At 36.9% G+C, this 117,500-nt stretch overlaps 4 protein-coding genes and 1 non-coding gene across 6 annotated transcripts; 2 read left to right on the plus strand and 3 right to left on the minus strand.

The window, feature by feature from the left end:
• The first annotated feature begins 10,229 nt into the window (after window positions 1-10,229).
• Window positions 10,230-80,331, plus strand: LOC115212879 (NADPH--cytochrome P450 reductase). 2 transcript variants are annotated; one of them, XM_029781670.2, is made up of 15 exons: window positions 10,230-10,664; window positions 49,182-49,471; window positions 51,286-51,337; window positions 54,376-54,504; window positions 55,401-55,550; window positions 59,458-59,582; window positions 60,998-61,087; window positions 62,148-62,249; window positions 66,638-66,754; window positions 67,750-67,868; window positions 69,382-69,563; window positions 70,656-70,805; window positions 72,245-72,509; window positions 76,107-76,335; window positions 80,053-80,331. In XM_029781670.2, the coding sequence occupies exons 2-15, from the start codon at window positions 49,302-49,304 to the stop codon at window positions 80,198-80,200; spliced, it is 2,028 nt and encodes a 675-aa protein (XP_029637530.1). In that variant the 5' UTR covers window positions 10,230-10,664; window positions 49,182-49,301; the 3' UTR covers window positions 80,201-80,331. The 2 variants fall into 2 exon arrangements, with proteins under 2 accessions (XP_029637530.1, XP_029637531.1); XM_029781671.2 differs by lacking the exon at window positions 10,230-10,664 and adding an exon at window positions 43,931-44,043.
• A 17,913-nt stretch (window positions 80,332-98,244) lies between these two features.
• Window positions 98,245-100,080, minus strand: LOC115213160 (C3a anaphylatoxin chemotactic receptor-like). The gene has a single exon (XM_029782097.2). The coding sequence runs from the start codon at window positions 99,401-99,403 to the stop codon at window positions 98,396-98,398; it is 1,008 nt and encodes a 335-aa protein (XP_029637957.1). The 5' UTR covers window positions 99,404-100,080; the 3' UTR covers window positions 98,245-98,395.
• A 522-nt stretch (window positions 100,081-100,602) lies between these two features.
• LOC115213162 (type-1 angiotensin II receptor-like) lies at window positions 100,603-101,556 on the minus strand. Its single transcript, XM_036503523.1, has one exon. It carries the CDS (start codon window positions 101,554-101,556, stop codon window positions 100,603-100,605), a length of 954 nt encoding a protein of 317 aa, XP_036359416.1.
• Window positions 101,557-106,417: 4,861 nt separating this feature from the next.
• On the minus strand, window positions 106,418-108,001 carry LOC115213161 (type-1 angiotensin II receptor-like). Its single transcript, XM_029782098.2, has one exon. The coding sequence runs from the start codon at window positions 107,681-107,683 to the stop codon at window positions 106,688-106,690; it is 996 nt and encodes a 331-aa protein (XP_029637958.1). The 5' UTR covers window positions 107,684-108,001; the 3' UTR covers window positions 106,418-106,687.
• Window positions 108,002-112,066: 4,065 nt separating this feature from the next.
• On the plus strand, window positions 112,067-112,185 carry LOC115213549. Its single transcript, XR_003881806.1, has one exon. It is a non-coding gene; the product is annotated as a 5S ribosomal RNA (ribosomal RNA).
• Window positions 112,186-117,500: the final 5,315 nt, after the last annotated feature.

The following is a 117,500-nucleotide window of genomic DNA, read 5'->3' on the forward strand; positions in this document are numbered from 1 at the left end:
CTGGGGTTGATTCATTCAACTAAAATAATTCTTCAAGGGCCCCAGCATGGCTGCAGTCTAATGATTGAAACAAGTAAAAGATATATACATACACATGCACTCACACACACACACATACACACACACACACATACACACACACACACATACACACACACACGCGTGCACACACACACACACACAGATATACTTATATTCCATACATACATATAAGCACATTGATGCTAGCATGGAAGGTGGACATATAATGTTGAGTAAGGTGACTTGTTGCATTTGATATCTTTTGATCTTCCTGATAAGAGTAAAGATTGTACATGCTATTAGGTCGTCAAGTATGAAATTTGTAGTAAGGTATATGGTAAACTTTGACAGCTGCTCATTTTGTACCATTATTTATATTTTGACAATCTTTATTTTTTGTTAGAAAGCTGACACATCTATTTCTTTATTCTAACTCATTTTGTGATTTATAATGCATTTATAAATTGTTTTTTGCTATTTTTGTTTAGACATGGATAAGTCAGAAATTCATACAGTTTTGAAATTTGAGTTGTTTCTTTGAAATACAGTATCACAGACAGCTCAGAATATTAATGGAGTATTTCATTCTAATGTTATTACACAGCAGACAGCATCAAATTGGTTTGCAAAATTTCATTCTGGTAACTTTGACCTCACAAATGAGCAATGTAGGTGACCAGAAACAAAGGTGGATAATGATAAACTGAAAGCTACAGTTGAGTCAGATCCATCTCAAAGTGCCTGTGAATTGTTGTTGTTTGGTGTTAGCAAGCAAACAATATTCACTCACCTAGTTCAAATCAGTAAAGTGAAAAAGTTGGATAAGTGGGTTCCACATGAACTCAAGGAAAATCAGAAACAGCAACGTTTGGAAGCCTGCATTATGCTACTTTCTCGTCACAAAATTGAATCATTTTTTAATCAAATGGTAACATGTGATAAGAAATAGATCCAATACATACAACAGTAAACATTCGGCACAATGGCTGGACAAAGACGAGCCACAAAAACACAGTCCAAAAAGCAAAATTCATCAAAAGAAGCTGATGGTGTGTTTGGTGGTCTGGTATAGGTGTGATCCATTATGAATTCATTAAACCTGGCTCATCAATCACAGCCAAAGTATACTGCAGCCAACTGGACCAAATGATGCAGGAACTTACAAAAAAACAGCCAAGATTAGTCAACACATCCACACCTATTTTATTACAAGACAACACCAGACCACACATCGCAAAAATGACACAGGCGAAACTACAGGACTTGGAGTTGGAAGTTCTCTATCATCCACCATACTCACCACTTCTTCCAGAATTTGGATAACTTTTTGATAGGAAAAAAAAACTTAATTCTGACGATGCTGTAAAACAGGCCTTCCAAGATTTTATAGACTCTAGATTGCCAGGCTTTTACAGTTCTGAGTTGGACAAGCTACTGCTGAAATGGCAAAAGTGTATTGACAATATGGGTGCATACTTTGATGAATAAAACTAATCCTTGTATTTATAAAACACTAGCAGTATCGCCCGGCGTTGCTCAGGTTTGTAAGGGAAATAACTATATAAGCATTTTTAGAGAGTTGTAGCCAAAAAATAGCAAAAAAATGCATTAAAAATGGAAAAAAATGATGGTAAATTTTTTTTAAATCGTTGACTCATCGTAGACATTTTTAGAGAGTTACTTCCCTTATATAATAGCGAAAAAATGCATTAAAATGGAAAAAATGATGGTAATTTTTTTTTTAAATCGTAGACTCATCGTAGACGCGCGCTAATACCCAGAAGGGCTCGATATGAATCACGACTATAAGATACCCGGTTTTGGTTAAACTGCACCGCAAAATGTGGGAGTAGTTAGGAATCTAAATCGTAGGAGACAGACACACAACTTCACTTTTATATATAAAGATATTATTTGGAACAGAATATATTCTACAAAAGATTAGCAAAAAAATAAAAATAAAGAAAGAAACAAACAGAAAAAGGAAAAATACTTCAATGCAACACCTAGAGCCTCAGTTGGTTGCACACCACAAGGTTCAATGGAACCTACTGAAGCAAACCAACATGCTGGCAGCATTACCACAGGCGATGGCGAGGCTAAGAATAATCATTAAGATATTTTGTATATTACAGAAGTATAACCAATTTATTGTAGACAAATTTTAACAATAAAATCTTCTATGGACCACTAACAGCCATATTTACCTCAGTTGAGAAGTTCTGGTTTAGAGGCAGGTTTCTTGGTGTTTGATCTTGGGGTGATGTAATTGTGTATCTTTGTATGGGAAATAATAGGAGGATGAAAGTCTGATATTGTCTGTGTGTGTTGTGGGATGGTTGATAGATATAATTTAAAGTGTAGATGAAAGGAAGGAGTCTTGTGACACTCCTTTTTGGGAAGTTTTAAATTTTAGATGAGTTGTTATATCTGTGATAGTTTATCACCCAATATTTTCAACAAAGATGTGTTAACTAAATGAGGAAACAGTAATTGTCAGAAGTTGCTATACATATTGATTATCTCCCGATGAACTATAGACTATCTAGACATGAAAACAATTAGCTGTAAATAAGTGCAGTGAATCTATATATATAGTAAATATACTGTATGATACACAAGTATTTCACTAGCTTAACACTGGACCGGATTGTGCAGTATTGGAACTAATGCTAATGGGAATTCTGAGTCACATAAAAAAATATTGTTGTACATTAAATGATTCTTATCAATTAATATTTATAAGTCACCGTCAAGATGGAATCTGTCCTAAATATTTAAAAGAAACTATACAGTTTAATCTCATTCTTTCATGGTTTTATTATGTTGTAATTTATTTTTCCAAAAATAGATAGAAGCAGCACTGCAGTTTTAGCCTTGAAAAATGAAGATAAACAGGAAACTAATTAACCTGATAAACATTTCATTATCTATGATGTGAGCCATCTAATAATCAAATAACCCTATTATATTAGCCAGACAATGATTAACAGATTTTAAAATTTCTTTTGTTCTTAATCATTTGATGGCAGTCATAAACGTAAGAAGTATTTTTGGGTCGGTTTCCATTTCATTAGCATTATTGATTCTGTCTTGCAGAAGACATTTGGCACCACTGATGCAGTTCTCAATGGATCAAGATGTTATTAGTTGGGAATTCTGCTTGGCTTCCTTAATATTGCTAATGTTCTTATGAAAGAAATGAACTCGCAAAATTTGATTTCTCTTTCCTTTTAAAATAAAGAAACATTTTACGCTCAGCGAAAAGAATCTGTTGAGTGCCACAATGTGGCAACATAATGCATATCAGCATTTGGCTTAGTTTGCTTATTACTCTGAGTTCAAATCCTACTATGGTTGTTTGTTTATCATCCTTCTGGAAGTGACAAAGTAAGTGATAGTTAAGAATTGGGATTCAAACAGCTGCTCCCAGCATCAACATTATACCTTTACTGTAGATCTTTATTATCAAATTTATTGACAGAATCATTAGAGTATCAGAAAAATGCCTTGCAGTATTTCTTCTGGTCCTTTATGTTCTCAGTTGAAATTGTGCTATGATCAACTTTGCCTTTCATCTTTCCAAAGTTAATAAATTAAAGTACCAGTGAAGTACTTAGTTGTCGCAATTGACTAAACCATCATACCAAATTTCTGGTCTTGTGCCTAAATTAGAAACAATTATTATTGTTTTCCTTTGATGTCACTTCATTTAATAATCCCTGCCAAATGTCAACAAGGTACCTGGGGTAGGTGTTGTCATGTAATGGTGGTATTTCAAGGCATAATTTAGCTATAAAAATGGTTAAAATTAGCTTAAGCTCAGTATATAGAGATAAAAAGGAATAAAAAGAAAGAAAAAAAGGATATATAAAAGAAGGGAATTCAATACTATTTGGTTATAAAGGGATAAAAATTCATGTAAAATGTGAGCTGTGCTGTTGAGGACAGTGTTTTGAATTTCAAAGATGTTGGGTTTACGAGAGATGTTTTCAAGAAACTCATTTATACCTTTCTTTTTGAATCAAAGTGTGCCAATTACAACTGGGGTTGTTTGTGTCTTCAGTTTCCACATTCTGTTAATCTCAGTTCCTTGGACTTTATACTTCACAAGATTGTCATAATCTGTAATAGATATATTTTTGTCAGATGCGTACCTTTAACGTAGTTCTCGGGGAGATTCCACGTGACACAGAATGTGACAAGGCTGACCCTTTGAATTTCAGACACAACACATTTTTGCCAGCTGAGTGGACTGGAGCAATGTGAAATAAAGTTCTTTGCTCAAAGACACAATGAGCCACTGGGAATTGAACTCATGACCTTATGATCATAAGCCTAATATCCCTAACCACTAAGCCACATACCTTCACTCACTATTATACATTGCAGCAGAGGACACTGGTGTTCCCTTCTAAATATCTTGAAGCAATCATGGGATCTTTTCAGTTTGAACGGCAGTTTTTAACATAATTTCTAGGTAACTAAAAAATTTTAAACTTCATATACTTGTAGAATGTGTTTATAAAACATCTTTTTCTCTTGGCTTTATTGAGAAAATTCTATAGTTTGTAAGATATTTTTTGTTTTTTTCCTTCAATTTCTGCAATTTCAACCAATCACTGACGTCCATTGAGGTAAAATACATTCTGTGCCGTATGAATATGTCCCTCGTTTAAGAAACAGATTGGGTTTATTTACATTTGTGAAGAAAAAAAGATACCCTTCTCCCCACCCCTAACTCTAACCCAAACCCTAACAAACCCTAACCCTAAAATAGATTGAAATGCAATAGATCGATACTAGGGTCATAATTATGGGTGACAATTTCATATGACACTGCTAGAAAAAACTGCCGTTCAAACCGAAAAGATCCCAATCATGAATACAAAGCACTGTAGATGATGGTAAGGCTGATGCACTGAAACAAGTAACTACTTTCCTACATATTATTTTATATTTTATCTTTTACTTGTTTTAATCATACTAACTGCAGCCATGCTGGAGCACCACCTTGAAGGGTTTTTTTAGTCAAACAAACTGACCATAGAACTTATTCTATTGGTCTTTTTGCCGACTGCTAAGTTACAGGGATGTAAACACACCAACACTGGTTGTCAAGCAGTGATGCAGGACACACACACACACACACACACATGATGGGCTTCTTTCAGTTTCCGACTACCATATCCACTCACAAAGCTTTGGTTAGCCTGTGGCTATAGTTGAAGACACTTACTCAAGGCGCTATGCAGTGAGGCTGAACTTGGAACCAGCCAAAAAAAAAAAAAAGAAAAAAAAAATGGAAATGGTTTTATCTTGGCAAATATTTGGAATCATTTAAAAAAATTGGTGGGGGATTGGGGAAGATAACATACTGAATTTAGGAGAAGCACTCTGTCGGTTATGACGACAAGGGTTCCGGTTGATCCGAATCAACGGAACAGCCTGCTCGTGAAATTAACGTGTAAGTGGCTGAGCACTCCACAGACACGTGTACCCTTAACGTAGTTCTCGGGGATATTCAGCGTGACACAGAGAGTGACAAGGCCGGCCCTTTGAAATACAGGTACAACAGAAACAGGAAGTAAGAGTGAAAGAAAGTTGTGGTGAAAGAATACAGCAGGGATCACCACCATCCCTGCCGGAGCCTCGTGGAGCTTTAGGTGTTTTCGCTCAATAAACACTCACAACACCCGGTCTGGGAATCGAAACCGCGATCCTATGACCGCGAGTCCGCTGCCCTAACCACTGGGCCATTGCGCCTCCACATACTGAATTTATTCAATCAACAGAAAACAAGTTGCAAGGATATGTAGAGTATGGAAAAAATTAGACTGGCCAAAACTTAGAAGATGCTGTAAAGAAGATATGATTAATATTTTGTGAAACTTTGTTCTTAGTGTTTCCTTGGGGTGTAGTGACTACAAACTTGAAATTGCTCGAATTGAAACCATACTAACAGCGTTTGTATTTTGTTTTGGGGCGAGACAAATAAGTTAGCTTGTCTAAGCGTGTCTGGCTTACAGCCAAGCTCTGAGCAAGGCACATAACTCTGTTTGCCTCAGTCTGTAAGACTCACAAAAGTTTGACAGTTACTGCATGACTGTTTCAACCAGCTTTAATAGTAACCTCAAGATATAGGTAGACAAAAATACATTTTTGGAGACAGTCTTTCAATTATTTAGTGTGAGAAAATAACATGGTAGACCCTCTTATTACAAAAACCTCAACTTACAAATACCCTGTCCAAAAGCAAAAAAAAAAAAAAGCCTATACTCTTACTCTTTTACTTGTTTCAGTCATTTGACTGCTGCCATGCTGGAGCACCACCTTTAGTCGAGCAAATCGACCCCAGGACTTATTCTTTGTAAGCCCAGTCCTTATTCTATCGGTCTCTTTTGCCGAACCGCTAAGTGACGGGGACGTAAACACACCAGCATCGGTTGTCAAGCAATGCTAGGGGGACAAACACAGACACACAAACACACACATACATATATATATATATACATATATACGACAGGCTTCTTTCAGTTTCCGTCTACCAAATCCTATGTTAATAATTCCATTCATAAAAGCTATAACCGAAAATCTTATGAGATGTTATTTGATTAATTAAAGAAAGCACCTTTCACATACAACAGAAACACAGTTATATATAGTTCAAATTTACAGAAAACAAAAGACAAAGACAGGTGAAGGAACAACAAGCAGGTGTATTAGTTTAATGCTCAGGAAGAATGGAAATGTCTTTGACGTTTTGAACCTATTCTCTTTGACAGAAAGAAAGGATTAAGAAAGAAAAAAAAAATGAAGAGAGAATGTAAAAAATTGAAGAGAGAAAAAGCGTGTAGGGATTAAAAGTTGAACATGACCATCTACTCATGACTAAAGAAGACAATCACCGACCATTGCACATGCAAAATACCAGTAATGCTTGTGCATAAGGTTATTGCACCAGCAATCAGCTTCACCTGTGTTTACATCTGCAGCTTCCATGCTCACTGTGGTGCTCTCCTACTTGACTGGACATTGGATAGTTGCCTTGCTGGTGATTGCATAGCCTGAAATTTTAACTCCAATAAGGCTTGTACTATACTCTACTAAGATTATCAAGAGACAAACCAGAGCAAGATAACAAGTGCCGTTATGGGTTGCAGGCTCAGGAATGTGAGAGAGTCATGATCTCAAGTGCAAGCAAAAGATGTTCAATGCCATTCCTTGCATATCTGGCTTTGTATCAGAGTGGCCTTCTCCTAGAGACATGCTTTTACAAAAGCTGGGAGGTGCCTCACTCCCAATGGTCTTCCAGCATGCCAGACACCAACCTAGAATTTCTGAAGGCCCATGCTATTGATAGATAATCATTTAACCTACACTAAGTTCATCTGTCCTTTTGACAGGTCTTGTTTTTTATCCTGCTGGGGTTCTAGCAACCTTCTTCATCAGGCAACAGGTTGCAATCTGACCATACAACATGTTGCACTAGATTCCATTTTACCAGTAGCACTCATGAGAGACTTCACAAGTGACACAACATTTCAACATCTGACATGTTGCACACTTGTGCACCTGCACAGCTAATGTAGATTTCATGGAGGGATTTCATGAAGTATTTGATCACAATAAATAAATTATTTGTGTAGGTTGTTCAGCTTTTGCTGAACACTCATACATCATCTTCGGTGGGAAAGTCCATATATATTTATACTTAGATAAAGATAGTTATGACTGGTCTATGGGGCTACCCAGGGTTTTGCTTCCATAAAGTACTTAGCTTTATGTCTCATTAGACCCTAATGGCTTGTGACCTACAACTTCTCTTTAAAGAGGAGGAATAAAAGACCGCTTTAGATGTTGAGCACACAGACAAAATCGATAATAGGGCTCTTGGAAGGGATCCTTATATATATCTAATATATTTTAGTTTAACAGCCAAGGGAAATAACCCATTCGCCCCTGGAAGGGATTTTTATATATAACTAATATATTTAATTTTAACAGCCATGGGAAATAACCCATTCAGTTTCCTAAATTATTTGGTATAAATCAAATTGAGTATGCTTATTTCTTCGTATTTGAACTGTTAGAGTTATTTTCACAATTTATCCAGTATAACCCTTAAACAAGTAAATAGTATTTTCCTAAGCAATAGATCCACTTATTTCAGTTAGTGACTTATTCACGAATATACCAACTCTAGTGCTGCTGAGGGTAATATTCTCTGGGAACGCACAAAAGCCCTTTTCAGAGTTATTTACTTTGAATTGTCATTATCTCATATTTGATTAGCCTGTTATGTAACATGCTTAATGATTTTAGTGTACATACCTTATTAGTATTACCTCTTAAGTTCTATATACTTTGGGGATGCATTAAAAACCCTTTTTGGGCTACTTTATTTGAATTCTTACTATCAGGTAACTAATTTCATATTATTACATAACTGACTTCACAATTTGGGTATTCATAACTTATTGGGAATTCCTAAACACAAGATCCTGTGTAAGACAGTTCGGTATTCTCTGTAAATGCAAAAAAAAAAAAAAAAACTGTTTTAAGGGCTACATACTTTGTATGAGAATAGAACCAAGGGCTACATATTTGTATGAGAATAGAACCAAAGGATAAGCCCTGCTTTCCTGGGAATTACCGGGTACATCAGCTACTATATATATCATCATCATCATCATCATCGTTTAGCGTCCGTTTTCCATGCTAGCATGGGTTGGACGGGTCAACTGGGGTCTGTGAAGCTGGAAGGCTTCGTCAGGCCCAGTCAGATCTGGCAGTGTTTCTACGGCTGGATGCCCTTCCTAACGCCAACCACTCCGCGAGTGTAGTGGGTGTTTTTCACGTGCCACCTGCACAGGTGCCAGACAGAGCTGGCGAACGGCCACGAACGGATGGTGCTTTTACGTGTCACCGGCACGGGGCCAGGTGATGCTGGCAACGGACACGAACGGATGGTGCTTTTACGTGCCACCGACACGGGGCCAGCAGAGCTGGCAACCGGCCACGAACGGACGGTGCTTTTACGTGTCACCGGCACGGGGGCCAGCCGAGGCTGGCAACGGACACGAACGGATGGTGCTTTTACGTGCCACCGACACGGGGCCAGACAGAGCTGGCAAACGGCCACGAACGGATGGTGCTTTTACGTGTCACCGGCACGGGGGCCAGCCGAGGCTGGCAACGGACGCGAACAGATGGTGCTTTTACGTGCCACCGACACGGTTGCCAGACAGAGCTGGCAAACGGCCACGAGCGGACGGTGCTTTTACGTGTCACCGGCACGGGGGCCAGCCGAGGCTGGCAACGGACACGGACGGATGGTGTTTTTACGTGCCACCGACATGGGGCCAGACAGAGCTGGCCAACGGCCACGAACGGACGGTGCTTTTACGTGTCACCGGCATACTCGTATCTTGTATATATATATACGATGGGCTTCTTTCAGTTTCTATCTACTTGCTCCGGACTGAAGCCGGAACCATATGGTTGGGAAGCAAGCTTCCTATCACACAGCCTATGTCAGTATTATTTTCATTTTTATTCTTTTCTTTTACTTGTTTCAGTCATTTGACTGTGGCCATGTTGAGTAAATCGACCCCACTGCTTATTCTTTTGTAAGCCTAGCACTTATTCTATCGTTATCTTTTGCTGAACTGCTAAGTTATGGGGATGTAAACACACCAACATCGGTTCTCAAACGATGGTGAGGGGACAAACACAAACACACCAACATACATACATATATATATATATACATATAATTATATAATATATATATATATATATATATATATACATATAATATATAATATATATATATATATATATATATTATATATATATATATAATATATATATATATATGCGACGGGCTTCTTTCAGTTTCCGTTTACCAAATCCACTCACAAGGCTTTGGTCGGCCCGAGGCTATAGTAGAAAAACGCTTGCCCAAGGTGTCACGCAGTGGGACTGAACCCGGAACTATGTGATTGGTAAGCATGTTAATTCCCACTTAGCCACTCCGTTATTTGGACAATTTATTCACTGCACCTTGTACATACACACGCACACATGAAGCTATTGATATATTTGACATGAGATCATTCAGTTAGTCATTCTATTATCAATACAATACCACATGATTTTTTAGCTTTAAGTGCTTTTACCCCAGTCATTAAAAAAAGTTAAATATTTCACAGTGTAACGGCAAAATTTCACCCCATTTCTATTAAACTGATTATATTATACTATCACACTAAATAAATTTACTAATAGTAGTGATAGTAGTAGTAGTATCAATTATAATAATCTTGAGCAGATTCGTCAACAGTTCAATTTAGTTCATAGTAGCGGCTGTCGTTGTAGCAGTGGAGGGGTTGAATAAAAACTTCGACTTCAGCCGAGGCCATCATTACTCCCATCCTGTTTCTTGTTTCAGCAATCGCTTCCATACATTTATAGTTAGTCTAGTTTTGTACAAGCGTCACGCATACTCGTATCTTGTTTAGTAAATAGTGTATTGATGTCTAAAACACCTTATATTTTTTCTTCTGGTTACTTACTTAAATTATTTTACGTCTCTTTGCCTTGTTTCGCCTCCGAACCAAGAATATTACCAGCACAAAGTGAGTATTTATTGATATCGGTTCTTTCCTTCGCGTCGTCGTATTTACCATTTTATTATTAATTTTTTTTTGTGAATATCTCATATGTTAATCTCTCTTTCTCGTAATTACATAAGTAATTTAATTTTGTTAGTGTATTTCTAACTAAAGTACCTTAACTTATAATTCCATATTTTCAATACAGAGACAAAAGTATGTGTATGAAGCTATTTTAAATATAATTATATCGTGGTGTTGTTTTCTACAAGTTCACTGTTTGTATATCTTCGCACACGTATATAGTGTTTAAATTTTCTCTTGTATTTTTATTTGTATTTTGATGTGGAAAGCAATTTTTGCCGTCTTTAAATGAATGAACGAAAACCGCCTTGAAATACACGTGTACGTACATGCGCTAATACTTTATTCGTTCGATCGCTTCTACTCAACGATAAATGTTTACTAAATATTTTAGTCCGTTGTTCGGATGTGGTCGCAGAGTAAGCAAAGATAGTTGTGTGGACGGAGCGGAATGTCGTCCTACATATCAACCTCTCGGGCCTATGGTTAGAGGTGAAGGCGGATACCTCGTTTTATGCGAGTTGTCCTGTCCTGTAAAAACAATTAAGTAGCCACTTGTTTCATGGAACGTTTTGGATGGCATGCTTGTATTAATAATTAGATTAGAATGAGTTTATTTTGCGATGTGAGTTTACGATGATTTGGCTATAAAAGTATGTCAGATTGAAGCATCTAATTGTAGTATTTCGCAGTAGATTGTTATGGGACAGAGCCCAAAAATAACATGTCGGCGATTTGAAGGAGGATGAAAATCGCTGATGCATTGTTATTCTATTTTACTAGTTTCTAAACTGTTTAATATTCGCCTCTTACGGATCTTGTACCAAATAAAGAAATCTTTATAACACCCCCGTTTATAGTGGCCTGATCAAACTGTCATACTGATAATGTCATTTTTGTTTCTCATTCGAAACTCTGCTAAGCATCTCGAACCCGGTATTATATATATATATATATATATATATAATCTGTATGTATGTATGAACTTTCTGTGGACAAGGCTGCGTGGCGTTCGATTATATATATATATATATATATATATATATATATATATATAATTATTTAAACTGGGTGTCTGTGCATTCGTTAAACTTTTGACAAGCCCATGCATATGATTTCTATTCTTCGTTGATAGAAATTAACTTATTTCCGTTATCACACTTTGACTCTCCTAAAACTTACAGGACCTTCTTTTAGCTGGTACAAAAAAAAACAAATAAAATTCCTAGTCCCTCTCCCCGAAAAAATACAAAGAAAACATGATTATAACTAATAAATTATTCGTTTAATTTACGAATATTGTATTTCAGTTGATTTATGCTTCCTCTTCAATTATCTTTGTTCGTTTGAGCAGGAATTTTAAAACCTTCTTCTAATCTAAAATATATTTATTCTTTAACCATACCGTCTTTAGAAGGGTCTTTGGTTACTTGTTTTGAACAAGAGATTCAGAATCTGAAAAATAAATAAAAGAAATGAGGTTTAAAAGTGCACTTTAAACAAATATGACCAATTACTGTATGTAAATTATTAAATATATTAGAATATAGTTTTCTATCCTTGCTTTACTTCTTTAGTTGCTTTAATTTCGTTTAATTATCGTTTTTACGTTTGTTATTTTTCATGCGTGCATGGGTTGGACGAGACTTGTTGCTTATTATCCAAAGGCTAGGTGCTCTTGCTGATTCCAACACTACAACAATTTCATTCTAAATCTTTGTAACTCGAACAGCAGAGGCCTTGAACTTTTATTTTTGCTTACGTAGGACTAAACATCACCTCTGTTGAAGTGGTGTCAGCTGGAAGTGGTTCCACTCGCAAGTATTGATCAATCAAAAGCTATGATAGAAGACACTCTCCCAAAGTGCCATGCTATGTGATTGAACATGAATGCAAGTGATTTGAAGCAAACTTCGTCACAGCTATCTTATGCAAGACCAAATTAGTGTTGCCTAGCAGTAGATATTAAAACACACAGGCATTCATTTTTAATCAAAAGAAAAACTTTTTATCAACTAATGGTACAATTAACTCAAATTGCATAATATAAAAGAAATATTGTTTCTGTCTTTCTAAGTGTCAAAAATTATTTAACACGTTCACTACATGCATATTGCCATGCTTTTGCACAATATATAATATTGCCATTATTGTATAGTCAGGTTTTACCCATCATACTCTCCAGACTTGTCTCAATTCATCTGAAGCTGCTAGAAATGTGTTCTATAGAATGTGGTGTAGCAGGAATAGTTGCCAAAATACCAACCATTTTGTTGAAGACTGGCATTGCATAATGGTTTTAATTTTTGGCTCAAGGCCAGCAACTTTGGGGTGGGGGTGTGAGTTGATTACATTGACCTCAGTATTCAACTGGTACTTGTTTTATCGACCTTTAAAGGATGAAAAATAAAGTTGACCGTGGTAGAATTTGAACTCAGACTGTAACATAAATGAAAATTGTTCTTGTAAACAATTTCAACACCACTGTCTGAAGTTGCCTGAGAATCTGATGGATGTATGATAGTCTGTAACAAATCGTGTTTAGATTGCCTTTTCTGCCTTCAGATCTATATCAACACCATATGATGATGCAACAAGTTGATATTGCTCATCAGGTAATTAAGGATAATATAACAATGAGTACTGACTATGTTTTGGTTATTGCCATTAAAATGCAATTCCATTTCTTCAAAAATCTTATTCAGACGCAGGAGTGGCTGTGTGGTAAGTAGCTTGTTTACCAACCACATGGTTCTGGGTTCATTCCCACTGCATGGCACCTTGGGCAAGTGTCTTCTGCTATAGCCTTGGGCTGACCAAAGCCTTGTGAGTGGATTTGGTAGACGGAAACTGAAAGAAGCCCGTCGTATATATGTATATATATGTATATGTGTGTATATATTTGTGTGTCTGTGCTTGTCCCCCAACATCGCTTGACAACTGATACTGGTGTGTTTACCTCCCCAGAACTTAGCGGTTCAGTAAAAAAGACCGATAGAATAAGTACTAGGCTTACAAAGAATAAGTCCTGGGGTCGATTTGCTCGACTAAAGGCGGTGCTCCAGCATGGCCACAGTCAAATGACTGAAACAAGTAAAAGAGTCAGTGATGGCAGCCTTTGTTAGTTCGATACAGTGGAACTTCTTCCTTGGATCAGAATCATGTACTTGGAATGATGTCTGTGACAGTTTATTTTCACTTAACTTTTCAGTACATTTCCAATTATAAAAGTTTTCATGTCTAGTTAATAAGAGTTTTCTTTGTTGTAGTTGTTCATCTCGCTGTTGTAACATCCAGTCTTTCCCTACAGGTATTTGCTGTGGCTGTCTGTCTTTAACAATGTTATTTTAATTGCAAACAATGCAACTAAGAAGTCAAAATCTTGTAAGACATTCAATAATGTACAATTGTCTTTTTATGTCTTAGGTCTTGGTCATTTCAAGCAATGCTTTTATTATCTTTATATATAAAAGTGAAGTTGTGTGTCTGTCTCCTACGATTTAGATTCCTAACTACTCCCACATTTTGCGGTGCAGTTTAACCAAAACCGGGTATCTTATAGTCGTGATTCATATCAAGCCCTTCTGGGTATTAGCGCGCGTCTACGATGATGAGTCTACGATTTAAAAAGTAATTTACCATCATTTTTTTCCATTTTGCGGTGCAGTTTAACCAAAACCGGGTATCTTATAGTCGTGATTCATATCGAGCCCTTCTGGGTATTAGCGCGCGTCTACGATGAGTCTATGATTTTAAAAATAATTTACCATAATTTTTTTCCATTTTAATGCATTTTTCGCTATTATATAAGGGAAGTAACTCTCTAAAAATGTCTTCGATGAGTCAATGATTTAAAAAAAAAATTACCATAATTTTTTTTTCCATTTTTAATGCATTTTTTTGCTATTTTTTGGCTATAACTCTCTAAAAATGCTTATATAGTTATTTCCCTTACAAACCCGAGCAACGCCGGGCGATACTGCTAGTATGAGATAAACGCTTTTACTTTACCATATCTACAAGACCATCTTGTTACTTGAACTTTCACTGACCATGATTCTTTCAGAGCGCATGTTGTTTGGTACTGTACTCTAGAAAGTTGTAGAAGCTCTAAGTAGTTCCTAAAGGATTGCAGGAGTGGGGTGTATGTGTTCAACATCCTGCTTTTGTATCTTGGCTACCAAGATTTTGGAGGTTCCCGTAACAATGGACATAGAGAAGAAGTAGGGAAGACTCCTTTATTTTTGTTGCCAAACCACTCTGAACATTCCTCACATTTGCTGCTCCATCAAAGCATTCTCCATCAATTTTGTCAACCTTCATCTCCAACTTCCCAGGTACATTTTTGATTAGCTTATTGTGAGTACTTCATTCTGTAGAAGGTGTTGCATATCTTAAGACCAAAGATTTAATAGAAGTTCCAAAAAGTTAATAATGGAAGCTTTGTCTAAGTTACTGTATGACTTCACTGAAATATGTTTTGTTGAACAGTGAGCATAGGTGCAGGCATAGCTGTGTAGTTAAGAACCTTGCTTCCCAACCATATGGTCTTGTGTTCAATCTCACTGCACTGCACCTTGGGTAAGTATCTTCTATAGCCCCAGGCTGATCAAAGCCTTGTGAGTTCTGTGAAAGGTATGTCTGCTCATAGGGAGATATTATTTTGCTTGCTAATAGGTAAAGGCTAGTAACATGAAGGCATTTAGCTGTAGAAAATCTGCCTTAACAAACTGTGTTGGACCCTTGCAAGCATTGAAAAGTGGATGTTGACGTGATCAGTAGAATTTTGGTGATAATTTTAAAGTACTCTTGGTTTCACTCTACTTGCTGTTTTCATACAGTAATCAGTTTCTCTAACGTATATTTTATCTTTTTTTGTTCTCTGTACTTACTTTCATCATAGTTTATTAATGACATTTTTTACTTTCTTTACAAACTGTTTTGTCTTGTTTTAATAAACAAGTTTTACAAAGTGTAAATACTTTACGGCAGCAGCATAAAGCTGGATATTTATTTAGGTAAGCCAAGCATAATGTTTAAGTCATTAACTTTTGAATTCTCTCAAACTAAACTCCATATCAAATATCTTTTTATCCTGTATTAAAATTAGTTGATTTGGTCCAGTTCAGTGATAATTGTTTAATGGAGCTTATGAAGCTAGCGGAGAAATTAAGGTTGCATTCATTTAATTTCTTATTTTTGTTATTCAAAATCTTTTCTGATTCAGAAGACCCAGGTTCTGTAGAGATATGAAATTTTTATGTTACACTGATTGTCACTGGTAACAAAATTGTTCTTGGTGATAACTCAGAGATATCACTTTTATCAGTATCTTCTTCAATACCTTTGACTTCATATGGAGAATAGGGTGCCAACAAGAGTTCTCCATCTGTTGTAATGTTTGGGAAAGGATTGCAGTTGTCCCCAGGTGTAGCTGCCTGTCAGTACCATCTGTTGTAATCTTTGGAAATGGATTGCAGTTGTCCCCAGGTGTAGCTGCCTGTCAGTACCATCTGTTGTAATCTTTGGAAATGGATTGCAGTTGTCCCCAGGTGTAGCTACCTGTCAGTATTTTGTTTCAGCTTCCACTGAATTATTTCATATGCTGTTTCAGAGGACTACTTCTCATTACCAGGAACAGTTTATTACATTCTCTTGTTGGTATTTCAGTTGTAATATAGAAAATCGCTAGTACAGAGCTGTTAACCCTACTTCTACCCACCTTCCACCTTCCTTAACCCCTTACCCGGCAGAAACGAATATATGCGTTTTGACCAAAATCGTTTTTTTCCATCTCTGGCAAGTTAACTCATCAAAAGATAGACTCGCCAAAATCGACAGCAAACGAGTTTCTTCGTCTATTATAAACTCTTTTTTGACATATACGAGTATATTCACTCACTTTATACGTCTGGCAGTGACAATGAGTCCTTTTGATTTTTTTTCTTTGTATATAGATGAAAGAGTTATAGAGCATGTATTGACTGAAACTAATAAAAAATATGTCTGAAAAAATACATTTATTTTCAAAATAATTCTTGGGTAAGGGGTTAATTGCATTTGGAACTGACTGTAACTGAGTTTTTATCATTATCAGTTCCTTATTTATTTGAAAGGTTTGACTGTGTGTTTAAAAGCAAAAGGTACACAGTCACTGTTAGGAAAGGCAGTCTGACTGGTATAAGAAATCCTAGTGTGTTCTTTTTCAATCAGTGAATTTGCTTGCTGCATTCTGCACGTACACTGTGTTGACTATGATGAGACAAATTTAAGGTTATTTATTAAGAATTTTGATTAGTAGCTGGCAATTAATTTATCACTGATAATTTGTTAGCCTTTTTTGTTTTGTTAAATTTGATTTTTTTTTCTTACTTTGCCTAAATTTAGGAGGGCAGTTGTCTCTCTTACATGCCCAACTAGTTTATTGTGTGTGTGTGTGTACATCCCAAAACTGAAACATTGGAGCAAGACCTAAATCCTCTGACCTGTTGGATCCTGTCAAATACAGGGGTTTGATATAATTGAATGTTCCCTCTACTCCATATTTCTAACCTTGCCTATGTAAAATTTTGTTATTAGTGTGGTTGTTTGACAGAGTTGTTAGAACATTGGAAAAAGTGCTTTGTAGTTTTTGTTCTGTCTCTTTACATTCTGAGTTCAAATTTTGCTATTCATTGTTTCAGGGTCAATAAAATGAAATATTGATTCAAGTAACGCTCTCACTCAGATTCGAGGCTTGTGCTTTTAGCAGAAACTATCATTATTATTATGAAAGCAGTGACCTTGCAAAATCATAAGCGCATCTGACAGAATCCTAAGCAACATTTTATCTGTCTTTATGTTCTGAGTTCAAATTCTACTGAAACCGGCTCTGGCTCTGAGTACAAATGTCTTGTTTTCATAAGTTTTGAATAAAAATCTTCCACCAAACCTTAGTCACAATTTATGTTCCCAACACTAGCTGAATGATAAACTAAGTTATTTTACTAATTCTACTGAGGTTGACTTTAACTTTCACCATTTTGGGTTCAATAGAAGAAGTATCAATTTAGCACCAGGGTTGAAGTGATCGACTTAACCACTTTCCTGAAATTTCAGACCTTGTATTTGTAGCAGAAAGAATTGTTATTAGGGTGGCAAGTGAGCAGACTTTACTGTGCTGGGCAAAATGCTTAGTAGCATTTCTTCTGACTTTTTATCCTGCATTCAATTGCTGCCAAAGTCAACTTAGCCTTTCATCCTTTTGGGTTGATAAAATAAAGTTCCAGTCAAATGCTGTGTTCAATGCAACCGATTTCCCCTCCCCACAAAAAATTCCAGGCTTTGTCCTCATAGCTGGAAGGAATATTATTATTATTATTATTAAGGCAATGACTTGGCAGAATCATTAGCACATCAGATGAACTGTTTAGCAGCATTTCTTCTTGCTGTTTATGTTCTGAGTTCAAATGCTGCAGAGGCCGACTTTGCTTTTCACGCTTTCAGGGTTGATAAAATAAGTACCTATTGAGCACTGGGGTTGATGTAATCAAACTTACTCACTACTCCTAAAAGTGTTGGCCTTGTGCCAAAATCAGCAAAAAAAAAAAAGATATTGGTGAGCATGGCAGACTTGAAGAGTGAGAGGTGGGCATAGTGCATGAAAGAGAAAATGTGAGGAAGAGAAGAGATGTAGATTGGTTTGTTGGGGTAGGGAGCTAGCGGATAGCAATAATATAATGAGACAGGGCCAAGTGGACAGGATTGGGGAGTGGGAGGTAAGCATATTGCATGAAGTGGAAATGTGAGGAAGAGAAGAAATGTAGAGATGTAGTTTGGTTTGTTGGGGTAGGGTGTGTGAGATGTTTTCCTATGTGTGGATGGGACACACAGTGCTTCTAGAACTTTTATCTGTGATAAAATTTCTTTCAAAAGCCCTGCTCCTTTGTGTCCAGTGGACTGGTTTTTGATCAAGTCCAAGGCTACAGATTATGCGCTGCTCATTATGCTTTACTCGGTGTCATCTGAAAGTGGAATGAAATCAAATAGGTTCCAAAACTGTTATTAAAGCTTAGTCACATATTTAGCCATAGGTATTATTAATGCACTGTATTCAAGTAAATTGAATAAATGAGGACTTTTAAAGTTCAGTGAAATTGTTTCAAAATAGCTAAACTTAAATTTAAGGCACTGAAACAGTTACAAAATGTTCCCTCAAAACAGAGTCCTCCTCTTTCTTATGATCTTCATAATCACAAATTATTTAACTACGAGAATTAAAACTATGTATGTCTATGCATATCAGAATGGACAAAGAATGTAATCTAGTTTTTGTGTTCCTGGTCTGTGGTGCTATTCTGAATTTTTCTCAAAAAACTTGTCTCTCCTACCATTAATACATGGTAAATTAGCTTCTACTTGCTAGCATAGTTTTCAGGTATATTACTGTTAGAATATAGGCATAGACGTTGCTGTGTGGTAAGAATTTTGCTTCCTAACCAAATTGTTCCAGGTTCAGTCCCACTGCATGGCAGCTCGGTCAAGTGTCTTCAACTTTAGCTCCGAGCCAACCAAAGCCTCGTGAGTGGATTTGATTGACAGAACATCAAAGAATACTGTTGTATATTTATGTGTGCGCCTGTGTGCATGCGGTGTATTTGTGAATTTCTTTTATGTGTCTCTGTTTTGAATTATGCATATTTATTACCATGTCTCCTAGTTGAAGAATTGTTACATACTTGTGTTGTAAGAGGCGAATGTTATAACAAATACTGATTTTCCATTCTTTGTTGTTGTTACTGCATTCCATTTGTTGTGAATTTGTGTCATTTGATGGTGTGATAATGATACCTTTAGGTTAGTTACCTCAATAAATTTTGACTTGAATTCATTTAACCTATATTTTTGCAATATTTTTGTTAAAATGTTTAGTGAAATAATAAAGAAATCTCTTGTTGTAAATAATGGTGACAGATTGAGAGAAGAAAAAATTCAAACAATTTTGGTAATGATGATATTTTTTTCGTTATTGTGAAAAATTGTCAAGTATAGGCGCAGGAGTGGCTGTGTGGTAAGTAGCTTGCTAACCAACCACATGGTTGCGGGTTCAGTCCCACTGCGTGGCACCTTGGGCAAGTGTCTTCTGCTATAGCCCTGGGCCGACCAATGCCTTGTGAGTGGATTTGGTAGACGGAAACTGAAAGAAGCCTGTCGTATATATGTATATATATGTATATATATGTGTGTGTGTTTGTGTGTCTGTGTTTGTCCCCCTAGCATTGCTTAACAACTGATGCTGGTGTGTCTACGTCCCCGTCACTTAGTGGTTCGGCAAAAGAGACCGATAGAATAAGTACTGGGCTTACAAAGAATAAGTTCCGGGGTCGATTTGATCGACTAAAGGCGGTGCTCCAGCATGGCCGCAGTCAAATGACTGAAACAAGTAAAAGAGTAAAGAGTAAAGAGTATGTAGGTGGCTGTGTGGTAAGAAGTTTGTTTCCCAACCGCATGGTTCCAAGTTCACTCCCACTGTATGGCACCTTGGGCAAGTGGCTTCTACTATAGTGATTCAGGCCAACTAAAGCTTTGTTAGTGAATTTGGTTCATGAAAACTGAAAGAATCCTGTTGTATATACATGCATGCCTCTGTGTGTGTTTGAGTCTGAGGATGTCCCTCACCATTGCTTGACAACTGGTGTTGTGTTTGCATAAGAGACCAATAGAATAAGTACCAAGCTTAAACTAAAACATAAAAATAAGTACTTGGGTTGATCCATTCGAATAAGAATTTTTCAAGGTGGTGCCCCAGCATGGCTGCAGTCTAATGACTGAAGCAAGCAAAAGATGAAAGATACTTACTTATCCTTTTCTCTCTGTGACAGACAATGGTGATGATCTTGACAGTAAACTGTTGATTATTTTATTGTATCTAATTAATTGGTTGTTTCATAATGGATTTTGGGATTAATGAAAAAGAAAAAAGAAAATTAAGGGAAGAAGTCAAGGAAAAATGTCTCTGGAAAACTTTAATAAATTAATGATTTGATGGCTTCTCATTTTTTCGTTCATTGTTTAAAGATATTGAATAAAACCAATTTTTTTCTCTTGTGCAACATTACTATATAGATTGTATTTTTTTTGGCACAAGGTCATCAATTTTGAGGAGATGGAGTTAGTTAATTACACTGACCCCATTGCTCAACTGGTTTATTGTATCAATTTCTAGGCATTTGGACTCGGAACATAGAACTGGAAGAAATGCTTCTAAGCATTTTGTCTAGTGCATTAACAGACCTATGAGCTTGCGGTCATTGTGTACAAATCATGTATTGCCTGTTACTTGTTTGTCATTGGGCTGTGGCTATGCTGGGGCATTGCCTTGGAGGGTTTAGTCTAGGGGTTCTCAACTGGGGTCCGTATGGCCCCTGAGAGTCTACATAAGATTTTTTTTGGGGTGGGGTCCACACAATAAACAGTAAATTGGGGATCCACAATAGTATTTTAAGGGCCCTTGAAAAAATTTTGCTTCAGATGTATGTATTGCAAGAACAGCTATGTTTCTTTCTCTAACATTTTGCATTCTCTTTACTCTTTTACTTGTTTCAGTCATTTGACTGTGGCCATGCTGGAGCACCACCTTTAGTCGAGCAAATCGACCCCAGGACTTATTCTTTGTAAGCCTAGTACTTATTCTATCGTTATCTTTTGCTGAACTGCTAAGTTACAGGGTTGTAAACACACCAACATCGGTTGTCAAGCGATGTTGGGGGGGACAAACACAGACACACGAATATACACACACACACACACACACACACTCACACACACACACACACACATATATATATATATATATATATACATATATATGATGGGCTTCTTTCAGTTTCCGTCTACCAAATCCACTCACAAGGCTTTAGTCGGCCCAAAAACACTTGCCGAAGGTGCCATGCAGTGGGACTGAACCTGGAACCATGTGGTTGGTAAGCAAGCTACTTATCACACAGCCACTCCTATGCCTATAGTTAACCTACATAGTTAACCTACACAAGTTAATGAAAGAAGTTTCTATAAAACTAGTTTTTAAGCATTGAATGGCTATGGGAGTCAACTAGAGTAAAATAGTAATCAAAGGGGCCCATAAATAGAATATGGTTGAGAACTCCTGGTTTAGTCAAACAATTTTTTTAAAGCCTGGTATATATTCTATTGGTTTCTTTTAGATCTTAATGCTGTCATTGTGATGTGCCCTTTAAGCCAACAACAAAATGAGTGGTTAGTGGTAGAAAGGGCATCCATCCATCCAACAAATAAACCATTCCCCCATCTATGTACATTTGATAAAGTAGATAAATAAATGTAAAGCAGAGAAAAAAAATGAAATAACTGCATAAACTATAAAGGCAATAAATATACCTTTCTGGTATATTGGTTGAGATGCGATTTCTAGAATATCTGATATTTATCTGGATGAGATGAGGAAGTGAGAATGAAGTTAACTGCCCAGAGACAGTGAAAAACCATGAGTTCTGGGAGTAAAAAGTCTACAACCAGGTGGCTTTAGTCTTACAGTGCTTACTTGAATTTGTCTATAAAATGCACCATCATGATGTGCTTTTAATATAGACAAATATATGTTGCTAGGACAGATAAGAAATAAAGCAGACTGTTTTTGGCTATCTTTTCTAAATCAGAGGTATAGCGCACTATCCCTTCTCAGCAATTTTGTGATTCACTGTGCAAAGGGAGTAAATTATCCCCAGACTGGACCTGGCCAAAATGCTTACAATAGAGTGGACTCTACTAAAGACAGTTAAAGGCCAGGTGGTTGTCTTAAACCTGATGGTGGATTTAGATCCATATATATACAACTATTAATCTATGTATCTCTGTTTTAATTCTTTTTTGTTTGTTGTTATAGCTGAATGTTTAAATGGGCAGGACATTTTAGTTTTAACAATTGATTTCACTGTCGTTTGACCCATCTGCAGCTGACAACTCGACAATGAATTTAGAATGGAACCTGTTGTCAGCCAAGCAACTGAAACAAGAGTTAGGTACCTTGCACAAGTGTATATCAAAGGGGCTGTAGTAAAGTTAGAACATTTGGAACTTATTAGTTGCATAGGGCCTTAACATTCCAGCTACTGTGAGACATGATATCATTATCATTTAATGTCTATTTTCTATGCTGGCATTAGTTGGATGGTATGACAAGAGCTGATAAGGCCAAGGGCTGCACCAGGTTCCATAGTCTGTTTTAGCTTGGTTTCTACAGCTGAATGCTCTGATTAACACCAACCACTTTGCAGAGTGTACTGGGTCCTTTATATGAGTCACCATTATGAGTGCTTTTTAGAGCAAGAATAAATAAAATAGAGGAGAACATAGCAAGAAATAGGTCAAGATTTGCATTATTAAATGAAAATAAGATTCTCCAGTTCACTGCTTTATTTTATCAGATTTCTTCATATTATAATTATATATTGTTTTGTAAATTACAAGAATCCATAGGATTGGTACTCTATCTTTTAGTTTGTATAGTGTTGAGGAGAGGTGGCGGTTCCAGTGGGGAGTAGTTAATTGCATCAACACTTGTATATATTTTATCTATGTAGATGTTAAAATGTTTAGGAATGATACTAAAATATTTATTCTAACACAGTTTCTGTCAATGCACAACATTATATAGTGTGTTTCTCTTTGTACTAGTTGTTTGTGAGTAAACGCTTAGTATAAGGGAGTGTGGTGTTATCTAGTCTAATGTTTTCAGTGATGTTTTAACTTTTGCGTAATTTCTTAAAACCAATATTGAATAGCAGGAGAGCTATAAATACCCAATTGAATCTATCTTGCTTACAACAACCATTTATGCAGCTTAAAATGCTCTCAGAAGTTATCCATGTATCTTAATTTTTCCAACGGTGTGGAATTTAGCAAAAGGCCTCCTCTAGGTCAATGAATGTGAAGTTTTATTTTCACATTCTAGTCTTAGTAGAAATATGATATCTGTGTTTCCTTGTCCTAGTACAAACCACAAACTGAATCTTATCCTAGCTAACACTATCCTATACTAACTTGAGCAAATGAAGGAGCTGTTTCATGGCTCTATAATCTATTAGAAATAACCAAATCTTCTTTGTATTGAACTTACCCATCTTTAAAAGAGAATGGACACATTGGATTATGTAGTCCTAAATATATTGTTTGAGAAAGAGATGAAATTGTCACAGTTGGATTATCTTTGATCAACATCATCAGCAATTTCATACTAACTTTGATAAAACTCAACTATTTTTGAGACTTGAGCCATAAATGCAAGACCCATGTAATTACTCATCTTCTGTTTTTAATTAACTATGTAAGTCAGTAATTGCTTGATACTTGGAGCTCTCAAAAACCTTTTCTGTTTTCATGTTCTTCATTGGTTAACTAACCTCTGTAATTGATCCTCTGATGATTGCACATGGAATAAGACTTCTTTTATTCTTCTCAGTCTTAATTTAACAACCTCTCATAGTTCGCATTTTATATTTCTTTTTTAATGCTTCTCTATTATTGGTTTAAACCTGAGAAAAGGACTGACCATAACCATCACAGATTGACTGTTAATGTTACTGAGCGTAAGTGTTCAATGAGTTCAAATATCTGCCTTCCAATTCAGAATATTTTGTGTCTTATGACACAGAACATTATCCTCGATAGTTAATTAAGTTAAGCTGTTCATGGTGAACTCCCATAGACAGATTCTTGGTTTACTGGATTTCTGAGAATGACAAGGGACTCTCTGTAACTGGATACAGAATAAATACCTCCAGTGTCTTGGCTCACAAAGCATCAGTTTTTCGTTATCCTTCATGATATACATTGGTAAAAGATAGATATACATATGTTCAGATGCATGTGTATACACACACACTGGACTTCTGCAGTTTCAATCTTCCAATTTCCATTTAGTGAGATCAAATCTAGGATCATATGGCTGCAAAGTTACTTCTTAATCACACAACAGTGACAGATAGAATATTCATATTGAAGACAATACCTTTATTTGGCTAACAGCTCTTCATTAACAACAACTCATTTCCAAATTCCTTAGATTCTTTAAGAATATTAACAGCCATCATATGCACCTGTATTCTCAATGTTAGAACCTTCCTTTCACTTTATGTATCACCTTATGGTAAATTCTGAGTATTGCCTTAACATCCTGTAATATGTTAGGTGCATTGGATGAAGTTTTCAAGTCATTCACAGTTGTTTTGTACAAGATAACCAGCTATATGGAGATGCCATTACGAAGATTGATAAGTATTTAAGCATCATCTTCTTTTAGATTTTTTACTGAGGGGTGGGGGAGTACTTTTGTCTTTGCAGTATTAGGTTGACAAACTAAGGTGGCAAGCTGGCAGAATCATTAGCATGCTGGGCAAAATGTTTAGTGGTATTTTTCCTATCACTACATTCTTAGTTCAAATTCTGCTGATGTTGATTTTGTCCCTTGTCCTTTTGGGGTTGATAAATTAAGTACCAGTGAAACACTGGGGTTGATGTAATTGACTAATCTCCTCCCAAATTTCAGACCTTGTGCCTTTAGTAGAAAGGATTATTAAGTTAACAAATGATCCCTGCTCCTATTACTTCCTTGACAAACTCTGTGTATTGTGTCATGGGATTTTTGTATGAGATTACAAAATTGGTTGTTGCTTGCCTTCCTTGTGGCTTTGTTAAAAGACAGCATCTTGTTGGTTGTAGTAAATTCCAAGGGAGAGAGAATTGACCCTCTGAAAGAATGACAGGCAGAGATTATCTTGGAAAGATTTGAACTGAGAACAGGTGGCAAAAAACTTATCAGAAGATGCAAACACTGCATTTTGGATGACATGTAATTAGCTGCAAAGTAGGATTCCATTTAGGCAAACCAAATGGAAATGCCTCCGGTGAAAATAGGCACAGGTAGTTGAGAAACAGCAGTTATGGAAGGTGAAGCCATTGTTACTTGCTGAGTGTGTGAGTCTGGTGAAAGAAATGTTATGATATTCTGTACTGTCACATGAGAAATGTCTTGCTTTTCTCCAATGCCAGGTTCACCACTTTAGTGAGTATATGAATGTTTTCATCGTTAGTTTGGCCATCTGCTGATTAGGTGTAGGCTGCATGTAAATGAAGAATAAACACTCGGTGAATATAATAATTTAAATTTTTGTTGGATATTCTTTGCATGATATTATGACATTCTGGCTTGTACAATTTAAACAAAAACAGAGCGAGTGAATATATTGTCGGATGGTACCTATTGTGAGAGTGGCATCATGACACCATGTGTAGGGTGCTGAAACAAAGAAAGAGAGCTAGCAGTCCTAGGTGTGAGCAGTGAGTGCTCAAGGGAAATGTGGAAGAGTCTGGTTGTGTTTTGTGCATGCATCATGGCTGCCCGCTTCGTCCTTTCCGGGCCATTTATGTTTGGCCCTGATATAATCCAAGCAGGCACGACGGGTAGACTACAATAGCATCACTCGTGTGTGTGTGTGTATCCAAGCATGAGATTTAGAGGTATGAGAAATAGTTCCTGTCTAACATCAAAATACTAAGCATTTATTAAATTAATTACATTGAATATCATGACAATATTTTAATATTTTTATAATGAATTGACATCATTTACTTTATATTTGGTAATTAATCTTTATAAGTTTAGTCTCAGTAAGTACTGCCTAACTTAATAGCATGCCACTGATACATACATGGTACCAAACTAGATTTGAACTTTGATCCTTTATTTCTAAACTATACCACTAACATGTGCATCAGTATCATAGTTGATAAAAATGTTATCTTTAATTTAGAAATAAAGGTTTCTAGTTCAAATTCAATTAATTAGTAATGATGATTGACGACCAAACTGATTTAAAAATAGTCATCATCTTCATTGTTCATTATTGTTTTACATCTGCTTTCCATGCTGGCTTGGGTTGGAAGGGTAATTGCTGTCTCTTAGGTTGGCGGACAAAAGGTTACTTGTAAGGTTCAATTTTGGGTTGGTTTCATCCTTAAGAAGGATGCCCTTCTTAACATCAACCACTTCACAGTGTTCACTGGATACATTTTTGCATGGACCCAGCTTTAGAGAGGATAGGGACAAGAAAGTGATGAATAATAAGAGGTGGGTAAATGGTGAGAGTGAACAATGGCTGCTGATACCAGGTGGCCAGTAGAGAGTATTGGCAGAATGTATGAGGTATGTGCATGTCTGACGATGTCCTTAAGAGGATGTGAGAGTTGAGGTCATAAAGGTGAGAGAGGAAATAGGTGAAATGTTGGAGTTAGGATAAGATAGATTCTGCGGCATCTCTAATTACACTGGAAGTAATGTATGGTTAATCAAATATTCGAAATATTGATTTCAAATTTTGGTACAAGCCCAGCAATTTTGGGGGTGAGAGATAGTTGATTACATCGGCCCCTGTGCTCAGTTGATACGTATTTTATATATCTCGAAAGGATGAAAGGCAAAGTTGACCTTGGCAGAACTTGAACTCAGAACATAAAGATGGACAAAATGGCACTAAGTGTTTTGTCTGACTTGCTAATGATGCTGCTAGTTCACTGCCTTATGAACATTGTAAATATTGATTTCAAATTTTGGTACAAGGCCAGCAATTTTGGTGGTGGAGATAAGTTGATTACATCAACCCCAGTGTTCAACTGGTACTTATTTTATTGATCCCAAAAGGATGAAAGGAAAAGTTGACCTTGTCTGAATTTGAATTCAGAATGTAAAGCTAAATGAAATGCTGGTAATCATTTTGCCTGGTGTGCTAACAATTCTGTCAGCTGTCTGTCTTCAAATGTTTTAAATATTAAAAAAAAAAAAAGAAAAAGACAAAAATGATAAATAAAGATGAGGGGGTGATGTGTGTACATCTTATCAAGTAGATGGTCTGGATAGGTGTGTGTATGATGGCTGAACAGTACTTTAATGTGTGATGTGCTTATGTTTTGTCTAGAGATAGCAGTTAAAAGTTGAAGTATCTTTTGCCTTTGAAAAGGAAACCCAGCCTTTGGAATGCAATTAGGAAGTGTTATAAGTTTCCATGGCAGTGTATTAGAGACTGAAAACTGAAGAGTTTATAGGGAGTGGTTGTATGTTCTCCATACATACAACCACTTGTAAGAATACAATTTGAGCTCACTTGAGATGAGTTACGTCTACATTTTAGCGTTAACAACATTTAGTTATTGAGTGCTGTTCTGGACCGTAGAATACGTTTATCCCTTATGCTTTACTTGTTTTAGTCATTGGACTGCTGCCATGCTGGAGTATCACCTTGACAGGTTCAGTTGAACATATTGACTGTAATATTTATTTTTAAGTCTGGTACTTATTCCATTGGTCTCTTTTGCTGGACTGATAACGTTATGGGGACATAAACAAACCAACACCTGTTCACAAGCAGTGGTGGGATGAATACAAATACTCACACACACAAACCTCCATTCTCACTCCCCACCTCGATTCTCATTGCACCCACCCACCGTCAAGCTTTTCATCCACATCCCATTCCCTAACATTCATCACTTTATCTGTGGCAGTATTATTTACCTACCTTAATCACCTGAGAGCAGAATAGGCACATACTACACCACCCCTTTCATTATGGTCCTCTTTCTTCCCTCACCCCGCCCCCAGAATCACTTTCATTCCTACTTGTCTTCTTCCAGTTGTAACCTCTCTTCCCTACTATACCCCCATCCTTAACACACCTTTTATCTTCTATCACTCCCAATGCCCTCACATATCTAAGATAAACTGAGCCACTCCTAAATCTCTCACCATTACTTACTATAGTCACCTCTATCCCATCTCTAATCATCTCTCCTTATATTCTTATGAAAACTCCCCTCTGTCCTCCCCCTGCCCACTCACCCAATCTAATCCTCTCTCTCTCTCTCTCTCTCTCCTCTCTCTCTCTCTCTAAGTCTCTCATTTTCTTCATCTCCAACTGGAGTATCCTTATGTCTCTTCTACTACAAGACACCTATCTCTTAACCTCTCAACAACTGGCACGAGGCTACCTCCCTCAATACTGCTTCCCCTCACTTGAGGGGACTTTGTTTTGCAAGTTGCTTGGTGACCCTGCTGGTACTGGTGCCATGAAAAAAAAAAAACACCTACTATACTCTGTAAAATGGTTGAAGGACATTCATCTGTGGAAACCATATCAAAACAGACAATAGAGCTTGGTGCAGTCCTCTGACTTGCCAGCGCTTGTCAAACCATTCAACCTATGCCAGCATGGAAAACGGATGTTAAATTATGATGGTGATATGTGTATATATGTACACGCATGCACGCACGCGCGCACACACACACACACGTTGTGCTTCGACACAATTTCGATCTACAAATTCACTCGCAAGGCAAGCATTGGTTGGCTTGGAGTTTTGTAGAAGACATTTGTCTAATCTACGATACAGTAGAACCGGATCTGAAATCATGTGGTTTCAAAGTGAGCTTCTTAACCACTTAGGCATGCCTAATACATGTGAATAGCTTTATAATATATCACCATCATCATTTAATGTCTGTCTTCCATGCTGGTATGGATTAGATCAGTGGTTTTCAACCAGGGTTCCGCCAGTACAGTCTAGGGGTTCCGCAAGAAGTTACAAAACTGCTAAAATCAGCAGTAATTTTTAATTCTCCTGTGCAGATATGTGTACATAAGACTATTAAATTATTGCACAGGGGTTCCTCGAGCCAGTGGAATGTTTCCTTGGGGTTCCGCTCCAGCAAAAAGTTTGAAAAGCACTGGGTTAAACGGTTAAATGGGAATTGGTAAGCTGGAGAGTTGTACCAGGCTCTATCGTCTGTTTTAGCTTGGTTTCTAGGGCTGGAAGCCCTTCCTAATGCCGACCACTTCATAGAGTACTGGCTGTCTTTCATGTGTCACTGGTATGGGTGCTTTACATGTGCCACCTGCATAGGAGCTACTTATGCTCCACTGGCATAGGAGTCCCTTACACACCACTGGCTTGGGAGCTCATTGTGTGTTGTCGGCACAATTGCCCACTATGTGCCACCTGCATGGGTACCCTCTTTGCACAGCTAGCATAGGTGCCCTTTATGTGGGCTGGCAATGCAATGGGATGGTGGTACAGAAAGGATGATCATATGACAGGTGTTACTGTTCAACGTGCATACCTGCATGATGAAATGGCTATGTGTCATAGTATGAACTGTACACTGATACAGGTGACTAAAGAAAATTGTCGCTTTATCTGTTTTTTTTTTTTATCAGTAGTAAATTCTTAGCCACAAAGTTCACGTACATTTAGATAAATGTGATAAATGTTATCTATAGATTGTTGGTGAAACTGGGGTACAGCTATTGTTTCTTGCTTTTCTGAAAGTAGTTTCATGTGTGTTTCTGGTTATAAAAATAGTGATTCTAACTTGAATGAATAGTGTATAAAGTAATCAGGTGAAGAGTGTTTGGTGAATAGGAGTAGACAAAGCTGGATGGTTTTTGCACTTGTAAAGGCAGAAAACAATGGTCAAGTAGAAAATTGTTTGTTATTATTAGGTCATCAAGTATGAAATTTGTAGAAAAATAAAGTTTTCTAATGTTTTGTAAATACATGGAATATTTTTATTCATCAAAGTATGCACCTACATTGTCAATACACTTTTGCCATTTCAGTGGTAGCTTGTCCAGCTCAGAACTGTAAAAGCTTGGCAATCTAGAGTCTATAAAATCTTGGAAGGCGTTTTACAGCATTGTCGGAATAAAATTTTTTCCTATCAAAAAGTTATCCAAATTCTGGAAGAAGTGGTTGGTAATTAGTGGGGGGGCAAGATCAGGTGAGTATGGTGGATGATGGAGAACTTCCAACTTCTGTAGTTTCGCCTGTGTCATTTTTGCAATGTGTGGTCTGGCGTTGTCTTGCAATAAAATAGGAGTGGATGTATTGACTAATCTTGGGCTGTTTTTTTGTAAGTTTCTGCATCATTTGGTCCAGTTGGCTGCAGTATACTTTGGCTGTGATTGATGAGCCAGGTTTAATGAACTCATAATGGATCACACCTTTTCAAGACCACCAACACATCATCAGCTTCTTTTGATGAATTTTGCTTTTTGGACTGTGTTTTTGTGGCTCGTCTTTGTCCAGCCATTGTGCCGAATGTTTACTGTTGTATGTATTGGATCTATTTCTTATCACATGTTACCATTCGATTAAAAAATGATTCAATTTTGTGATGAGAAAGTAGCATAATGCAGGCTTCCAAACATTGCTGTTTCTGATTTTCCTTGAGTTCATGTGGAACCCACTTATCCAACTTTTTCACTTTACTGATTTGAACTAGGTGAGTGAATATTGTTTGCTTGCTAACACCAAACAACAACAATTCACAGGCACTTTGAGATGGATCTGACTCAACTGTAGCTTTCAGTTTATCATTATCCACCTTTGTTTCTGGTCACCTACATTGCTCATTTGTGAGGTCAAAGTTACGAGAATGAAATTTTGCAAACCGATTTGATGATGTCTGCTGTGTAATAACATTAGAATGAAATACTCCATTAATATTCCGAGCTGTTTGTGATGCTGTATTTCCAAGAAAGAACTCAAATTTCAAAACTGTATGAATTTCTGACTTATCCATCTCTAAACTAAAATAGCAAAAAAAAAAAAAAAAAAAAAAAACGATTTATAAATACTTATAAAGTGCCAAATGAGTTAGAATAAAGAAATAGATCTGTCAGCTTTCTAACAAAAATAAAGATTGTCAAAATATAATAATGGCACAAAATGAGCAGCTGTCAAAGTTTACCATATATCTTACTGCAAATTTCATACTTGACGACCTAATAGAAGACTAGAATTCATTTTGACTAATCACCTTCCTTAATGTCTAGAATTGATGCTGTGAGTGACATTTAAACCAACTGATGTTTGCTTGTGTCAGTCTTCAATATTTATCTTTATACTGTATCTCTGGATAGATGGGCTCATGAAGTACTTTTCATATACAGTACACAATCATTTTCTCTTCTTACTCTTTTCCTACTCTTGTTCTACATTTAATAAGCCCATTATTATTCTCAGTTAAATGCTAAATTCAATAACTGGAAATATTACTGCCAGGGCTACAGCAAATATTCTGCTGAATACCGCAGATTTGCTTGTCAGTTGTTTGACCATAACTAGTTGAGCATGCCCCTTGGTGGCTGACAATATGTGCATCTCTGATGACGAACAGAAGTATTAGGGGAGCATCATAGCCATGTGTTGAGAGGAATTCTTTGGGGTTTGAATAATTCACCTCTGTAAACATGGGTGTTTCGTTCATCATCCTTAAACAACCCTTATTCAGGAACCCTTTGAATGGGATGAGCTACTTGACCTGAAGAAAATTCTAACTGGGCCCCCACCTGCAAGGTCATCTTGATATAAAGTCACCATGTTGCGCACATGGTTGTGGTAGACGTGCCTGATGTACCCTTATCAGATAGGTAGTCAAGATGGGTATATTGGGCTTCTTTATTTGTACCCCAGTGTCACTTTGATGGCATGCACTGCTCTCTCACTCAATAATAATAATAATAATATTAATAATAATAATTATTATTATTATTATAATCCTTTCTACTATAGGTACAAGGCCTGGATTTTTGTGGGGAGGGGGACAGTCAATCACATTGATCCCAGGATGAAAGGCAAAGTCAATCTCAGCAAAATTTGAACTCAGAACCTTGCAGCAGATGAAATGCTGCTAAGCATTTCGCTTGGCATGCTAATAATTCTGCCAACTCACCACCTTAATAATAGTAATAATAAAATGAAAAAAATAATGAAATATCTTTAAATTTTCTCATCAATATTTTTCCCTGCATATTTTTGGCAATTGAAAATTAGTTTTAATTACTGAAAATGAATAGAGAAGAAAATAAAGCAACATTCTGTCGCTCGTTTATTGTTATGCAAATAACATTTGTCCTCTTTTGTAATTACTGTTTTTCTCTTAATGAGGTCAGACATGGCTGTGTGATTAAAAGTTTGTTTTTCTGTGACATGTTTTAAGGTCTAATCTCAATGCATAGCATCTTGGGGGAAAATATCTCTTTTTACTGTTGAGTTGGATCATCTTGTCAATGAAATTTGGTGGACACATTACATGGAAGCCTCTCAGAAGAACCATGCTTCTTCATGAGTGAATGATTTAATCCATCTGCCACTTTAGTTCTATGACCTGGCCTTGAGTACCTTAAATACAAGCATTTGTGCCAGATCTATGGTCTTAAAGATAATGTTGTTCTATCAGTCTTTGAAGCTTGGCACTTCTTATTCAAAAGAAAAGTGTAGTGGGTGTTTTTTACGTGCCACCTGCACAGGTGCCAGACAGAGCTGGCGAACAGCCACGAACGGATGGTGCTTTTACGTGTCACCGGCACGGGGCCAGGCGATGCTGGCAACGGACACGAACCGATGGTGCTTTTATGTGCCACCGACACGGGGCCAGACAGAGCTGGCAAACGGCCACGAACGGACGGTGCTTTTACGTGTCACCGGCACGGGGGCCAGCCGAGGCTGGCAACGGACGCGAACGGATGGTGCTTTTACGTGCCACCGACACGGTTGCCAGACAGAGCTGGCAAACGGCCACGAGCGGACGGTGCTTTTACGTGTCACCGGCACGGGGGCCAGCCGAGGCTGGCAACAGACGCGAACGGATGGTGCTTTTACGTGCCACCGACACGGTTGCCAGAGAAAATTATATTGTTTAGGTGACTCCATGGAATCAGTGAAGTCAGAATGGTGGGATGTGACCTGGGGATAAGTTGGTGATCCCGATTCATTAAAGCATCATCTAGTCCAATGTTGTAATGTTACCACTGTCTCCGTGTTTCGGTCTGTAATGTTTTAGAATTATTGTTGAATGAAAACAATTGATGCCATTGTCTGCAGTTCTGACTGCTATCAAGGATTGATCCCTGCTCCTTCTCTTCCCTCTTCATTCTCTCTTTACGTCCTCCTCTCTTCTCTACTTCTTTTCTCTCTTTCCCTATTGTTGTTGGTTATCTTCCATGTTTTCTATTTCCTTTTTAAAATGACATACACAATTTCGATCTACAAATTCACTCGTTTGTTATTATTAGGTCATCAAGTATGAAATTTGTAGAAAAATAAAGTTTTCTAATGTTTTGTAAATACATGGAATATTTTTATTCATCAAAGTATGCACCTACATTGTCAATACACTTTTGCCATTTCAGTGGTAGCTTGTCCAGCTCAGAACTGTAAAAGCTTGGCAATCTAGAGTCTATAAAATCTTGGAAGGCGTTTTACAGCATTGTCGGAATAAAATTTTTTCCTATCAAAAAGTTATCCAAATTCTGGAAGAAGTGGTTGGTAATTAGTGGGGGGCAAGATCAGGTGAGTATGGTGGATGATGGAGAACTTCCAACTTCTGTAGTTTCGCCTGTGTCATTTTTGCAATGTGTGGTCTGGCGTTGTCTTGCAATAAAATAGGAGTGGATGTATTGACTAATCTTGGGCTGTTTTTTTGTAAGTTTCTGCATCATTTGGTCCAGTTGGCTGCAGTATACTTTGGCTGTGATTGATGAGCCAGGTTTAATGAACTCATAATGGATCACACCTTTTCCAGACCACCAACACACCATCAGCTTCTTTTGATGAATTTTGCTTTTTGGACTGTGTTTTTGTGGCTCGTCTTTGTCCAGCCATTGTGCCGAATGTTTACTGTTGTATGTATTGGATCTATTTCTTATCACATGTTACCATTCGATTAAAAAATGATTCAATTTTGTGACGAGAAAGTAGCATAATGCAGGCTTCCAAACATTGCTGTTTCTGATTTTCCTTGAGTTCATGTGGAACCCACTTACCCAACTTTTTCACTTTACTGATTTGAACTAGGTGAGTGAATATTGTTTGCTTGCTAACACCAAACAACAACAATTCACAGGCACTTTGAGATGGATCTGACTCAACTGTAGCTTTCAGTTTATCATTATCCACCTTTGTTTCTGGTCACCTACATTGCTCATTTGTGAGGTCAAAGTTACGAGAATGAAATTTTGCAAACCAATTTGATGATGTCTGCTGTGTAATAACATTAGAATGAAATACTCCATTAATATTCCGAGCTGTTTGTGATGCTGTATTTCCAAGAAAGAACTCAAATTTCAAAACTGTATGAATTTCTGACTTATCCATCTCTAAACTAAAATAGCAAAAAAAAAAAAAAAAAAAAAAAAACGATTTATAAATACTTATAAAGTGCCAAATGAGTTAGAATAAAGAAATAGATCTGTCAGCTTTCTAACAAAAATAAAGATTGTCAAAATATAATAATGGCACAAAATGAGCAGCTGTCAAAGTTTACCATATATCTTACTGCAAATTTCATACTTGACGACCTAATAGAAGACTAGAATTCATTTTGACTAATCACCTTCCTTAATGTCTAGAATTGATGCTGTGAGTGACATTTAAACCAACTGATGTTTGCTTGTGTCAGTCTTCAATATTTATCTTTATACTGTATCTCTGGATAGATGGGCTCATGAAGTACTTTTCATATACAGTACACAATCATTTTCTCTTCTTACTCTTTTCCTACTCTTGTTCTACATTTAATAAGCCCATTATTATTCTCAGTTAAATGCTAAATTCAATAACTGGAAATATTACTGCCAGGGCTACAGCAAATATTCTGCTGAATACCGCAGATTTGCTTGTCAGTTGTTTGACCATAACTAGTTGAGCATGCCCCTTGGTGGCTGACAATATGTGCATCTCTGATGACGAACAGAAGTATTAGGGGAGCATCATAGCCATGTGTTGAGAGGAATTCTTTGGGGTTTGAATAATTCACCTCTGTAAACATGGGTGTTTCGTTCATCATCCTTAAACAACCCTTATTCAGGAACCCTTTGAATGGGATGAGCTACTTGACCTGAAGAAAATTCTAACTGGGCCCCCACCTGCAAGGTCATCTTGATATAAAGTCACCATGTTGCGCACATGGTTGTGGTAGACGTGCCTGATGTACCCTTATCAGATAGGTAGTCAAGATGGGTATATTGGGCTTCTTTATTTGTACCCCAGTGTCACTTTGATGGCATGCACTGCTCTCTCACTCAATAATATAATAATAATATTAATAATAATAATTATTATTATTATTATAATCCTTTCTACTATAGGTACAAGGCCTGGATTTTTGTGGGGAGGGGGACAGTCAATCACATTGATCCCAGGATGAAAGGCAAAGTCAATCTCAGCAAAATTTGAACTCAGAACCTTGCAGCAGATGAAATGCTGCTAAGCATTTCGCTTGGCATGCTAATAATTCTGCCAACTCACCACCTTAATAATAGTAATAATAAAATGAAAAAAATAATGAAATATCTTTAAATTTTCTCATCAATATTTTTCCCTGCATATTTTTGGCAATTGAAAATTAGTTTTAATTACTGAAAATGAATAGAGAAGAAAATAAAGCAACATTCTGTCGCTCGTTTATTGTTATGCAAATAACATTTGTCCTCTTTTGTAATTACTGTTTTTCTCTTAATGAGGTCAGACATGGCTGTGTGATTAAAAGTTTGTTTTTCTGTGACATGTTTTAAGGTCTAATCTCAATGCATAGCATCTTGGGGGAAAATATCTCTTTTTACTGTTGAGTTGGATCATCTTGTCAATGAAATTTGGTGGACACATTACATGGAAGCCTCTCAGAAGAACCATGCTTCTTCATGAGTGAATGATTTAATCCATCTGCCACTTTAGTTCTATGACCTGGCCTTGAGTACCTTAAATACAAGCATTTGTGCCAGATCTATGGTCTTAAAGATAATGTTGTTCTATCAGTCTTTGAAGCTTGGCACTTCTTATTCAAAAGAAAAGTGTAGTGGGTGTTTTTTACGTGCCACCTGCACAGGTGCCAGACAGAGCTGGCGAACAGCCACGAACGGATGGTGCTTTTACGTGTCACCGGCACGGGGCCAGGCGATGCTGGCAACGGACACGAACCGATGGTGCTTTTACGTGCCACCGACACGGGGCCAGACAGAGCTGGCAAACGGCCACGAACGGACGGTGCTTTTACGTGTCACCGGCACGGGGGCCAGCCGAGGCTGGCAACGGACGCGAACGGATGGTGCTTTTACGTGCCACCGACATGGTTGCCAGACAGAGCTGGCAAACGGCCACGAGCGGACGGTGCTTTTACGTGTCACCGGCACGGGGGCCAGCCGAGGCTGGCAACGGACGCGAACGGATGGTGCTTTTACGTGCCACCGACACGGTTGCCAGAGAAAATTATATTGTTTAGGTGACTCCATGGAATCAGTGAAGTCAGAATGGTGGGATGTGACCTGGGGATAAGTTGGTGATCCCGATTCATTAAAGCATCATCTAGTCCAATGTTGTAATGTTACCACTGTCTCCGTGTTTCGGTCTGTAATGTTTTAGAATTATTGTTGAATGAAAACAATTGATGCCATTGTCTGCAGTTCTGACTGCTATCAAGGATTGATCCCTGCTCCTTCTCTTCCCTCTTCATTCTCTCTTTACGTCCTCCTCTCTTCTCTACTTCTTTTCTCTCTTTCCCTATTGTTGTTGGTTATCTTCCATGTTTTCTATTTCCTTTTTAAAATGACATACACATATGCCGACGTAATACCTTCACTTCATTCCCTGCAACTTGCTATTTTACTTTCAGCTAAAATTAAAGTCTAGAATTTAGAGTACAAAATAGACACTTAATTGATCTTTATGTCAATAATTATTAGAAGCCTACCTTCAACTGGCTTTGCTTTTTGTGCATTGGGGAAGTTGTTAGTGAGTCATTAACATCATTTTTCTGTCCACTTTTAATGCTGGCATAAATGCATGCATGCGTATGTATATGTGCTTATATGGGTACAGGTGTGGGTATGTGAGGACATATGTGGATGCATAAATGTATGCATGTGCACATGTAAATGCAGGTATATTTGTGAATGTGTGTGTGTGTATGCATAAGAGTGTGTCTATGTACATGAGTGTGTATGCATGTGTATCATTAATTTTACGCTCACTTTCCATGCTGGCTTCTAATAACTATTGATATAAAGATCAATTAAGTGTCTATTTTGTACTCTAAATTCTAGACTTTAATTTTAGTTGAAAGTAAAATAGCAAGTTGCAGGGAATGAAGTGAAGATTTTAACTTTACTGTCAGTCTTGAACTGTTTCCTCTCATGCTATTGTGTGAAATAACCTTTGTTCTATTGTTATTCATGTACATTTTTAGTTTTGCTAAAATTCTAACTCAACAGTAACGACATCAACAAAAGAAACCTCAATTACAAAGAGAACAAATATTAAACAAAAAGTGCCAGCATGGTTTTCAGTTAAGTTTGCATTACAATCTTGCGGTTTTAGGCTCAGTCCCATTGCACTGTACCTTGGCCACATGTCTTCTACGATAGCTGTGTGTCAACTGATACCTTGTGAGTAAATTTAGTAATGGAAACTGCAGAAACTCAGCTTGTGTGTGTATGTGTCTTTCTGCTTATTTCTTTGCTTAACAACTGGCAGTGGTTTGTTTCTATTCCTGTAACTTAGTGGTTCACTAAAAAGTGACTGATAGAATAAATACTGAACTTGAAATAGATATTGGGATAACAGTTTAATAAGTAAAAGTAATAGAAACAAGAGTTTTCCAGTTTTCTAAAGCAGTTAAATATTTTAGATTCTGTTAAAGGTTGAAGTGCTGAAGATAAAAAAGACTCTACTAAAAATGTTCACATTTTTGTAACAATATTTATTGAATTTCATCCCTATCTCACTTATGTTTAAGGTAAATTTGTTAAAGATGTAGATAACATATTAGAAAGATACGATGTTTGTCATGAGGAGAGACATTTCCAAATGTTTTGGACAAATGTCCTTCTTCAGAGAGGCGGGAAAAGTATACCACAACTTGTAGAGTGATTGCTAAGAAGCAAATATAAAACAGAGGAGAGTGGGTAAATTTAATTTGCTCACCATCACTATCACCATCATCTGTCATGAAGAGGAAGAAGATCATGAGTACCTACCTATCAACTCCTACCTGCATTGTCTTTGCTTTCCAACATTTTCAGTATTGGTGACCTCTTCTTTTTCTTTCTTTCCTTTTTTTTTCTTCAAATTTTAAGCACTCTTAGATGTTTTTTTGTCTTCAAATTGCAGAAGTAATCTTTAAAGTTTTCCAACTCACTATGGATATGTTTGTTGATGGCTTATCTTTCTAGTTTTCTATTTTTCAAAGTTCTTTAAACCCAAACTTTCATTTGTTGATATTTTCATTTTCTGACCAATTCCACTTGATTTTCCTGTTTTTTTTTTCTCTGTAGCCATCACACTCTGCTTTGAGCATTTCTGATCTGACCTATAGCTTTCTGTTAACATTTTAGATGAAAGGGTGACCCCTATGACTATATTTCAGATTTTTAGGGTCTTCATAACTGTTGGAAGGAAGTAATGAAGTTATAACATACTAGATTATTACCTAAAGTATTACCAGAGAGTGGCTTTTGCTCAAGGCATCTAAGGATTGAGTGGTAATGTTTACCTCTTTAGCATTTAAACCAACCATACCTAGTCCAAATATTCTACCTGTTTTATGTTCAAACTGGCCAGATCTAGCTTTTCACACCTACCCTACAATGTTATTAAAGTAAAGACTAATATCATTGAAACACTGAAACTATGAGATAATACATGATTAATTCAAAACAGTGTGAATAAATAAGCATTAAATTTGAAAGAGAAATCTGAATGCTAAAGGGTTAACAAAGTGGTTGATCAAATCTACAATTGAAGAACAAGTGAAGTTCTTCCTGTCGGATACCATATAGTTTCTATCTGTCAACTTTCACTTGTCAAGACATGACTATTCCATCTTTTAAGGGTGTTTTGTTTTTGTAATCATCTTGTATCCATTCTGTCAGGTTTATGAAAAGTGTGTTTAATTGAATGGATTGGATTGAACCTATGTGACTAGAAAATGAGAATAAGTACATTAGGAGGAGGATGGATCATGATCTGCTATAACTGGGAGCTAAATCTCTTTCAGATTCTTACATCTTTGAATGTTCTGGCTAAAGTAATCATGCGTATAATTTATTAAAAAATGGGTTGGTCATAGCTGGAATACCGAATGTAGTCAGTGAAATATGCATGCATGTGGTTTATGTGAGTGTGTGTGTGTATATAAATATATATGGACACAGTCATGTCATCAGTGATTGAGAAACCCACTTTACAATCATCGGGTTCTTAGTTCAATATCACTGTGTAGCATATTGGCTAAATGTCTTTACTATAATCTGATTGACCTAAGTCTTTTGAGTGAGTTTTAGTAAATAAGAATTGTGTACTAGCCCATCAGATGGATTGTACTTGTAGTTCAGGGATCCAGCCTTGACTTACTGCCATGTTGATTTTTCTTGAGAATTATGTTAAGGGTACATGTCTGGAATACTTAGCTACTTTGCATCCTAAGTAAGTCATCTTGTTGGTTCAACAAGACATCCATGTGTCAATATTGAGAAGAAAGTCCATCTATACATGACCTTGTGTATGTGTTTGTATCAGCTAGCCTGAGGCAAAATTCTGTACAGGCTGTTGGAGTTTCATGATGCAAATGACTTGATCTGCAACACTAACTTGAAGAAACTAACCATTTGCCTGATCACCTATCAGTCCTGTGGAAACACATGCAAGATTGACTGTCCTTTCTGGAAAATGGGTTATACATTCTTCACCAGTGAAGGTCTTTGCATTCACAGCTGTCTATCTCGATGTAAGCTAGTGGTTTGTGAATTCAGACTTATAGCTAGAGGGATTCAGATGCACAAACCAGTTTGGAAAAAAGATATAGTAGTTTAAAGATCTATTAAACTGTCAGAAATTTAGAAAAATTTTAACTGAAGCAACTGATAAAAGGAAGTTCTTGCAGGACAACGTACTGAGAGTTAGACTAAATCTGTGGCTAATGCAAGGTTCTGGCCAGACAAAGGTTGATGTGGTTGTGGAACAATGAAGTGGACAGAACCATAAATGGGAGCAGCAAAGACTTAGACGATGTAGCTAGAAGAAAATCTATGTGACAAGATTATTTAGCAAATGGAGAAGCAGAAAGTAAGAGATGTGCCAGTGTTCTACAATATGAGGACCAGAGACATGAGGTGTTTCTACAACCACATAAACCCCATTATTAACTCAAAAGTATATTGTGTATGTAGTTGGTTTTCACCATATTTTAGAGTGCATGCAACCTACTTTTCAATGTATGCCGTTGCTGTGTGAGTAACTGTCTTATCCAGGTCATTGCACTCTCTACAAAACGTCTTTATTAAAACATTCATTGCATGTCATTATATTATACAGAGTGTTTTGTCTGAAATGTGTTACAGAAATATATAGTTGCATATCAATGTGTAAAAGAAGTATCATTGTTACTTTCTGGAATGTATTATTATATAACATAGTTAGATATGAGGCTTACATAATCAGTATTCAACCAATGAACTCATTTTATTTTGTTGAATGTCTGTCGCTCCGTGTAGTATATTTATGAATTTCTTTTATGTGTCTCTGTTTTGGATTATGCATATTTGTTATTACGATGTGACTCCTAGCTGAAAATTATTACATATGTGTGTTGTAAGAGGCAAATGTTGTTATAACAAATACTGATTTTCCGTTCTTTGTTGTGAATTTGTTTCATTTGATGGCATGTTAATAACATCTTTAGGTCAGCCATCTCAATAAATTTTGATGAGGACGCATTTAGCCTACATTTTGGCAACATTTTTGTTAAAAAAAGTTTAGTGAAAAATAAAGAAATCTTTTGTTTTAAATAATGGCGATGAGTTGAAAGAAAGAAAATTCAAACAATTCTAGTAATGATGATTTTTTTTCATTATCATGAAAAATTATCAACTACATAGGCACTGTCATGAGTGTCTGATAAGAAGTTTGTTTCTCAACCACATAGTTCTGAGGTTAGTTACACTGTGTGGCACTTTGGATAAGTGCCTTCTGCTATAGTGCTTTGGGCCAACCAAAGCCTTGTGAGTGGATTTGGTAGACAGAAACTGTAAAAAGCCTGTTGTGTGTATATTTGTCTCACCCATTGCAGCATGGAAGGCGGATGTTAAATGATGATGATGAGGATGGTATATATATGTTATAATAAGGCGGCGAGCTGGCAGAAACGTTAGCACGCCGGGCGAAATACTTAGTGGTATTTCGTCTGCATTACGTTGTGAGTTCAAATTCCGCCGAGGTCGACTTTGCCTTTCATCCTTTCGGGGTCGATAAATTAAGTACCAGTTACGCACTTGGGTCGATGTAAATGACTTAATACCTATGTCTGTCCTTGTTTGTCCCCTCTGTGTTTAGCCCCTTGTGGGTAATAAAGAAATAGGTATATATATGTTATAATATATATATTATATATGTATGATATATATATTATGCTAGCAGTTAAGCCTGGCTTCACCTGGTCTGTTTGGATGATGTGGCTGTGATCATTTTTGGTTAGGCATAATCTATAACAGCGTTTCTCAACCTTATCATTTTTGGTCCCCTGTTTCGATTGAAGCCTCCAGCTGTATGAAAATTTATCCCTCCCCCCCATCAGAAAACAGCTTCAGGAGTTGTGAAGAAAGAATTTTTATGTAGTCTGTTTCTGAGAGCTATTGTATTGGACCTCTGTCTAATCATTAAAACATTTATTTAATTATGAACATGGAAAGAAATTATACATTAATCCCTATTTTTGTAAGCAGTTGTATCGGTAAAAATTTTATTTGCAGATGGCAGAAATTGAAGGAAGATATGTGAAATGGACATGTGTGTGCTTGCGCGTTTGGATGCGAGAGATAGTGAGTGAATGAAGGTATGTGTCATTGAGTTACGTTGTCTGGCACGGTGACTACGATGCTTTTGAGGTGGCAGATGACTGGGGTGATTTGAAAGATGTGAAGAAATGCCATCTTTTCAGTGGAGCGCTTCTTTGTAGGCAACGTTTCTCGTTTTCCCTTCTGATGCATAAATGTGGACTTAGTGGTCTGCCAACACAGGAGCATCCAACGTAAAGTTGACCGTGGGAGAACACTTGCTCTGTGAGATTTAAACCAACCATTTGCAATGATTGACCCTGTGCCTTATTTATTGTCATTGCAAAGGAGAGTTTGATAGGAAATTGAAGCTGCTTAAACTTGTAGATCGTATCGGAGGGAGTGAGGGACATTGGAGTTGCAAGAACATCTTGACCAGCGGCCGGTCCATTCAATTCTATTGGACCTCTGTCTAATCACGTCTTTTAAAGCTACACCCACATTCATAGAAAATGTGAGGTCATGGTAGAAAATTTTTACGATAGTTGATTTATGGAAAAGATTATGTGAAATCTTTGAAATGCAAATCTAAAAATGAAAATGAAGTTCTGATGTCTACATGGTAGGTAAACCTGGTAGAAATAGCAGCCAAATTTCCCTCAAAACACCCGACTGTATTAATCTGACAATTCTGCGTATTATGTTTTTTTTAATGAGAAACTGTAACTAAAGATGAAGATAATTAACCCCACAAAGAGATGAAAGAAGAGAGACAGCGTAGGGAAAGTTTTGATAGAGAAAGTGAAATAGCCTAGCTGTGGATGTTACTCTTTTACTCTTTTGTGTGTTCATGCTGGGGGCTCTATCATTATTCAGTTTGTTCTTTTTTCTTTTGTTATTAGGTTTAAATGTTTATCCATATTGTCTGATTAGACAGATACCTACATCAACAGAAAGGAAAATCAATATGATAAATAGATAGGTAGGTCGGTAAGTCTGCAGATATACCCATAGATATACAGGTAAATAGATACGTCATTAGATATACAGATAGATAAATAGTTGAATTGAAATGGAAAGAAATGAAAATCTTGATTGTTACTGATAAGTATGGTGGAAAAGTGGACATAAAAATAAAAATGATGATATATATGTGAGTAAAGATTGTGAAATAAAATGAACGGTCGGTTAACAAAATTAAAGATAAATGAAATTAAAAATTTAGTGTCTTATCATAATTGAATATTCTCATTCTCTACAGATAAGTGGTTTTATTTTGTTAGTTATTCAGTTTATTGAGGGTGAAACTGATAGTGTTAAAATGCTGATGAAATATTGTGATAAAGCATAGAACTTTAAACAACTTGAAATATTATTACAGTAGTTCAGCTTGTTTGAAATCTTTTCTTCTCACATCAAAGTATATATAGGTTTGTGAAAATTTTAATTCATTTTACTTTTCTTCCACACGATTAGTGGTTAATGTAACATTAATGTGGATATGTTATTCCGAGAGAGAGAGAGAGGGGGAGTTGTGTGTGATGTAGATAATACTTCGTTAGTTAAGCGTTGCATTTTGTTTATTCTGAAATGGATAAAAATTATATATAATCTGGAATCCAAAACAAGAAAAAAAAATCCATTTAAATTTAAATTTCATTTGCAGTTAACCACCATATCTATTTACGTGTTAATGTGTAATAAACTGAAGATAAAAATCAAAAAAACTTGAATTGGAATTCCTAAACTTGCTTCATAGACATACACAAATAAGCAGATATGCCGATGTGTGTGTAAAATATGTAGCTGTATTTATCCTGGTTTTTAGAGTAGGTACAGTATAGACCTAGATGTTGTAAGAGTTTACTGAAAGGTTTGACATCGGGGATGATATCTGACCTTAAAATGCTTCCTTAAAAAAAAGTCTTAAATTTGTTATAGAGGAGTGGATGTTAAACAGTCATAATAATATCTATATATTTCAGTGTGTGGTTATCTAAGAATTATGTGTTATGTAGCCCATCTTATGTAGTTGTAGGGAGAATGAGCTACAAGTATTGTTCTGTTTTTGTTTCCTGTAGCCCATGATCACATCTGGCTGTATGACTGAAGACCTTTCAGCTGTGACTTTCCCATATATAGTAATGATGTATAGTGAAAAATAATTTTTACCATAAAAGCATCTGTTACTTAAAATATTTTTAAAGCAATAAGTCCAACAAAATGTATTTCATTTTGCCCAAAGACACATCAGTGGCTTAACGATATTCTTATATTTTGTTTTGTCTCAAATCATATTAGTGGCCTAATCTTGTATCTAATACATTTTGTTTTATCCGAATATCTGTCAGTATCCTGTGTATCTGTGAACCAGTAACCCAAGGATATCTAGACATTTTTTTTTAGTTATAAAGTCACTGTATATTCTTAGTTGCTATGTCTATATTTGTCATTGTGCCTGATGTTTGTCCTCATGCTGTCATATTTCACTTGTTTTGACAAAGGTTTTATTGAGCTTTAAATGGACTTAAACTACCTGCAGACATTTAGGCACCAAGATTAAATGATTACTGCTCTTTACCTTGAAACAGCATGTGTGGAGTACATTCACAATCATAATAAGAAATACTCTATGTGGGTAAAATAAACATTGAAGACACTTTGTCCATACTAGAAACTGCTGGAGCCACTTAGATTTTGAAGCTTTTCTCCTGATAGTGACTGAAGTTATCAAAATGATGAGAACCCATCAGCAGGTTTCATGAAGTTACAAGCATTTTGCCTGTATGCTTTGCTTGAGTGGAGCAGTAAGGACTGAATTAATCTTTACCAACAGAAGGGTTCCATCTGTGACCTGTTTGTGAGGAACCCATTGACCCAATTTGCTGACTTTTCCTATAGCACGCAGGTGTTGTTGAAAGTTTGAATGACCATATCCAAGCTTCTCTGCTAGTTCTTCAACAGTTATTAATGATCTCAACCCTAATCCTAACTTGAACACTTATTTGGAGCCTGTTTTAATGTTAGCCAGAAAAATCTAAAAATATGATACTAAAATGGTATCTAATATACAGGGTGTTTGAACTAAATTTGACAATTTGCATAAAAGTAAAAAAAAAAGCAATATCCCGTTCAAAAATAAATGAAATTCTGACTGAGAGATAATTTACTTAAAGTAGCCACCTTCAGCTTCCACCACAGCATCTAAATTGCTTGGGAACCTAGTGCATGCATTCCTTACTGTGTCCCTGGGAAGATCTTCAAATATCTCCTCGTGATCTTGGCTGCCAGCTTGGCCTTGATGTTGCAGGCAGAGTGGTTGGTGTCTTTCTCAACTGTGAGCCCCCACCATCATACATAGTAATCCATGGGATTACAAGTGGGGTGAATTAGGAGGCCAGAAACTTGGCTGGTGAAGTTATAGAAATTCTCTGATAACCACTTCTCTTTCTGGAGATATGGCAAGGAACTGAATTCTGCTGCTATCCATATCAGCTTCCAGCAGCAACCTTCTCCAACCAGGGATTGACCACAGTCTCCAAAGGCTTCACATAGCCATCTGAATTGAGCATAAGGACCAGTCCTGCAGTTGAGAAATTGCAGCATGTGGATGCAGTCAGAATGCCCACTGTGTCCCGTTCTGCTTGCCATGTCTTTGTAGTCTCTATTACAGCTGCCCATGTCATGTCTTACAACCTTTACAATGTTCACAGATAATTGAGTGACAGTCATGATGTCAGCATTTTGATACTCAGTACAAATCATCATGGTATAGGTAACTCTTTTTCAATATTCAGGTAGCTTCCAGTCTGCCATATCAGCTAACTTTTTTTCAATTACAACTTGTTTGTTCCTTCTCGATCCACGCCTGGCTCATAAGGGCCGGTTTCTTAGCGTATAGGTTCCCCACCTGGATGGGACGCCGGTCTGTCGCAGGTGAGCTGCAAGATGCAGGAGGAAAGAGTGAGAGAAAGTTGTGGCGAAAGAGTCAGCAGAAGTTTGCCATTACCTTCTGCTGGAGCCACATGGAGCTTAGGTGTTTTCACTCATAAACATACACATCGCCCTGTCTGAGATTTGAACCTGTGATCCCTCAACCGCGAATCTGCTGCTCTAACCACTAGGCCATGTGCCTTCACAATTACAACTTGATTCTTTGTGCTCTCCAGTGCCATTGACTGTTCACTAATACATCAAGCTGTTCTTGAAAAAAAAAGAGACTTAAAAAATGTCAAATTTAGCCCAAGCACTCTGTATATGAAGTTAAATTATAGAATGTATTAAATAGAATCTAATGTGATAAGAGAAAATGATTTATAGGGCAAATTTACAAAACAAAAAAAAAAATTTAAAAAAGGGTATCTTTTCAGTTACAATTGGAGTTTGTTCTGACCCAAAATAAATGGTGGTGGGGGATCCTACTGATTATGAATTCTAAGAAAGTTAAAGAAAAACTAACTGAACACTGAACACGTTTTAGATAATAATATTTGTCTGTATAATAATCTACTTGTCTAGGTAGGCATTAGCTCCGAATATAGCTTAATCAAACTGTACCAACCAATCCAACACTTGTCTACATTGCTAATGGGTATAAAAGTGGAGGTGCAATGGGCAGCGGACTCGTGGTCATAGGATCGCGGTTTCGATTCCCAGACCGGGCGTTGTGAGTGTTTATTGAGCGAAAACACCTAAAGCTACACGAGGCTCCGGCAGGGGATGGTGGTGATCTCTGCTGTACTCTTTCACCACAACTTTCTCTCACTTTTACTTCCTGTTTCTGTTGTACCTGTATTTCAAAGGGCCGGCCTTGTCACTCTCTGTGTCATGCTGAATATCCCCGAGAACTACGTTAAGGGTACACGTGTCTGTGGAGTGCTCAGCCACTTACACGTTAATTTCACGAGCAGGCTGTTCCGTTGATTCAGATCAACCGGAACCCTCGTCGTCGTAACCGACGGAGTGCTTTAAGTCAATGGGTATAAAATGATGATTATATGAGGAAAAAATAATTGGTGATGGCAAAAAAATTTTAGAAATTAACAGAATGATAAGCTCTAAAAATTCTGCTTTGCTACAATCACTGACAATCTCTCCCACACAACCACATACTCTTGCACACATGGTTACACATACATACACACACATACACACTCACAAATGGTGTCATGCACACACATGTTCTCTCCTCCACCAGTTGCTCTAATTTATTTTCATATCTCATTTCATCTCATTGCTTGTTCACTGTTGCATGTTTTATTTTACAATGTAGATAATCAGTACGACTGTTATATAAATTGTTACAGAATGTGTGGATGAAAACACCTGAAATCGAGCCAAAACAGTACACGTCCCTTGTGAAACCTTGCTGAGCATGACCTATGTGAAACATCACTGAACATTGCCCCTGTAAAGCATCGTTTTACTGCTCATGGCCCCTGTAAAACATTCTGACACAGAACCTTTGTGAAACATCACTGTGAATGGCTCCTGTGAAATATCAGTATATTACCTTACATAGTTTTAACCCTTTAGCATTTAATCTGGCCGTATCTGACCCAAATACTCTACTTGTTTTATGTTAAAACCAGACAGATCTGATCTCTCACATGTACTTAACAATGTCATTCTAAAAATTGCGTAATCTTGAAACTACAAGACAATGATAAATTTAAAACACACTGTGAATAAATAAACGTTTTTGACAAAGTAATCTGATTGCTAAAGGCTTAAATCATCATCATCATTGTTCGACCGTGGTCGAGACAATGGAGTTTACCATGCTATGTCAGACTTCACAGTCCATCATAGCATTACGGAGGTCCTGTTGCTGGATGCCTGTATCCCTGGAGATTACATCAGGGTAGGAGAGTGTGCGCCCTCTGGTATTGCGAGTAGATGGCTTCCAGAGGAGAAGAGTAGAAATTGCCTCGTTTTTCAGCTCTACAACAATGTCCAGCAAACTGGACTCTCCTACCTTTCACAAGAGATGACACAGGTGGTAGTTTCCCAAGGGTTAAAGAGCAAGTTTGGTTTTAAAAATGGGAGAATAACTGAGCATTGACAGGTGAGGGTTAATCTGGGAACATTGGTAGGAATGGGTGACTGGGAATATTGGCTGAAACTTGGTGTTGTCATGACTGTGCTATAGTACAACGAGGTCAAACAGAAACTCCTTGTTGGAAAAACAAACTTTTTAATCATGTAGCCACACCTGCACTTTTTTTTATTCTCTATGACTACGAACTGTAATTCAGTGTGTGAATAATTAATGGAATATTTTCTGGCTTTCCTTCTATTAGATTCTGCACACAGTCACCTCTCTCCAACCCAAATTTTCAAACTGTTTTTATTCAGTTGATCTGTTTGCTTTTTAAATGCGACACTACTAGAAAGACCAGTTATTTTTCTTCCCACAATTATCAATGTATGGATGATTTAATAAAGTTCTATTTATAATTTATTTTCAGCAGTCAGTATATTGGAAATCTGACACTAAACTATTTTGTTTTTATTCGTGAAGAAAATTTCATTTATGTATTTCATTTTGTTTTTTCTTTTTCTGCAGATTGTGTTCGAAGAGCCAAGTGAAAACAGAAGGGGGCAAACAAAAAAATCTTCACAGAAATTTTCTTACCGTCCAACATTCCTTGTCACATCTTTCTGATTTCCCTTCCTCTCCAACAATATGTTTGCAATAATTACAGAAGTGGCTGAGGAATCTGATCCCAGTTCAGAAGGCAGCATGATATCTTTACTGGATATTGCAGTTGTTAGTACGCTTATAGGATTGGCTTTTTATTACCTTTTCTGGCGGAAAACAGAAGATTCAATGGATTTTCAAAGACTGAATATTGTGTGAGTTGATCATCTTATTGATTGGATTTTATTTTATTTTGTGTACATTTTAAAATTATTAAGAAATTTTACATTAGACTAATTTGTGAAGAGAACATGAATTTAATTTACTTTTAATATTTTAGGGAAGAAACCATATTTGCTTTTGCACAAAGATAAAATTATTTAGATCTTACCTTTTCTTATAGCCATTTTATTAAAGATATAAGGAATAAAAATGTTGGGATGAAAATAAGTCTTTTTTTTAGGTATTATTGAGAAATTATTAAAACGAGTCTTTTTCACAAAGTTGGTCAAATGCAAATATAGCTATAAATAATAGCTTGTATATTACATGCTATTATAGCTACACTTATTTATGAGCAACTTTGTACTTGTTCCTTTACATCCAGTTTTTGCATGCTGGGATGATTAAAAATGTATACATTCAGTTGTCATTGGAAAAAAACCAGTATTTTAGATATAGCTCCCTTGCAAACTACCAACCATTCAGCCACATATTGCATATAGTACTGGTTCTCTGCCAGGCAGATTTATCTGTTTTGCAGAACGCAGTCTTAATAGTTGCTAACATTATTGTCTCTGCTCACAGAATTTTTGATGTTTGGAAAAGAAATATTTCTCAATTATATTTGTTATGGAAAAAAAAAAAAAAAAAACAAAAAACAAAACAAATTGACTGTTATTAGATTTGTTGCTTTAAAGAACTACTACTGTTACCGTAATTTTGTATTTATAATCTTGAGGAAGGAAAGTAATTCTGAGAGATCCAAGCAAAAATGAAATCTCTTATTTGTTTATAAATTGAAACATCACAAAAATTTTTGAGAACATTTTAAAGGAGGAATTTCTGTTTACCATATTTATCCACACATAACATGCTTGCTGCTACTTAGAACCACACACACAGATAACTCCACACTTTACTTATCCTTATATATTCAAACACTGACATTATTAGCTTACATTCTAGACACCCCCTGTCGGATGTATATTATTTCATTCACATTAGTATATTTGTATCATGATTTATTTATAAATCATTCATTGTTGCAGTTCTTTTATTCTTCATTATATAGAAGTCATTTCTTCTCTTCTGATTTAAAATAATAATATGAAAAAATTAAGATTATTTCTTCAGGTAGTTTTACCTGTTTTTAGTGTTGCTAACACTGCTACTACCACTGTTTTATCTCTGCTTCCATGCAGTCATGAGTTGGATAGTTCATTTTAGATTGAGTTTTCTCCTTCTCAGTTACTGCTCTCCCGAAACATTCTAAATTTGGCATGGTCTCTATGGCTGAATACTCCTCCTAACACCAACTACTTTATGGCATTTTATCATGGCACCAGAATTGTTGTCATGTTCTCACCAGGATATGACTAAAAAAAAATTCACTCTAATGATGTAAATAATCCAATGACTCTATCTCATCCATTTAAACATTGAAATAGTTAAATCATAAAGTTCATTTCTCCCGAGTTCTGTTCTACATTTGGTCTGCTGATGCTTTTCTGACTCTCTTTGTTTTCTACATTCGAATTATTCTGCTAAATGTAAAGCTTACTTATTCATATCATTTCGAATTGATCATGCATTGTCTCATAGCCTTGAGATTTTGATGATGTTATTGTCTATTTGTAGGATGACGTTGTAGGGTAGGTGTGAGAAGCTAGACCTGGCCAGTTTGAACCTGAAACAGCAGGCATATTTGGACCGGATATGGCTAGTTTAAATGTTAAAGTGTTAATCTTACTGCCTGTTACACAGTTACCAACCTTATTTCTAATCCCTCTCTTCCTCACTCTTTCAGCCCAGCTGCAAAAACAGAAGACAGTGGATTAATAGGAAAGATGAAAACTTTGGTAAGAGTTTAATAGCTGTATAATTTAAAATAGTTTATCTACTGCATGAGTCCAGCCATTGTTGTTTGGGGATAATATAATTTGCTTTATATATTTACCTAGTGACTTTGTGTTTACACACTTTAATATATACACATCATCATCATCATCATCATCGTTTAACATCCGTTTTCCATGCTAGCATGGGTTGGATGGTTCAACTGGGGTCTGGGAAGCCAGTAGGCTGTGCCAGGCCCAGTCTGATCTGGCAGTGTTTCTACAGCTGGATGCCCTTCCTAATGCCAACCACTCCGTGAGTGTAGTGGGTGCTTTTTACGTGCCACCTGCACAGGTGCCAGACGAGGCTGGCGAATGGCCATGATCAGATGGTGCTTTTAACGTGCCACCGGCACGGGGGCCAGACGAGGCTGGCAATGGCCACAATCGGATGGTGCTTTTTACGTGCCACCGGCATGGAGGCCAGTTGGGGCGGCGCTGGGTAACATTTAAACTATATAACTGTAACTATACTGAGTTATGTACTTGTATATATGTCATCACCAGTGTTTCAGCATCCACTTCTCTATGTAGGTGTGGGTCAGATGGAATTGGTTCAAGTGGTGCTTTCAGGTTTAGTCCTATTGTGTAGCACCTTGGGCAGGTATCTTCTATTATAGCCTTGGGTTGACCAATGTTTTGTGAGTGGATTGACAGATGCTGAAAGAAGCCCTCCATTTCCTGTTGGTAATATGATACATCCTCTAGAAGCAGAGTTAATTTTAATAATCAAGAATTTTTGTTGTATGGTATTTGATAGACCAGTATTTGTCCATGTTATTCAAATACATGCCACTGGCCACTTCGAGTTATTTCTCCTAGCTCGTTTCACTTTAAATTATGCAAATTACCTAAGCCATGTCTGTTTTCTACTCCATTTTGTATAAGTTTAAGTCCTTTGGCTACTTGAGATAAGGTTGGACAAGTGTTGTCCTGATGAAGGCTATTGAGCCAGAAACACATATCCATGACTGTCCTCTTATCTCCAGACAATAACCCTGTCCTTTTTCTTGATGACAACTTTACAGAATTCTTGAATCTGGAGATTATCTCCCCTTTTCAAGCAGAGCTGGTCATAGTCATAATTGCTACTTCACTGTCATGATACATCCACTAGAGGCAGCGGTAATTTTAATAAAGCAAGAATTTTTGTTATATGAAGGCAATATGAGGTTCTCGAGAAGACTTGCTCACGTCAGCGAACCTGAGATCTAGAAGTGTTGTATTCCACCTCTTGTAACTATAAAATTACCACATACCCTACCTCAGCAAACCAAACTACATTTCCTCTCCCTAACTATCTTGTCCCTTGCTCACATTTCCTCTTCATACACTATAATTATCTCCCACTCCCCAATCCTGTCCTCACTATCCTGCTCTCTGTACTGTTGCTTTCCCCACCCCCTTTATATACCCAGGTTCTCACCAGTCACAGCATTCCCCACCTCCACTCCCTACTTGCTCCTGCTAGGCAATACCCTGCTGGCACCTGTTACCATATATCTCTCTCTTCCTTACTCTACCATCCCATCTATGCTCTTATTCCTATTCCTTGCAAGTACACCCTGGCACTTTGCCACCATTATGACTTAAACATTAGGTTTTGCCTGACACTTTATTCAACTATTTGGTTGAATAGACCATCCCTGAACTCATTGGCAACATTGATTTTGCTGACAGCATCTCTGTATATGCTCTTAAGCCATTCGCTCTATGCCTATTTTTAAAGACCAGAGATTACAGAGTGTGGTAACCTGTCAAAGACCTTACCCAGATAAACAAATGTCAAGTAAAGTGGCTTACTCTTAGCTGAGGACTTTTGTATTTATTTCACTGGGAAGCGTGTATAAGTAGTGCTCTGACCTTGCCCCAACCTAAACTGCATCTATTTTAAGCTAATTATCTTTCTAATTTCTTGGGCTCATCTATTTCATTCTGTTGGGCTCTTTCTATTTCTTTCATAACCTGCTCCATCAATTTGAAGCTTCTGCATTTGCTTCTCCGTAATGCATCTCCTTTGCTGTTGGTGTTGACACTGATACAACTATGCTAGTCATCAGCTAATGGCCCTCTCTGTACTATTCTGTTGACTATGTAGGTGGCTAGTGTATGCTCTATTCTGCTGGATATTTTCAGGATTTCAGCAACTATTCTTGATGGTCCAGTTGCTTTCCTTGCCTTAATATCCTTAACTGTATTTTAGCCATACTGCTGTCAACTTAATAGCTGGACTTGCTGGTGGATCTACTTGGTAGTATTCCCTCTTACTTCTTAGGCTACCTCTTCAGCATTTCCAAGTCTTGTTAGTGTTGCTAGAGTAGATGCTTTGGAGTCATTCCCCACATACTTTTCCCCAACATTATCTTGGTTCACACTGACACACTGCTTTGCAGTTTAGGACATTTCAAGCTTCTGCTCACCTCTTTAAAGAACTTTGGTGAATCTCTTGCCTTCAGATTCTCTCTGTACTACAGATATCTAATCTAGCTTGATTAGTGCTAACCTGAAGCCAAACTACAAATAAACATGAATTTAATCAGAAATATAACAAATATCACGTTTATTTATTTGTTGTGCAAGATTTTTTTATGTGAAATCGTGTGTTGAAACAGATATTTGATGTATTTCGGAATGGTCGTTTTGCCAGTTTAGCCAATAAATACAAAATGGCTGACAGTTAGTAAGGAGAGACACACAAATAAGAAAGAAGAAAGCAAAGGAACACTGATGCGGTCACAGGAGTGTGACGAAAGAACTCTGGCCGAAATAAGATCAAGATTAATGTAAAAAATAAATAACACTGAAGCAAAGTAACACCAAATATATAGTGCATGTGTTTTTATTGGCTAAACTGGCAAAATGACCGTTCCTAAATACAACAATAACAAATAGTTTGCCATCTAAATCATGTATACTAACTGTTCTTCAATGTTTAGCTTCCTACTTCACCGTTGTTTCAGAAACTTGGATTTCACATTTAATACTTTTCCATTCTATACTAGGGAAAGAATGTTGTGGTATTTTATGGTTCTCAAACTGGAACTGCTGAGGAGTTTTCTGGGTGTTTAGCCAAGGATGCTCTACGTTATGGTATGAAAGGTCTGGTCATGGATCCAGAGGAATGCAATATGGTAAGTTATCTTCTTCAAGCAATAACTGTTCCATTGCAGGCATTTCTAATTAGATTTTTAATGGTCATTATATTAAGTATAGTAACACTAACTTGACTATATTTTTTTAATGCAGATGGCATCTCTGAGTAATTAATCTTAGTGATTGATATTATCTCTAAGCATACTGTTATGTATAATTGTAGCAATGTTACTTTGAAAGAAAAAAAGAAGATATATATATATTTTTTTGATATTTTTCTTGTGATGCATTTCATTTCAGTCATTTGACAGCGGCCATGTTGGGGCACTGCCTTGAAGGGCTTTAGTCAAACAAATCAACCGCAGGGCTTATTTTTTTCAAGCCTAGTACTTATTCTATCAGTCTCTTTTGCTGAACTGCTAAGTTATGGGGATGCAAACGCACCAGCACCAGTTGTCTAGCAGTGGTGGGGTACATCACAAAGACACACACACACATCATCATCATCATCATTATCATCATTTAACGTGGCAAGGGCTGGATGGTTTCACTAAAAACTGGTAAGCTGATGACCTGCACCAGGTTCCAATCTGATTTCGCATGGTTTCTATGGCTATACATATGTACATGATGGGATTCTTTCAGTTTCCATCTACCAAATCCACTCTCAAAGCTTTGGTTGGCCTGAGTCTATAGTTGAAGACACTTGCCCAAGGTACCAAGCAGTGGGACCTGGAACTGTATGGCTGGGAAGCAAGCTTCTTATCACACATCACTTACTTTGCTTGCACACAGAGAGAAATACTTAAATATTGAAGCAGTGTGGTTAGTTTTGAAAATGCCAGTATTGATTTTGAGAGTGTATTCTGTTTTCTATTGAATGTGTAATATGATTTAATGAAAGTTCATTATTTGATAAATCTTTCTTTAATAGGAAGAACTAAGTAATTTTTCTGAAATAGAGAATTCCCTTGCTATATTCTGTATGGCAACATACGGTGAAGGAGACCCTACAGATAATGCTCAAGAGTTCTTCAATTTGTTGCAGCAAGATGAAATTGAACTTAATGGTCTTCGTTATGCTGTAAGTAACAAAAAAAAAATTGATTTAATACTATTGTGTTTTTCTTTTTTTCTTAATGTTTTACTCATTCCCATCATCATCAACATTTAACATTTGCTTTCCATACTGGCATGGGTTGGATGGTTTGATTGAAAACGGGTAAACTTGGACTGGGGAGGTGACTGCACCAGGTTCTGATCATTCTAATTAATATTTTTTTTCTTATTGGTTGGTATTTATTGTTCATTTGTTTAAGAACCATTATTTTCAGTGCTGGCATGGGTTTGGACAGAGATCTCTGTAAGTCAGGATTTTACAGCTGGGTGCTCTTCTGGTAATCAGTCTCTACCTGCTTTTTCAGTAAGGGATATTTTTAATGCACAAGTCTTCAAAAGAGTGACTGGCCATAATGCCAACAAGGAATATCAGCATCAACACTGCTTTGCTCAAGTGGTGCTACATTTAAAGTGTGGAACATTTAAACATTGTCACAGATTTGCATATGAATGCACATGTGCATGCATACATGCACCCCCTCACACACACACAATAGGCTTATACAAGTTTCCTTTTAACAAATTCCTTCATATGACATTGGTTAGCTTGTGGGTATAGCTGACACTTGCCCAAGGTGCTCTGCAATGGGACTGAACCTGAAACCATGTGGTTGCAAAGCGAACTTCTAATTACTTGGCCATGACTGCACCTATAATATTCACATTAATCTGTTGTCTAGTTTAACAACCACATCACCTGGCCTGACGATGGCTTACTCCACCAGTCCCAGAATCCCGCAAGAGGTTGCGGACACTGCTCTTCTGACTGACTGATAAAAAAATTTTTTTTTTAATTTGAGTTATGCTATAGAAGCAACTCTATAAAATAAACTTTATTAGTTGAAAAATCCCCAAATCCAGAGGTTGTAGGTTCTGCCTGAGAAAAATCTTTTTATAGAAATATTGCATTATGAAACAATATATTTCAGAGCTGGGTGAAAACTGCCCCTGAAGTGACCACGAGAGTAACAGATATGTATTTTGTTGTTGTGACTTCTCGATATCATGCACTCATGTCACTTCTGAAACAAAATCAAATTAGCTAGTCTGAAGTATATAGAGATAGTGTATAAACTAAACATTGGTTTGCAAAGGTGCTGCATAAGCAGAATAAAATCTGAGTTATGCAATAAATTAGAAGCAGATCTATAGTTAACATATGGGTGTAGTCAAAAAAGCCAGACTGCAGTTTTCGTCTGGAAAAATGTGGTTTTGTTAGGTACCTAGAATATTCTACAACATCATGCCTATTATTTTAGAATGGTTTGTAGAACTCCCCATTTTATGTTTTAAGCTTGCCTCAACTACTTATCTTTATATTCATTTATGGTATCATACCAAATGCACTTCTATCTCCAGTAAAATTTTTAATTTTTTATATGTATCTTTTGTATAATTATCATATAGGTATAATTAATATGGGATCATGCTAAAACTATTACAGTTAGTTCATTGTGTATTTGGGTACTTAATTCTACATGTCTAAATTCACTTAGCTGTCAGAGCTTAAACCCTATGTAATGTTTATTTATTCACATCGTTTTGAATTAATCATGCATTGTCTTGTAGTTTTGTGATTGTTTATTTTTAGAATGACATTGTAGGGTAGGTGTGAGAGGCTAAAACCTGGCCTGTTTTGAACATAAAGCAGGAAGAATGATTGGACCAGACAATACTAAAGGGTTAAATAGATCAACATTTGTGAATGTTAGATTCAAGTAACTAGCATTGTATCCAAAGAAGGTTTGTTCTCTTGTCTGTTTAATGCTGTGAAACATCCAAAGCCGAGTGCTGATTCTGAAGAGTCTCTTGTGTGGGGTGTAAAAACCATAACCATCATTCACTGGTGAATATGATTTGGTAGCATGTACAGGCTTCGCTAATTGCTTTAGGTGCCTTTTGTACATACTCTTTTGGTTTTTCCACCCTTGGTCCAGTGGAACATTCAAGATGTGACTGCAGGACAAAGAAAGTACTGCATAGCATTTGGCTGGTGCTCATTTACAACCAAGTGATCTGGAGCAACAGGAATTGAAGTACCTTTCTCAAAGATCCAACCTACTACCTAGTCCAGGAATTCAACCTATGACTTCATGTTCCTAAGTTCAGCACCCTAGCCATATTTTGTGTGTAGTAGAGGTATTTAGATTGTGTATATAATCTATAAATGTATAGAGTTTACTGTTAATAAATACACTGTCTAGCTATATCAATGAGTATATTCATTTCTTTTATATTAATATAAAAGTACAATTATGAACTTATAACATATATTTAAAAAGTAAGTTACAATGTATGTTTCACCAATTATTTTTAACTGTTACACATCTGTTATTCAGATCTATACTTATCATTTGTTTCATAGTATTGACATGATAGTTAATTATGTGTATGTCAGTTCATTGAAAATAGGTACAGACTTTCAGTGGAGTCCTATTGGCATCTGATGAAAAACAAGATTTAGCTTTCATACTTAACATGTATACTTAACTTCATGGAATTGCTTCAGCTAAAATTTTTTTTTTTTTTTTTTCACATTCTCATTTTACTTCATCATCATCATTTAACATCTGCTTTCCATGCTGGCATGGGTTGGATGGTTTAACAGGAACTTGCAAGTTGGAGAGCTGCACTCAGCTCCAATTGTCTGTTTTGTTGTGGTTTCTATGGCTGGAAGCCCTTTCTGATGCCAACCATTTTATAGAGTGTACTGGGTGCTTTTTAATGTGGCACCAGTGCTTTACACGAGGCATCAGCACAAATGCTTTATATGTGGCACAGGTGCTTTATATGTAACCCTGAAACAGGTGCCCTATACATGGTGCTGGCATGGATGCCCTATATGTGGTACCAGCACCTGCAAGCTTGCAAGACAAGGACCTCTCAACTGAGTGAAGGAGTGGAACTGAGAGATTAGAGTATGGTAGAGGTAGCCTTCTTACTATTGAGGAGATACAGTAGGACAAAGAAGGAGAGAAAAGTGGGAGAGATAGGTAGACGGAGTGATAGGGCCTGCTCCCACAGTTACCTGTGGGGGTAGTATAAGTAGTCCAGAGGGGATAGAGGGAGGTGTTCCATAACTCTAGTTGGATAAAAAACCACCCTTCTCATAGTTATCTTTGATGATGCGTGTTGAATAGACAGCAGACTTCTAGCAAGTTATTGTCTTTGATCTAATTTCTGTTACAAATGAATTTTCAATTATTTAACACTTCTTGCGAGGTGGTGGTGATTAAAAAAAAATTGTTGCCACTTGAAATGTGCTCTATTTTAAAACTTTTACATTTCATACCCATTTTGGCAAGGCAAATAGAATCTTCAGTATGCCATTTATTAGACTCTGAGATGAAAGCAACAAAGTGTTTGAAGAAATTAATATTTTGTTTTTGTTTAAAACTCAGAATATTTTCTCATGTAATTGATACTGACCTGTCTGAAAGCACTCCTTTGCTATGGTACAAAACCTGTTTTAGCCCTTTAGTATTCAGAATACTTTATCAAATGTAATGCTTATTTATTCATATTGTTTTGAATTAATCATGCATTATTTCTTAACTTTGAAATTTCAATAATGTGATGGTTTATTTATAAAATGACAATGTAGTGCAGGTGTAAGAGGCTGGATCTGGCTAGTTTGAACATAAAACAGGTAGAATATGTTGGCTAATTTAAATGCTGATAGATTAAAAGGTCTATATTTAAATTAAATTAAAATCTACGGTGATTTTATGTAAGAACATCAATCAACATTAATATAAATGTTATTTTACAAAATCCCATCAAATTCTTGATTATTTAAAAAAAATAACTGAAACGCTAATAGACTGTATATTACATTAAAAATATGGTCGTTATTTTTCTTTTCTTTCTAGGTGTTTGGTCTTGGAAACAAAACATATGAACATTATAATGCAATGGGAATTTTTGTAGATAAACGGTTAGAGGAACTTGGAGCAACACGGATCTTTGAACTTGGTTTTGGAGATGATGATGCAAAGTAAATGTAGATTAAAACTGATTTTTATGTTGTTGTGTAACCCTAAGTCAGCCTTCATCAAATGGATCTCTATTGGTTCTGATGAGAATTCAATTGTTTGATCATCTGAGCTACCTGCTCGTTGTTAGTGCCTGAGTATTCCACAGATATGTACCCTTACCAGAATCAAGGCTGAACTTTAGAATTATAGTGCAGCCCATCTGGCAGGCTCCTGTAACAGATCCTCTCTGATTAATTTCACTCACAAGGTTTGGGTTGACTGAGGGCTGTGATAAAAAGATACTGGCTCAAGATGTCTCACAGTGAGACTGAAATCGTAGGACCTCATGATTGCAAAGCAAACTTCTTAACAATTCAGCCATGCTGTGTCATCAAAAAAACTTATTCTCAAAGGCATTCTAGCCATGCCCACTTTGTGTTATATCTGAGGCATAGTATATGCTAAACAAGCATCTTTAGCCATAAGGTATATATATATATGGTTGTATGAATTGCAGTTTTAAGGTCTGATATATTATGTAATCTGTTAAATGAATTCAGGATGGACAATAATAAACAAATTCAAAGACAAGTTGCAATTGACTACAAAGAAATATTTATTATTATGGCTAAAATTTGATACAGCAAATTGGTTGGACATTAATAATTATCTATATATTGTATAGTTTTAAATGCTCATAAAAATGAAGACAGAAAGGTTAGAAAAACATGGAATACGACATCACAAAAATTCTGGCTATAATTCTGTTCAAATGTTGTTAAGACACCAAGCATAATGTTAAGGATTCTGGTTTGAATTCTGTTCAAGCTGAAAAGTGCAAAGTGAAAGCAAACTGTTCTCACATCAAAATCCCAGGTCACTTGTAGCAAAACTCCCCTCCCTAGGAATTTAGTGGGTCAAAACTTCTCATTTTATAGCTGATTAACAGATGCTAGGCTAGCCAATCACATTAATGGGGTGGATGGTCCAAATAAAATTAAATGGATTTGACCTTCACATAGTGAATCAAAATGGGTAGTTAAAAGTAAAAAGCCACAATGTGGGCAGCTAAAGTTCAAGAGCAATAATGCTTCAGCTGTATATCTTTGTTATTGAAGATGGTACAGTGTGACTTGAGGAAAATTTAGCTGTTTTTTCTGGCAGGTTGAGTGACCTGTTGCTATATATGCTAGAAATAGAAGCCAAATCTTCAACTCATATCTTACTTGCATGTAAAAGAAGGTAAAAAGGCACAATATTGTCCATGTACATAATTGCAAGACTGCTTTGAATCTAAATTGGGGCTGACCAGGGTGTGGTAGGGATGTGGGATGAAACAACAAATTTTCTCAAATGGCTGATGTAAACTCTTTAAACATCCTTCATTGATAGTTTATAGACATTTTTATATTTTTAATCTGTTTTGCTTTTTTAGCATTGAAGAAGATTTCTTATCTTGGAGAGAAAGACTCTGGCCAGCAATTGGTGAATATTTTGGCATTGAAGCTGTTGAGACAGATATAAGGTTTGTGTTTGTCTTTTGCTTAACTCTTTGTTATATTATGTGTGTTTGTGTGTGTGGGATGTATGCATGTGTATTTCATCATCATCCTTTAACGTCTGTTTTCCATTCTGGCATGAGTTGTACATTTCGACCAGAGTTGGCAAATAGGATAGCTGCACCAGGTTTTATTCTGATTTGGCTTGGTTTCTATGGTTGGATTTCCTTCCTAATGCCAACCTCTATACAGTGTGTGCTGGGTGCTTTTAATGTGGCACCGACATGAACGCTTGTATGTGGCTCGGGTGGAAGTGCTTTTTATGTGGACTGGTACAAGGTTTCTGCAGGCCAATCTGCTTCAATAGGTGGAGTGCCATTATATATATCTATCCATGTGGGTGAATACATGCATGTGAGTGTGTATGTGAACACATGCATGTGAGTGTGTGTATACATGCATGTGTGTATGTGAACACATGCATGTGTGTATGTGAACACATGCATGTGTGTATGTGAATACATGCATGTGAATGTGTGTATACATGCATGTCGGTGTGTGAACACATGCATGTGGGTGTGTGCGAACACATGCATGTGAGTGTGTATGTGAATACATGCATGTGAGTGTGTATGTGAATACATGCATGTGGGTGTGTGTGAATACATGCATGTGAGTGTGTATGTGAATACATGCATGTGGGTGTGTGAATACATGCATGTGGGCGTGTGTGTATACATGTATGTGGGCGTGTGTGTATACATGCATGTGGGAGTGTGTGTTTACATGCATGTGTGTATTTGCATGTATGTGTGTATACACACACACACACATCATCATCATCATCATCATCATCATCATCACTTTCACATTTACCAACCCATGCTTGCACAGGTTGGAAGGGTTCTTTCTAACACAGCCTTTTACCATTTCTTTTGTTCCTCTTCCACAGTTTCTTTCCACTTAGATGTTCTAGAACTTCTTTTCCTATCTATTATCTGCTATATATACATCATGTGCACACACACACACACACATATATTATATGGTTTCTAAGCAAAACATTTCTGTCTTCCTAATTCCCAGCTTGCGTCAATACCAGTTGACAGTCCATGAAGATCTTAGTGAAGAAGATCAATATTATCAAGGAGAGATGTTTAGAATGGGGTCTTACACTGCTCAGAAACCGTGAGTCCTTTTTCTTTTTTCTAATATTTTTATGTATTTTTAGAAACAGTTATATAAATATGTTTTCGTTTGTTATTAGGTACAAGCAGTATTAGTTCAAAACAACATTCTGTATATCTTACTTAACGTGGATAAACTGTAGAAAGCCAAAAAACTGCAATGTTCATCTCGAGAAGGCATTGCACTTAGACATATAGTGCTAAAAAAAATCACAGAAGAATGCCTGCAGCAGATGGAAAGTATCTACTTCTGATATAACTCTTTGCTTTTAGCACTTATACATCTATACAAGATTGTTTCTCAAGACAAATATTGCAGTTTTGTGGCTTTCTCCAATATATCAATATTAAGTAAGATATACAGAATGCTGTTTTTAATTGTAGCTATCAGTAATATATGTAAAAGGATGCTTATGAGCTAATTTATGTTATAGTAGTGTGGGCATTAGCATATTTGATACAGTAAGTAAGGAAACTTAATTCATTTAAAATTCCATTGTTATTGAAGATGACAATCATTTTCTAAATAATTATTTCTTGTTAGAAAAGAAAGTGAAGATTACTCAAAAAAATTGTAATTAACATCATTTTTACAGTCTGTCACACAAACTTCCCTGGGCATGGACACAGTGAAACTCTGCAGCTGACTTGGCAGACACCCATAAAAGTATTAACCATCTTACAAACAATAACTCTGAGCACCTTTTCAAACTCCACCTGTCTAACACCTGTGGACATGTTTACAAGGTCAGAAAACAGCACAGGTACCATGACTTTTGGAAACATTTTTTCACGCTAAGAGTTGCTGAAGCATGGAACAAACTGCCGGCATCAGTTGTTAGTTGTCGGAGCACTGCTTCCTTCAAAACTTCCATGCTTCCTGAGATTCGCCAACACTACACCTGATATTCTCCCCTCCATACACACGTAATCATGTATCTGACTCATACACTGTTCGCTTTCCAGACATTTGTACATTACTGCATACACTTTATACACACTTTTGACAAGTTGTGGTGCACCTGAGCACTGTATACAATAATTTCATTAATATTATTACATATTATTATTACAATCCAGTCTTTTGTGAAAACATGTCTGGCCCTGGGGAAATATCACTTTGGTTGGAAGCTGGTGAGAGTTGGCAACAGGCTGAGAATTTAACTGGAGAAAATCCAGCTCAATGAATTTTGTCTGACCCATGCAAATATGGAAAAGTAGGTGCTAGAGATGTTGATATATAATGGGCTTTTTATATCAGTTTCTATCATTCATATGGCATTAGTCATTCTGTGACTTGAGGGAAGAAGTCATTTAAGATTCCATGCAATAGGATGGAACCTGAAGTCACATGGCAGTGAAGTGAACTTTGCTATGCAATCATGCCCAAATTTAGTTACTATTAACTGAATATGGAATACAGTGGTGGGAGTAATTCTGGTGTTTAGCAGTATGGTAATAAGTGGATAAATTTTAGCTTTGTTAAATCTCATCAGTGAAACAGTTTAACCAGAGGTTAAATATATCATAGCAAGAAAACAAATAATTTGATAGAGTTAGTGTTGATCTGGTGTACAAGTCGAATTTCTCAGAGCAAAATTTACAGCCAAAAAATATAGGTTGACTTGTATACCAGAACAACTTTGGATGACCAAAATTTCAATGTGAAATGCAGCAGGATTTGGAAAGATAGTGACAATGTTTGAACGCTCACACTATATACTATATCAACTTGTATGTTGGAGACAGTAGATTTATTTTCACTCAGCAAGCCTTAAAGGATTCTGTTTGCGTTACATATCTATCCTGACTGGGTTTATGTATACTTAAATAATAACAAAGGCAACAAAGAGCTGCCTCAAAGCCAAAAGCAGTAATTTTTTTTCTATAATAGCTCACTGTATAAATAACCTCATTGACGTCATGAATCAAAGGTTCCCACTGCAACTGTTATTGCTATTTTTGTTACATCTGAAAAGAAAAAGAAAATTTAATTCTATGTTGTTTGGCTGCATGTTTTACATTTTTGTTGTTTGATGTATTTTTAATGTTATGCTTTTTTTTTTTTTTTTTTTACCTTTATCAAATTAAAACTTAAAGTTTTTCTTTCTCTTGTGTTCGTATGAAGGGTATGCATATCTCTATATGAAAGTCAGGGAGGGTAAATAGTGAAACCACATCAAGCTTGTGGGAAATGGCAGAAGAAGAGAATTGCTGCAGATCTTTATTGACTGCAGAAATATACAGGATGTTTGTTAATGAATGAATGAATGCAGGCATGTTACAAATTAAAAGAATTCTTGAGAAAAGATATTCAAGATAATGCAGGAAGATGTTATAGTAAAGTAGCTTATTATGTCCCCCTTTTTTAAAAAGCACCATTTGTTCGTGGCCGTTTGCCAGCTCTGTCTGGCACCTGTGTGGGTGGCACGTAAAAAGCACCCACTACACTCACGGAGTGGTTGGCGTTAGGAAGGGCATCCAGCCGTAGAAACACTGCCAGATCTGACTAGGCCTGATGAAGCCTTCCGGCTTCACAGACCCCAGTTGAACTGTCCAACCCATGCTAGCATGAAAAACGGATGCTAAACGATGATGATGATGATGATGTATGGGTGTGATCTGTGTGGATACAAGGATGCAGGTGTGTTAAGCATTATCCTTTTTAAATTAAGATATTGTTTGATACTAATTTTAGTGAATCTACTTTAATTATGAAAGTAAAGAACATTTTATAATTTAGAAGTTGTGGCTGTGTGGTTAAGATGTTCGCTTTGCAGCCATGTGTTTATGGTTCAATCCCACTGTATGGCATCTCGGACAAATGCCTTCTACCATAGCTTTGAGATAATGTTGTGTAAGTAAAACTGGATATATGTATGGCTTGTGAGTGGAAGTATTAGATGAAAGAGGTGTGTGTGTGTTTGTGTGCAAATGTTGTTAGTCCACTGTTTTGTTTGTCACCATCTGAGCAAAGTGGTGACATGAAGTTTACATTCCTTCTTGGTATTATGACCACCCACTTTGTGGTTTCATAATAGCAGTGGAATATAACATTTCTTACTCGAGAACAAGGTAAGGGTTGGTGACAGGAAGGCTATATGGCTAGAAAATGCTGCCTCATGTAAGTCCTTGCCCAACCTTTTCTAAAGTGGAAAAATATAATGTTTAAATGAACAAACCTGTGTGTGTAGAGGTTAGGAGGCACAAGTGCTGAAACAGAAATGTGCATGTCAGTAAATACTCTGTTGTATTTATGTCCAGAAAAAGAGGGAAGTTGAATCTCTAAAATAGATGAAAATCTGGTAAAACTTATTCACTTGATAAAATACATTTGGTAAAATGGTTATCTTGGCAGTGATGTCCCATCAGGGCATGGCCCATTAACTGAAACTAGTAAATACTCTTTACTCTTTTACTCTTTTACTTGTTTCAGTCATTTGACTGCGGCCATGCTGGAGCACTGCCTTTAGTCGAGCAAATCGACCCCGGGTCTTATTCTTTGTAAGCCCAGTACTTATTCTATCGGTCTCTTTTGCCAAACCGCTAAGTGACAGGGGACGTAAACACACCAGCATCGGTTGTCAAGCAATGCTAGGGGGACAAACACACGCATACATATACATATATATATACATATATACGACAGGCTTCTTTCAGTTTCCATCTACCAAATCCACTCACAAGGCATTGGTCGGCCCGGGGCTATAGCAGAAGACACTTGCCCAAGATGCCACGCAGTGGGACTGAACCCGGAACCATGTGGTTGGTTAGCAAGCTACTTACCACACAGCCACTCCTGTGCCTATAGAGAATATTTACTTTTTTTTTTTTTTTACCAGAAGATTATTATTAGGTGACTTTACCAGCCAGCTGCAGAAAGACCTTTCTAAGTAACACACTATCATGTATGCGAGACAGGATGTTTTGAAGGTCTGCAATTGCTGATGCTAGTAGGCATGGCACATAAAGAAGAAATAGCAATTATGGTGTATTATTATGAGAGTTAAAGTTGGTTCAGTTTATACTTTGCTGTTCGTCTTTGGATCTAAATGTTGATAATTCATATTGGTTCACCTAGTTGTGCTGTACTTTTGCTAACGATAGCTATCTTGTAATAGCTAATTAGCGGGCTACTTGTCAACAGCTTGCAAGGCTGAGTTTAATTAACCTTTCTATGGACTGTTGAATATGGTAACAGGTGTCTACTCAAGTATATATGGATTATGATCAGTTTTTAGTCATTGCTAGGTTATCTCTGGATAAGAAAAGTAAAACAGTTCATTCCATGCAATATCACATGTATATGAGTTAAATTATTAAAATATATATATATATTGTTGCACTAAATTATACATTTTATTTCTACATTAAATTTTTCTTTACCAGTCCTTATGATGCTAAAAACCCATTCCTGGCTCCAGTTGTTGTCAACAAAGAATTATTCAAAAATACAGACCGTTCATGTATGCACATTGAATTTGATATTAGTGGGTCAAAGATAAGGTGAGTCTATACAAAATAATGACATTATGTGCAATGTTTTTGAGCTTGTGTATGTGTATCTATAAGTTTATTGTGTATTTATAATGTGCATTAGCACTGTGATACTGTAATAAGCCTTCAGCAAATTATATCCAACTGATTTCCTATTAAAGGAAATACTGGTACCTATACATTATTATATATTATACAAGTTTATTAATTTACTGTGCAAGGTACTGTGAAATTCAGTATATTAATCTAGTGATCGTAGGAATTTGAAGTTTTTGCATGTAGATTAGTATGGATTGTTAAAAGTTCTGGATCATCAGTGTCCAGAAGAGATTTATCTGCATAAAGTATGAGAGGGTGCTGAAAAGTTCCTGGTCTTAAGGGTATTGTGAAAGGCCCAACCTTCCGAGTTCTTTTACAGGGCCTAGAAAAACTGAAGGACCACTGCAATAATTGTGTAAATCTGAGAGAGGAATATGTTGAATAAAATCACAATTAAATGATCCTCTTATATATTTTTTTTTTGCTCAAAGCCAGGAAACTTAAAATCATTGTGAGATATTAAAATAAGAACATATGGCAGAATTGTGAGTTTGCCAGACAAATACTTTGCAATATTTAATTACATAGCTTTACATTGAGAGTTCACACACTGCAGGGAACGATTTTTATCTTTCCTTCAGTCATGGTTAATTAAAAACCAGAAAAAATGGCAAGGTTTTTGTCTGTAAATTTCTGGTCCTATGTCCATATAAGAAATCATGAAGCATTGAGATGTTTTGTATTTAAAATACCTGTAGTCATACAAAGATTGGCCTTGTCCCTAGGGAAACAAATCAAAACTATATATTGCTATTTTTCTTAGAATTTCTTTTACTTTTACGTTTAATAACATTTTGCATTTTTTGTCATTTTGTTTTGTTTAATTTTCTCTCTCTCTCTCTCTCTCTCTCTCTCTCTCTCTTCTCTCTCTCTGTCATTTCTGAAATGTGTTTTCTATTGAATAGATATGAATCAGGGGATCATGTTGCTGTCTATCCAACCAATAATCCAGAACTTGTTTCAAAGATTGGTGAGCTTCTGGAAACCAAACTTGATACTATCATCACTTTAACAAATGTGGAAGGTAAACTCTTCTAATATATATTAAATTTTAATCCTGTTATTAAAAAGAATGTTTTATAAATAAATATAAGTTAGGGGTATTGGAAAGTAATGTATTTTCAAGCAAATTGTCTGACCTTATATCACAAGGGGATATATCTCAAAGTATCAGGGACATATGTCAGAGGCTTAAACTTTGACCACTGTGCAAAATAATCTGAAGCAGATTAAAAAATTGTATAGGGAAGGAAAGTGGTTACTTCATGAGCTGTTCCCTGAGAGTCAAGGCTACATTCAGTCAAGATAACTTAAGAAAAGATAAATTCATTAGCCTTGGAAGCTCTGCCTCATCCTCCCTCCTCTTCGGACCTAGTACCATCAGATTCTCGCTTATTCAGATCACTCAAACACTTTACCAGTGGAAAAACATTCCAAAGCAGGGATAACATTGAAATAGCATTCCAAACATTTTTGTCGTTTAACCCTTTCGTTACTAACCCGGCTGAAACCTGCCCTGGCTATGTAGTACAAATGTCTTGTTTTCATAAGTTTTGAATTAAAATCTTTCACCAAACCTTAGTCACAATTAATGTTCCTAACACTAACGTATTGATAACTAAGTTATTTTACTAAATTCTTTGTTATATTTAAAATAATTGAGAGAAAAACAGAATCTCAAAATAAATACAGTAATGAAAGGGTTAAAGAACCTGATTTTTGTGTTTGAGGAATCAGAAGACTGGTTTCAAGGTGGGAAAATATTATTGCTGATGATGGTGATTATATTTTTGAATGGGTAAATATATTCATATGTTTTATGCTGGAATGAATAAATATATTCAGTTTATTTTTTTATACTGATTTGAACTCATTATATGAAATAGAATATTACTTATTGGTACCGAAAATAACTGTAAGTTGATGGAAGATATCATACTAGAATTTATGTTGATCATAACGCTATTTTTTGTTTTTTGTACTAAATACGTTGCTGATAGTTTAGAGAAAATACTTTTATTTCATTGAATCATTTCAAGAAGAAATTAAATTATCAGTGCAACAAGATTGCTCTTGGTCTTGACAGCAAAGATTTGAATTTATTGAGTATCAGTTAACTTCTCAACAAGTATCCAATAACTTCTCATATATCAGTGTCACTGATATACATGTATGGCCATTTTATTTCTTTTTCTGGTATAAAAAGGATTGATCTGATAGACCTAATCCCTTGTCCAGGTTAAAAGCACCACCTGGCCTTTGTGTATTTTTTGGCAGAGTCCACTCTCTTGCAAGCTTTCAGGGTTAGGACTTTTGTCCGAGGATAACTTCCTTCCTTCCTTCCTTCCTGCCACTATTCTCAACTACCCTGGAAATGGTTGTGGGTGCTGCTATTTCTTCTCATACTGTTATAAACATGCAAAATTTGATTTTTTATAAATCTTTGTCTTGATTAATCTTGGTTCCACATTTGGTTTTGAATTTCTATTAATTGCCATTTCTGTACTCCTGATTTTTCTTTCCAATGTCTCTTCCAGCTGAGTCCAACAAAAAACACCCTTTCCCTTGTCCAACCACCTATCGTATTGCATTGTTACACTATGTTGACATTATGAATCCAGTAAGAACTCATGTCCTCAAAGAACTTGTGGAATATGCTAAAGACCCCAAAGATAAAGAATTTCTGGAAAAAATAAGTTCAACTACACCTGAAGGAAAGGTATGGTTTAGTAATGTGACTTAATTCTCTGACTTGCATCTGTTTATAAGTTCTTAGGGAGAATAAGTGTCTGGTGAGCCATGTCTGCAATTCGGAATCAATTTCTTTTAGGATTATTTCATTTTATTTCTTACATCACCCCTGCTGTATGTGAAAGTTATGACTTCTGAAGTTCTCATTTCCTTCCTAAAACAAAGCTTGTGCTTACTTGGACAAGAAAACTATTTAGTGCTCCAATTAAATTTAACAACAAGAAACAATCCATTAATGATACTAAATCCATGGTAATATTTTCATTTAGAAATATTGAATTTCTAGAGACATTTAGAAATTCAATATTTCTAATTTCGGTGATCAGTAAATAAATTTTACTGATAATATGATATATTTGCGAAGGGATTGCAGTCATCTTAGCGAGCGAGACAAGCTACCCTGAACTGACGACGAGCAATAGACTCAGAAACATAGGTCGTCAGGTGCTTAGTCCCAGCTGGCGGGGTCGATTGCCTCCCCTTTGCAAATATAAGGACACAGAAAATGTGTCAAAGCTGACAGGAGACGTCGATGTTTCCTAGGGCTAAATGGCGGTGGTGTAATTCCCTTACGGGACTGTCACATTGAGTTGACAGTATACGACCACTATATCGCTCTACCACCACTTTGTCTCTCTGAGACATTTAGAAATTCAATATTTCTCATATATATATATATATATAGTTAATCCAAACAAGAAAAAAAAAATATATATATGCATATATATATATGCACATGTATGTGTCTATCTTCTGTAATATATGCACATACATGTGCATGACTCTTCTGTACAGTTTCCTTTTCCTTCTTCTGAATTGCACTCTCGAGGCATTGGTCAATTTGAGGCTGTAGTAGACATTTCTTCTATGAGTCATGCAGTAGGATTGATCTCGGAATTATAGAGTTAATAGTTATGAAATAATCTTTTCTTTCACTCAGCCATAACTGCACATTTTATTTTCTTAATTTCTTTGTTCTGAGTTTAAATTCATCCGATGTATCATCACGATTTATTTTCTTGATTCTATATCTGCCTGTGTAATATTTACTTTATTTCAGCAATTATACAGTGAATGGGTAATAAAAGATCATCGAAATATCATAGCTATTTTGGAAGACCTGTCCTCAGTCAAACCACCCCTTGATCATCTTTGTGAGTTGTTACCTCGTCTGCAAGCTCGTTACTATTCCATTTCATCATCTCCTAAAGTAAGTAATTTTTTTTCCCAATTACAGTTGTTTAAGTCATTGTCGTTAGTTATGCTAGATTTAGTAAATTAATGGCAATTAATTAGTATTTCCTATTGATATACATTGGTTAGTACATGTACTTTGTACATTGTAGTAACATACAAATCTTTTATGATCATTTATCTGCTTTTACCTTCTGGCATGGGATTGATGGGTCTCAAAACTTCTCACAACTCACCATGATTTTCCATCCTTATATTGTCTTTGTCTGTTCCTTTTTGGCCTTGTTTTTACAGTTTGTGTCTTTTTTAACACAAACCACTTTGCTTAGAGTGCTTAACTTCTTAGGAAGGTTGCCATCTTTGAGAAACCTCATCTCTATAAGGTGTTAGGTGGAGGAGGAAGAGGCAGTGAGAACGTAGTTTCCTATGCAATATAGGGAAAAGTGGAGAACCTTTGCTTCCTATTTAAGGGTTGGTGGTTTGATGTGACATAAAGGTTGTTTTAGTCATGTACGTGTGTAGAGTTATGAGAGAGAGAGAGAGAGAGGTAGGGGTGGAGTTTACTCATTTATTTTGAGCAGTGGAAAATGAGGCCCTTCTTTGTGTAGGGAGAGAGGAATGTTTAGCTGACAGTCATTCTTCATGATGGGGTTTGGCAAGTGGGGTACCATAATGTCTTGGGATAGCATACATTGAATATTTTCATCACTAATGTGGAAATGTTGCATTCAATACTTTATATAAAATATTCTGCTATAGCTATTATAAGATATCACACACTATGTTAACTTACCATTCTGCCACAGTTTGGCTGCTGTCACATGGTAACCTATTTACCATTTCCAGTCAAACTGTCTAACCCATACCAGCATGGAAAATGGATGTTAAATGATGATGATGTTATATCAGTGCTTCCTATTAATCTCATTTGTTTGATGATTCTGCCAATACTCTCTCCTGAACATTACTATTATGCGTATAATCTATTTTAAATTGTTAGCAACATATGGTAAAAGGCAATCCAACCATGACCACCTGTGCTGTCATGCATTGCATATCTAAGACTACATTCTCCAATGTGTCTCTCATTTTTCAAGGTTGAATTTGGAGAAATTTGACTCCTATTTTCTGTAGTTTCAGCAGTCGGTGAAAGGCTTCCTCGCTAGTTTTAAAATGCCAATAATAGAGATGATGACTCAATCACTTGACCTTTGCACACCTTTAGTAGAATCCACTTCATATGCATTTAAGCCAGGTCTCTGGACTCTGGATAACTTCTCTACTTTTAGCAGTCACAGAAACCCTGGAAAAGATCATGAGCATTGCTGCTCCTCTTCTCATTAAACTGTTAAAAAGCACAAAAAAAAAAACTGCATTATTTAGCTTCAAAGCCTTCATTATTTATTTGTATTACATTATTATTATTATTTATTATAATTGTGATTGTGTCTTCAGGTCCATCCAGACAGGATTCATATTACTGCTATTCTCATTGATTATGTTACAAGAGATGGTCGAAAAATACAGGGTGTCACCACTGGGTTCCTTAGTCTGAAGAAATCATCCAATGGCGATTGTCCTCGAGTGCCAATCTATGTACGCAAATCACAGTTTCATTTACCATTTAAACCATCCACAGATATTCTTATGATTGGTCCTGGTACAGGTGTGGCACCATTTAGAGCTTTCATTCAAGAACGAGATTTCCTCAAAAGTCAAGGTATGTTGTTTTCCTCTTTCACATTCAGCTTTGGAATATTTATTAAATACATACCAAATCCTACAACAATGCTATGCTACATGTTACTTTGGTTAGCATCATCTTTCTGTTGTTTTTTTTCTTTTCTATTTAATGTTTGTCTTGTTCTAAATTTTGATCAACTTCTTTGATTCCTTTTAACTAACTTTTCACTGCCCTTTCTAAAATGGTTTGCAGTAACATATATCGTACTGATGTCTGTTCTGGGTTTATTTTGCTTGTGGACCTTGTCTAGTAACAAATTTAAGAGAAAGTTTTCCCACTACCATCAGGATCATCCAAAAACTAGATACCTCCGTTCTGTTGAGAGATACTATTCATTATGTATATATATAAATAAAATGCCATCCCCACCCCTACATAGGGTTTATCTCCTATGTAAGGTAGTGATCATATAGCACATAAAAATGGTGTAGTGTATGCAGTTTGAAGGCTATTGTTTGTTTATGAATTCTGCCAAATGTGAGCTTTCTTTTCAGGTACATGATGCTCATGTCCCCCATCCCAGGATCCCACGGGCCCACACCTCCCACACACTCAGGGTTGGCACACTCAATGTGGGCACACTGAAAGTTAGGTCTGGTGAGATTGTTGAGATGCTTGAACAGAGACGTGTAGATTTGTGCTGCATCCAAGAAGTAAGGTGGAGAGGAGGTTCCGCTAGATTCCTCACAGGCATAGTACACAGGTACAAGATTTTCTTGGCAGGGAACACTGATATGGTCAAGGGAGTGGGTATACTTCTTGTGGAAAAATGGGTTGATAAGGTAATCGAGGTATTCAGAGTATGTGATAGAACACTTACGATTAGATTAGTGCTACATCATGGATTAGCAACCATTATCTTGGCTTATGCCCCTCGGCCGGGGCTACCTGATGGACAGAAAGACCGATTTTATAACACCCTCTTGCAGACTACCTCATTGATGAATGACAGGGACCTTCTCTTTGTGGCTGGTGACTTCAATGGGCATGTTGGACAACATGCAGGGGTCTTCCATGGCGTACATGGAGGCTGTGGTTTTGGTTCCTGCAATGAGGAGGGAACCAGACTGCTGGAGTTCTGCGATGCAAATGATCTTATGGTTTGTATATATATATATATAAATATATATATATATGTTTATATATGTGTATGTATGTATATATATGTTTATACATGTATATATGTGTATGTATGTATGTATGTATGTATGTATATATATATATATATATATATATATATATATGTATATATACTAGCTGGCGTACCTGGTAATTCCTGGGGTTAAAGATGTTCTATTGAAACGCCTTATTACTCTGATATAAGAAAGCAATTTCGTTATAACTGCCCCAAAGGGTGTATTTTCTGTCGTGAAAAAGTACAAAAATTTCTCAGCTGGAGGAGAGAAAGATTGTTGGAGGTTGTGAAGAGTGCAATAGTAACGTTCACACTCACTGAGGGTCGCTCTCAGTAACTGCTTTTAGCTTACGGAGTTCTTGCTTTTATAACTATCGAAAAGCGACCAAAAAGATAGACATAATGTTGAGAACAAATGATTTCGTTGGAGGTCTGTTATCTCCATTCCAGCCCCTGGTGGCGTAGAAGAGGTTAGAAGGGTCAAGTGGCAAAGACATTATTCTGCTTTGCGAAGGCATCTGGGAAATGTATAACTGCTGTCATTCACAGAAAAACTATTGTTTTACTGTGAGAAAAGTGCTGTTAAAGTGTTAAGTGAAATTTGGCAATCAAGGATTGATTCCATGCTATGCCTGCATGAAGCCACAACAAATGTGTTGTGGAATAAAAAATTTATCTTCTGTCATGGAAAAAGTGTAACTGTAAAAATGCAGAATTATATATATATATATACATACATAGATATTGATATATGTATATATATAGAGAGAGAGATAGATATAGATAGATAGATGTAGATATATGTATATATAAGGAGATATATATATATATATAATACATGTGTGTGTGTTTCTTTTTGCTTCTTCCTGTTGCCACAACTTGACAGCTGGTGTTTGTTTGTTTCTTTGTTTATGTCCTTGTAGCTTATGAGTTTGGCAAAGGGAAGCAATAGAATAAGTACCAGACTTTAAAGTATGTACTAGAGTTGATGTGTTCAACTAGACACTTCCAGGTGGTACCCCAGCAAGACTGCAGTCCAGTTACTGAAATGAGTAAAAGATAGCCCAATATGAACATTACAAATTTTAGTCTTGGAAGTGCAGTAAGGCGCTATACCATCTTTTATTTCATTTTGTCCAATTCACCATCATCATCATTTAGCCTTATTTTCCATGCTGGCATGGGTTAGACAATTTAACTGAAACTGGTAAGCCAGACAGCTGTACCAGGTCTGATTTTGGCTTGGTTTCTATGGCTGGATGCCCCCTTTTTAATGCCAACCACTCCAAGAGTGTAATGGGTGTCTTCAACATGTCATTGCCATAGGTGCTTTTACATGTTACCAGCACAGGTACCTCTGTGTGTCACTGGCATAGGTGCCTTTACGCATCACCAGTGTGGGTGCGTCTACATGTCACTGACACAGGCTACAACTATGATTTCACTTGACTTGACTAGTCTTCTCAAGCACAGCAAACTGCCAAAGGCCTTGATGACTTGTCATCACCTCTGTGAGACCCAAAATTTGAAGATCATGCTTCACCACTTTGTCCCATTTCTTCTGGGTCTCCCTCCACAGAGATCAGCACTTTTTTTACACAGCTGTCCTTGTCCATATACATCACATGTTTGCCTGAGTTAGGGTCTGAAAATTTAGTGGTGATAACAGAATTGAATGGATTAACTTGTATTCTGTTAATCAGCTAAATCAAAATGCGAGCATGAGGTGGTCCCTCACTTTTTGTTTTGTTTTTACCATTCAATAGTGTGCATGTGGCATGTTACTGATCCCTAAATTTTGATTTTTGTTATTAAATTCACCGGTTTTAATAATTTTAAGTGAAAGAAGCTTGGTGAGTCATTATGTCTGTGAATGAACATTTGTCTAGATAGTAGCTCATTCTGAATTTCCTTCCATTTAGCATTGCATACAAATGTGATAAATTTAGTTTAGGCTTTTCATGCGAGTAATGTGGACTGTCTCCATGTTTTCAATGGCACACACAAGCACAAGTGGACAAATACATTGTGTAATTATGTAGTTGTTAACTGCAGTGTTGTATATGTGTGGATACTAGTAGGTGGTTTGTTTTATGTTGTGATAGGCTATTGTAATTGAAGTTTGTTTTGTTTAGAACATGAAATCTCTGATACTGTAGCAATGGTAAAATGTATCCAGTACACTATGTAAAGTGGTTAGTCTTAGGAAGGGCATGCCATAGAAACCATACCAAAACAGAAATGAATGAGTAAGCCTCAGTTTCCGGAGCATACCCAGGAGGACAATAACTTTGAATAAGAACCAACTCAAACTGATATATATATAATGGTACACACACTCTCTGGGTCTCAAGATATCATTGAAAGGTCTAACGTTAAATAATTTATGCGATTTTAGAAAATTTATTCTGATGTTGTTTAATTTTCTAATTTTCCAGATAAAGTTGTTGGTGATACTATTTTGTATTATGGATGCCGAAACAAAGCTAATGACTTCCTTTATGAAGAAGAACTAAATCACTTTATTGAGCAGAAATCTTTGACCAAACTCCATTTGGCTTTCTCAAGAGACACTGCTAAAAAAGTCTATGTCCAACACCTTTTGATGGACAATCGGGAAGAAACTTGGAAATTATTGAGTTCAGGTGGACATATATATATCTGTGGGTAAGTAAGACTACCAAACATGGAATTTGTTTTGAGTTGTAGAGTCTTTGTTATAATCTTTGTGAAATCTGGTTTGAGTTGTAGGAACTGAGTTGCTGTCTGGAAAGAGAAGTAACTTTTATTTTTACTTATGTTTAATGATGGATAGTGTTGATGCTGGAGTTAATTGTTTATTAGAAGTAGCCAATGGGTTTCTTTATGATTGTATTTTTCTACTGTAGAAGTGGTGAAGTAGGAACATATATTACAGTAAAAGCATTGCAGATAATTACTTTCACAAGGTTGTGGAAGAAATGCCTATACTTTGGCAAGAGCTGTTATAGATTTAGGAATAAGTAAAGAAGTAGGTGTGTTATTGCTTAGCTTGTACTGTTGAAGGAAAAATGAACAAGAATGTTCTTCCTTATTATAGAAGTATCCTCTTAATCATGTTTTCCTAAGGAAGAAAGTTTGGCAAAATTCTTAAAAGATGTAGTAAATGAGTAAAAGCAGAAGTGCTAGGAAGAGAAGCAGGTGCCATTACATCAGTTATTGTTGTGTACATTCAAATCTGCCTCAGTCTAGCAGATTTTCACATGCAGAGAGTGTGCTGAATGACAAGGAGTAACCCATAGATCTATCTTCTCAGTTTGTACTATGTCTCTACCTAACTGATGTCTGAATTGCATGCACTGACATGCAATGATGAAGGATATTGGGTGCAATATGACAGTCTGGATATAAATGCTCTCTCCACTGTCTAATCTGTTTCTGATCACTTGTAAATTCTGGTAGTGGTCACAGCAGCAGTGAACAAATGGACTCATTTGGAGTGCGACAGCTGCTGTTTCTCTGTGAAGTGTGTATCTCAACACAGTGTTTGGGGGCCAGTGAAGTTATTGATGTCAGAGGTGTTTTTATGTGTATGTTCTTTGTTTGCCTGAGTTGAGTCAGAGAGAAGTTTTTCTAGGATGTTGTTGTAGTAATTCTCTGCAGTGTTGTATATGGGTCTCGATGTACAGAGAAGTTAAAAGTTTTTCATGTTGTAACAGGAACTGCCTGTGTTGAAGCTTACTGCAGCTACAAACTGTGCCTTCCTTTTACATCTTTAGGTGGCCTTTCATGTTTTTATGTCTTGTAAGTAGTCTGGGTGTGACTTGTGTACAACCTGTTATGTTCACTGTTTTGTGTCCTTTGTAGTTTACTGCGGAGAGATTGGAGGCTCAAATCTGGCATAGTCCATAAAGAATATAGTGTATTTTTTGTACACAATTATTTCTTTTTGTTGGCTAGATGTGATACTTGTGATTGCTCAAAGTATGCTTGTGTGCTATTTTCCCTTCTTTACTGTTTCTGTGTTGTGAATGTTGTAAAGGAATGCTTTGTTATTCTTTGTATTTTTGCTTTCTGCATGTATATGTGCGTGTGTGTGTGTGTGTGTGTGTGTGTGTTTGTAATTGAGTATGTTGATTGGTTGTATTTGATGTTCTCTAGTATTGCTGGTAAGAAGCAGGACATTAGATTTGGTCAGTGCTACTTCAAGTCTGTTGTTGGGAAGCCAGGTTTTTAGGTGATTTCTCTCAGGCTGGAATAGTTATATGACAGTGTCTGGAGAATGGTAGCGGAATGTGAGTATGATACATATGAGGCTGTATGTATGTTTTGTGGTGGGCATTGAGGAAGTTGTGAAGTTATATGTTGAAAAGAGAATAAGGCGGCGAGCTGGCAGACACGTTAGCGCGCCGGGCGAAATGCTTAGCAATATTTCGTCTGTCGTTACGTTCTGAGTTCAAATTCCGCCGAGGTCGACTTTACCTTTCATCCTTTCGTGGTTGATAAATAAATAAAGTACCAGTTTTGCACTGGGGTCGATGTAATCGACTTAATCCCTTTGTCTGTCCTTGTTTGTCCCCTCTATGTTTAGCCCCTTGTAGGCAATAAAGAAATATATATGTTGAAAAAAGTGGGTGAAAAGATGAATCCCTGTGGTACTCAATTCTGACAATTACAATTTCTGGAAATTTCATTCTGTAAGTTTAGTGATAACTCTAGGTTTTAATGTTTTAGGTATTTGTGATTTTACAATCAGTTAGATAGAATTGGTGTGGAGTTGCTATGTGTAAAGTAAGTGTTATAAATGTTCTCATTATTATTATTAAGGCAGCGATCTAGCAGAATCATTAGCATGTTGGGCAAAATGCTTAGTGGCATTTTGTCTATCTTAAGAGTCTGAGTTCAAATTCCACTGAGGTTGGCTCTGCATTTCATCCCTTTGGGGTTGATAAAATTAGTACTAATTGAGCACTAAGGTCGATGTATTGTAATTGATTTACTATCTCTCTTGAAATCGATGGCCTTGTGCCAGAATTTGAAACCATTATTTATAATGCTTTTTAAACTTTTCTCTATTTCTGACTCTGATTCTTTATCCATCTCTCTATCTGTCTCTCTTTTCCATTTCTTATTACCTTTTTCCAAACTATCACATTTTACAATAGCCTCACTAATTTGTGCTAAACATCTTATGGAAGTTCTAGATATAGTAATGCATTTATAAACAATAATTTTCTGTTTACTCCTTACTACCCTGTGAGGGATCAGAAAATGTATTTTCCCTTTTAAAGTTTCCTCGTCTCAACCTATTGCTATTCTGTTTGCCAAAGTCTGTTCTGATAATTGATGTTTGACATAGTAATATTTTGTAACACTTTCCAAATCTGCACTGAGTGGCTGTGTGGTGGTAAGAAGCTTGCTTCCCAACCACATGGTTTTGGGTCCAGTCCCATTGCGATACACCTTGGGCAATTGTCTTCTACTATATCCTCAGCCCTACCAAAACCTTGTGAGTAGATTTGGTAGACAGAAACTGAAATAAGCTCGTTGTATATATATATATATATAATAAATATTAGGGAATAAATTCAAAATTACAGGGAAAAAATCAGATTTAGGATTAAATCCAATTTTATAGTAAAATATTATATAATATTAATTAGAGACAAAACCACTATTTTGCAAAACAAACAAGGAAAGACTTAATCAATACATAAAATTTTTATAAAAAGTTAAAAAAAAGTTAACTTTTTTTATTAAAATTTTATGTATTGATTAAGTCTTTCCTTGTTTTGCAAAATAGTGGTTTTGTCTCTAATTAATATTATATATATATATATATATATATATGTATGTTATTTGTGTCTGTGTTTGTCCCCCCTACATTGCTTGACAACCGATGCTGGTGTGTTTATGTCCCCATCACTTAGCAGTTTGGCAAAAAGAGACACCGATAGAATAAGTCCTGGGGATTGATTTGTTCAACTAAAGGTGGTGCTCCAGCATGGCTGCAGTCAAATGACTGAAACAAGTAAAAGAATAAAAGAATAAAAAGTCAGTTTATTGACATCATTTATGTAGTCAATCTGTTATTTCTAGTCAACACAGAAGGAACAAATCAATCTAAGCAAGCATTTAAACTGTCCATATTGGCCAAAATATTCTACCTATTTATGTCCAAACTGACCAAATCTGTCTTCTCACATCTAATCTACAATGTCAGTATAAAAAATAAACTATGACATCATTGAAATCTCAAGGCTACAAGATAATGCAGGATAAATTCAAAATCTTGTTAATAAATAAGTGTTACATTTGAGTGAGGAACCTGAATGCTAAAGGGTTGAATATAATTTTCTTTTTCCCTTGTTTTACTTACTGGAAAACATTGTCTTTGCATTACAGTGATGCACGTAATATGGCCCGTGATGTCTACGACACATTGATATCAATAATAATGGAGTTTGCTAAGTTACCTAGCAAGCCTGAAGCTGTTGAATACATGAAGAAGATCCAAGCAAAAGGTGGTTATTCCTGTGATGTATGGAGCTGAAAAAGAAAGTTATATTTCTACACATAAACAAATTTATAAACACACATTATATTCATATGTTTTTTTTTTAATGAAATGTTATTTCTTTAACAAACGCTGATAATAAAAAATATTTTTAAGACTAACCTTTACAGATGGAGTGAAAAGGAATTTATTTTATATGATAATCAATATTGAAAATAGTAAATGCATCATAAGTATCAAGAACTCTATGCAGATAATTTCAATATATACAAATACATACATTCGTACCATGATCATTGTTTTTACATTCGCTTTTTACATTTGGTATGTATTGGGTGAAAATTCTTGAGACTTTATACAATGGTTGGATGTTCTTGCTGATGTCAGACCTTACTTTTTTTCTTTTTTTTTTTTTTGCAAGTAAGATTCTTTCTCTGTCTTCACTTATTGAACCATTAACCCTTTCGTTACAGTATTTATTTTGAGATGCTCTGTGTTTCTTTCAATTATTTTAAATATAACAAGAATTTAGTAAAATAACTTAGTTATCATTAAACAAGTGTTAGGAACATAAATTGTGACTAAGGTTTGGTGGTATATTTTAATGCAAAACTTATGCAAACAAGACATTTGTACTACAGAGCCAGAGCTGGTTTTGGCCGGGTTGGTAACGAAAGGGTTAAGCTACAAAACATTTTGTTTATGGTGAACATAAACAATGTCACCATAGCTGAAGCTGTCTCTTCACATTGACATAAGGAGACACACACACACACACACTGGTTTCCTTATAGTTTCTGTTAACAAAATTTCACTTGCAGGCTATTGGTCAACTCAATGTGTCAGAAGATGACACTTGTCCTAGATACCACACTGTAGAATTGAACCTGAAACCTCTTTGTTGCAAAGCTAGTGCTTTAACCTTTTGGACTTGCTTGTGTACCATCATTTAACATCTACATCCCCCCACCCGCTTTCTCAGTTACTTTCCTTCCCCCACCCTAAACCACTTCAATTTGTTATCTTCCCCTGCCTGCTGTCTCCACCAACCACCTCCTTTCTCTGAATTCTCTCCCCTGTGCTGTTCTCCATCATTAACATCCCACTTATCTGCAATTACTCTCAGTGTCCTCACATATCTACTGCAAACCGTGCTCCAGAGTCTCTTCTATATTTCCCTCCATCATTTGCTACAGTCACCTCTATCCTGTCCAAACCTCTGTATCACCTCACTTATTCTCACTACCCTCAATATCCCTCGAGGGCATGTCCTGCCACATCTTTGCCACCATTTCTATCACTGTTACTCTTTTTATCTTACCCTCTGACCCACCTGCTGTCTATATCTTACTAACCCACCTTTCTCTTCCAACCAAGTGGGATATAAATATATCTACTCTACAGCAAGATATCTATCTCTGTCTCTTTATACCATTAATCTCTCATCAACTAGCAAAATGCCAGTCCCCTACTTTCTCAATGCTACCTCACTCCTGCCAGTTGTCAAGGTTTTGTCTTGCAATTTACTTGGTAAACCTGTCAGTGATGGTGCTGTATAAAAAAAGCACTGGTTCTGGTGCCATATATGTTTCTTTATTATCCACAAGGGGCTAAACATAGAAGGGGACAAACAAGGACAGACAAACGGATTAAGTCGATTACATTGACCCCAGTGCGTAACTGGTACTTATTTAATTGACCCTGAAAGAATAAAAGGCAAAGTTGACCTCGGCGGGGTTTGAACCCAGAACGTAACGGCAGACGAAATACAGCTACGCATTTCGTCCGGCGTGCTAACGTTTCTGCTAGCTCGCTGCCTCTGGTGCCATATAGAAAGCAGTCAGTGCACACTGTAAAGTGTTTGGTGTTAGGAAGGGCACCCAACCATAGAAACCTTGCCATAACAGACAATGAAGCCTGGTGTGGGTCCTGGCCTTGCCAGCTCCTGTCAAACTGTCTAACCCATGTCAGTATGGAAAACGGATGTTAAATGACGATTATGATTAACATACTTTCATGGACCAGACAGTATTAGTTCAAGCAGATTCTCTGACCCAGTGCTTTTCCTGTCACTAGCCCTCACCTGTTTTCAAGCAATATATTTTCCATTAGTCTGAACATTAAATTAAAATAACCCTTTATCTTTCATACTTAATATATATATACAGACTGTCAGGCTAGTTATTAAGGTATTTGTCCTGAGATAACATCTGTTATGGATGTCCTGTGTTAAAAGTGCAAAATAGATCAGGGGAAAAAAATTCGTCCCTGCAGCAGCCAGTGAGAATGCTAGATGTGTTTTGGCCTTTTTGTGTCTTTTCAGTGGTCAGTACTCAGCCAGCTACATGCTTGGGCAAGAATTCATCACCTCAGACATAGGGGGGAAAATAAAATGAATAAAATATATGTTGGGACTCTGGTTATGATGAGTGTCCCAGTTTATTCGATGAAGTGAACAGTCTGTTTATAAAATTAACGTGCAATTGACCGAGCACTCCACAGACACCTGTACCCTTAACGTAGTTCTCAGGAAGATTCGGTGTTATAAGGCTGGCCCTTTGAATTACAGGTACAACTCCTTTTTTACAGCTTAATGGATTGGAGAAATGAGAAACGGTGTCTTGCTGAAGGGTGAATAGTGTCTTGCTGCTGGGAATTTAACTCTCAACCTTATGGTTGCGAGCCGAATAGCCTAACCACTAAGACACTTGCCGTCACTGCCTGCCTGCCTGCGTGCGTGCGTGCCTGCCTGTCTGTCTGTGCACATGTATATACGTCTCTGTGTGTGTGTATAAATGTAGGAGTGGTTGTGTGGTAAGAAGCTTGCTTACCAACCACATGGTTCCGGATTCAGTCCCACTGTGTGGCACGTTGGGCAAATGTCTTCTACTATAGCCTCGGGCCAACCAAAGCCTTGTGAGTGGATTTGGTAGACGGATACTGAAAGAAGCCCGTTGTATATATATATATATATATATATATATGTGTGTATATATATATATATATATATTGACTAATCCAGAAACGTACGTTCTCAAATAACCTTTGCACTTGATTTTTTAATGTTTTTTCCCCCATACTTTTGTGAGTTAGTTTAGGCAAACACTATCTGAGAGAGATCTTCTTTAAGTATTAGAAATAGCTGAAGAAATTTCTTTAGCTGCTATTTCTAATGAGTTCAGTATGTGGCAAAGTAATTTATTTTACTAAGCCCTTATATATAATATATATATATATATATAAAACACCCACATAATATATACGACGGGCTTCTTTCAGTTTCCGTCTACCAAATCCACTCACAAGGCTTTGGTTGGCCCGAGGCTATAGTACAACACACTTACCCAAGGTGCCACGCAGCTACTTACCACACAGTCACTCCTGCGCCTATAAAGTTACTGCGCCATCAGTAACTTTATATACTCTTTTACTCTTTTACTTGTTTCAGTCATTTGACTGCGGCCATGCTGGAGCACACTGTTGAATTGTGCCAGTGACGAAAGCTAAAAGTGAACTGGCCGATAGATTGGTGAACAGAATAGTTCCTCCATCAGGCTTTCTTCTTGCTCAGTTTCCCCTGAAAAGTTCTGGTTGAACTTTGGCTATGGTAGAATACAATTTTACAAGGTATCACGCAATTGTAGTGAACCGAAAACAAGCTTTGGCCTTGTTTAAAAATATCGAATACAAACGACAAAAACGCTTTCTATTTTTCTTAAGGTGAAAGCTCAGTGTATCCACATGATAAAATGCGAGGACAATGATAGGAAGATAGCATACTTTCCAATCGAGACAATAGTCATTGTTACTAGACTTTACTCATCGTTAAACATATGCTACTATGAATGTTCGAGCGAGTTAATGGATTTGGCTAAAATAGGTAAGTGGATTAAGGCCAGTAGCTATTTGATATAAGAGATGGTGCTTCAGTGATGGTGGTAATGGGTGCAGTATGCAATAAAGCCACCAAGTGGAAGGCCTTTGACTGATATCAATCTGATTTTTTTTTTCAATGGGTTGAAAATAAATTGATTCATTGTTTTACGATCCCAAAATAGATAAAAGACAATGACCTTTCTCACTGCATTTATTATCAACAATTATAAAATTAGAATTTTAGGATTGTCTTAAAAAAAAAAACAATTACCAGGATCTTTCGCTATACGGACGTTGAACTTTCTGATAATCTTGCTGTTACACGAAATCCTGTATTGCAAAATAAATTTTCTCATTGCTTTTCACGTTATAATATCAGATACGGCGAGTGACGCATTCAGTTTCCAATAACAGGGACCCTGCCTATAAAGCTAATCTATGATGACCTTACAGATCACAATTTTGTGGTCTATGTAGTCGACGATTTTAAAACGTGGACAACCTATACTGTCCCCGTTTACTATCCTACAGAATACTCGATCTAGAGATGACCATATGCGGTTTGTTCATGTCTGCATTAGCACACTCGGGAAATCCAGTCGGTACCTGTCAGACAACTGGAGATGTCTGAGAAAGTTTGCGAGGTTTTTGCTTCTCTTCTCAGCGCTACGCAACCTAAAAGAACATCTAAGATGACGTTCCAGTCGCCCACTAACACTAAAGAGCGGGACGTTCCTAGGAAATCCTGACACCCGAAGAAATCAGGCTATGCTCCCTCTGTCGGATCTTAAAAGCTACAACGAGTCTAAAGACACCCTTTTCGTTACTCGCGTTCAGGACTCCCAATCTCGGTCGAAGTGTGCAACAAAAATTGACATGAAGGCTTGCGGAAAGTTTGGGGAGAGAAAGTGGGAAGACATAGTTCCGAAATACATTCATACGACACAACACCAAACATCTGATTTAAATTCGATAGGGTTTTTCTAAGGATGTGGGCGGTACTTGACAACACAGCCTTTTTGGATTTCTTTGACAAATGGCTCTAATGGGATGCTGTCTAGATTTTTCTGATACCTCCTTTTTATCATTCCAAGGGTACCTGTAATAACACGGACGGTTTTCCCTTTAAGTCTTTTGTATTTCAATTTTTAGATCCTTATATTTACTGAGCTTGTCAAATTCTTTGATAGACATTTTTATCAGAGGGGAAACTTATATATATCAGTTTAGAAATACTTTGTTCCCCCTCTTTAATGAATATGTCTGGTCGATTATCCTGATTTGTTCTGTCAGCGTAGACTAGAAAATCCCAGAGGATGGTGATATTTTCGCTTTTCAGCCTTTGGTTCGGATACTGTTCGTACCAGTTAGCAGGAGTGCCGATATAATAGTGTTTACATGTTTTTCAATGTAAATACTACACTAACCTATTGTGGCAATTTTTATATTCGTTTAGTGTTAGCACAAGACAGCCGGAAACAAGATGGTTTGTTGTTTCATCAAATTTGTTGCAGAATCTGCGTTTTGGGTTTGCACCGTTTTTAAGAATATTTGCCAGGTAATTTCTGGCAAACAAACTTTGGTCTTGTGCTGTCACTTTGAAACCTTCAGTTGCTGTTTTCAATCATGAACTCCTCAGCCACTGATAGGTTGTTTTTTGGTCATTATCAGCCTTTTGGCTTCGAAGGACATATTGTCTTCGCAGGGAGTTCTGGCTCAACCGCTCAAGTCGTTTCTGTCTGTTCTTTTTAAAAGTTTGATTATTTTGCTTGCTTAGTAGTAGCGATTTCAAGTTCAATATCCAATCGGGATTAACGTCACGTTCCCATATTATTCTTATTATTATTAACGGTGGAAGTAACAGCAACAAAAGCACATTACCGACAACAACAGTAGAAGCCTCCTAAACAACGACAACAAAAGAACAAAGCAGACACACCCACGAAATATGCTACCCTGCTTTGGGACCTTCAGACATGCCGTTCAGATGACACACAAGACCCTAAATGACGAAAATTGCCTAACAGAAAGATAACAAAAACCAGAAAAAGCACTATGGCAACAAAAAGGCACGAAAGTCCAAAAGCAAAGGATATACATTTAAACAATACATCAACACTGCCTGCAACGTAAACACCAACACTATCAACACCACCACCACCACCACCACCATCACATCCAACAAAAGCCAATTCACACCTACACCAACAGCGAAAACAGCACTCGCAACACAAAGGAAAAAGATGAAATCATTAACTCCCCTACCGTAGACAAAAACTTAATGAATTCATTAACGAAAACAAATATTACGTTGACTACATCGCATCAACATATAGCATACCGACACGCGTAAAAATCGTCAGAACCACACATTTTAAGAATCAGATGTCCCAATCGAATAAATTTCTATAACAATATTAACAAAATATTCTAAGTTTGCCCGAAGAAACACGCACAACTAGTCGGGAGGATGGAACACCCGTCCTTCTACATGAATAATGTAAATGGTTCTTCACAAATTCCTCCTTCTTATTCAGCATAACCATACTCAGAATAGGTAGTGTCAATGCACGTGGCCTGAATTCGCCTTGGAGCAAGGCCACCTGCTGAATGACCTTAGGTCACTAGATATAGATGTAGTAGCAACCAGTGAAACCAACATTTCCTAGGAACGAGCCTTCATGCCCAGCTTTGGCTAAAGGTTGTATACAATTTTAAGTTGGCCGAAATCAGGAAACAGAATCACTGTGTTGTTTTGGAAAAGTTTGAATCTCACGATACAGACCATATTCGAAGACTCGGATGGTAAAGTGATGATATAAGACGTGATCAGCAGAGAATTCCATATCTTCAAACTAATGACCGGTTACGCCCCAACAAGTGTGGAGCAACCTGATTTCTTAAGGCATCTGGAGGTCTTTCTAGAAACGTTCGCTCTTTAGTGCTAGTGGGAGACTGGAATAGTATCTTGAATACACAGTGAGATTGTGTAGGGCTGCTCAGATGTTTACAATAATCTAACAGGTACCGAATGTGCTCGTGTAGGCAAGGACAAATTGCACTCGGATTATAAAGATCATATCTAGATATGGCATTCAATACAGACAGCTTATGTTATCCACAATTTAAAGTCTTTGGGTACACGTACGGTCACCTTGGGTAGGCTTCATAAGCGAAAACCTGGTTACTGAAAGCTGAACACGTCATTCCCTATGTGTAAGATTACAAAGACCAGATTACTGAATTAGTTATGCAAACGCTGACAGGGACATCGACAGCGATAAATGGTTGTCCACCCTGAAGAGCACTATTATAATAGAATCGATAAGGTTTAGCAAGGCAGTAGCAGTAGAGAAAATTAGCTTATAGGAGGACCTAATTAGATACATAGTAAAGAGATCATAATTTATGTGTTTGCGGTAAAATTGCCCTTCGACAATTTCTTCAGGGTGAAGCACGAAAACTACTTTCTAAGGATTAAGGTGCGTGCTCTAACAAGAAGAAATAAAAGCTGTTCGATGGGGCTGTGTGAGCAAGGCTTAACATGGCAACTAAGCCATGATTCGGTCTTTGGAAGATTACGCTCAGCGCGTGCTACTCGATGTGTGTGGTTTTTCAGCGGCACATCATATGGATGTTCGGGGCGTGTGGTGGGCCGTATCGCAGGATGTACTTCAATGCCTATCTCGACGACCTACTGCAGCTTTCGGAGTATTATCAAAGGCCGATAACAGCCAGTTAAATACAAGGAATGATAACTAGTTGCGCGAAATGCAAACCACCTCGTTAAGATGGCTCGTATTAGAGTTTACGATTATATGCTAGATTTTTTTCGGTGATCTCTTGGCAGATCTATCACAGCTAGCATTAGAACGGAAGAATTTCCATTTCTGTGAACCAAATAGGTGACTTGCTGTTAAAAGACTCAAACAAAAAGAATAATTTTTCGGCCTATATCTCTGCTAAACTCAGATTTCAAGATTCGGACCAAAGTGTTACCAAAGAGATTTGGCGTTTGTCATTTGTGGTCTGGTTGGTGATGCATCATCCTGAACATATTTATCCATGACATCCTCCACTTTATGCGATTCATAACAGAGGGAGTGGATAAGGACCCTGATCAACTTAGATCAATCAAAAGCTTTCGATACAGTCGACCACCAATACTTGGCGGTTGTCTTCACAGCAGCCGGTTTCATCCCATCTTCAGAGATTGACTAGCTGCAATGAATAACCACTGAACAGTGACATCTGTTTGGTAGTCGGAGTAAATGGCCACCTATTGGAACCGTTCAGTATTATAAGCTCTGTCAAGGTTATCCCCCTTTGTTTCTTCTGTGTGCATTGACTCTAGAGTGATCTGTGTAGGTATATGCGTCAACGTAATATTAGTTTCAAATTTTGGTACAAGTCCAGTATTTTAGGAGCGGGAGCAAGTCAGTTACATTGACTTCAGAAGGATGAAAAGCAAAGTCGACCTTTGCGGAATTTGAACTCAGAACGTAAATCTTAGAAGCAGGGTCACTTACTCAGCAACCTCAGGTTATCAAATATAGGTGTGGTGGCCATAAGCGAGACCGAAGTCGCGGAGACTTCCCTTCTGAAGTTAGTCATCGCATCCCGTATATCTTCGGCTGTTAACTGCGCTTCGCAGAACGTCGCATCCTAAGCCGAAAGGCGCGAAATGCCGTCGAGGTAGGAAGTGAAATCCACCTCCAATTCTGCTACACTACGCACTCTGTACAGTTCAGCTGATGAAATTCCGCACACATCTGCTTGGACTCGAGTTGCAAGAACCTGTCTCGGCCCATCAAAGACCGAATTGTGGCTTTGTTTCCTCGTTGTGCCTCTTCCATCCGGGCCATCGAACGGGTTTCATCCACTCGTATCTTAGTGTACGCATCCTAGCTCTGACAAAGCAACTTTCGTGCCTGGAATTGAAGTGTTGATCAAGAGCCAATCTTGCCAGCACGTCGGTCGCTATGCTTTTATTAAGTGTCTCTTCTATTTTCCTTACTAGGTTTCCCTCTATTCTAGATTGCTCTAACACTAATTCTTTACTAAACCCTAACGCCTCTTTTCAGGGCTATCCACCATCGGTTGTTGAGGATTGCATTCGACAACTTCCGATGGACTAACTTACTAACCCGGTCTTCGAAAGCTTTATGAACCAGGGAAGACGCGTTGAGCGTCCAGTATCCGGGGCCCTGCCCATGGATTCTAACTAAGTCGCTCTCAGAGAGATCCACTGGCATTAAAGAACGAGACATCCCAAGGAAAACCTCAAAAGGGCTGAAGAAATACGGCTGCCCCGTCCTAGTCGGGGTGTACACAGCGACTAGTCTAAAAGCCCCACCTTCGCTATTGCTGACATCCAGGACTAACAACTTACCATCCGGGTTCAGGAAGATCGTCCGTACCTCGAGATCCAGTCCTTTCTTAACCAACACTGACACCCCACCCCACTATTCCAGGGCGACTAAGAGATGCGTAAATACAAAAGTCGTCAAAAATAGGAGGTAGAGTGCGCATGTTAGAAACTCTGATCTCACTGGCGTCTATCACATCCAAAGCTAGTAACTTGAAGTCACCTTGCTTCCAGGACGACATAAGGCCACTTACCTTTTTGTAACCTACTCTAATATTTGCCATGTTGACCGGAGAGAGTTGAGAGAAAGGAAATGAGTGGGGTTACTTATCCTCCCGGTGTTGTCGGCAGGCGGGTGGCTCGATCTCTGAGTTTGGTTGGAGCTCCTTTGGGAATCCCTTTAAAAGTTTGTTCGTGGAATTTACATTCAGGGTTCCCACGTCGTAGAGGAAAACCTTCTAATGTTCTTGTACATGTTGAGTGGCATTCGCACTAACGTTAAGTCATCTAGCACTTTAAAAGTGCTGGTGACATAAATTGCACTCCCTCTCTCTATGTCTTTATTTCATACTATGAGGGTCATCAATTCATCATTGAAAACGTCAGCAGATTTGTGAGGCTTTTTCACCTCTCTTCTAACAGCTAGCCCCACACAATCCAAATGTGCGTCTAAAATGTCTATTTCTTTACTACCCACAAGGGGCTAAACACAGAGGGGACAAACAAGGACAGACAAACGGATTAAGTCGATTACATCGACCCCAGTGCATAACTGGTACTTAGTTTATCGACTCCGAAAGAATGAAAGGCAAAGTCGACCTCGGCGGAATTTGAACGCAGAACGTAACGGTAGATGAAATACGGCTACGCATTTCGCCCGGCGAAAATGTATAAAATGTCTAAAATGTCATTCCAGTCGCACATTAGCACTAATGGTCGAGACGTTCTCAGGGAAACTTCCAAACGTCTGAAGAAATCCGACTGTCCTGTTCCTGTCGGAGCAATAACAACCACCAGTCTGAAAGCTTTCCCTTCACTACTATTCACACCTAGGAACACCCATTTACCTTCTGGGTCCAAGAAGATAGCCCTTATCTTGAGATCCAGACCTCTCCGGAACAACACCGCAGTTCCATCCTCTCATTCTCGGTTGACATGGAGATAAGTAAACCTCGCACTCACCGAAAATGGGCAAGAAATTTCGTCGGTCAGAGAGCTTGGTCTCACTGACAGCCACGACATCTAAACTAAGAGACCCGAGATAATTGAATAGGTGGTCCTGTTTTCAAGGCAACCCCGGATCACGTACATTTATACTGCCTATTCTGTGCAAGGCAACATTGGACAATGAATTAGATGGAGAATAGGAGAACTACTTCCCGTAATTTTGAGAGGAGCGACCGATAAGTATTCCGTGCCTATGATGTGGGTGTTTCTACAAGCAGTCATTTGTAGGCTTTTGTTAACACGTTTTGTAAAATTTCCCATCCCATCAGGGCATTTCTTCTTAATGTTTTATATGTTTTGATGTATTTGTATGGATGTTATGTGTGTAGCTATGTTGGCTGTCGGTGTAATGGAATTGCTCTGAGAGATGTCTGAATGGTTGTATATGCTTTCCATTTTTGTGTAGTTGTTCGTGTCTATGACAGTGTAATTGAGGATGTTTAAATTTTGCTCGTGATGGGATTTGTGATAAAATTGTCGTGTGTATGAATTAGATTGTGCTTGTAGTGGTGGTGTCTATGATAGTGGTGGTAATTATGGTGGTGATGGGGATGATGTTGACAATGTTAGTGTAGAACTGTGGTGGGGGTGGTGTTTGAGCATTGGTGTTCAAAAGCATCCTCCCATTTGTTCGTATCTGTCAATTTTTTGTATTGGTGTGTTTTTGTTCCTCTTTTCTTGGCCTTGGTGACCGTTTACCATTTAGTCTCATCTCTGTCCCCTTCGTTATAGGACATGTCTGAGTGGTCCGAAGAAGGGATGGGCATTTTGGTGTTTTATTGAAGTAGCTGTTGTTGTTTTAGGGGTTTCTGCTGCTGCTGTTGCTGCTGTTGTTGTGGTGATGCTGCTGCTACTGCAGATGCTGTTGTAATTGTTGTTGTTGCTGTTTTCGCTGCCGTTAGTTTCGGTCTTGCTATTGTTGATGTCGTGGCCACCTGTCTCTGTTGGTGTTGTTGTTGTTGCTGTTGTTGTTGTTGTGGTGTTGTCAGGAGCGTTGGTTTCTTTTGCTGTAGGCCAAAGGCTTCGAGGTGATGTGTGTCCCACACAGCTGACGTCTCAGCCTTCTTCCCTCAACAGCCACGTGAAGCTTTGTGCCATCTGGTAGGGCTATGAAGTCCGGACTGGCTTCAGTACTTTGTTGATATTCCTGTATTAACAACTGCATACCTTGTTCTAACCGGTTTCTCTTCCGTATTCTCTGTATTTGCAGAATACTGGTTTTCTCGTCTATGTCGAAGAGAATTGCTACCACCAGCCAGCAGAAGTCGATTTCTGATGGCGTATTTATTATTCTTATTTTAAACACTCTTCGGTAAAGGTAAATGGGGATGAAGAAGAGTTCGTCACTCGTTAAGGTGGCGGTTAAGTGAATTTTGGTCTCTTCTTCTGAGGTGAACTTGAATTCGACAATCCTATACTCCCGCCCTTATTGGCTATATAAGCTTTGCTCTTCCAAATTGGTCGCAGATATTTTTCCATCTGCTAGTGTGTGCCTGCTTCTTCTAATTGCTTTGTATAGAACTGTCCGCAAATTAGCTTCAGTGCCACATTTCGCCCACATTACTTCAGCATACATTTTGCCCTTTTAAATTCATTTTCCTTTATAAAAGTTTCTTCAATTATTTGCCGCGTTACGCCGGCGAAACCCTGACAGCGGACTTGCATGGTTCATTTTCCTTGTTCTTGCTTTTTTCGTTAATGATGTTGGGTTTGCTGTTGTCACTGCTGGGGGTGGTGGAGGTGAAAGTGTTGTTGCTTTTCGTTGTCATTGATTTCTTTTGCTGGTACTGTGGTGGGAATGTTAGGAGTTCTAAAGGTGGGAAGTTACTTTCATAATTTTCCGTGCGGTGGTGTTATTGTTGTTGTTGTCGTCGTCGTTGTTGTTGTACTGCTGTTGTCACTAACTTTTATAATTTGGCTGTTCTGAGGATAACGGGTGGTTTTCGTCCGCCATCTTTCTTTTAAAACAAAATTTGAGGAACGTGTTTACTAGACAAACCTCAATTTAGTCCCCAAGGGCTACAAGTGGAGGAAAATTAACGAGTTCCCTAAGGTCCAGGTTTGTTCATCTATGTAATAAAAACAAATGGGATCTTTTCGGTTTGAACGGCAGTTTTTAACATAATTTCTAGATAACTAAAAAATGTTAAACTTCGTATACTGGTAGAAATGTGTTTATAAAACATCTTTTTCTCTTGGCTTTATTGAGAAAATTCTATAGTTTGTAAGATATTTGTTGTTTTTTTCTTCAATTTCTGCAATTTCAACCAATCAGTGACGTCCATTGAAGTAAACAACATTCTGTGCCGTATGAATATGTCCCTCGTTTAAGAAACAGATTGGGCTTATTTACATTTGTGAAGAAAATAAATATACCCTTCCCCCCACCCCTAACCCTAACTCTAACCCTAACCCTAACCCTAACTAACCCTAACCCTAAAATAGATTGAAATGCAATAGATCGATACTAGGGTCATAATTATGGGCGACAATTTCATATGGCACCGCTAGAAAAGAACTGCCGTTCAAACCGAAAAGATCCAACAAATGTACAATATATAACTTTGTGTAACAATGCAAATAGAAACTAACTTACAGGAGCGCTGCGCAATACATATCGATAGACCATCACCACGACCACCACCACGAACAACAACAACAACAACAACATTTATTATAATAATGGTTTCAAATTTCGGTCGGTAAAATAAATACCAGTGCACAACTGGTACATATTTTACCAACCCCGAAAGATAAAAGGCAAAGGGGACCTCGGTGGAATTTGAACTCAAAACGTGAAGGCAGACAAAATGCTGCTTAGCAACAACAAAACAAACTACTGCAATACACAAACAGGAGGAGTCTACGCTCCTCTAATCCCCACAAAAATAAGAACACAATGTTGCTCCCACCTCAGGAATACGGAGGTGCACAAGGTGATGCAGCAAAAACTCGCATGAAATAATAATAATAATAATAATAATAATAATAATAATAATAATAATAATCCTTTCTACTATAGACACAAGGCCTGAAATTTGGGGGAGGGGGTAAGTTGATTACATCAATCCCTGTGTATCACTGGTACTTAATTTATCGACCCCCGAAAGGATGGCAGGCAAAGTGGACCTCGGCGGAATTTGAACTCAGAACGTTAAGCATTTCGTCCTGTGTGCTAACGATTCTGTCAGCTCACTGCCTTAAAAATATTGATATTAATAATAATAATAATAATAATAATAATAATATAATAATAACAATAAAAATAATAATAATAATATAATAATAATAATTATTATTATTATTATCATTATTATTATTATCATTATTATTATTATTATTATTATTATTATTATTGTTACTACTACTACTACTACTACTACTACTACTTACTACTACTACTACTACTACTACTACTACTATTTCAACTGTAGGTTCGTGGCCTGAAATTTCGGGGAGGTGTTTAATCGATTAAATCGATTCTGTGCTCAATTTACTTCATCGATTCCGAAAGGATGAAAGGCCTCGGCGGAATTTGAACTCAGAACCTAAAGCCAGAAGAAATGCCGCGAAGCGTTCTGTCTGACGTGGTAACGATTCTGCCAGGTCACCGCAATGATGATGCTGATGATGATAATATTCACTGGGAAATGCGCAAGGAGTATCGACTTCAATCAGAACACAACTAGTGTGAACATGCACCTGAAAAAGTGACTGAAAATGACGAGGTTAAACTTCTTCGAGAGTTTTCTATCCAAACGGCTCAATATCTAAGAGTATAGCAGAGCAGACATCTTGGTGTTTGAGAAGAGGGAACGGATTTGCTATATAACTGATGTGGCCTATCCATTTGATACAAGGATAACAACAACAACAACAACAACAAAAGAGAGAGAGAGAATTCAACAAAGTAGATGTATACTAGCACCTGAAGTGAGAGATTAGCAGATTGTGGGGTTGCAGAAAAAGTGAAGTCGTATTAATTGTCATTGGAGTATAAGAAAGAGAGGGAAGAGGCTCAAGGAGTGAACTGAAAAGATTTGCCTTGTAGAAGCACACAAAATACTTGCAACAGGCTTGCTTGTTAGGAAAGGTGAAAATCATTCGAAATTTCTTGGATGGCTGAGGTCACAGTTGGTGACTTGTTTACAGAGAGTAAATCTACCTAAATTCCATCGTAGGGGTCCGATACAAAAAAAAAATTAAACAAAAATAAAAATAAAAATAAACACTAGTCCTTTCAACTATAGGCAGAAGGCCTGTCATTTTTGGTAGAAGTGGTTTACATCGACCCCAGTGCTTAACTGGTACTTATTTCATCAACCCTGAAAGGATGAAAAGCAAAGTTGACCTCCACGGAATTTGCACTCAGAACGTAAATACGGATGAAATATCGCCAAACATTTCGCCTGACGTACTAACGCTTCTGCCAGCTCACCATCTTCAATTATTATTGGAAAAAACCCGGAAAGACAGCGAACAAGGGTGCACGTGTATAGTTTTTAATTTTATGTTCTAAGGAAGAACTAGAATGAGTTCTACAAGCATATATGCATCCATTTCTCGGCTTAGTCTGAAATAATGGTGATGGAACTGAAGCTAGAATCATATTGATATTGTTTATAACCTAAGCCTACATGATGACGCGAATTAAATGCTGTATGAACTCAGAAAATATTCGTCATTCTTGAAATGATGTAACCTGCTTTCAATTAAAACCCATTCCATAGTCATTCTATGGATACACATGGCTAAATTAGATGAACTGGACTGTGAGGCCTATCTGTATTGGTGGTAAACAAACGGTAAAATACGAATCACTTCTTCGCTACTCAATCCACTTGGCCATTTGCAACTCTCAATCCACAGAAAATTATAGTATACATTGTCATTCGCTGGTTGTTTCTCGTGTTTAGAATTTCAATTTCCTCCTGAGTAGATCCCCCATGTTGATAGGAGTTTATGAGCAAAAAGACCAATCCTTGCATGAAACAAGTAGGCAAAGAGGAGTTAAGAGAGGGCGTAGTTGTTGTTGCATTTTGCGTTCTTTACATTTTCTTTTCAGAATTCTCTTGACTTAAAAAAAGAAAAGGACCAGTTTTGATTGTGATAGTGCGCAAGTTGGAACGGCTCCGAACGTTGCTCACGTCTTTTGCCATTTCTTATTGCACATAAGATGTAAATTAAAATGAAATGAGGAAAATTTCACTACATATCCTGTGAATACTCAATGGCATAGTATCATATTTATATCTTGTCTACCATAGGCTAGGACAGTATTGTTATTTTCACAGTTTGCTGTAACAAACTATGTAAATAACGATTTCTATTCAATGACAAATTTTCAAGGCATTCCTTCTTTATTTGGGCCCTCGATAACTGAAGTAGTCTCAGGGGTATTTTAATAATAGAAATAAAGAAAAACCCGGTGAAACATATTTTTCTCTATGTCTAATCACAACTAGTTTCAAAGAAGAATCAGTTTCAGTAAGGTATTTATCGACCCCGAAAAGATGAAAGGCAACGTTGACCTCGGCGGAATTCGAACTTAGAACGCAGAGAACTAGAACACATTCTGCAAATATTCTCTCCGACACTGTAACGACTCTGCCAATGCAACGATTGTCTAAGCATACAATGAGTGCAATTTATAGCCGTGTCTCTCCACATGTCAGCAACATTCTGCGTTCAACACCATTATAAAATTAATTCTATTCCTTCTCACCGTGCTTCACTATTGAGAACATAGATACATGCCAAAATATCTGAAATACATGCATATGACGTGAACCTCTGGCTATAATGTCAAGTAGGGGTGAACATATTGAAGGTAGAACATAAATAATCTAATTAGAAATGTCGTGAGAACACCATTAACTCAACGACCAATATTTTAATCATGCTGGTAAGTACGGAATATAAAAACGGGTACATTTCAGTCTTATTAGATCTCTTCAGCGAAACAGAATTTTTTTTTAGACTACACTTATTGTCATAAAACCCCAGGATCGAATCTCCACCGAAATCTAAAGACTACAAGCAAAGTAGATGCACCCATCTTGTTGAACAAAATTTAGCTAATTAGCATATGTAGCTGTACAACCGATAAGACATTAAAAAAAAAAAAAAAAATCCCTGATTTGACACTCGTTCATTAGCGTTTGATAGGTTAATTAAACTTCACAGATATGGTCTAACGCAACAAATTCGAATTGTTCAACAAAATTTACCATTATATAAAGGTTCGCATAAATAATTTTTTTAAAGCAATTTATTGCGAATATATTCAATTTTCAAAATAAAATTAGAATTCAATATTAGGAAGTGAATGAAAATATAAGAACGAATATAAAATATCTTTTAGTTTATTCTAAACTAGCAGTATCGCCCGGCGTTGCTCGGGTTTGTAAGGGAAATAACTATATAAGCATTTTTAGAGAGTTATAGCCAAAAAATAGAAAAAAAAATGCATTAAAATGGAAAAAAAAGTGATGGTAAATTTTTTTAAAAATCGTTCACTCATCGTAGACATTTTTAGAGAGTTACTTCCCTTATATAATAGCGAAAAAATGCATTAAAATGGAAAATAATGATGGTAATTTTTTTTTTAAATCGTAGACTCATCGTAGACGCGCGCTAATACCCAGAAGGGCTCGATATGAATCACGACTATAAGATACCCGCTTTTGGTTAAACTGCACCGCAAAATGTGGGAGTAGTTAGGAATCTAAATCGTAGGAGACAGACACACAACTTCACTTTTATATATAAAGATGTGATTCGCATGTTTAGAATTTGTGTTTTAATCCAATATAATGAATTAATGAAAACTTAGAGTTAATTTTACGTAACAAATTTGGCTCAGTATACAATAACGTTGTTGAAGCATTTTGCGAGAGAACTAATATATACAGACACTGGTGACACATAGGTGATATATACGAAGCGGGGGTACTGGAAAGTTCTTGGTTTTGGGCCAAAAAAAATATATAAGAGGATCAGTTAATTGTGATTTTATTCAACATATTCCCCTCTCAGATTCACACACTTATTGCAGCGATCGTTCAGTTTTTCTAAGCCATGTAAAAGAATTCGGAAGGTTAGGCCTCCAACCAGGAACGTCACAGCCCGCCCCCCGTAAACACACACACACACACATGCACATACGCACACATACACACACACATGCACATACGCACACACACACATGCACATACGCACACACATACATACACACATGCACATACGCACGCACACACACATGCACATACGCACACACACACACATACGCGCGCGCACACACACACACATGCACATACGAACACACACACACATGCACATACGCACACATACACACACATGCACATACGCACACATACACACACACATGCACATATACGCACACACACACATGCACATACGCACACACACACACACACACACGCACTCTCCCACACACAGGGTTTGCAAATAAGCTGATGTTTCAGATCTTAAGTGAAAGAGGATGGTGAAAGCTAAAGAGAAGTGGACGAAACAAGTGTCTCGAAACTTGTTTAGAAGAAAGGTGTAAAGAATTGGTGACAGAGTACCAACATATAAAGTTTGGCGGTTTTTTTTTTTTGCAGTTTGGTACTGGTAGTAATATACGACAAAGTTCACGAACATTTTAGTCAGATGCTGTTGATATAACACAAGAAAGACGAAAGACTGTCGTAACTGACTTACATCCAATATTTCTTATCATAGCAGAGGCATTCTCTTTACGAAGAATCTTCCAGGGTTGAATCTGTTGTGGAAGTAGTTTTGAAAATTTTTATATTGAATAATTCTTTTAAAATTTTCAAAAATTCATTCCGGAAACGAGCATTTAACATACCATAAACAACAGGATTTAAAGAACTGTTTAGGATCCACAATCTTATGCCGAATTCCTTGAGTCTCTCAACTGGTACCGATAATTTGATGTTTTTCAAAAGAGGATATGTTATGCCTAAAAGCAAACAAGGGATAAAGCTTATCACAAATAATACAGTGATACTTGCTATAATGGAATTAACACGTCGACTTCTTCTCCTCTTTTCAGAAAATGTCCTCCGAAAATCTTTCTGATCGTTTTTCCGTAGTGAGATGCTCTTTTCTCTGAAGCGTTGTTCAGCCTTGCGTCTGACTAAAACATACAGAACAGACATTACGACTAATATGATAATGTTAAAAATTAGTAATCCAATAAAGTAGTGTTGCAGTTTTGAATATGGTACAATGTACGTACAAATGGACAGTCCATGGTAGTCAATCCGGTCGAAATACAAAATTGGTGGTACAGATACCAAAATAGCAATGATATTGATGATGATAGCTGATATTTTGGCGTGACGTATTGTAAGTTGATATTTGTTGAACCGGCAAACTTTGTTGTATCGCTCCAGAGAAATGATCAAAAGAGTTAGTTCAGACGAAGTACAAGTAAAAAATACCATAAATTTATCCATCTTACAAAGTATATTGTTTGGATAGTCGAGGGTATATAATATAGATGTTAATTCGAGAGGGATACCAAATAAACAACTCAAACTATCATAGATAGCCAGGAAAAATATGAAAATATTCAGAGGTGATTTCCTAAGGCGAAATCCATAAATATACAGAACAAACAAGTTTCCGAAAATTCCTATAGGCATCATTATTATCAAGAATATCAAAGCAGGTCGTGTTGTATGTAAAGGATATATCTCGCTATCATTTTGTGTCATGTTTTCTGTAAATGCCATTATTTACTATAAGGGAAAATAAAAAAAAATTTTTTTCAAGAATATTGAAATATATCAGTTATAAGAGAGAAACTAAATACGAGCTTCAACAGACAACGTCTGTAATGGAGGCTGTAAGAAATGTTTTTCAGACTAACGACCAAACAACTTTGTTTTAACAAAAGTTTCAGTAGGGATGGAAAGTTAAATTATTATGAACAAACGTACATCCTGAAAAGATAAAACACATGTCAAAAGAAACGTTCAGATGAAATTGAATTTTTGTAAACAATGACACATGAAAGCTAGATTTGTCTTCTATTTTCCTGTTGCAGGAAATAAGGCAAGTAGTGTTGATTACGAAGCAGTGAAAGAATTAAATTTCGACAAAAACACAGGAGTGTTTGTTTACATCAATCTTTTGCACCATAACTTAGTTCATAGAAAATTAAAATCCAGTATGTTTTGCTGACCACGGTTCGAAGGACAATCTGATATTGGTGGGGAGAATGATTGTTATTTTTGAGTTATTTAAAAATATATCAACAGAAGGTTTACAGGTGAACGCTAATTATACATCAAAAGTCTGATAGATAATGAAGTTTAATGAAGAACAAAGGTGAGGATGTTTCTTAAGTTGTATTTTGTTTCTTTGTTACTTATCAAAAAACAAAACAAATAAAATAATTTAAATTTACTTTTGATGATTAAACAAAAGAAACTTTTATTATTTTGCTTGTAAGACAAGGCGTCGAGTTGACAGAATCGTTAGCATGGAAGACAAAATGCTTAGTTGCATTTCTTCGGGCTCATTTTTTTCGGAATTCGTCTTTCCTTTTCATCATTTCGGGGTCGATAAAATAAGTGCCAGTTGAGTACTGGGGTCAAGTAATCAACAAGTCCTCTACCCCCAAAATACAGGTCTTGAGCCTAAAGTAGAAATATCATTTTCTTGTAAGTGGTGTGATATCAGATGGAAAATGAGTCGAGTACATTACAAAATGTCTTGTTTTGAATCCATATTCTATTGTCGCTAACTTTGCTTTTCATGCTTCTGGTATCAATCAAATATCTATTAGTTACTAGACTCAATATAACTGTTCCGCGCCACCACCACACTTCCAAATTTGTAAACTTTGAGTCGATGTTAGTAATTAATTTTAGGTTATCTTCAATAATCTCATGACAAGTTTGAGGTTACAACGCTGTTTGTGTCATGGCTACTTCTGCAGACAAGTCAGGAAAATCTGACGGAAGCGACTGTTTAATAATCCATAGACAATGGGGTTTAATGCACCGTTAAAGTACCACATTCGATAGCCCAGTTGTCTCAAAGATTCCATAACTTCTGTAAGTTTTACATCACTTTGTGGATAAGCAACTGTGAAAATTAGGCTAGGGATGAAACTGAATGCAAATAAGAACGTAATGCATATAAGAATTTTGTTTGTTTGTCTAATCTTTTTATAGGCTGTTAAGTTTTGATGGTGCTCGTTCATGTTATTCAAATTTAGACTTACTATATAGTTCGCATGCTTCTTAGCTGCCTTCCAAATGCGGTAATATAATAGAAGCATTATTATCAAAATGATTAAGTCAATTATCAGGTATATTAAGAAATAAGTTTGAAAAAATTTCTCATAAGCAGGTTTGAACATACAGACCTCAACAACTAAATTTGGTGAAATAGGAATCGCTAGTTTATCGAAGAACACTGCACCGAAAAACGCAATTACAATGGAAAGGAAACCAATTATCACAGCCGTTATTTTAGCTTGTCGAACCGAAAGTTGTTGCTTATCATGACGGCAAACTATATTATATCTCTCCACTGCTATCACAAACAAGGTTATAGCCGAAGTAATGCTACTGTAAAATATTAAAAATTTTTCTAGTTTACAAAGAATTCTGTTGGGATACATCACAGGATAACACGAGCCGACTATTTCTAGGGGTATTCCGAAAAAGCAGCCAATCATGTCAAAAGCAGCCAAAGAAATTAGAAAAATATGAACAGGTAGTTTCTGAAAACGAAAGCCATAAATGTACAAAGCTGTAGCATTGCCGAATACACCAATAGGCATCAAAATAGAGACAAGAATAATTGATGGTAGCATAATAAGAAATATGCTTGAATTAATATCTTCGATTGTGGTGGTATTACTATAATTCATTTTGTTTTATTTTACGTTTTCTTTCTTTTACAAATTTCCAACCGGAATATATTTACCTTCCACATATATTTGATATCCTTTAGGAGGCTTTTTTTTTCGCACGTGGTAGTTGAATGTCTTACAATTACATTTGATTATGTAACTTTTGTCTAAAAAGAGTCCACCAATGATTCAAATACGAACGTTAAAAGTCAATGTAAAGTTTTATGCATTTTACTCAGTAATGTCATCAGTCGATTTTTATCTAAGTAGAAGGAAAACGTCCTTACATTGTTAAGGGCAACAGATATCTGAATTGTAAATGTAATAATAATAAACAGAATAACAATGGGTCCTGGATATGAAAGATAAGCGGAAAAAAAAAACCCGGAAGGAAATCGGAAATGTATAAGTGTTTATAATCATGTCACGGGAATGGTGAAGCTAGTCGTATCTTGAATAAAGCTAAACCAAGAAACCTGAAGTGATTTGCGATCTGTACCCCTCGGTTAAGCAAATACCGGACCGTGATTACTTACATTGTGTCTATAGAGAACATAAATAAATTCGCCATTGTTCTCTCTATTCTTTAAGTAGGCCTTGGTGAAGAGACTGTAAGCAAGACCATAGCAAACCCTCTGAGACCTGTTTGAGTGGCACCCTTAACTTTCCGCTGAAACACTTACAAGTCATGAACTTGCATTAAATGAAAAAAATTAAATGAAAAAAAAAAATCTTACCCTCCCTCTTGCCTCTTTCGTTGTACTCTTCACAATGAGAGAAAAGTCAAGCACCGCAAGTAGATGTGTGAAAAACGAAATTTGAATTTTGAAAAAGTCTATCTATAAAGCGACATTTTGAATAATTTATTTTAAACTTTATCTGCTAACTCATCAATTATTCAGTTATTTGGAACAGATGGGTTTTGAGATTTAAATTAGGTAATTTTTTAAGATTTTAGTTCTTGTGTATAAGGGGCCCACCGAACTTGAAGTGCCCCAGGATCTCACTCCCTGGTTTAAATCCGGTTGGGGGCACACTCGTGTGGGCATGATCGAACGTCTTAGTGAGGGACTAAAGGGAAATGGTAAATTTTTTTCGTTAAAATATTAGGTGGGAAATATGCGAACGATATAAAGTAATTAGTAGTATTACTATTATTACTATATTATTACTTATTAGTTATTTCTGGGATGACTAAATATAAGCATCTGTGGCGTTTCTAACTAGAGGTGAAGAGGACCCATTCCCTGTCAGCAAAGAGATCTGCTTTATTGTACACATCAATATCTCTATATCTAGTTTTACTTGGGTTTTGCTTTCTCCATAAATTTTGTCTCACCACCCCAGCATTCTTAATACTGGATCTGCACCTGTAATTGTTTTAGATTTGAACGAAGAAAGGAAATGTTTGTTGAAGACAGAGGAAATGTTTATTCACAGAGACGTATAATAAATAGAATGAGCAATGAAATAAACTTTACAATTTCGGACATGAGTTCTTATACTCATCAATAAAAAGTCAAAAAGCGGTGATGTATGTTGGCAATAGAAAAATGTTTGGGACATAAGAAAGAAACGAAGTTTGCGAAACTAAAGAAACTAAGAAAAAGAATTGCAATGAAAACAGATCTGGCAATGGAAATGAGAATCGCAGCAGAGGAGAAGCAGGGTTAGTGGAGAAAAAAAAAAAAAAAAAAAGAATAAAAATCTCTCTTTCATCGTTTACTCGCTTCAGTCACTGGATTTCGCCCATGCTTGGACATCGCCTTAAAGGATTGAGTCGATCAAATCGGCCTTGGTTTATAAAAGCCTGACGTTCATTCTGTTTGTCTCTTTGTTGTATCGTTAGGCTATGGAGACAAAACAAACCAACACCGGTTGTCAAGCGGTAGTGGGAGACAAACACAAGCTCAATAACACACACACACACACACACACACACACACGTATATATAAATTTTTGTTTCAGTTTCTATCTATCAGATCCATTCACATGGCTTCGGTCGGCCCAAGGCTATTGTAGAAGATGTCGCGCAATGACCACAGCTGAGCAAAATTCAAACCGAATAAAAGATATCGAAACAAAAATAATAAAAAAATAAATAAAAATAAAAGAAAGAAAGAAAGAAAGAAAGAAGAAAGAGTAAAAAACAAATAAAAAGAAATTCTGGAAATATGTAGATTGTTGGAGGAAATAAAATTGAAATAAAGGTAAATATAAATATAAAACTGACGAATAAAGAATATTTATGACATAACATGAATAACGTTGTATATGTTATGATAATATGCATATATATATATATATTATATATATATCAGCCGAAATTGCGAGGATGATCCGGTTCTTGACTGAAGATTAGAGGCTTCGAATGACCCGTCCTTTTTTTGTGTCGTCTATTTGAGTGTCTTGCGTTCTTGTCCCATTTTGTATTTTTATATATATATATTTTATACATACATACATATATATATATATATATATATATATATATAGACATACATTTATACATACATACACACATATACATACATGCATGCATGCATCCATACATATATGCATATATACATTTGAGGTTACATAAATCATATAACCTGTCTGGCAAGCTTGTGTGTGTGTATATATATATATTATAATAATTAATTCTTAGGTTAACAGCGGAAAATAACGATACAAATTACGCACACGCACATACATATGTAGTGTGTATGTGTGTGCCTTTGTGTGTGCGCATGCTGCGTGAATTTTTTTAATGTATATATATATGTACGTATGTATGTATATATGTATGTAGTAAATATTAGTTATATAATAAAAGGAAGATTGCGGGGGTAAAGAAACCGTAGTGGGAGTAATTTAAGAAACCGCGATAACTAGAGCAGGAGAAAGAAAATAGAATATAGAAGCAAAAATGGAGTTAAAGCAAGAAGTATATCTTTATATATAAAAGTGAAGTTGTGTGTCTGTCTCCTACGATTTAGATTCCTAACTACTCCCACATTTTGCGGTGCAGTGTAACCAAAAGCGGGTATCTTATAGTCGTGATTCATATCGAGCCCTTCTGGGTATTAGCGCGCATCTACGATGAGTCTACGATTAAAAAAAAAAATTACCATTATTTTTTCCCATTTTTAATGCATTTTTTTGCTATTATATAAGGGAAGTACTCTCTAAAAATGTATTATTAAATCTCAGAACGTAAAAAGCTACAGTAACCCCCCCCCCTTTGTGGTTAGCTATATTGAGATGGCTATTATACTTTACATCTCTAAAAATGCTTATATAGTTATTTCCCTTACAAACTCGAGCAACGCCGGGCGATACTGCTAGTTACTTATAAAAGATAAAAAAAAATTAAGACTTAATATATTTAAAATATAAGGGTTAATTGTATATGGTGAGCTACGATAAGGACTCAACGCTTATAAGAAGCAAACATATTGGATTCCCAAAACCCCTTTGTTTACCCGAAGGAATTAAATTTTTTACGACGATTAAATAATTGGAAATTAAATAAATGAATTTCATGTTTCTGAGGTATTTAATAAGGGATTTAATAAGGAGTACAGGATTTTGATTTTAAATTTGAAATAGCGAAAGTTTAATGATTTGATAAAACTGGATCTTTTCGGTTTGAACGGCAGTTTTTTCTAGCGGTGTCATATGAAATTGTCACCCATAATTATGACCCTAGTATCGATCTATTGCATTTCAATCTGTTTTAGGGTTAGGGTTAGTTAGGGTTAGGAGTGGGGGGAAGGGTATCTTTTTTTCTTCACAAATGTAAATAAACCCAATCTGTTTCTTCAACAAGGGACATATTCATACGGCACAGAATGTTTTTTTTACCTCAATAGACGTCACTGATGGTTGAAATTGCAGAAATTGAAGAAAAAAAAACAATAAATATCTTACAAACTATAGAATTTTCTCAATAAAGCCAAGAGAAAAAGATGTTTTATAAACACATTGTACCAGTATACAAAGTTAAAAATATTTTAGTTACCTAGAAATTATGTTAAAAACTGCCGTTCAAACCGAAAAGATCCATAAAACTTAACGGAGGCTTATCCGTTTTTCTGGGTATTAAAACGTATTCCCGCGCTGACTGACGCTGTTCCTGATATAGCTGGCTGTCAAATCAATGTAAGAAAGAGGTGTTCTATTGTTATCGATTGTGTTAGAAACGGCTAATACTATTCCCTGATTACGAGGGGATACTGAAAATTTCCTGGCTTTATGGGTATCACGAAAGGCCTTGCTGGAGGCCCAACCTTCCGAGTTCTTTAACAGGGCTTAGAAAAAAACTGAAGGACCTCTGCTATAAGTGTGTGAATCTGAGAGGGGAATATGTTGGATAGAATCATAACTAACCGATCCTCCAGTATTTTCTGTTACCCCAAGCCACGAACATTTCGGCACCCGTTCGTAAGTGTTTAATAGTACAACACACACACACACACACACACACACACACACACCACACACACACACACACACACAACATACACACACACACACACACACCACACACACACTAACACACACACCACACTACACACACACACACATACACACACACACACACACACACTAACACACACACACACACACTAACACACACACACACACACACTACACACACACACACGCACACACACACACACACACACAACACACCACACACACACACACACGCACATACGCAAGCACGCCCACCCGCACACGTTCATATACATATACACACACACAAACATATTTGTATATGTATATTTGATTGGAATGCAATTGATTGCAGATAGTTGTGCTCGGAAAAAAACAAAAAAAAAACAAACAAAACACAAACAAAACAAATTCCCCACCCCCAAAAACAAAACAAAAACAAAAAAAAAAGTTGAAGTATCAATTACCTGTATTAGCAATTAATGAAATACTCAAATATTCGAAAACAGATTAAAGGAAAAATTATATATTAACAGTTTTTCAATCGCATACCACATTTAACGCGCGGGTTTGTATTTATGTAAATGTATTTTATCAATCAGTTCGATATTGAAACAATTGTCAAACCACAAACAACCGAAAGCAAATGCATCTGATCTTACAGCTTCTTAACAAGGAAAGGTTTTCATAATCTTTTGCTTCTGTTTATTGTGATGCACCTGAAGATACGATGCTGTTATTTTGCAGACAATTTAGGAAAATCTGACGAAAGCGGCTGTTTAATAGTCCGTAGACAATAGGGTTCATTGCACCGTTAAAAATCCACATTCGAAAGCCTATTTGTCTCAAAGATTCCACAAATACTGGAATATCCGCCTCGTATCTCGGTGGATAAATAATTCCGAGGAGTAGACCAGGGATTAAGCTGATAACAAATAAGACCGTAATGCACAGCAGAATTTTATTGGTTTGTCTAATCTTTGTGTATGTTTTTAAGTTTTTTTGGTGGGCATCCGCATCCCCGAAATTTCGACTTTCCGTATAGATAGCACGTGTATAATGCTTTTTAGCTACCTTCCAAATGCGATAATATAATAGAAACATTATTGCCAAAATGATTATGTCGATTAAAAGTGATATCAGAAAATAACTTTTAAAAATTTTATCATAACGAGATGTATAAACACACATCTCAACGTTTAAATTTGACGAAATCGGAATTTTCATTTTATCGAAAAACAAAACACCGGGTAAGGCAACTACGATGCACAGGAAACCAATTATCACAGATATTATTTTAGCTTGACGAACCGAAAGTTGCTGTTTATCATGGCGACAAACTTTGTTATATCTCTCCACTGCTATCACAAACAATGTGGAAGTTGAGGTACTGATGCTGTAGTATATTAAGAATCTTTCCAGCTTGCAAAGAATTCGGTTGGGATACATCAAAGGATACAATAATTCGACCATTTCTAGAGGTATTCCGAAAAGGCAACCAATCATATCAAAAACAGCTAAACAAATTAGGAAAATATGAACTGGTAATTTCTGGAAACGAAAACCATAGATGTACATGGCTGTAGCATTGCCGAATACACCAACAGGCATCAAAATAGAGATGAGAATAAACGCTGGTCTCATAGCAGCAAATGTGTCTCGATTAATATCCTCGATTGTGGTAGTATTGCTATAATTCATTTTATTTTAATGTTTGTTTTTTGCTTATGAATTCCTTGTTGCAATATATTCACTTTCCACATAAATATATCCTTGTGGAGAGTATTTTTTCGCTAGCGATATTCATTTGGTTTACAATTACATTTAATTACGCACCTTTTAGTCTTAAAAGAGTCCTTCAATTATTCAAATACGAACGTTAGAAGTTAAAATAACGTTTTTGTATATTTCACACTGCAATTAGCGCGCCGGGAGAAATGCTTAGCGGTATTTCGTCTGTCGTTACGTTCTGAGTTCAAATTCCGCCGAGGTCGACTTTGCCTTTCATCCTTTCGGGGTCGATAAATTCAGTACCAGTTACGCACTGGGGACGATTTAATCGACTTAATACCTATGTCTGTCCTTGTTTGTCCCCTCTGTGTTTAGCCCCTTGTGGGTAATAAAGAAATAGGTATTTCGTCTGTCGTTACGTTCTGAGTTCAAATTCCGCCGAGGTCGACTTTGCCTTTCGTCCTTTCGGGGACGATAAATAAAGTACCAGTTTCGCACTGGGATCGATGTAATCGACTTAATCCCTTTGTCAGTCCTTGTTTGTCCCCTCTGTGTTTAGCGCCTTGTGGGCAGTAGTAAAGAAATATATATTTTACACTGCAATGTTATCAGTCGAAAATATTCACTTAAACAGATGAAAATATGCCTTGATATTTGTCAAGACCGACGTATATCTGAATTATAAAGATAAAAAAAACACTAAAGCAAAGAACAAGTTATGGGTGTGAGAAATAAACAAGATACAAAAGGAAAACGGAAATATACAAAAAATATACAAGTGCTGTATATTATTAGCTGTGTCGTGAATAAAGCTTCATCAGGAAATCTCAATCTCTATTCTCCAAGACATTGTTTATTTACATAGTGTGTTTATAAAAAAACGTCAATAAATTTCTCATGGCAAGGTGGCTGAAAAGGCGGCGAGCTGCGAGAATACCTAGTGCAAATTCTTAACGGCGTTTCTTCCGACTTTTTATCTTCTAAGTTCAAATCCCATCAAAATGAACTTTACCTTTCATCCTTTCGAAGTCGATAAAATAAACTCCTAGTCAAGTACTGGGGGCGATATCATCGATTACCTACTTATTCTAAATTTTCTAGCCTTGAACCCAAAATTGAAACAATTATTTAGCTTGACTGAGGGGGTGGGGTAAGGGTCTGTAAGCAAAGCCATCGCAAACCCCACGAGAACTGTTTGACTGATGCCGGTAACTTTTCGCTAAAACTTTTACAAATCGTCGAAAGAAGAAAAGCCACGTCGAGAACGGAATAACAGAATACCATCGTTCCTTAGCGGAAGGACTTGGAGTGGTGGTCAGTGCTGCGTTTGGACAGTTGGATACCATATGGTTTGCGGGAAGAGAAGTGATGGTGTGAAGGTAGTACGAGACCACATGAGTAGCGCTAGCAAGAGACACAAAATTTTAGGCTAAAAGTTGAGCGACTAGGATATGTGTATGAATGTAAAGAGATATTCACATCATCAGGACAGCTGACCTCCATGACGGTCCATACTTTTTCTTGTCTGCCCCAACTAACAATACTCAGCCTATTATACTCTTTTACCTGTTTCAGTCATTTGACTGTGGCCATGCTGGAGCACCGCCTTTAAATTATGTTTACACTTGATAATTATTTTGATGGGAATGTTCCATCAGCATTTCTTTTGTTGGTGATTGTGCATATATTCAATAATAGGGTGGGGTGGATTCTCTAAATTTATTCCAGGACAGCCTTTTTTCCGGATGACATTGCAACATTGTTTTTGCGACAGCGTCATGTCGCATACGTAGATAGCTCCTTGATGACATCTTTAGGCACCTGCTAATCACGTGTGATGTCTTCCACAGAAATATGACATAATCTACATTTTCGTTTGCATCAAGGTACTCCAGAGGCTTTACTATCTCTTTTGTTTATTAGGTACTAGCAGTATCGCCCGGCGTTGCTCGGGTTTGTAAGGGAAATAACTATATAAGCCTTTTTAGAGAGTTACTTCCCTTATAGATGCCAATTCGGGCTTTCTTAGCCATTTCTGTTTTGGTGTCTTCAAGCCATGAAATCGTTGTTCTAAAAGAACGCTGGTCTCCTTGACAATGCTTTACGACATTGATTTCCTTACACTCCCTTCCCCACAGCTTCACGAGGGAGGGAAGAAGGGGGAGAAGCAACACAGGTGCAGATGTGACCATGGACGCCAACTCCGCCGCCATCGACACACGAAAAAGTATGCATTAAAATGGAATAAAAAATGATGTTAACTTATTTTTAAAATCGTAGACTCATCGTAGAAGCGCGCTAATAGCCAGACGGGCTCGATATGAATCACGACTATAAGATACCCGAATTTGGTTAAACTGCACCGCAAAATGTGGGAGTAGTTAGGAATCTAAATCGAAGGGGACAGACACTCACACAACTATATAGATTTCGCAGCGATCTCCTGTACTTGGATTGCAAATGCATAACCTTCAAAGTGTGATGTGATGTAGCGGTCACAGGTTCAAGAGAGTCTGCGCTTCATGCCGATATTATTGCTTAGGCGGTGAGCTGGCAGAAACGTTAGCACGCCAGGCAAAATGCGTAGCCGTATTTCGTCTGACGTTACGTTTTGAGTTCAAATTCCGCCGAGGTCGACTTTGCCTTTCATCCTTTCGGGGTCGATTAAATAAGTACCAGTTACGCACTGGGGTCGATATAATCGACTTAATCCGTTTGTCTGTCCTTGTTTGTCCTCTCTGTGTTTAGCCCCTTGTGGGCAGTAAAGAAATAGATATTATTGTCTTCTTCAAGTCTTCGTAAAACGTACTCATGCATAGTCTTTTTTTTAGGTATACCCAGCAGTTCACATTCAAGCCTTTTTTTTTTTTTTAGGTATTCTAGTGCGGCTGTTTTAGGGTTGTATGGGGATTCATCAGGAAGAGAGTTTTTCATGAGGAGCTCGCTGCCGAGACAGAATATTGTTCTCTTCATTTCCACCACTAAGTCAATCTATCATTTATTTTTGCTGTTGTTGTTTAGCAGGTGCTCTCTATAAGACATTTGAAGGTAGTCCTCACTCATCTTAAGCCTGTATCTCCTTTATCTCTTCTAAGATAGAACCCATAGATATCACTATTCCTGCGGAGATTTCCAGTTGATGTCAGTATCTCACGGATTTTTACTTTTATGCAGTGGATTTCCATTACAGATCACGATGTACCCCAAGTGTTGTAATCAATACTGGTACTGAAAATGAATTTTGGGGTATCTTATTGTAAGAGGAGAGCTCATACTGCCATATGTCTGGCATAATATTCTCGGGGTCACTCTATTTTTAGTCTCAGTACCTTCGTATATGTTTTCATCAATACAGTTCTATATTCAAGAGATGAGGAATTATGTACACTATTTACATTATTTACATTTGACGAGTATTTGTCCTCATCTTGTTTGTTGTTAACACAACGTTTCGGCTGATATACCCTCCGGCCTTCATCATTTCGCTAAGCATTTCGCCCGGCGTGCTAACGTTCTGCCAGCTCGCCGTCTTGAAGAGATCATATTATCATTACATACATACACACATGCATGCATACATACATACATACATACATACATACATACAAGCATACACATAGACATACAAGCATACACATAGACATACTACATACATACATACACACACATACACACATGCACACATACATACATACATACATACATACTACATACATACATACATACATACATACATACATACATACATACATACATACGTACGTACATACGACTGCACACGCTCACGAATATATACATATGTACGTGTACACACACATACGCACGCACGCACACAAGCCCACACGTACACACACGCACAGACAGACAGACACACACACACACACACACACTTGACATAAATATACTCATATCTAACGACATCTCAAGTTGCCACTCCTCTTCTTCTACAATTGACAGCATTGAGATTTCCTTCTGTCATTGACATCCTTGTAAATAATGAATGAAACAATTGTTCGGCCGAGGGAGCACCTTCGCTGGTAGTCGCATTCGAGAAGAGTACAACTGTCGACGACGAATCTGTAATAAAGATCGTTCCGCCGACCTCCCTGAACAGGGAGGAGCGAGCCTGTTTTTTCTCGGTAGTTGCTGTGGCGAAAGAAGTAGTATGGAAGACGAGAGTGAAAGGAATTGCAACAGGCATGTTCATCTCCAGTCTCGAGCTAATCGACTTTTTCGTTTTTCACATGAAACGGAAAATAAGGCTGGAGAAGAAATGCTTGTCGCAATGTGTGTTTCGTAAAAGATGGAAGTCTATAGCAAGTATGTTGTGAGTGAAAGAAACTGTTTAAACGAGTTTACGGCCATATCACTTTGAAAACACCGGTTCTCGTCCGATCACCGAAGTTAAGCAAAGTCGAGCCTAGTTGGTACTTAGATGGGTGACTGTTTGGGAAACCTAGGTGCTGTAAACGTCTTTCTGTCTTAAGGCGGCGAACTGGCAGAGATGTTAGCACGTCGGGCGAAACGCTTAGCGGGATTTCGTCTGCCTCTACGTTCTGAGTTCATATTCCGCCGAGGTCGACTTTGCCTTTCATCCTTTCGGGGTCGATTAAATAAGTACCAGTTACGCACGAGTTAATCCGTTTGTCTGTCCTTGTTTGTCCCTTCTGTGTTTAGCCCCTTGTGGGTAGTAAAGAAATAAGAACCTGTTTAAACGAGAATATAAAAAGGAGAAGGCAAAGTCTTCAGTGTGAGTATGTGGTTTGTGGGGTCGACCGCGTCCTCCACTTCATTTTTTGTAAATCACTCGTTCTCATTTAATTGTTTGTTTATTCATACGTTTCGTCTCATTCGATACCCTGACCCCAATGTTTGTTTTGTCTGTCCTCGTATCGTCCCCTCTTTTTCTCAACTTGATGGTTAATAAAGAAATTGTCTGTATGGTGCAGGAAAGGATGCAGGATATGAAGCGAGACCTTTGTTTAATAATGTGGGATTGCGGATTCTGGGGAGTGTTTGAGAGGTTTGCCATAAGTGGATGAAGATCGCAAAATGATGATGACGTTGATATTTTTTATGTTGTGTGTGTGGTGTTGATAATGTTGATAGAAATGACAATGATGATTGTGGTGGGGCATTTGGTGTTGATGATAGTGATGAAGTTGTTGGTGGTGTTTAGGTTTGTGGTGTTAGTGTTGACGGTAGTGGTAGTGTAAGGCGGCGAGCTGGCAGAATCGTTAGCACGCCGAGCGAAATACTTAGCGGTATTTCGTCTGCCGTTACGTTGTGAGTTCAAATTCCGCCGAGGTCGACTTTGCCTTTCATCCTTTCGGGGTCGATAAATTAAGTACCAGTTACGCACTGGGGTCGATATAATCGACTTAATACCTATGTCTGTCCTTGTTTGTCCCCTCTATGTTTAGCCCCTAGTGGGTAATAAAGAAATAGGTATTTCATCTGCCGTTACGTTCTGAGTTCAAATTCCGCCGAGGTCGACTTTGCTTTTCATCCTTTCGGGGTCGATAAATTAAGTACCAGTTACGCACTGGGGTCGATATAATCGACTTAATACCTATGTCTGTCCTTGTTTGTCCCCTCTATGTTTAGCCCCTAGTGGGTAATAAAGAAATAGGTATTTCGTCTGCCGTTACGTTCTGAGTTCAAATTCCGCCGAGGTCGACTTTGCTTTTCATCCTTTCGGGGTCGATAAATTAAGTACCAGTTACGCACTGGGGTCGATATAATCGACTTAATACCTATGTCTGTCCTTGTTTGTCCCCTCTATGTTTAGCCCCTTGTGGGTAATAAAGAAATAGGTAGTGGTAGTGTTGATGCTGATGGTGGTGTTTGCGTTAGTGGTCGTGTTGATGTTGACGTTAATGGTGGTGGTGTTGGCGTTTGTGGTGGTGGTGTTGACGTTGTTGGTGGTGTTGATGGTGGCGGTTGTGTTGATGTTGGTGGTGGTGATAGTGCTGAGGATAGTGTTGTTGGTGATGGATGTGGGGCTGGTGGTGGTGTTCGTGGCGAGGTGGTGGCGATGACATTAGTGATGTTGGAGATGGTGATGTTGCTGATAGTATGATGGCGTTGATGGTGGTGGTTTTATTGGGTTTTGCAGTGCTTTAGTAACTGATGAAGGATTTATTCCATCTCAATCACAGATTTTTTAATTAAGTTTTTTTTTTTTAACTAAATGGTTTGAAACTTCGAATACTGGGAGAATTTCTCACGTAGAACATGGTTTACTCTGAACGTTTTTGATGAAATTTGGTATTTTAGAAGTCATTTCGTGTTAAAGTTGTCGTATTTGGGTAATTTCAACCAATCAACGACGTGTATTCAATTGAAGAAAGCTACTGCTGTTTGCGATAGTAATCGAAGAGGAACAACGTCCAGGTCATCTCTACTAAATGTCACCACTCTGTTCTATTCGTATGTCGAGCGAAGACGATGTCACCTTTATTCTTTCTTCCTTTCTAGTATATTCCAAGTTTCAAACTGTTTAGTTCAAAAAAATAATTAAAAAGTCTGTGATTGAGATGGAATAGATCCAGAGTAAGGAATGCACGGTGCTGACTAGAAAGGAAGAAAGGATAAAGATGACATCGTCATCGCTCGCCGTACGAATAGAACAGAGTGGTGACATTTAGTAGAGATGACACGGAAGTTGTTGCTCTTCGATTACTATCGCAAACAGCAGTAGCTTTCTTCAACCGAATACACGTCGTTGATTGGTTGAAATTGCCCAAATACGACAACTTTAAGACGAAATAACTTCTAAAATACGAAATTTTATCAAAAACGTTCAGAGTAATCCGTATTCTACGTGAGAAATTCTATCAGTATTCGAAGTTTCAAACTGTTTAGTTAAAAAAAAAAATTAATCTGTGATTGAGATGGAATAGATCCCTAACTCTTTCCCTCCCTTCTACACCATCAACTAGCAACCAGTGAGCGAACTTGTCACTGCCACTACTATTACCGTATTTTCTGGTGTATAAGCCGCATTTTTTTTTTTTTACCTTCCATGTTTTGATAATGTTATTTTTTTTTATCTAATAAAGACTTTTATATTGACGAAATGTGTTTGTTGTTGATTATAGTAAGGTAAAATCATGACAATAACGATAGATCTCATAGTTGTAAAATAATGGATTCTGAAACTACATATACGTCAACAACAAAAAAGCTAGCCGCGGGCTCGTTGCTCTCTGGTGTTGATTAACTCCCCTGTCAGTACATAGACTTGTGCTATGTTTGTGGTTATAAGGGTCTTTGAGTGTTATTTCTAGCAATGTAAGTGCTACCATACACCCTCAGTTACTATTAGTGACAATTATGTGTGTGTGTGCATGCGCGCGTGTGCGTATATATATAAAATATATATATATACTATATATAATATATATAATACATATATATATACATATATAGATAGATACATACATACATACATACATAAACATACATACATACAACATACATACATATATATATATATATATATATATATACTATACATATATATATATATATATAATATATACATATAAGATATATAATATATACATACATACATACATACATACAATACATACATATATATATATATATATATTATATATATATATATATCAATATATACATACAATATATATATATATATATACATACATATACACACACATTATTATATATATATATATACATATACATATATATATTAATATATAACATATACACACACACGCACACACACCACATATATATATATATCTATATATAATATACTATATATCTATATATATATATATATATATATATATATATACACAACATACATATCTATATATATATATATATATATATATATATATATATATAATAGAAATATTAAATAACTAAGTCTCTCTAAAAGAGACAGCGGCAGCGTTCGGAAAATAATAGTTATCGCCATAATAATATGGCATTCTTATAAAAATAAGAAAAAAAGCTGTCCGCTTATTAGCTCCATGGGCCATCGCCTTTAAGTTAGCTATTTGATACACAAACTGTATCCATATAACCTTCGAACAAGGGAAGTCAGTCGCTCCACACTACTTACCGGCAGCTACAGACGCGTTCGGGGTATTGCCCTTTTCAATGCAGCGTAGCCAGCCAGTAGGTGTCGCTTCCGGTAAGTAGTGTGGAGCGACTGACTTCCCTTGTTCGAAGGTTATATGGATACAGTTTGTGTATCAAATAGCTAACTTAGGCGATGGCCTCATGGAGCTAATAAGCGGACAGCTTTTTTCTTATTTTTATAAGAATGCCATATTAGTATGCGATAACTATTATATACTATATAACATTTATATAATATTTATATTACAAATATATTACAAAATTATACAATAAACAAAAAACAAAGATAGATACAGGTAATGTAGCATCAGCGAGGTATATTACTTTGACACTCAGGAAAATTGGAAGAGACTTTGAGGTTTCCAGGCTCAATTTTTCTACGAAGAGGGACTTAGAAAAGAGAACAGATGGAAGGAAGAAAAATAAAAGTCGGTCAGAGAAAACAGTATGTCTGGATCAACGGTTGCACATGTCGAATTGGTTGGGGACAAGGGTGGCGAAGTAACCTGGCTAAAGTTTGTCTACGCAAGCATGTGTGTGTAAGAGAATAATGTGTGCGTGTGTATATGTGTGCTTGGGCGAATGCATGTACATGTGTGTGTGCAAGCATGACGGGCAAAACTGATATTGGAGGAATTTGAACCCTGAACGTAATGAGACAGAAGATAATATTCTGCCAATAATTGTTCTCACGTTGGTATTTGGCCAGAAATTTGGAAGAATAGCTAGTCGTTTAAATTGACCTCACTATTTGGACCGGTACTTTATTTTATAAAGACCAAGAATCTGCTGGTATGTTATGTAAGGGAGATAACTAAGAAACTTTTTTGTTTTGACTAACGTTTATTTCCCTTACGTTATTTCAGAATGTATATTTGAATTTCGTTTCTAACATCATTTTTAAAAAACTTAATAAATTTTATATTACACCAAAGTCAGTTTGCATTCCAGCAGAATCATAGTGGTCAGAATAACACTCAGAATGAAACATACTGGTGAAGAATTAGGAATATTCTTAATCAGTATGTTACAACTTTGTTCTCCTTCAAGATAATTTAAAAAAATAAAACAGCAGGTTTGAAATGATTTATTGTGTACACTGGACAATCGGCTGCTAGCCGTGAATTTACAAATGATAATACTGCAGATCATGAAGACGATATGGTTTAAACATTTGGCGATGAACATATCCAAAGAATCATGCTATTGGATGCATGAAGAGAAGATCAACGATTAAAAGTCATCGATATACCAAGCGAAACAGGCAAAGCATTTTTGCTCAATATGTTGTGTGTGTAAACAAATGAATACATACATACCTACATACATAAGTACACACACACACGCACACACACACACACACACATACACACACACGCACGCACAAACACATACACACACAAACACACACACACACACACACACAAACACACACACACACACACACACACACACACACACACGCACACACACACAAGACACTTGCGAGCACAAACCCTCTCTCTCCCACCATTGCTTGACCACTGGTGCTGGAGTGTTTATGTACCCGAAACTAAGCGGTTTAGCAAAGTTTTCCGATAAAATAACTACCAGGCTTTAAAAAAAAGGGAAAATGGGACATAAGTACCGGGTTCGATAACTCGATTAAAATTCCTCAAGGCGG

The sequence above is a fragment of the Octopus sinensis genome, linkage group LG6 (assembly GCF_006345805.1).
Source record: "Octopus sinensis linkage group LG6, ASM634580v1, whole genome shotgun sequence".
Lineage (NCBI taxonomy): Eukaryota > Metazoa > Mollusca > Cephalopoda > Octopoda > Octopodidae > Octopus > Octopus sinensis.

Excerpts from the sequence above, each read along its gene's own strand:
- LOC115212879 (XM_029781670.2), top strand. The coding sequence starts at position 49,302 with ATGTTTGCAATAATTACAGAAGTGGCTGAGGAATCTGATCCCAGTTCA. Across the intron at positions 61,088-62,147 it reads GCTGTTGAGACAGATATAAG|CTTGCGTCAATACCAGTTGA; the intron begins GTTTGTGTTTGT and ends CCTAATTCCCAG. Across the intron at positions 67,869-69,381 it reads CACTTTAACAAATGTGGAAG|CTGAGTCCAACAAAAAACAC; the intron begins GTAAACTCTTCT and ends TGTCTCTTCCAG.
- LOC115213160 (XM_029782097.2), bottom strand. The coding sequence starts at position 99,403 with ATGGCATTTACAGAAAACATGACACAAAATGATAGCGAGATATATCCT.
- LOC115213162 (XM_036503523.1), bottom strand. The coding sequence starts at position 101,556 with ATGAATTATAGTAATACCACCACAATCGAAGATATTAATTCAAGCATA.
- LOC115213161 (XM_029782098.2), bottom strand. The coding sequence starts at position 107,683 with ATGAATTATAGCAATACTACCACAATCGAGGATATTAATCGAGACACA.